We start from the raw sequence: 142,371 nt of genomic DNA, 5'->3' as shown, positions 1-142,371 counted from the left end.
GTTCGAAATTATAATAATTTAGGGAAATGGGGAATGTCGAACCTGGGACATATTGCTATAAACCAACATCATATCCACTATGATATTTGACCATTGGCAAAAGTAAGTTCTTCATGTTTAAATATTCAAATTAAAAATGTGAATAAAGATACAAAAAGTAAGAAATTTAATTAAAGTAAAAAAAAATATAGGACATTGGATTAAATCCAATAACAACTCAAATATTTAAACCGAGATCAAAATACCCTTTTTCTTTAACTCCCTAGTAATATAAAGCTGAGAAAGGTGCATGTTTTGGTGAATGAGATGGTGAATTTGTGAAAGCCCTAAAAGAAATCGACCCCAAATCCAAAAAATTGAGTCCTTAACCAAATTCAGCTCTTATTGCTTTTATAGCAATGTCCTAAAAATTTATCTAAATCTAGCATAGGAATACCGTATACTACAGGTCCGTGATATTAATTTGTTTGAACTCAACTGTGAAATAATTCAGACAAAGTACCGAAAAAACTCGATTGTGAAACAAAGAAAGAAAATATACGATGCTGAAAAGGCGAAGTCGGTGTATGAGAGCTTATTATGGTGGAAAGTCATGAAGAAGTGTTTGAAGCACTTTTCTGCTCTCAACATAATAATAAATATTGATTGAGAGATTTTAATGTCTCATTTATTTATTTAATCACATCAAAATAAAAGTGCTTATTATCACTATTAGTCTAATAAATGAACTTAGTAGCATATGATACCCTCATTATTTGTTAAGAAAATAAATCAATATAAAAAATACATTTTCAAATATTGGAGATGTATATAACCACTTATTAAGCTCATTTTAAATTAGTTTACTAGCATATGATGCTCCCATTATTTGTTTAGGAAAACAAATCAATATCAAAAACAAATTTTCAAATGTTGAAAGTATATACTACTACTAAGGGAAATATTGCATTCCTTGGAATTGGACTTGTAGTTTTCTTAAAACTCTTTGGATGATTATGGACTTGCTAAAATGTTTCAACAATGAGCCTACATTGTTGACTTTAGGTCTAGGGAGGATAGAGTCGTTTTATTACGCACTTATAGTCTAACTAAAACATTTTTCATTAAGCCATTAGAAACGAAAGACAATCATTCACTGTCAATACCATTAGAAACAAAAGACAATCATTCATTGTTAATTAAGGCTTTAAACCCAACTAATCTTACTCTCTTGAGCTCTTCTTCTCCATGCACCTTCTTTCTTGAAATTAGGTTACAAATAGTATGGCACTAGAGAGAATCAACTTATTAAAAGAGGTAGAAAAGTAATAAGAATTACAAACCGACTTGTAAGAGAGAGAGATATACATACATATATATATATATATATATATATATATATATATATATATATAGATTAACGTCTTAACTAGTTGTAAGTCCAGTTGAATTGATAACTAAAACACACTCCCAATGTTCAATCTCATTGATTAACGGTCAATTACATAGCTCAATTATAGATTAAGACCTAAGTTAATAGTCAACCATTTATTAACTATTTAATCAAATTAATTAATTAATGCAACTTAAACAATTGAACTAAGTACATATGAGTTTACTTTTAAGATGAGATTAAACTAAAAACAAAATTAATATATCAAAATATTTTTGTCGCCTAATGAGGTGAGGCTAAAATATTTTTGTCTTCCAACAACACCAATATTGTCTTCAACTTAGTAATTACCATATGCACAATCCGTCAGGTGTGGGGTTTTATCACAAAAGGTCTCGGTGCTAGTTGGAGTGAGATTAAGATATTTAAACTATTATTCTCTTTTTGTATAGACGATATGGGACTCAACATGTACAAAATTAGAAAGGACACATTAAAACATAAACCTTTGACTCTTGATATCACTTGAAAAGAAATATAGAGATTCTACATGAGATTTCTAGTAACTAGCATGCATGTACAATCAAAATAATTCGAAATAGAAAAATAAATCAAAGCTATATTCGTGCAAATCCCCTTCAAGAAGCATATAATTAGTTTATAAATAATTGTATTGTGGAACAAAGAGAACGATTTGGATCTAGACTTCAATCCAATCCAAGAGTCTCACCAACTTCTTTGCTCCTTGAACTCATTCCTCCTAACTTCCTCCACCTTGAATCTTCTTGGATCCCCTTAAGCTACCAAAGTAGATAGCCTCTAAACATCCACACCAATTAGTGTAGTGAGATATATGCTAGAAATAACAAACGAGAAAAGAAGAGATTGATATCTTCTTTGTAAGGTGGCCAACCTTGTGTGTAGAGAGGGAGGTGGATTATCTTCTTTGTTGTATGAAATGAACACAAAAAACCCTCACTCAAAAGTCCCTTTTTATAGTGAGAGAGATGTGTCAAACATTTGTGAGTTTCTCCCTCGCACTCTAGCACACTAGAATTGGCTATACACGGATCGGGCTTTGCTTTGGGCCTTTCTCACTTTAAGTCATCTTATGCCTATATTAAAAGGCCAATTGGTTTAGGCCCAATGGACCCGATAGAACCCAAACTACTTTTAAGCCCAAAAGTGAAGTTTTATCGCTTCTATGATTAATTTAGGCTTTCTTATTAGTCATATCACTTAATTTGTCTACTTAAATAATTCTACCATTCTTTAATTATCTCATTACACAAAAAGAGTATTGGTGTATGGTCGATTTAGGTTCTAATTAGCAGGGTAGTGATGTAGTTACTACTTTGTATAATCACTTAGTGAATTGAAATCTACTTTATTCTCCTTTACATTGATGATTGCGAGATTAATGATCAAGGGGCTCCCACAAGCTATGAGTGACGTTTAATCATGTGTCATGGGCTACCCATGCTAATGTAGTATTTTTTGGATAACCTAGTCAGTTGGAATTACAATGTAACTCAATCATTCTCTAAGTAAATACTTCCAATCACATTATTAGGGAATGAATACTTTATGTCACTTCGTTAATAAATACTTTATGTCACTTCGTTAATATGATCATCCTAACTTATATGATTCAATTGAGACGAGTATGAATGCCTTCCTTTATTACACTCGATACTTCAGTTGAAAATTTTCAAATCATATTTTGGAGTATTATGCCTCTCTTACTAAGGGTTAGAGATTCCATGTTGAACATTCAAATGTCTTCAAGAATAAGTTAGTGACTCCAATAATACATAGAACGTATCCAAGATGGAATGTGGTCATGTCTCTTTTTCAATTGATTAGCAATGTATACCTAAGACAACTATGATGTCTCAGGTCAAAGGGTTGCTTGCATAATTCGAATTGGTAGAGTTGCTTGCTAGACATGTATGTAGACCTTCATGCAATTACTCTCGTTTGATTGTGTTTAACGAATTCATTTTCTATAGTGAGCACCTACATACTTGCCTCAATGTCCCTACACAAATAGTTGAGACCATCCATCCTTCCTATGAAGTAGACATAGTATGTACCTATCACCGCATATTAAATTGGGACAGGGTAGGGAAGCCGTTCCCCATTGGGAGTGGGGATGGGGAATCCTCAATTTAAAATTTACGGGTATTAAGGGAAAATCATAATAAGAATGCGAACGATAATGATATACCTACCACCGCTTCGACCCATTGCTATCCTTCGCAATGGGATTTAACGTAAACATTTTTTCTTAGTCGTACAACCAATGTATAAATTAACTATTGTTTCTTCTTAAGAAAAAAGAGGGGAGATTTTCCTGTATTGTAGGAATCGTATCATGCATCAATAAAATTGTGGCAAAACCCCTCCCAACCCAAACCCTGCAAGTTCCAACCGAGAAAGAAAAACATTGGAGTATTGTCGTTGCGACTTCTCTGTATAAAACTACCGCGGGCGGGCTACAACAATATAACGGCACAAAAACGCGTTTTATCTTTCCGGACAGGGGTCCCACCCACCTCCTTCCCAACGAACCAACAAGCGTTTCAAAACGGCCAAATGTTTTGGCGTAAATTTTAAACCCTCTCTCTCTCTCTCTCTCTCCAGACTCCCCCACCAAAAACAAAAATTAAATATAAAAAAAATTCCAAATAATTTGTTTTGTCTCTGTAAATCACGAGGAGGAAGCTCTTTGTATTATAAAGAAAGAGTTTTCTCAGATCGGGGGGACACTGTTCCCACTTCCAATCCAACCCTCTGATCCCCATCCCAACCCACATTGCCCCGGATCCCATCGTGCATTTCTAATTTTCTTTAGTCGATGTGTTTTGGATGCGATTTGATTCTTTGTATTAGCATTTGTTTCGATTCGATTCGATTTGGTTAGCGGTTCGAAGCCAATTGGATTTGATTGGGAGATTTCTGAGGATCTGTGAGCTTTGTGATGATCTGAAGGATTGGATTTGATTTGATTGATTGCTTTGTGTTGGAGAGATGGATCCGTTATCTGCAATCAGCGAAGAGCTGGCGGAGATCGACGGACAAATCACCGATATCTTCCGTGCATTGTCGTAAGCATCTGTTTGGCTTTGCTTTGGATCGAATTTCTGAGTATTTTGTGGTTCCTGAATGTTACAGGCTCTAATAGTCTAGTGTTTGGATACATGGCAGAAATGGGTTTCAGAAGCTGGAGAAGATTAAGGACTCGAATAGGCAGAGTAGGCAGCTGGAAGAGCTCACTGACAAGATGCGAGACTGTAAGAGGTATTAATTTTTAATTTTTTTTTTAATTTTTTTACAGTTTTATCCTCTTTATTTATCGTCCACTTAGTGTGGGTTAATTTTCAATTCAATTTTCTTCATAAGTTGGTGAATTTCTGTGCTGACAGTTATTGAATGGTAAATTGGGTTCTTGATTGTGATTGGAGGTAATGCAATTGAATTAGCTTAAATATCAAGAAATGGGTCGTTGGCCAAGAAATAAATGAGTTTCAGTACACTACGCTCCATTAGTTCTTGATGTAGGAATTTATACTTGGTCTTTTTCACGTTTAAGGGTTTGATTTGACTTGAATTTATTGAAGTTAGAATCAATGATTTTCCTCAAATTATATTCATAAGCTAAATGATGATAAAGAAAGGAACTTTTTAGAGGATCTTTTTTATTTTATTTTTGGTTTGTGATTGAATTTATTTACTGAGAAGTTGTTTCTGAAGAATAGAAAGATGCTCAATACTCAGAGAGGTTTACCTGAGTGTTTTTTCTTGAGTTATATAGAAGTATACATGGATGGGTCCTACCCAATTAACAATTTTATTTCTTAATACCCTAAACTTCATGGCACTATTTTGCCTTAAAATAGGGGGTGGATATTGTTTGGGTCCTTTGGGAGGCTGTTTAAGCTGGGTAATTCCGGCAACTTTCATGGCACTATTTTGCGAGCACAATGCATTTGGGGGACGGAAGAAGAGTGCGTAGGCCTACGGACGTGTTGAGTGATGGATGTGTTTTGGGCGGTGTAGCCAGTAATAAATTAGACGATATGTGATAGTATTAGGGAGATGCGGAGGTTTTATGGGATAACCGTTAATTTTAATCGTTACTGTGAGCTCCAGTTCCTTCAGAATTTTGCAAAATTCCTGTTTCTTCTTTTTCAGATTGGGTGTATGCCATTATTTTGGAGGCCAGGAGGAAAGTTTTGTTTGTTCCATTTTAAATGTCTTTTTATGATTGTTTATCCATTTTTGGTAATAAAATTTGTATCGAACAAAAAATAGCATACTTGGGAGTGGAATATTTATACAATTTGTGGCTAATGCTGAAAATGTGATAAAGTGCAACTAAGCTGACATTTAGTTGCATCCTGCTCTATGTAAGGAATGGAAATATCTTGTCTAATGTCATGTTTGGGATTGGTGACCACTGACCAAGTGACCAGCAATGAACATTATTTGCTTCTTATGCCCAGATATGCATATTAATTCAGTACTCGTTCCTTTTATGTAGACCTCTGGATTTTCTTGGTTACCTTTTTACTTTTCTACCCAATAGTATCTGTTACCTAAACCCTTAAATTCCATATACTAATGTATTCTTTGTGTTGACATGTCATTTGAGAAACAAATGCTATAATCTTATGGATCTGTGCTTAGTTTATTTGTTTTGGCCAGTATATGGGGTTTCCTGCCTTCAGATTTTCTGGCCTTCATTTGTAAAAGTTACTGTTATCCAATTCAACTTCTTTCTGATGTTTGAAATCCAACATGTGACACTCATCAATTTGGGTGTCCTGTGAATAAGGTTATATGTTGTGTTGTTTTCAGGCTTATCAAAGAATTTGATAGAGAAGTCAAGAATATGGAGAGAATAAATGACCCAAATACCAGTAGAATGCTGAATGAGAAAAAGCAGTCAATGGTGTGTTTTAAATCCGTATTTAATTTCCAGACTCTGCTATGCTTACTTTTTTATTTTTTTTTCCTTTTCTAATTTCCTTTGTTTTAATTATCTTCTTGTGTATATTAATTGTTTTTAACACATTATACTTGTGTTAATAGCTTGAACTTTTGTGCAGATCAAAGAGTTGAATTCATATGTGGCTCTGAAAAAACAGTAAGTTAGCATCAGCAAGAAATTACATTCATTGATTCTTAAGCAGAAATACCCAATTCATTTGCCTTTTTGGGTATTTCTTAAGCGTACATTATATTAGTTATTTTTGTGTGGATGAACTGTATCGTATCCATCTGACTTTAACATCTATCATCCCAGGCTTACATATATGATATTTCGTTGATATATAGGTGCATTACATATCAATTTGGAGAATGAAATACCTGTGTTAGAAAACACCTTGTTTTCTGAGTCTTAATTATTATTTCACATATGATTATCCAACGTTCTCATATTTACCAAATATTTAACGTGGATGTTTTTTAGACTGATGTAGTGATGAACATGTATCCGTCATATCACCCCCACTACACTTTAACCATAGATGGACGTGTAACTTGTCATGGAAGGCAGTAGTCACACAATCTTTTCTCTAAGTTTTAATAGAACAAGAAACCTGATTTTACAATACAGGAAGATAATTTATTTTCATTATTCTTGAAAAAGGTTTTGTTGTTGTTGTTGTTATTCTTGAAATTGTCCCATTGGATGCTCAAAGTACTGGTTTATGTTTGGGTCAAAGTTGTTTTTTTTTTTTTTTTTTAAATTTTATTTAATTTTATTTAATTTTAATTTTTAAATTGACGATATATCTTTTTTCTAATAATAATTTGTAGAAACATTTGGTGTGCCTTTGGTACAGATATGCATCAAACCTTGAAAACAAGAAAATTGATCTCTTTGATGGGCCGGCAGAAGACTTTGGGGAACAAAATGTCTTGCTAGCCTCGGGTAAGCAAATATCTACGTTTTTGTTAACATGCAATCTGGCCTTGTATACTTTGCACTAATTATGGGCTTAACAATTCACTATCAACCCATCCGCTGATATTCTATGGTTTTACATATGGCGCTCACACACATGCTCGTGCACATGCACACATACCCTCACTCACTCATACTGACAGACTTACACTCGTACAAATATATAGTGGATGCCATGACATCCTGCATGGTTGATGTGGAGAGAAGAAAATAGACCCTTGAGAGGCACCAATTGAAATGCACTCTTTACTTACATAGATCCTCTCTCTCTCTCTCTCTGAAGCTCAAAGGGATACCACATACATCCTTTTACAATTTTTCCTCTATTTGTTTGGTTGCTTTATATAATTGGTTTGGTGGTCTTGATGTATGTGCTTTGTCACAAGTTGGAGGTTCATTAAATCAGTTACAGGTAAATTTGACTCTATCAAAGTACTTGTCAATCTATGTTCACTAAAAACATTAAGAAATAGTGAGAAGTGTCATCAAACGATTTCCTACCCAGTATGGAATGGGTTATATTGCAGTAATTCACGATTGAAAACAGCGACTGCATAATGGATATATGCCTATGGCTATCAGTTACAAAGGACAGAAGAATTGATATAGGGTTAGAGGTTACGCTTGATATCACAAAGAAAAAGTAATGCATATTTATGTTTAGAGAAGTTCCTATGAGAGATGCATTCAGGTAATAATTCTGACACTAGTATTTTGTTTAGATGCAATGCTGAAAATGATCGATGCATTTTCTTGAACGTTCAGAAACTCTGCTTGATGTAACAACTAACAAATCATGCCATGTTGTGTTACCTGAAAGACATTAAACATATATTCTACATGAGTTACTTGTTAAGCAGAGTCCATATGTTTGACAGCTATGACGAATCAACAACTAATGGATAATGGAAACCAAATGATGGATGAGACAGATCAAGCCATTGAGAGATCAAAAAAGGTGGGTGCATCTGGAAAATATCAATTTGATTATTGGAAGAAAAACTTTGTTACTGCTCTTACCCGTTGTTAAAAATGATTCGAGTATGACTTTTCTTTGTGTTCCTGTTTGTAATAGGTTGTTCATGAAACCATCAATGTTGGAACAGAGACAACACAAGCTCTCAAGGCTCAAGTAATTAGTATTCAATTGTATTTCCTCATATTCCTTATAAAAATTGCAGAGGCATGGTAACTAAATTTTTTTTTAATTTTTTTGTTTTCATGTTTAGACTGAACAAATGAGCAGGATTGTCAATGAGCTGGACTCTATTCATTTCTCAATCAAGAAAGCTTCTAAGCTGGTCAAGGAAATTGGTAGGCAGGTCAATTTCTGAATTATCCACTTGCTTTTTTCGTATGTTGATGATATTTGCTACTTTTATTACTTATTATGATTTTCTTTCTTTCCCATTTTATTTCCTGTTAGGTTGCAACTGATAGATGTATTATGGGATTACTTGTCTTGGTTGTCATTGGGGTCATAGCCATCATTATTGTGAAGGTACGAAACACGCTTGCTTCTAGTTTTGTTTCCAAAGTGTATTAAATTCCATCGACATAATTGAGTTCTTAATTTTGTTACACAAAGTGTAGCCTGATAGATGCTAGAGAAGTATTGTTATTTTACCCTCATCATTTTCATTTTATTGCTGCTGAAGCCACTCAGATTATTCGCTTTTTATATGCTGAAGATCTACTCCTGACCTTCAATTGCACACCACATTTTCAGCGCTTCAATGCAGTTTCATTTTCTAAATATTAAATAATATCATATGTTGCGGAAGTATAGTCATTGCTTCTGAAAGCAAGTAATGAAGCGATAAGGTGTACTTGAACGTCTCTACTTGGTTGCAAGTATTCTTCTGAAATAATTTCCAACTAATCATTATCCTAGTCAGGCAATGAACTAATTTGCCTTTGATCATGAAATATTTGTCGCTTTTGTTTCTTTGAACCTTTATAACGTGAGTTATGAGAGTCTGTCCAGTAACTTTCCCAAATTTTAGACGATTTTGGGAAACTTAGTTCCTGTTTAGGAACTAGAGTTCAGATGGTTTGATGTTGCCTGCTGGATATATGGTTAACTTGTTTTTTATTTTTAATCTTGAATTTCAGCTGGTTCATCCAAACAACAAGAACATTCCAGATATTCCTGGATTAGCCCCTCCTGCGATGACTCGAAAGTTACTGTGGAATCCTTACTGAGGAGAGATCAAAATGGACCATGTTATGAGATTACCAAGATGGTTCGTGCTCAAGTGAAAGTTAGCTTTTACCCTGTTTTATGGAACATATACGGAAGCTATATCCCGGTAAGTTTTGCTCTGAAGGCCAGCTGATTTTCGAGAAAGCCAGTCTCACTACTGTTGTTGTTCCTTCGTTGTGTTATTGGCTTCAGTTGCATGAGATATGTATTATCATTGTTTCTTCCCTCTTACCGTATACAAGGTGTATTTTAGGATGTATTGGTTCTCATACATTATCTACCCTTTGGTTGTATTTGTAGTCACTTTTTACTGAATCTTTGTTTGGTAAATTATTTCATGTACCAAATTAATTTTCAAATTTCAAAGTGAATTTCGATTTTCGTAGATTGAATGCATCTAAGTCAGAAGTTGATGTGATAGTAATACACAACGCAATAAAACGATAAATTTTGCACGATAAATTATAGGTTTTGGTGGTTAACAAATTGGGTTTAAGTTTAGGATTATTTCATACAACACAAACACGATACATTTATGGTAAATGAATATTAAAGTATGTAATGCATTATAACAGTTATTTAGTATTACAGTTTAATAGTATTCTTCTTCATTTGTAAGTGAGAGATCTTACATTCGAATTTTAAAAATAGAGTTCGCATGGATGAGTTTAGCTCCAAGCCTAGAAAGGTAATTTTATTTTTAATTTTTAAAAGGGGACTACCTTCTAGAGGTTGAGAAGACTCACAGAGGCATTTCGACCTCTCTTTGGAAAGTTAATTGACTGTGTTATTGGGTAGTTTGATCGAGCTCAATCAGTTGGGGATGATTGTCAGACAGACGAAATGGAAACACAACTTTTTCAATTTTGTTTTTTAAATTGTAGAATTAAGTCAAATCGAATTACAATTTCTCAAATTCAAAAGTTTTAAAATATTCAAATTCGGAGTAATCACGGAAATTTTGAAACATGATTTAGAAATTCATTTCTTTTGCAAGTTTTTTAATATTCTTGAATTTTTTCGTACTTACAAATTTATTATTATTTCTCAATATTTGGTATACCATATATGCTTACATATAAATCCAGTTTATTTTGTGATATATGCTTTTCATTTTTAATATATAAGTGTATGATTGGCATAAAAACAATAAACAAAGTGCATTCAAAATTAACAATAAAATACAAAACTTGATTGCAAAACATAATTTTGGTAAATAAATATAAAAAATCGGAATATTTTAGAAAGTTACATACTCTTTTTGGATAAATATTCGATTTTTTTCTTTTTGTTTGCAGCCTTCCTAAGATGTTATGTAATACATTGTTTGATCAAACAAATGCCTTTTGGTGTAAGATAAAAAGAAAAATAATTGGATTAGTGACTTAGTGGGAATTGGTGACGGTGAGATGTATTTTCTTTAGGGTTGCTGCGTGAGCCATGAGTTTGTATTGAAGTGTGACATATAATACGCTCACATGTATGATGTGTGCAATTTCTTTTTACAAAAGGAATTTCTAACTTAGAAAACAATTAATATTGACCACCCCTAATCCTAATTCTAGACGAATTTGGATCCTATCCGAATTCAAATTATGGAAATCTTAGGATCCTTATATTCTAGCCGTTTATCGTACTTCGTACGGTTAATTTTTATTTAAAATTAAACACAAATAGTACCTAATGAAAACTGACCGCACGATATACTATGAACAGCTAAAATATAATGATCATACGATTCTCACAAAGAAAATCCTCAGAAAATCCTCATCCTCTAATCTTAATGCTGATGCAAATTCAAATCTTTTACACCCAAAGCTCTTTGTGACTTTTCTGGTCTATGTCAGGGTTTGCCACTTATCAACTACTAACTCATGGGAAAATTTCTAGTTCTTCACTGTCAAGCACGGGCAGTGGTCATGTCAATAATTTCATGTTTGACATATTTCCCTACTTTTGGTTTTGAAGAAATGCATAGACCAACCAACCTACATTTTAACATCTTCCCATCATCAACCCAAAAAATAAGTAAAGAAACCCATTTCCATATTCCATAAGCGAAAAAATATTGCATTAAGGGAGTGAATCCACTCTTTTTGTGAGCATGCAGGGTCAGATAAGAATGCAAGGGCTTGTTTGGTGGGCCAGTTGGAACATATGTTGTGGCCAATTAAAATGGACTTGAGTTCACTCCGTTGTTTATTATATTAAACTGTGAGATAAACTAGACTATACATAATGAGTTATGAATCTAGAATAAAATGGACTATCTAACTTATCCTATTACACAGATTACAAGTCTTGTTCTACAAAGCCTAACCTATCCTTGATGCCTATTCCTATCTAGCCCACCAAAAGAGCCCTAAGAGGCTAAGAGTATAAAAAGAAAGTCCTTTTGTGATTCCCTAATATTAGTGGGATATATATTAATTGTATTTTTCATGTAAGTTTATGAATATATAGATAAATTTGTGAAATTTTATCATGTCGGTTGCATTGTGAGGATATGTTCATGACACTTTGTAATTGCATTCCTAATTAGCCCAATAAAAAAAGTCTTTTGCAAGGTATCATTCGAGTTGCATTGCGAGGATAAGTTCATGACAAGAAAATGGCATTGTAATTGCATGACTTTCAAGTTAAGAAGGGTCTGTTCGGTCCCAGCTCAATCTCTACCCTCCAAAACCAAATTGAATTTCATGGCTGTCTATTTATACCGATCGTTTTTCCCCTCCATTGGAGAGAGGTGACAAGCCTCTTGAGTAATAACAAAACGGTTGATTCTGAAACTCCAGAGCCATAGAAGAGTTGTCGTTGAGAATTTCCGAGATGCAGAAGCCCTCTGTGACCTTGCCTCTGGGAAGCATGGTTGGAAAGTTGAAGTTTTAATAAATGATGACAACTCTAGCAACGAGAGGAGAAGGAAGAAGCCCTAAGACAAGTACCTTAAACCCTGTCGCTAATGCTGCTTGCCTTAAGACTTGTTCCTTCTTCCTTCGTTGCCACAATCGTCATCATTTATTAAGATTTCAACTTTCCAACCATGCTTCCCAGAGGCAAGGTCGCACAGGGCTTTCGCATCTTGGAAATTCTCAACGACTACTCTCCTATGGCTCTAGAGTTTCAGAATCTAAAAATGGCACTCTTACTTGATATTAAACTCAAACACCTTAAACCCTGTCGCTAATGTTGCTTGCTTCAAACTAAAAGCTTTAACAAGTGTGGAACCATGGCAGCATGAGCTGCTTGACAATTCTAAACCAAAGAAACTAGGTATGGCACACTGCTCAGCTCCAATAAATTGAACAAACAATCTTAATTACGTATTCAGCTCCAATAAATTGAACAAACAACCAATAAATGGAACAAACAATCTTAATTATGTATTGACCTAAAGATATTTATCAACTCGGCTGAGGTGAGGGATCAAAAATGATCACACGCTCTTTTAATGTTATTTATAAATTAAATGGTTTTGTAAAACGAAACAGAAAATTACTAACTAGAAAATTACAAACAAAAAAAAAAAAGGAAAACCATTCTTCTGAACCAAACAATCATTTACTTTTTCTAAAATACAAAATTCTTATTTAGAAGGATCAATAAGGCTTTGTTGTTGTAGTTTTTGTTAAAAAGTGAAAGACGGTTGCAGTCCTAATTCTATTAAAACTGTGATTTTTATAAATCCTAATACATTATTAATCGTATTACTTGCAAAACAAGGATAAATAATCATGAGAATTATAATCCCGGACCCAATTTATATCCTCATATCTTCTTCTCCAACAAATAAAGATCCACAATTCCTACTCCAACCGCCACCCAACAGAGGGGGACATAATTTGAATTTGAGATTTAGAGATGAAGAATCTGGCCAGGGTTCTGAAATTAGCAACACCAGTCAGCATTGTTTCTTTTCCTCCACTGACAAGGGTGGTTGGTGTCGCTCCTCCTCCGCAATTCCACCTCGCAACAAGATTCATAGCGTCCAAGGTGGCCGACGCTTTGCCTCGTCTAGGGGTGACGCTATTGCGTGGTTGGTCTAATGATTTGGTCAGGTCCTTCTTGGAGAATGGTGGGAATATTGGCCTGCACCATGTCATGGAAGCAGCCTTCTCGGACGAACAGTTTCAAGCTCTTGCTGTTGTGGACTGATTTGCTCACTTGCTCATCGTGGATTCCGTTGGCAACTTGGCATTGTCATTGGGTTGATGCTCTATGCTCTATGTTCCGTTCACAAATTTTAGACGATTTTGGGAAACTTAGTTCCTGTTTAGGAAATGGTTTGATGTTGCCTGCTGGATATATGGTTAACTTGTTTTTTATTTTTAATCTTGAATTTCAGCTGGTTCATCCAAACAACAAGAACATTCCAGATATTCCTGGATTAGCCCCTCCTGTGATGACTCGAAAGTTACTGTGGAATCCTTACCGAGGAGAGATCAAAATGGACCATGTTATGAGATTACCAAGATGGTTCGTGCTCAAGTGAAAGTTAGCTTTTACCCTGTTTTACGGAACATATACAGAAGCTATATCCCGGTAAGTTTTGCTCTGAAGGCCAGCTGATTTTCGAGAAAGCCAGTCTCACTACTGTTGTTGTTCCTTCGTTGTGTTATTGGCTTCAGTTGCATGAGATATGTATTATCATTGTTTCTTCCCTCTGACCGTATACAAGGTGTATTTTAGGATGTATTGATTCTCATACATTATCTACCCTTTGGTTGTATTTGTAGTCACTTTTTACTGAATCTTTGTTTGGTAAATTATTTCATGTACCAAATTAATTTTCAAATTTCAAAGTGAATTTCGATTTTCGTAGATTGAATGCATCTAAGTCAGAAGTTGATGTGATAGTAATACACAGCGCAATAAAACGATAAATTTTGCACGATAAATTATAGGTATTGGTGGTTAACAAATTGGGTTTAAGTTTAGGATTATTGCATACGACACAAACACGATACATTTATGGTCAATGAATATTAGAGTATGTAATGCATTACAACAGTTATTTAGTATTACAATCTAATAATATTCCTCTTCATTTGTAAGTGAGAGATCTTACATTCGAATTTTAAAAATAGAGAGTTCGCATGGATGAGTTTAGCTCCAAGCCTAGAAAGGTCATTTTATTTTTTATTTTTAAAAGGGGACTAGCTGGTGGCTTTATTACAGCAGTCTACCCTTCTAGAGGTTGAGAAGACTTACAGAGGCATTTCGGCCTCTCTTTGGAAAGTTAATTGACTGTGTTATTGGGTAGTTTGATCGAGCTCAATCAGTTGGGGATGATTGTCAAACAGACGAATTGGAAACACAACTTTTTCAATTTTTTTTTTAAATTGTAGAATTAAGTCAAATCGAATCATAATTTCTCAAATTCAAAAGTTTTAGAATATTCAAATTGAAGTAATCACGGAAATTTTGAAACATGATTTAGAAATTCATTTCTTTTGCAAGTTTTTTAATATTCTTGACTTTTTTCGTACTTACAAATTTATTATTATTTCTCAATATTTGGTATACCGTATATACTTACATATAAATCCAGTTTATTTTGTGATATATGCTTTTCATTTTTAATATATAAGTGTATGATTGGCATAAAAACAATAAACAAAGTGCATTCAAAATTAACAATAAAATACAAAACTTGATTGCAAAACATAATTTTGGTAAATAAATATATAAAACCGGAATATTTTGGAAAATTACATACTCTTTTTGGATAAATATTCGATTTTTTCTTTTCGTTTGCAGCCTTCCTAAGTTGTTATGTAATACATTGTTTGGTCAAACAAATGCCTTTTGGTGTAAGATAAAAAGAAAAATGATTGGATTAGTGCCTTAGTGGGAATGGGAGACGGTGAGATGTATTTTCTTTAGGGTTGCTGCGTGAGCCATGAGTTTGTATTGAAGTGTGACATATAATACGCTCAGATGTGTGATGTGTGTAATTTCTTTTTACAAAAGGAATTTCTAACTTAGAAAACAATTAATATTGACCACCCCTAATCCTAATTCTAGAGGAATTTGGATCCTATCCGAATTCAAATTATGGAAATCTTAGGATCCTTATATTCTAACCGTTTATCTTACATCGTGCGGTTAATTTTTATTTAAAATTAAACACAAATAGTACCTAATGAAAGCTGACCGCACGATATACTATGAACAGCTAAAATATAATGATCATACGATTCTCACAAAGAAAATCCGGAGAAAATCCTCATCCTCTAATCTTAATGCTGATGCAAATTCCAATCTTTTGCACCCAAAGCTCTTTGTGACTTTTCTGGTCTATGTCAGGGTTTGCCACTTATCAACTACTAACTCTACACTTAAACGCTCTTTAACTCACTTTAAAACACACGAGGAAAAGAAAACATAAAACCAACCCATGGGAAAATTTCTAGTTCTTCACTGTCAAGCACGGGCAGTGGTCATGTCAATAATTTCATGTTTGACATATTTCCCTACTTTTGGTTTTGAAGAAATGCAGAGACCAACCAACCTTTAACATCTTCCCATCATCAACCCAAAAAATAAGTAAAGAAACCCATTTCCATATTCCATATGCAAAATAATATTGCATTAAGGGAGTGAATCCACTCTTTTTGTGAGCATGCAGGGTCAGATAAGAATGCAAGGGCTTGTTTGGTGGGCCAGTTGGAACATATGTTGTGACCAATTAAAATGGACTTAAGTTAATTCCGTTGTTTATTATATCAAACTGTGAGATAAACTAAATTATACATAATGAGATATGAATCTAGAATAAAATGGACCATTTAACTTATCCTATTACACAGATTACAAGTATTGTTTTACAAAGCCCAACCTATCCTTGATGCCTATTCCTATCTAGCCCACCAAAAGAGCCCTAAGAGGCTAAGAGTATAAAAAGAAAGTCCTTTTGTGATTCCCTAATATTAGTGGGATATATATATATATTAATTGTATTTTTCATGTAAGTTTATGAATATATAGATAAATTTGTGAAATTTTATCATGTCAGTTGCATTGTGAGGATATGTTCATGACACCTTGTAATTGCATGCCTAATTAGCCCAATAAAAAAAGTCTTTTGCAAGGTATCATTCGAGTTGCATTGCGAGGATAAGTTCATGACAAGAAATGGCATTGTAATTGCATGACTTTCAACTTCAGCTCAATCTCTACCCTCCAAAACCAAATTGAATTCCATGGCTGTCTATTTATACCGATCGTTTTTCCCCTCTTCACTGAAGGCGCTCCGAGATGTTATCAAGACAAGAAATGATTCCCTTCCATTGGAGAGAGAGGTGACAAGCCTCTTGAGTAATAACAAAATAGTTGATTCTGCCACTCTAGAGCCATAAGAAAGTTGTCGTTGAGAATTTCCGAGATGCAAGCCCTCTGCAACCTTGCCTCTGGAGAGCATGGTTGGAAAGTTAAGTTTTAATAAATGATGACAACTCTGGTAACGAGAAGAGAAGGAAGAAGTCCTAAGGCAAGCAGGAGTTTAAGGTGTTTGAGTTTAATATCAAGTAAGAGTGCTATTATATTAAACTCAAACACCTGAAACCCTGTCGCTAATGCTGCTTGCCTTAGGACTTCTTCCTTCTCCTCTCGTTGCCTTGTCATCATTTATTAAAATTTCAACTTTCCAACCATGCTCCTCAGAGGCAAGGTCACAAAGGGATTTTGCATCTTGGAAATTCTCTCTCCTATGGCTCTAGAATTTCAGAACCTAAAAATAGCACTCTTACTTGATATTAAACTCAAACACCTTAAACCCTGTCGCTAATGCTGCTTGCTTCAAACTAAAAGCTTTAACAAGCGTGGAACCAGGGCAGCATGAGCTGCTTGACAATTTTAAACCAAAGAAACTAGGTATGGCACACTGCTCAGCTCCAATAAATTGAACAAACAATCTTAATTACGTATTCAGCTCCAATAAATTGAACAAACAACCAATAAATTGAACAAACAATCTTAATTACGTATTGAGCAAAAGATATTGATCAACTCGGCTGAGGTGAGGGATCAAAAATTTTCACACGCTCTTTTAATGTTATTTATAAATTAAATGGTTTTGTAAAACGAAACAGAAAATTACTAACTAGAAAATTACAAACAAAAAAAAAAAAGGAAAACTGTGATTTAGAAGGATCAATAAGGTTTTGTTGTTGTAGTTTTTGTTAAAAAGTGAAAGACGGTTGCAGTCCTAATTCTATTAAAACTGTGATTTTTATAAATCCTAATACATTATTAATCGTATTACTTGCAAAACAAGGATAAATAATCATGAGAATTATAATCCCGGACCCAATTTATATCCTCATATCTTCTTCTCCAACAAATAAAGATCCACAATTCCTACTCCAACCGCCACCCAACAGAGGGGGACATAATTTGAATTTGAGATTTAGAGATGAAGAATCTGGCCAGGGTTCTGAAATTAGCAACACCAGTCAGCATTGTTTCTTTTCCTCCACTGACAAGGGTGGTTGGTGTCGCTCCTCCACCGCAATTCCACCTCGCAACAAGATTCATAGCGTCCAAGGTGGCCGACGCCGCCGCTAAGTCTCAGATTATGGCTTCCTCCTACTCCTCCTCCTCCTACAGTGACCCGTGCCTCGATATTTTTTTCAAGGTGCGACCACCACCACCAGAATCTGCCGCCCATACTTCCCACACTGACACTGCCCTCATCAACTCTCTCGAGCAACAGCTCCCACTCGCCTGGTCCCACAACCCCCTCACCACCCTCAAGCTTATCTCCAACCTCTCCACAAATCACTTCTATCCGGAAGCCTCGTCCGCGGCCACGTCTTGGCTCCACCGCAACCACCCCAGAACTCTGGCGCATAACCTTGACTCTTTCGGGGGATTGTACTCCATTGTCGAGATTCTCTACAGCCTTCTCCTTCCGCAGGGCCAGCAAGAGACGGAGGTGGAGGAGATGGAGGAGAAACACCGCCAGAGATACGACCGCGATCCGCATTACAAGTCCTTGCACGACCGCGCTATGGATATTTTCGTGGAGCGGCTCAAGTCCGATATTCAAAAGATGCAGCAGAACAAGCTGGAACTCAAGCCTTCTGATTATTTAACTGATGACGACGATCATGACGAGGATGATTCTCAGGAACATGATTCTGTTATACGTCCTATTGATGCTGATGCTTTTGCTGATCTCTACGTCTCCGAGGCCGCAGACTGTTTCCTCACCACATTCCCCTCCGACGCCCATGCCCTCCGCGCCATTGCGCTTTGCGAAAGCACTGCCAGGCGGCTCTTCCCTTTGGTGTCACAATCGCAACAACCAGATCAATCATCAAAGGAGGATGATCAGTGGGAGCGGCTGAGGAAGGAGTTCTTGGTGCCCTTGCAGAAGTACTACAAGCGTCAGGGCAGGTTCAACCCGAGACGGTGGGGTGTGGATATTAAATATTTGGAGCAGGTGAAAGCCTCAGCAGCAACAGCAAGCAAAGGCAATTTAAGCTGCTTCATAGAGCCCGATGCTTTGCTTCCACATTTTATCATACGATATTTGCAAGATGCGAATGTTGGGGAGGCGGCTGAGCTTCAGTGGAATGCATTGCTGCGCAAGCACAAGGAGGGTGGCAAATTCAGAAACTGCTTCGCTGTATGTAACATGGACAGAATTATGGGCGGGGCTAGGGAATTGACGGCGAGTTTGGGACTTTTTGTGAGTGAACTGAATGAAGAGCCGGCCTGGAAAGGAAAGCTGATCAGTTCCGCTCCTCTTCCGGCTGCTGCCGGGGATGACCACGCTCTGTTATTTCGTCTTCCTCATCTGTATTCAGTACCCTGCAACGATGGCCTAAGGTCTAAATTATCTTTTTTGATGGGAATGGACGGCTGCCTGGTAGTTCATTTGCCAAAGGTGTTTGATTTGATTCTCCAAGTGACTGTCAATGAGAATTTGAAGCCAGATCAGATGATCCAAAAGCTCTTTATCTTCAACGACAACATGGGCTCTGATTTTTTTGATGGCGCGGCCTGGGAGACTCAGTACGAGGCCATAAGGACCATGTTTAAGGACAAAGGGTATGGGGATGATGCGGTGCCTCACATTCTGTTTTGGGATATTTGGTGCTGGGAAATGCCTTCGATCGCTTTGCCTCGTCCAGGGGTGACGCTATTGCGTGGCTGGTCTAATGATTTGGTCAGGTCCTTCTTGGAGAATGGTGGGGATATTGGCCTGCACCATGTCATGGAAGCAGCCTTCTCGGACGAACAGTTTCAAGCTCTTGCTGTTGTGGATTGATTTGCTCACTTGCTCATCGTGGACTCTGTTGGCAACTTGGCATTGTCATTGGGTTGATGCTCTATGTTCCGTTCGCATTCATCATCTCTTACTTGACATAATTTCCTGATCTCTCCCTCTTAGTTGTTTCTTTGCTTGCTAGCTACCAGAATTTTCTGCTCTGAATTTGAAAACTATTTGATATATTATGTATTTGAGTATCCCCTAAATTATAATATATGGATGATTGAGTATTATGGATTCATTTACTTAAATTAAGCTTATTATTCAGTTTTTAATTTTACTTATAATCTTTAGTTAGGGATGTTATTCCTTTCTTTGTTACAAGTTTGGACCAAATTAATTAAGGAAGCCTTTGCCATTTGTTATTCAGTTTTTAATTAAGCTCATTCATTCAGAGGAAACGAAGCCATTGCCATTTGTTTCGTATAGCTTCCCTTCGATCTTCAAACGGAATGGGAATTAGATGTACGTACAAAAGGGTCTAAATCACTTGAGAATGTGGAAGCATCACAACTTTTCTGGTTAAATACATCACGAGATGCTTTCCCATATTTTCCGCATTCAGTTCTAGCTAGAAGTAATACAAGAGAAAGAGATAGAAATGGACTCCTGGACAGAAAAAGAATGAGATTGTTCCCTGAGAGTGCTCTTGCTACGGTTAAGCGATCTTCGGATAATTCCTTGACGCTATATATTGCTCAGCTGCAATGGGATTTAGAATACGAGTTTGTTGTGTTTGAGAACTTGTGCTCAACTCCGGGGTTGGTTCATCGTGTTTTTTCTTTCTGGTACTTACTGTCATATTAACACGATTAGCTACAAGTTAGTTAATCACCTACTTATTATTTTGTGCCATCACAAATCTGCAATTCAAGGAGACTTTTGCCAAGGAGGCTATCTGCATCTCAAATTAAACAGTTCAAACAAAATCTCAACATCAACAGGATGACGACGATGCTGTTACAATGTAAATTGCTTTTACTGGTGTGGTTTATCTCATTTAAGTTATAATGGTACCACAACTTTAATCCAATTGGAACGATGCTCCCTCAATTAAAAATCTGTTAACATTTGTCCCTTAACTCACCAAAACGTATAACTATGGTTCTTTTCGTTAACTTTGTTAGAACTTCTGTCAAAATGAGCCATGTTGGAAGAACATTACTAAAATTGGGTTAAAGTTGAAGAACTATTATTTCAATTGGGCTAAAGTTGAGGAATCATTTCTCCTATTAAGGTTAAAGTTGAGAGACCATTGTTACAATGTTCTTATCTAAGGGGGTGTAGTTAAACTAAGATTTTAAAGGATTTTAAAAATGATAGATTTTATAGGATTTAGAGGATTAAAGACTCTTATAAAATTAATATGGATTTTAAATAATTTGAATGGATTGTGGTGGAAGGATTTGAAATCGTAGGGGGTGAGATTGAATTCTTTTTAGTCTTGGTTATAGCTCTCAAATCTCACAAAATCCACAACTTATTGAAATCCTCCAAAATCTTAATTTTTTGAATACACTTAGATTTGAATGGATTTTAAAATAATTTAAAATCTTTTAATTGATTACATCTAGATTTAAATGGATTTTAAAATCCTTTAAAATCTTTTAATTGACTACACTAGGATTTTAAAGTCTTTTAAAATTCTCTCAAATCCGAGTTTGACTACACCTTTTAATTTAGCCTCAAGTGCGTGGCATCTAATGTATTTTGAGGTAATAATTCTCAACTTATGAACATTTAATCTCCAAATTTAAATTTCAATAAATAATGAAAAATAACACAACCAACCCATTCTTGTCAACGACTTTCACCACAACTCCTTTTTATCTTCATCATTGACCAATTAGGTTTTCTAATACCATCGTTTGACATCATGAAAATTTGGAAATGAAAATAAATAGTGGTAGCAGGTAGGAAGAAAAAAAATGGAAGAATTAAATGAGTAAAGTGAATTTTTGTGGATTTCAAATACATGTCATTTAGTACTACAGTCTAGTGGTATTCCTCTTTACTTGTAAGTGAGAGGTCTTAAATTCAATTCTCGTCAAAAACGAATTTGAACCACATTATTGCTAGCCTATTGTGAGGCTTAACCCACTCCCCCACCACTTAGTAGCGTAAATAATATAGTTTGTTAAAAAAACAAAAAAAAAACATACATAGGTATTGATAGGTTTTTGGGTAATTTTTAATTTAAATAATTTTTTAAATTTTTTTAGCCGTTTTAATTTTAGGATTTTTTTTATATAGATTTGGTGATATCAATCTCAACTGTTTGATTTAATGTGATTATAAAAGATTTTTTTTTTTTTTTTTTTGAATATGAACGATTGGATAAAGTCCAATTATGATAGTTGAACGATCAAGAAGTAACAGTTGGGATCTGAAAAGGTGTTCGACGAAACTATCAACAATGAGTCCCAACTGCTGTAGCTTTGTCGCGTACTGGTTAGTTGGGTGAGTTAGTGCAGTGAAAGTGGGCACAAGACATGTGTGTTTAAGCGCATTAACAGGCCACTTCTTTATTCCTGGCTCAAATTTTGGGTGGAATCTAGCTCAAAACCAATTTTTCTCCCTATCCCTTATTTTAGCCCAATTTTTAGAAAAGCTTCGAGCGTTTCAAAGCTTAAAATTTAAGATTTAATCCAATTATTGTGAATGATCTTTGTATAAATAATATCAAATATATTAGAAAAATTCCCATAACATTTTTAATCTTGAATTTCAGCTGGTTCATCCAAACAACAAGAACATTCCAGATGTTCCTGGATTAGCCCCTCCTACAATGACTCGAAAGTTACTGTGGAATCCTTACTGAGGAGAGATAAAAATGAACGTTAGCTTCTACCCTATTTTACGGAACAGATACGGAAGCTATATTATCGAGAAAGTCTCACTACTGTTGTTGTTCCTTCGTTGTGTTATTGGCTTCAGTTGCATGAGATATGTATTATCATTGTTTCTTCCCTCTGACTGTATACTAGGTGTATTTTAGGATGTATTGGCTCTCATACATTATTTACCCTTTGGTTGTATTTGTAGTCACTTTTTACTGAATCTTTGTTTGGTAAATTATTTCATGTAACAAATTAATTTTCAAATTTCAAAGTGAATTTTGATTTTCGTAGATTGAATGCATCTATGTCAGAAGTTGATGTGATACAGTGATAGTAATATACAACGCAATAAAATGATAAGATTTTGCACGATAAGTTATAGGTATTGGTGGTTAACAAATTGGGTTTAAGTTTAGGATTATTTTATACGACGCAAACACGATACATTTATGGTAAATGAATATTAGAGTATGTAATGCACTATAACAATCATTTAGTATTATAGTCTAATAATATTTCTCTTCATTTGTAAGTGAGAGATCTTACATTTGAATTTTAAAAATAGAGAGTTCGCATAGATGAGTTGAGCTCCAAGCCTAGAAAGGTAATTTTATTTTTTATTTTTAAAAGGGGACCAACTGGTGGCTTCATCACATCAGTCTACCCTTCTGGGGGTTAGGAAGACTCACAGAGGCATTTCGGCCTCTCTAGAAAGTTAATTGACTGCGTTATTTGGTAGTTTGATCGAGTTCAATCAGTTGGGGATGATTGTCAGACAGACGAATTGGAAACACAACGTTTTCAATTTGTTTTTTGTTTTTCAAATTGTAGAACTAAGTCAGATCGAATCACAATTTTCAAATTCGAAAGTTTTAGAATATTCGAATTCGGAGTAATCTAAGAAAATTTGAAACATGATCTAGAAATTCATTTCCTTTACAAGTTTTTTAATATTGTCGAACTTCTTCGTACTTACAAATTTATTGTTATTTCTCAATATTTGGTGTACCGTATATGCTTATATATAAGTTCAGTTTATTTTGCCATATATGCTTTTCATTTTTAATATATAAGTGTATGATTAACATAAAACAATGAACAAAGTGCATTCAAAATTAACAATAAAATACAAAACTTGATTGCAAAATATGATTTTTGTAAATAAATATAAAATACCGGAATATTTTGGAACGTTTCATACTCTTTTTGGATAAATATTCGATTTTTTCTTTTTGTTTGCAGCCTTCCTAAGATTTTATGTATACATGGTTTGGTCAAACAAATGCCTGTGTAAGATAAAAAGAAAAATGATTGGATTAGTGACTTAGTGGGAATGGGAGATGGTGAGATGTATTTTCTGTTTGGTTGCTGCGTGTGCCATGAGTTATGTATTGAATTGTCACATATAATACGCTCACATGTGTAATGTGTGCAATTTCTTTTTATAAAAGGAATTTCTAACTTAGAAAACAATGAATATTGACCACCCCTAATCCTAATTCTAGACGGATTAATTTGGATTCTATCCGAATTCAAATTGTGAGAATCTTAAGGATTCTTACTTCCTAACCGTTTATCGTACATCGTGAGGTTAATTTGTTATTTAAAATTAACACAAATAGTACCTAATGAAAGCTGGCCGCTTGATGTACGGTGAACGGATAAAATGTGAGGATCCCTATGATCCCCACAAAGAAAATCCGGAGAGGATCCTTATCCTCTAATCTTAATGCTAATGAGAATTCAAATCTTTTGCACTCAAAACTCTTTGTGACTTTTTTGTGGTGTGTGTCAGGGTTTGACACCTGTTAATTGCTAACTCTACACTTAAACGCTCTTAACTCACTTTTTATTTTTTTTTATTTTTTAACAAACGATATTAGTTACACTAAGGGAAAGGAGGTGTGCTTAGTTTCACAATGAGTTAGCAATAATGTGGTTCAAATTCGCCTTTGGCAGGGTTTTTTTTTAAATATAGACCCTTGCAACTCTTATTTCCTAGATAAAAACCCACATAATTCCACACATCCAAATAAAATCTAAATTTGAAAAAGCCTGCCAAATAGAAAAGTAATTGACCTATTATTACAAAATATTTACAACTTGTGCCACAATATTCAAATCAATAAATATTATTACTTCCCTTAATTATAATGAACAAATAATTACTGGACATACTATTACCCCTAACATATATAAATACACACACACACATATACATAAATACATTCAAAAGTATATCATACTACTAAAAGTTCAATATACATATAATTTACCTATATGTATATAGTATTACTATACGTTCAAATATATATATGCGCAGTACTAACATATATGTTAAAAAAATTATTATATGTAATTAATTTACCTATTTGTAAATTTATGATCAGCAAATAATAGATTTTGTAGGTAAATTAGTATTAAATAAAATAATATTGCTTTATTATGTAGGTAAATTATTTTGCATGTATTTTGTATATATTGGGTTTGTTTATTATGTAGGTAAATTATTTTAGCAATCTAACATTTAAAAATTTTAACAGTAGGTGCTCTATTTGAATCAAATAACATTTTTTTTAAGGTAAATTATTTTGCATGAAATTTTACATATATTTGTCATTTTTTTTATATATGTGTGTGAAATAATTTACTTGCATTAATATGTAAAATATAATGTTAGTGACTTAATTAAGCATGTCAATATATTAGACATGTTTTATTGTTATTATATATTAGGCAATGAATTTATAACAAATGTTTTTATAGTAAAATTATTAATTCTCTCTTATAATTCGTATAACATTAATTGTGTACATCAAACATTCAAATAGGGTATATTAGGCATCCAGAAAATTTTAAATGTGTTAAGTCAAACATAATTAATGAATTTGCTGATGTGGAATCTAATAAATAGGTTTTATTTGAGTAAAAAACTTATGTCGGGTTTTATGTGGAGAAAATTAAATTTTATGGGCTAAAGTTTTATTTTCAATAAAAGAAAACAAAATACAAATATGTAATGTGAAGAACCCAGACCATCGCCATCGTGGTGCGCTGGGTGTTGAAATTAGAGGACCATCGTTGCCTTTGTCGAGCTCGTTGGTGAAGTGTTGGGGGTTAAGGATCTGGACCTGGATATGGCGGGCCACTATAAAGTGGTTATGGTAGTATTGGGGATTTGGAAAGTGACAGCGAGATTCTTAGTGAGGAGAAGGAGAGGAAGCTTTGTGGGATGCTATGGCTGTGGTCGACACTGAGAGCACTTCCATCGGGTAACCTTTAGGCCAGCACCCAGCCAAATTATTGGCTCGGCACCCAGCCAAGCAGATAGGCTGGCACCCAACCCAAGCTGGTCTCTAGGCCGGCTCAGAATGTACTGAGCCCTTGCACGGCTTACATGACGCCAGGCAATACCGCCACGCCTCCTTGAGCTGAATTCGAAGCTCTTTGCTTTCCTTCCACCACCACCCCAACTCGAGCTTCCATATCCAAAACCCTCCCTCTCGATCTTGGGCTGCTACTCGGAGCTATGGCGGTCGAATATATCAATGACGAAGCAGCTGACATCATGGTCCGAATCAGAGGCGACGTTAGAGAACTAGTCGTAATTGGAGAAGCTCTGGGGATCGAGAGGATCGGCGGCGAAAGGGTTGCAGTTTTGGTTGGCGCACCAGCAGGTGAGGGGATCGGGGATGAGGGTTGGGTGGGATTACGGGTCTTCGGGTTCGTTTGGTGGTTGCGGCTTGCGAGGTAGGGTCGAACTTGGCTGATCTCACATAGGTTTTGGTGGTTTGAAGAGAAGAAAAGGAAGAAGGGAAGAAAAAGTGGTGAAACTGTGCTTGACCGCACAGTTGGAAAATCAGGGAAGAAAAAGAAGAAGGGAGTCCAAAGAGACCCTTTTTGAGAAAAGTGGGAAGAAGAATAAGGATCAGAAATTAAAAATCAAATTATTATTTTATAATAAAAATTAATAATATTTTAATAAAATTGACTAGGTTATTTAGTTTTAAGGATGGAGATGCATTTTATTTATTACTGTTCATTAGGGTCTATCACTGTTCGCTGAGTGAATTAAATGGGTTGGGTGTTGGCGCATTTTTTTAGGGGTGGAATTGCTTTGAGTGGGAGTGGGTGGGAACGGTTGGGCTTCTAGGTTTAACGTTTCATTTTTTAATTTTTTTTCAGCAAATTAATAGTGTTTAAAAGTAGATCTAATTGTGAACGTGCGTCAAACTTAGAGATAGGAGAAATTTTTCAAATGTGACAAGAACATGGAGTGTCACTATATAAATAGTATGATATGTGTGTTAAAAAATTAATAAACTTAAAAAATACAAATTTCCACCATTTATATAAAAACACATAATGTACTATCCGTGTTCCAGTCATAATGAAAAATTTCTCGAATTAGGTGACAAAAATGCCACATAAAATTTTGGGGGGAGAGGATTTAAACTCTCCTCTTGCATAAGTCATAATTTCATAGGTTTTGACAGGATTGAAAACAAGTTATAGCTTGTCCTCGTGTCTTGGGTGGAAAAAAAGAAAAGAAAAGAAAAGAAAAGAAAACGCAATTCTTATAATCAAACCCACTCACTCAAGAGTTTTTTTTTATTTTTTTTCTGTTGACCAAACACGCAGAACTGTTAACAATTGTGGTTCAAATACAACAACAATTTAAATAATTTCGGGTTTTTTTATTCATAAATAATGCTTTCAAGTTTATTAGTTGAGCTTTAACATGGTATCAAAACAAACAATTTATGTATTTGAGTTGAAGTGCCTAATATGCGGGTAATTGAAGGTCGAAGGTTCATATCGAGAAATCAAACCTTTTGCATAAAAACTTAAACGATGTTTAGTTTCTATACTCGCTACCAATTGGCTTTTAAATTGAATTGAAAATTTCAGTTGAATAATATCTTTCTTTTGTATGAATAGTGTGGTTTTCTAAAGTAACAAGACCCGAAACAAAGCAACCCTTTTCTCATCAAAGCTGCATTTGTTTATACAAAAGTTTTGAAAAAAAAAAAAAACAAAAGAATCTCGTAACTGAAAATGCAAGAGTTGAAGGTTCAACACAAGCGACAATGGACAGATCGTCAAGCAATACCAACTAACGCATTAGAATATTGTAGACTTTTTTGTAGGTAAGTCAAATGGCTGACAAACATAGTGATTGCTGACTTCCTTTTGAGAGGAAGGCCATCACCCACCAAACCCTTTGGGGTGATCATGCAACCTCAATTATGTTTAAGGGAACCCTTTTCTCATCAAACCTGCATTTTCTGCATATTTTAATATAAAAATTAAAAAAAAAAAAACCTGGTAATTGAAAAAGCAAGACTTGAAGCTTCAACACAAGCAACAATGGACAGAGACCAGCAGTCCTAACACATCAGAATATCGTAGACATTTTGTAGTTAGTCAAATGGCTAACAAAGTGATTGCTGACTTCCCTTTGAAAGGAAGGCCATCACCCACCAAACCCTTTGGCCTTTGGGGTGAGGGTGATCATGCAATGTAAGTCAATGGAACACCTACCTGTTTTCTATATTATATCTGATACTTTTCATTTCTTTTTTTATGAACCATACCATGCACTGATGCACATAGAATATCATCGTTCTATTTTATGTGCATTCATATTCCAAGTTTCTTGTTCAACAAATTCATCAGTTCAATTTATGTTTACCATAACTTATTGCTCATATAATCACTAGTCGTACGGTCTAATGACGTTACTTCTCTCTATTTGTGAGAGAGATTTCATATTCAACTTATACAGATAACGAATTTGTTATAAGTTCAAGTGTCCAATATATTTCGGGCAACGGGTTCTTTGAAATTATGGTAATGAGTTTATAACTGAGGTGGTTATGAAAATTTTCTTAGTAGACACTCGAATGTAGATGTTCCATTGACGTTGCATGATCACCCCAAAGGAATTGGTGGATGATGGCCTTCCTTTCAAAAGGAAGTCAGTAATCACTATGTTTGCAGCCATTTGACCAACTACAAAAGTCTACTACATTAATGTGTTTGGACTGCTCGACTCTCTCCATCATTGGCTGTGTTAAAGCTTCAAGTCTTTGCTTTTTCAATTACCAGTTTTTATCAAAACTTTTCTATAAACAAACGCAGCTTTGATGAGAAAAGGTTCCCTTTTTTCACACTGGCATGCTTTATTTCGGGTAGAGTTTCATTTTAAAAACCAATTGGTAGTGAGTATATAAACTCAACATCGTTTAAGTTTTAAATTTTCATGTAAAAGCTTTGATTTCTCGATATGGACCTTTAACGCACATTAGACACTTCAACTTAAACACGTGAAGTATCTGTTTTGATATCATGTTAAAATACAACTAATGAACTCGAAACCAATTAAAACTCTTGATTGAGTGGGTTTGAATATGAGAATTACATTTCCTTTTTCTTTTTACGTTTCCACCCAAGAGATGAGGACAAGCTAGCTATCCCATTTGACAATATAGCTTGATTTGAAATATAGTCAGAACCAGTGGTATGAAACTCTGACTTAGGGATCGTTGACAGCGGATCCGACGGTTGGGTGCGGCTAGAGAAAACAATGGACGAAGCCTTCTTTTCTGCACACATGCAACTGCGACAATTCTCATCATTGCGATATTAAAGGTACGATTTATAAGGTAGTGCACCTAGATACGAAACACTTTGATATCCAAAGGATCAGGGAGAAATGAAGAAAGGAACCACAAGTCTGAAAGGAGGAAAATGGTATGTATTTCGGCTTACTCTGAAAAATATAGTCTTTGGGTAACTATCCATCCTCAAGGGGAAAAGTTCTTTCCGATGCCTCGTTAGGGTAATTGTGGGACCATGATTTCCTAAGGCCGGAGTAAGGCTCAGAATATGCCTACCTCCAAAGTCTGGCCATGGACTCAACAACTTCCATATCATAGCTAACTAAACAGGTTAGTGATGCACCATCATCCTGTTCCGAAATCAGTCGGTGAAGTTCGTCCACTTTACTAAGATAGACCGTTCTTGTTCCGTAAGATTCGGGAACCTAATCCAGCAAGGAATCATTAGGTTTCCTATAACCTTAGAGTCCTTACAGTAGAAGGATTGGTATGTGCCGCAAACAATCATACTTCGAAGAGGATACAATATTTACTTCCTAGATATCCTCATGAATTCTCCCGGTTTAAGGCTGATTTTACTATCCTAAAAGGTCATCTCCACGACTGGTATAAAAACTTTCTTTTAGAGTTTATCTCTGGTAGCACAATCTTTGCACATTTATTCTTTTGCTTATTGCTTGAGTCTTAATATTGCTTATTAACTTGACCGTTTGAGAGCATTTGAACGGTACACCCCCATCACCACTACCACTGCCACCACTCTCTGGGTCCTAGGCTTACTCATGGTTGTGTGTTCTTTTACAGGTAAACAGATTCAAGCATCTCTACCATTCATGGTGGTGCGCAAATTTGGTTTCAACAACACACATAGTTGTGGACTTCATCTAGTTAGATATATATGGTTAAGTACGGATAACTACCCAACCTTTTAAGGTAGTTCCAAATTAGTCTCAACCTTTTTAAACATTCCAAATTGCCTAATGTTTTAAAATTAAGACATCTGTTAGGTCACCACATTCACTGATGACTTTACCAACATTAAGTGAAATGAAGTTTCTAGCATTAAAGGAGGAGGTGGAAAATACTAAATTGGTCTCTACTAATCGTCTTCTTTGGAGCTTTAATTCCCCAAATTAACTTCTTTTAGCCAAGTTAAGCCGTAAATTTGCTTAGCTAAACTGCATCTTCGAGATTCAAAACTCCATAGGTGACTTGAGAATAAAAACCCGCTTTAATAATTGTCCACATTATCACTTAACGCTAGTAAACCGAATGGATGTTTAATTTTTAAACGTTGGGTAGCTATTTGGAATGTTCTAAAAGGTTAGGACTAATTTGGAATCACTCTTAAATGTTGGGTAGTTATCCAGACTTAATTCTTAGATATATTTTGGCCATAGCTACTAAATTTGCGTATATTATGTCTATTATATAAACGTACATACATATTTTTTTAAATACTTTAATTTTTCGTGCATGTCGTAGTGATTTGTTATATGATAACTATTATTGACACTTCAAATATCTATTTCCGTATTCTTCATAACATAATTACTTTTTTTTTTCTTTCCAAATATAGAAATTTTAGAGTGCACAATTAGATTTTTAGAGTATCAATAACAATTATCTTGTTATATTTGGTGTTTTTTTAAATCCATCATATGATACGTGTATTATACATATACGTAGATACTTTTAACATTTAATAAACATTATTTACATACATTTTCAATAAAAATTAAACATCGTTAAGTTTGCTAGTGTTAAGTGATAGTGTGAACAATTATTAAAGCAGATTTGAAATTGGGTACTAGACGGAATATCTTGCAAATAAAAATTAACTTTGCACAGGAGACTAGTCAAATGAGCTAGTTACAAGTTAGTCAGTGATATAATGTGCATTTGCAAGAACAAAACCTAACTGACCAATACGTTCAACTAATCAAAGTCTGCCCAGATTAGTTTCACAACAATAATTCCTAAGCTTGAACACATTTATATATCAGTCCATTATGCAAACAACAATGATAAAGCAAATTAAAGTACAATGGATTTGACTAGTCAAGCTCATCAGTCAACTAAGTATAAATTCATTTGACATGCTCGACCCTGATATTCTCAAAACACCAGGGTAGGCAAGTGCTGGCCGACACCTAAAGGTGACGAAGACATATTAGGATGCATGAGAAATAATAAATATAAACAAAACTTATAAATTTAAATACAATGATTATGCAATTATGGAACGTGTTCAGAGCATACAACTAATCATAGACACTAAAAAGGAATAATATAAAATTGAATGAACAAAGAGATGGGTCCTACACTGAGAGGAATCGAAGATGCCGATGCGGGAGTGCCTTGATGCCGAGATTGTACGCCTTAATTCTAAGTCCTGAGGGGGGCGCAAAACAAAACATGAGTGAACCAAGTTAATATATAAGTAACACTAAAACAGTTAATCTTTAACGTACTGACCCCCAGGTTTAGTAAACTCATAGTATAATAAGTAAAAGGTTTTTCCAAAAACCCTAGCATGCCATAAAAACTTCATAAATCATATATTATATATAGTGTGCTTAGTAGTGATATCATTTCCCGCCCGAAGGCATATAGAACTCTTCCGACCGAAGCCATTTAAATATCTTTCGCCCGTAGGCACTAAAACCCCCGGTCGAAGCCAATATAAGTATCTTCTTCCTGTAGGCACTACAACCAATATAGAACTCTTCATTCGCCTGTATGCTCTTACAACACCCATCCGAAGGCATATAAGTATCAATCGCCCGTAGGCTCCTACAACACCCACTCGAAGGCATATATAAATATCAATTGCCCGTAGGCTCTTACAACACCCACCTGAAGGCATATAAGTATCAATCGCCCGTAGGCAGAACATACTACCGTAGGCAGAACAGTGACCACTAGATAAGCACAAAAACATTGAATATAATCTTTCCAACATAAGTATATATATCTCAACGAAGCTCAGTAGCTCAAACATCATATCTCAAAACATCTTTATAGTACATAGTCATCCATCATATATACTACAAAGAACATGAAATCGATAAAGCATGGTTTTCCAAAATATTCTCAGTAAAGCATGATATCTCATAAGAAGTAAAATATAATTTACTCATAAAATGTTTCATAAAACGTAACTATTAAATCATGATTTTCATGTATGCATTTCTAATAGCAAAATTATGCATTTTGGAAGGGGTCCACTCACAGATACTTCGCTGTTGAAGAGCCATGCAAACTAGTGAAACGGAAACGCCACAATAATTGCACCTTGCACGATGACCAACTCACCGTGGATTGGCCGGAAAAAGCCTTGAAAGTGGTGATGCTCGCTAGAAACTTTCTCAACGGCTAACTTGCCGTGGTTTGGTCGAAAAATGGCTTGAAAGGTCGCAGCCCGACTTGGTTTCTATCCTGACAATCCAGAAGGAAGTTCGAGGTGAGTTTGGGTGTTCTAGGCTCGTGGGGACGAGACGAAGCTCGTGGTGTTCTTGGTTTGGTGGTGGTGGGAGTGTTGTCCTTATTGTTGGTTGTAGTGCCTTCAAGGATGGCTGGTTTTTTAGAGAGAATGAGAAGGCCGAGAGTTGAGGAAGTTGTGAGAGAGAGTGTGTTACAAAATTAGAAAAAGGGGGAGGGGATCACGGGTAGGAAGGGATAAGGGGACAAAAATCCCCAAGTGGGTGCCACAAGGCACACTAAATACGACCCATAAAGCAACCATTTTAAAAATATCTTCCAACCCAGATGAAATTACCAAATTGCCCTCTGTTCCAAAATCCGTAAAATTATTTCAGGATGGGTTGTTACAATCTACCCTGTTAAGAAAATTTCGTCCCAAAATTTGAAATCACTTACCATACTGAAATACTCGAAAATAGGAAGAAGAAAATATATACAAAGAAGAAATCAAGCTAGAGTGGTTGCATCAAAGAGAATATGCCACGCCATCGCGAGCGGGTTGCAAAATCCTCCTTCATGCCACCTAGCTCCTACTTTCTTCCCCAATCAGCATAATAGTAGAAACATACTTTATAAAGATATAAGGTTGTAATATATAATAACGTATGGTCAAAACTATGCACGTATAATACGATAACGTCAAAATAGATATGTACTAACATAAAGGTCGAAAAACTCGTACTGAACTTAACAGTGAAAGTGGAAATGACTCGAGCAAACATTTGTAACGTCAAAAATACAATATGTATAATTCATGTAAGGTAAACCAAAATACTCGTACTGAAAGTCAAAATTGAAAATGGAAGTGGGTCTCACCCAAGCATTTGAAACGTCATGTACTCCGAGAACAGATGTGTGTTTTTGGGTCGAGCCCCAACAATAACTAAACAATACCAACTATCGTAGACGACTCTACCTATCCACTTACTTGACGAACCCAACGAATAAGCCATGGATATCACAATCGGTTGCTTGCGATATTGACAACACATTGTTGTCTCGATAAGCAATTAGTAATTTCTAAGGGGTGCAAACATACCAATGTCTAATCCCAAGTCAACAACAACATAAGCACATAGTTTCTCAAATCATAAAATCAAACATCCGAAAACCACAATCAAAAGAGTGCAACACATCTTTCAAGATCTGGATAGTTCATTCATACTAACAGCTATGCCGAGAAGGCTAAGTGGACACTCACGAATTTAAGGGTCAAAACAAATCCATCAAAACTAGGAAACAAGATAACTGGAGTGAATGCGCAACTTTGATGCAAGAATAATTGTAAGCACCTAACTTGATTCAGTGGTGGTAAGTCGAGATGATTGAGTGCGAACTCGACTCAGTGGTAGTCTAAAGTAGTCTGATTGAAGGGAACTCAAACTTTTTCCCCATACCAATTTTCACAACAACTTGTTACAATGATAAACTCAAGGAACAATAATCTCAGGGATATTTAATCACTGGTGGTAATGATTCGCTTGATAGAATGCTAATGGGTGATTGAATGACTGGTGGTTCAAACTTTCAAATTGAGTGGTTCTCCTGAATAGTCTCTTTGCTATAGAAAAGATATGAAGTGTTATAGGGTAAGCATGAAACCAAAGTTGCCTAAAATGCTTTCAAGTACCAAGAGGTGAAACTGAGATCACGGTTGAAGTTGATGGTAAATTGAGAAGTCGGTCTAACAAAGTCTAGAATGAAGAATTATGCTAGGTGGTCAAAAGTATAATCATCGTGGACTGGTAGATAATACAACAAGTGAGTTGATTGACAAATACCGAAACGTCATCATAGTCTCCACGTGTACAAGGTGGTTTGTACCGAAAATCTATAGTGGCATTCACCCATTTCCATTCACATCCCTAGTGGGTCCCTGACAACCCAAAAAGGACAATCATGGGAATTTCTGACTAAGATCATTAGTTACGACAATTGCCTAACCATGATGGTACTCCAAGGTGTAATCAACTCACCGATGAGTTTCATCCACCTCTTTTGTCTCTAACTCAACTATTTCTGTGTGCAGGCACACTACATCTTCTTTGGTAAAAAAAGATGTAACGTTTCTTGCTGTAGAGAGAATGTCACCAGATTTTACAGCAAGGAAGGTCGTTATCAATTCTAGGTTAAGAATAAGATGGTTCACATCATGCGGTTCCAATCATCAACAGGCACACACGTTACTCGATCCTGTTGCATTAGCGTGCAGCCAGACATTTATTAATACACCATCACATAATTCAAAAAGTGTAATAACTACGATCGGATGAGATAATACCTCATTGTCGGAAACTTCGTTCACCGTCAGCATCATAATAAAGTTGACTGGTTTCTTAGCCAAAAAGGAAATAGGGTTAAGCTCAAAGAATAGTTAAGAACTGCTGATAAGATTTGACGAGGTCAAAGGTGTTTCGTATTTCACAACACCATGTGAGGATTTTCAATTTCCAACGGTCGTAACCCTTTTTAGGAAATAAATGAGAATATCGTCTGTTACCAAAGAATTTCTCAAAAAGAATATCAAATCTAAACAAAACAACGTTCGAAGAATTTGACGTACAGTTGATCGTCAATGTTTAATGAACTTGACCTCGTGATTGAAGTAAGCAAGAAGGTTATCGATAAAACAATCACAGAGAATTGTTCTAAAGATCCACACGAATTTCCTCAGCGGGAATGAGTCCGAGAACATTGATCCGAGCCCACCAAACTACCATTTACTAAACTTTGTAACGACTAGTGTTTACTCGCTTTCTCCAACACAAATTTTGAATGTTTCGAATAATTTCCATGAAGATATGACTCTGCCCGCCATTCTTAGGGAATGCATGTCGCATAGTAACATCACAAATTCAGGGTCTCTAGTTGGTCTTAACCAACTCCTACCACATAGATTTTTCTTCTTTTCCACACTCTAATGTAGATCAGACTCTGCCCGTAATTTCTAAGGAACGCATGATGTAGAGTGGCATTGCCATCTCAGATCATCAGCTGGTCTTAACCAAGCTTCCCTTTACTGAGATTCCTAATTCATGTCACTTCAATGTAAAACCGACTCTACTTGCAATTCCTAGAGAACACATGTTGCAGAGTATCAGTCCGATGTTGAAAGTCGTCCAACCATCAATTTCGTCATCGATGAGGCACAATCCCAACACGAATTCTTGTATTTGAACCAGAAGGTGATAACTCAAACAAAGAAAGGTTTGCACAACTGCATCGAATGACACCTAATCTGAAATTCGTGACACCCAAATGATGTCATGACCTACACACAACTACAGTAACAGAAGATCCTAAGTATGCTCTGAACAAACCATTCTTGGATAACATATTGACACGCTCGAACCTGATCTTCTCCAAACACCAGGGTAGGCACGTGCTGGCCGACATCCGAAGGTGACGAAGCCATATTAGGATGCATGAGAAATAATAAATATAAACATAACTTATAAATTTAAATACAATGATTATGCAATTATGGAACGTGTTCAGAGAATACTACTAATCCTAGACATTAAAAAGGAATAATATAAAATTGAATAAACAAAGAGATGGGTTATACACCGAGAGGACTCAAAGATGCCGATGCGGGAGTGCCTTGACGCCGAGATTGTACGCCTCGATTTTAAGTCCTGAGGGGGGTGCAAAACAAAACATGAGTGGACCAAGTTGATAAATAATAATACTAAAACAATTAATCTTTAATGTACTAACCCCTAGGTTTAGTAAACTCATAGTATAATAAGTAATAGGTTTTTTCGAAAACCCTAGAATGCCATAAAAAGTTCATAAATCATATATTATATGTAGTGTGCTTAGTAATGGTATCATCTCCCGCCTGAAGGCATATAGAACTTTTCCAACCGAAGCCATATAAATATCTTTCGCCCATAGACACTACAGCCAATATAGAACTCTTCATTCGCCTGTGGGCTCCTACAGCACCCACCCGAAGGCATATAAGTATCAATCATCCATAAGCTCCTATAGCACCCACTTGAAGGAATATATAAATATCAATCACCCGTAGGCTCCTACAGCACTCACTCAAAGGCATATAAATATTAATCGCCCGTAGGCAGAACAATGACCGTTTAGATAAGCACAAAAACATTGAATATAATCTTTCCAACATAAGTACATATTGTAAACACGAATTTTCCTTGAAATAAGAACACGTGTACAAAATATATTTTTGTATTGATTTTGGGGTTACAATCTCTTCTACAAATTTAGCCTCTGATTCTATCTTCGTAAAATGTAGATATGTGGATGGGCTGTTGATCCAAAGGATCATCGGGGCTTGGACTAAGGATGAACAGTTGTGCGGATTTATTGATGTTGTTGATCTAAAGGGCCGTCGGGGCTTGATCTTAGGGTGAACAGTTGATGAATAGATCTTCAAGGGCTTTTGGGCTTGATCTTGAAGAACGGGTGTGTGGATTTGTTGATGTTTTGACAAAGAACGAAGAGGGCTTTCTTGATTCTTCGGGATTTGCTTGAGAGCTTTAGAGTTTCAAAACTTCAAGGCTTTGGTGTGATGTCAATTCCTTTCCTTAAATGAATGAAATTGGCTTCTATTTATAGACTTTTTCAAGGCCTAAATTTGAATATAATATTAAGATGAAATAAATCATTTCTGCCAAGTGTTGACACATGTCCCTATTTGATGACTTTTTTTATTTTGTTCGATTTTTGTTGAATTACATGGCACATGTAAAATTTATGTGATGCGTGAATGTTGAAATTTTAATTATTGGTCAACATTTATTTCACCAAAATTTCGATGTCTACACATATATCTCAACGAAGCTCAGTAGCTCAAACATCATATATCAAAACATCTTTGTAGTATATAGTCATCTATCATATATACTACAACGAACATGAAATCGATAAAGCATGGTATTCCAAAATATTCTCAATAAAGCATGATGTCTCATAAGAAGTAAAATCTAATTTACTCATAAAACGTTTCATAAAATGTAACCATTAAACGTTTAATAAAACGTAACCATTAAATCATGCTTTTCATGTATGCATTTCCAATAGCAAAATTATGCATTTTGGAAAAGGTCTGCTCACAGATACTTTGCCATCGAAAAGCCATGCAAACTAGTGAAGACGGAAACGCCACAATAAATGCACCTTGCACGATGGATAACTTGCCATGGATTGGCCGAAAAAAGCCTCGAAAGTGGCGGTGCTCGCTGGAAACTTTCTCGACAATTAACTCGCCATCGTTTGGTCAAAAAACGGCCTGAAAAGTCACAGCCCATCTTGGTTTTGATCCCGACAATCTGGAAGGAAGTTCGAGGTGAGTTTGGGTGTTCTAGACTCGTGAGGATAAGATGAAGTTCGTGGTGCTTTTGGCTTGGGTGGTGGTGGGAGTGTTGTCGTTGTCGTTGCTTGTAGAGCCCTTGGGGAGGGCTGGTTTTTTAGAGAGAATGAGAGGGCCGAGAGGTGTGGAAGTTGTGAGAGAAAAAGTGTTATAAAATCAGAAAAAGGGGGAGGGGATCACGGGTAGGAAGGGATAAGCGAACAAAAATCCCCCAATGGGTTCTATAAGGCACTAAGACCCATATAGCTACCATTTTAAAAATATCTTCAAACCCAGGTGAAATTACCAAACTGCCCCCGTTCAAAAATTTGTAAAATTATTTTGGGACAGGTTGTTACATCATTAGTTAATCAAACGCAAATCTGCAAATCAAATTTAGTTCACTGCAAGTTATCTTAGTTAACAACAGTTATGTTCATTGCTCATAATATGCAGTGTAAACTTAGTCTCTAACACATATCAAATAATAGATCATAGGATGGATCAAACATATGCAAGTACATAAGATATATGGACAAGCTTAAGAGACAAAGAACGCAAAAAGTTTTTGGCTGGAAAAACCCACCTCTAGGTTAAAAAACCGGGGACTCTCCACTGAGTCTAATACACTAGTGTAAACAAGATTCTTACAAAGACCACACAAGCTCAATTCATAGATCCCTATCTATGGAGCATCTTTACCTTTGTGCAACATTGCCTTACACGAGATAAACTCCTTCGGTCTTTACGAAGTAGCAGCTCCTTATGAGCTATTCACATTGTGGCACCGAAAATGTGTTGTCTCCAGTCATCACAAGATGACAGCTTATTCTGAATTCTTCACCTTGTGGCACCGAGACCAATACCAAAAAATGCACATGATATAAAATGATGATAGTGTGCAATCAGGATTCAATGACTAGTCAGTTTCTTCAGTCAAACAGTTGAAAGAGGAAATTAACCAAAATCCAAAAATGGGGTCAGTTAAAAGATTTGAAACTTAAAGAACTTGACCACCAAATTAAAACAAAATCATGAAGACAATGCTACCCTAATATGCAGTGATTGGGTGTTTGATGTATGGATATGGTTTCGTGGCTAGGGTTTCAATGAAGAATACAAGAGGTAGCTCAAAGCTAAAATTAATTCTTTTCTGAAAATGTAAAAATGCTAGCCAAAACAAATGAGCATATAAAACAAATTTAAGCAAGCAATTTCAAAGATAGGTTTAGAAATATTCAATGAAGAACATCACCCATAAAATATTCTTGATGCTCCTATGAGATCTGAGAGATGGGGATGAAAATAAAACTCTCAAAAACTTTTCCAATCTCAAACCCCAAAAACAAATAAACCCTAGATTAGCTTTTAAAGCGAGCTTGATATTCAAATAGCAATGGGACCAGAAAAGCCACGTATCAGGTGCAAAATCAATTTGGAAAGATCTAGGTTTGAAAATTCATTTTCGAGAAAAAGTGTCAGATAGCCTATATAGGCTGTCTTCATTTACGTGCACAGATAGCTGGATAATAGACGAAATTTCTGACTAGACAACTGCACTACACCAAGATTTGCCTAGAATCCTATTCGATATGAAAGTTGAGCTGCTAAAACTTGGAGGGGCGTAAAATAAGGGTGAGTGGGCTTGAAAATAAAGTTTTAATGAAACCCTTTTGAAAACGTTATAACCCCTCGCTGTAACACCTATATAGTTTCTAGAAAATCATATTACGAATAAGTACGAAATCAAATGCAAATCAACAATAATTCCAGAAATATGCCAATCATAACATCTCAACAGTAGGATGATAAAATCAGGTGATCATCAATCTATATTAGCATACGAGTCAGAGTCGCTTAATGCAACATGTACGACTGGATTGATGCTCATCAATCTCTGCTAGCACATAAGTCAGAGTTGCCTAATGCAACATGTACGACAAGATGTTGGAGTTGCCTATTGCAACTTGTACGACATGATTGAGTGTAATCATAATATACGCTCTAGTGCTACAATCACGTGAAGACTGGCGCTATTCATGGTCACATACGAGTTGGAGTTGCCTATTGCAACCTGTACGAAATGACTGGCACCTACTTGGATCCAAGGCGAGTGTGCGATGCGGATGTGAACATACACGTGAAAGACTGGCATTGGCCTTGGCAAGCACTAACACTGATGCAGCAAACGATAAGCATAAAACATAAATGTAGTCATGCCATAGTGGCTCGATAGTTCTAATCGACATAATATCATTCATAGCCGTAGGTATAATATGGCATCAATAAACATACATATACCTGTGCATCCCGTAGGATTTATGATTACTTTGTAAATTTATGTTATTTTGCTAATTCTTATAATCATTAATCTAAGCCAGGCTTATATAGTAAATTCTCTTTCAATGTATAAATGGAAACAAACAAATATGTATATACTATATAAAAGAAAAGACCCACTCACTTGAAGTCTACGCTATAACTCCCTATCACAAATATCGAAGCGTCATGAAAGATCATCACCTAAAACAAATATCAAATTATGTCTCAGAATTCTTATCGATATAACATATAACTTACATAAAACACATCCCCAAGAATGTTCTAGAATGATTTGTAACCCATTGACCAAAAGTCAATTGTCGGTTAAACGTCGATGATAGGGTCCACAACCCTACGTAACTCGATCCGGAAGATCCGCACCACGGATTTCCAATCTTTAACTTCCCAAGAGTTTTAATAATCTTCTAGAACAACATCCCAAAGTTTCAGGATGATCTAACGGTCGAATATCCACCAATCGCTAAAATTAAATGGTGGTCAACGTTAAGACTTACAAACTTAGAAAACCCATCCGAGAAGATCCATATGTCAGATTCCCAATCCGTGAGTTCCTAATATCCTTAAATATTATTTACTATTATGTATTAAAGTTTGGTGACGATCCAATGATCGAATGGTCGAATCATATAATAGCCAAGTAGCGGTCCTTAACGGAAATATAACCAAACAATATAATTTCGTCAATTGGATGTCTAATATGGAATCGGGGCACCAATTTTAGCCTAAGGAGGTCAATTGGTGTCTCTTTCCACGCGCCGCTGCACGCGGTGGCCAACCGCCTCGACTCGTCCAAAAATTCAACTATTTCCAAAAATTCTCAAATTTTATAAGAATAAAGATCTCAATGAGTAGAGAAAGTTTTATACCTGTGACCAAGTCCAATTTGGCCGGGAAATGCCCCAAATCGTGCTCGAACCATCGGAAACCCTTGAATTGGGTGTTCTTGATTTGTCGAATCCGAAGCTCCGCTACCTCCAAACTCGTTTGGGGTTTGTTACTGGGGTCAAGGGAAGGCTAATGGTGGTGGTGATTGAAGGAATCGCCTTTAGAAATGGCGGATCTCTACCGATCTCCCCCTCGACGCCACTGGTGCTATCCCACGAAACCAAGATGAAAAATCGTCGGGTTTGGGGTGGAACTTAAAGAAGGAAGGTCGTGGAGTTGGTTTTGGGTAGTGGTGACGGTCATTTCACCGAGAAAACTCCAAAATCAGAGTCAGGGTGTCCAGGAACCGTGTCGGGTCGACGGGGAGAAACTGGGTCAAGGGGATCGGTACTACCTCACTCTCTCATTTCCCCTCCTTTCGCTCCTCTCCCATTGATCATCTCCTTACCTCCATCTTCTGGTTGGTCCATCCACCCTTATTTTCTCTTCTTGATTGGGCAGCAACCCCATCTGCTTTCTCCCTTCTTTCCTCCATCCATTGCTCTCTCTTCCTTCATTTCTGACAAAATAATAATAAAATAATAATATAATAATTGTGAGAATTATATAAAATAATAAATAGTAATCTTTACAAAAGTACTTTTTGAATTTATAGTTCCGTAAAACCCTTATCGTAACTCAGGTTTCGATTCGAATTACGTTTACGTGATCGTCCCATTAAGAACTTCGAGAGTACGGTAAAATAATAACTCGTACGCGTTACGAAAGGCGGTCAACGAAAGTCAACAATCTAGCCTTTAGGGCATTTTCGTCAATTCACTCATTTTAAAATTAATAAAAACATAAAATTAAGGACGGTTTGTCACAAACCCTAGATTAGCATTGTATCCTAACTGTAAATTATAAGCATGTGTGGTAACATTTACAATTTTTGACAAGGGAAGCCAAACGTTAAACTTGGTACTTAACAAGATTTTTATTCTCAAGTGATTTATAGAGCTTTGAATCTCGAAATCAGGGCAGTTTAGCTAAGCAAATTTACGGCTCAACTTAGCTAAAAAGAGTCAATTTAAGGAATTAAAGCTTCAAAAATGACGATTGGAGAAACTAACTGTAGTATTGTTACCTCATCATTTAATACTAGAAACTTCATGACACTTAGGGCGCGTTTACTAATCTATAATCAAATTGAGAGGAATTGAATTGAGGAGGAACTGGATTGAGGAGGAAATGAAATGAGGTGGAATCAAAATCAAATTCCTGTTGAAGTTGTTTAGTAAAACTGTCTGGAATCGGAATTAAATTCCGTAAAGCTGTTTACTAATTCAGCAGAATCGAAATATAAACCAATATAATTACTAAAATGCCCTTGTCCCAAATCAAATATTTTATATAATTTTTTTAATAAAATTTGATATAATATATAATAGTAAGAAAAAATTAAACTGCTTTTTTATTTCATAGACACACTAAAATGATTTTGTTCTTTTTTTTTTAATAAATTTAAGTATTAACTTTAATATCTAAATTTTCCTGCTCAAGTTGTAGTTTCTTCTCTTTGGCATATGTATGGAGTTGTGCATAATGTGAGTCTAGGGTTAATGATAATTTTGGAAATAATGAAAGTAAGTGAGGGTATAAAGGGCAAAAACTATCATTCCGATTGCTTGGGCAATCCGGAATCCAAATACCTTCTCTATCTTGGGAATCCAAATTAGCCAAATCTTGGAATTGGATTCTATTTTTTGTGTGGGCCCCATGCACTTTTGATTCCTTCCAATTTTAGTAAACACATGTATAAGCCATAATCGGAATCGGATTTCTTATTCTCATTCCAATTACAGGTTAGTAAACATGCTATTAAAGTTGGTGAAGTCATTACTTAATGTCAGTGACGTAATAGCTTTCTAATTTTTAAAACGTTAAATATTTATTTGGAATATTTTAAAATGTTGAAACTAATTTAGAATTACCCTAATAAATTGAGTAGTTATTTGTACTTAATCTTGTACGTAATGTAATTGCTCATAAAAAGAATATGATGGTTGAATATGGTGTTTAATTATTCCTATCAAAACCTAGCTCCAATATAAATTTATTAAAAATCCAAAAGTTGTCTCAAATACATGGATTTTGACCTAGTAAACAACGTAAGAAAAACAATATAAAAAACCCATATTTTTATTAATATAAAGGGAATAGAAGGGGTTCAAAATTATTATAATAATTTAAAAAAGAAGTTTGGAACCCTTGATACATTAGTGAAAATCGAACACCTTATCCATCAAGATATTAAACGACATGTAGAAAAACCATACTTTAAGTGTACATGAAAGTTTAAATGTTTATGTTGAGAATGAGTTGAACATTGAATTCTTTTGTATAGATTTATATGTAGTTAATCTATTCTCTATATTGGTAATTAATTTTAAGGAAATTTTATTTGAACCCATATAATATCTTTCAACACTCAACTTACTCTTTACACCCATATTAGTTTTAATTAAACTATTAATATCTCTTTAAACCCAAATTTACTACCTAAACTACCCTTACAAACCCAGTTCAATATGCAAATTGTATTTGCACCCATTTGAAAATTAACAAATCAAAATCAAAGCATTCTCTCCTTGTACGTTCTCTCCTTTTCCAACAGTTGCTTTTGATTCCTTTATAGTGTTACTCTTGGTAAATTTCAGGTTGCTTTGCGCCAACTATATAGATTCAAACTATTTCCATTAAGGAACAACTACAGGCAATCAAATAATTCATTTCTGGGGAAACGTATACTTGACATTTGATGGAATGGAGTAATCTGCAATACCATGAAACAAAATAATAGGAGCTAAGAGAGAAGCATCATTTTGAACATTCTAGTCTTGAATCATAAGTTCTGGAGGAAAAAAAGTTGTAAAGATTGTTCTTCTTCCATCATACTGTGAGAGGTTCTGAAGTCATAAAAATTAATGCAATTCTGACTTTTTTTTTGAACGAAAATACAATTTTGACAAAAACTATGAAATTGTAAGATATTATGTAGGGCCAACATTTTAGGAGACCAAGAAGTTTCTACCGTAGAAAGATTTAACGATATATACCTCGGTGGTGGAATTGATCCACTAAAGTTAAGTAAATTGTATCTGTTTGAAATCAGAAAACTCAGAAGTCAACTAAATACATGAGAAGCAATTTGAAGGAAGATAGAAAATATAGTTAAGAGCAACTCTATTCGGTGAGAAAACTTCTTGTTCATTTGCATTGGATAGTCATTTTTTGTGTAAGAGAAAGAACCATGAACATAAACATAAAAACTGTAATACTGATCAATTTTTTGGTAACATGATTTGTATTGGGGTGCTGCCATTTTTGGTTAGGGTTTGATTAATAGGTGTGAGTTTATTGATAAATCTTATTTTTATTGTTAATTGTATCTTATACTTGATGATAATTATACAATAGGATAATATTGACTTTTCATATTTAAAATTGAAGTTTCGAGTAGAAAAATGTTGTATGGGTTCAAATAAAATTTCTCTTAATTTTATATTACAATTTTAACTTACTTTATAGTATCAGAATAAGTTATTCTAGATATGAAAGCCTAATAGACAAACAATCTAAACACCAAACGCCCCGTAAATAAAACATTTTTATTCACTACCGTAACTATAGTATATATTTACCATACATCTGATTATTTTGACACTATAAAATTATACGCGATAAATAATTAAATGTATAAAAAAAACAAATCATATTATATAACGGTCAACAAAAATGCTCACCCAAAAGTAAAAGTTTTGTTATTATTTGCCCTCCGTCTTGAGTCATGACGCACGTAGGCTGACTACAATTACTTGATGCATACGTAACGAGCAGCTCTGTTACGAACTGACAGCTGTCACAATAAAACCCCATCTGCAATACTGTTTCATATCCGCGCAGGACAGGAAGCAAACCACATCCACATGCGACTTCTGGACGAGATTAAACATTAATTAATTAAACCAAGACAACCTATTTCATACTTCGTAATTAAGTAACATTAATTAATTTTTTAAGGGAATTAAGAATAATTAGTGGTCAAGTTACTGTTTCTGATGTTGAAAGAAGGATTCTCTTATTCAGTAAATATTTTTCTTTTACTTTCGTTCTATTTGAACGATTACGGTTAAATTATGTTATCGTTTTATGTTAACTTTTTAATAGCAAAAGAAAAAGACAAAAATTATCTGTCAGAAGAGTGAGGGAAGAAGATGATAATAATAGAGGAGAGAATGCTTCTCCGTTCTGCCGAGCTGAGTTGAATTAAGATTAGGATGCTCTCATTTTTTTTCTTTCCATCATTTCCTCTCACATTCTCTTATATTGTATTTCTTTTATTATAAAAAATTAATATAAAATGTTGATATGATTTAACTGTAATTCTTCAAATAGAAAGGGAGGAAAAAAGAGGAGAGAGAAACCAAGAAAATTAGTTGCCAGACCAAAAGTCAAAGGGTCGTACTAGAACGCGGTATTCTTTCCGAGTGCCGCATAGTATTGACTGGCACTGCAATGGGAACGGAGGGAACGGGAAACAAACACACAAACCTTCAATCTCTTGCGTTGCGCGTTGGTACTTGGTACTTGGTACTTGGTAGTTGAAAAGTAATCTGGCCCTGTTTTAAGTCCTGTCCGGCTGTTCCCTTCATCCTTCCTTCTTCCTCCCTCGTTGGTTCAGTTTTCGTTTCAAACACGTCACTCTCTCTCTCTTCTCTCCTTTCTCTCTTCCACAATAGGTTTTAGAATTTTCCCACTTCTCTATCTTGAGGTTCATTCTCACAACTTTCTCTTTCGATTTCTATCCATCCACACCTTTCACTTCAAATTCTGATTTGAGTTTCTGTCTTTTTCCAATTTCCAACTGGGTTTTCTTTTATTTGCTTCATTTCCTTCGATTTCCCATTTGAGTCTCCACACTTCAATTCTCCCGTTTCTTTGACCTTTCTTTCTACTAGTCTCCCCTCCCGTCTTCTGCTTCAATTCTCTCTCTCTCTCTCTCTCTCTCTCTCTCTCTCTCCATATATATATATATTCCAATTGGGTGTTCTCTTTCTTCTGTCAATGAATCCAAGTTACCATTTTTACAACTCCACATATCCCATTTGATTTGAGGTCTTGAGGCTGCTGATTTTGCTTAGACCTTGCAACAGAAGGAATAAAGAAATGAAGTGTTTCTTTTCTTTCAAGGAAAAATGCAAGAGCAAAAGAGAAGGATCACAATCCGCTCCAGAATTGAGAAACAGAAGCAATCCGGTTTTGGATCGCACAACGAAATCTTCGAGTTCAGTGCCATCTCCGAAGAGCATACCAGAATTGTACAGAGAAAAGGAGCAGAATTTGAGAGTTTTCTCCTTCCAAGAGCTGCGGGAAGCGACAAATGGTTTCAACAGGTTGCTTAAGCTCGGGGAAGGAGGTTTTGGGAGTGTTTATAAAGGAACAATCAGGCCTGCCGATGGAGAAAGGGGTAGTCCGATTGTGGTCGCCATCAAGAAGTTAAACCCTCAGAGTTTACAGGTTCTAAAAATATTTTCCTTAATTAAATATAATTTTCTTCAAAATTTTCCTCTCCAATTGATTGTGATGGTTTGCATTGCATTTCATTGAATGGTTTGATATGTGATCTTTATATTGCACTTCCATCCCGTGTTCGAAACTCCCCTTCTCTTATTTTAACTCCGGCTGTACAATTTTATCTTATGCTGCCAATCCCAAGTCCGTATAAAGGATGAGGGGAAGTGAGTCAGGTAGTCGACAGCCGGCACTTTGCTTAACAAGGCTCTTTCTGTTTATCATATTTTTCACATGTTACATTTTACAGCCTTTTATATTTCTCTCACACAGTTTGTTTAACTTGTGGTTATGAACTTTTCTCAAACAGGGTCATAAAGAATGGCTTGCGGAAGTTCAATTTCTTGGCGTCGTAGATCACCCAAATCTGGTAAAACTTTTAGGTTACTGTTCTGTAGATGGAGAAAGAAGGATACAACGGTTGTTGGTGTATGAATTTGTGCCTAATAGAAGCTTAGAAGACCATCTTTTCAACAGGGCTTTGCCCACATTGCCTTGGATAACAAGATTACAGATTATGCTTGGTGCTGCTCAAGGATTGGCTTATCTGCACATGGGACTCGAAGTCCAGGTCCATATACATTCTCTTCGTTTTATCTGATTTGACTATAACTTCGACATCGTTTGGACATAGGGTTCCTCTTTGTCAACTTTTTGGTTTCGACTATGTTAATTTAACCGATCAGGGATTTGGACTGTGTTTTGATGTTGCAATTATTTGATGTTGTGCGATATTTTTTTTCTTCTTCTTTTTTACTCACAAGCTGTTGTCTCTGCTTCCGAAACTTAAAGGGTATGTGCCACTCCTGTGATTGCCACAAGTTTGGTAGAGTTACAGAAAATATGAAACTAGTCCTTGTAAATTAGAACCAATAAATATGCTGCTAGATTCAAGTTGTTTTAGAGGAAACGAAAATGACCATCGCTATAAAAATGTGTTGAAAACATGTAGTATAGACTATTGCTGTTAAATGAAAACCAAGAAAATTTACTGCTAGATTTGAGTCGTTTCAGGGAAAACAAAAAATTCTCACCACTAGAAAGTGTGCAGATGTTTTTCCATTCTTTGATGATGGTGATGTTACAGTGTTACAGAGGTAAGTTCAGCTTCACTTGTAAGCTTGAAGAAATAAAAATCCTCGTCTTTTGATTTTACTTGTGGCAATCCAAATGCTGCAGAATTTGTTTGTAGAGATGCATAGGATACACTTGCTGACCGGTCACACGGTGATTTTGTACTTTTTAGAAGATAAGTTCTTATTCATATATGTATTGAACCATGCTGTATTGCATTATATGGACAGGTAATATTTCGAGATTTCAAATCCTCAAATGTGCTGTTGGATGTAGAATTTAGGCCAAAGCTCTCAGACTTCGGGCTTGCTAGAGAAGGACCAACGGATGATCGTAGTCATGTATCAACCTCGGTAAGTAGAGTAGTCATAGACAATTTATTTGTGTGTGCTTCCCTTTTTGTGTAAAATGAGGGGCTAGAGTCCCAAAACTGACCCTCTTAATTCTGGGCCATGCTATACCAGCTACATATATAGTGGCATATTTATAGGTTGCATTAGCAGCTTATCCTGTCACTCGTATGACATATAAGGTCAAAAGCATCGCTAGTTCCACCCAAGTTCGCCGTCTCAGTACCTTTCATGGTAAAGTCCCATTTTTTTTTCAAGACATGACACAAGTTATTTGCACCTTAGTTTCATTTGAATTTTGGTCTTGAACTTACTGATGGAATTCTCTTGTGCCTCGTTTGGGACATCAGACAGGATTGGGACTGAGTCCATTCTAGTCTTATGGGGACCGACCCCTGTAGAGGGGACTTGTTGTCTATGATTATATTCGACAGGCATTCAATTTGGTAGTCTAGTCCCATTATTATTAAGTTCACACATGCGACGTGACTGTGTCCGTCCATTTTAAATGAATTCCCCCTCTACAGTCCCATTGTCCACACGCGGTCTTGGTTTCCCCTTCAAAGGTTGGCCACTATCTTCTTTGAAGTGCGCTGTGTGCTCGGAAGAAACATTGGGATTTTCTGTTGAAATTTAGTTGTCTGTATCTGTTCAAGATTGATCACTTACGCATTTGTATTTGGTATTGTATCCATCAGGTGGTGGGGACTTATGGATATGCAGCCCCAGAATATATTGAAACGGGCCATCTCTCAACTAGTAGTGACTTGTGGAGTTTTGGTGTGGTGCTGTACGAAATCCTAACAGGCAGGCGTGTCTTAGACAAGAACCGCCCTACAGCAGAACAGAAGCTTCTTTACTGGGTTAGACAGTTCCCTGCTGACAGTAAAAGGTTCAGCATGATAATAGATCCCCTACTGAGAGACCAGTACTCTCTTACTGCAGCTCGGAATGTTGCCAAGTTGGCCGATAGCTGTCTGAACAAGAACGCAAAGGAACGGCCAACAATGAGTCAGGTGGTAGAGGTGTTGGAGCAAGCTCTACAAGATTCACAAGGGAGCACCAGTTCTTCAAAGACAAGTTCTGAGGCATCTACGTCCAAATCGGCGAAGCGGAGACCCAAGTAGGATTGATACAAAGAGAGCACTATATATAAATACTAGTGGTGTGTTGTGACTAAGTTCTCTATAAATATTCTCAACAGATTCAAATGGTTGCATATTATAACATTCTTTTTCAGGGACTTCCAGGCACAAGTGTCAAATTCATCATCCTTAGGTATCGAATCCGGAAACTATGTAAATCTCTTAGGTCCTGATGCACATTATTGCTATGAGAGAACTCAAGCAAACCCTATTTTTTCCTTTTTTTTTTCTTTCCCTATTGTAATAATCTCTTAGGTCCTTTATGCGTGCACGACTCTTTGTTATTATTGGTGAGAGTAAATAACAATCAACAAACACCCTAAAATGTGTGCTTAATGATTAATCATGAACTTATAGTAACTATAAGTGTGCATGATATTTAAACAAGTCACCAAAGATAATCATAGGTCTCCCCTAATTAACCTGATGAGGCCGTACCTTCCCTTGAGTCAATATATGCAATGGTACATATTCATGATATCAACACAACACTAGCAAACATGTTTATATATGATATCCAACAACACAAAATAATGTGTATTAAAACATGTTATTTGCCTCTGGAAACATGTAAACATGGGTTGAATCATATGAGACAGAAAAACATGTATATGTATACTTAACCCAAAACTAATTCATGTCGTTACCCGAAGATGAGACAAAGGCCGATCCTGAGAATTTAGGGACCCTAGGTGAGCCTTCAAAGTAGAGCCCCAAAATTCTTTGATTCTCGATTCTTTGTGCATGTATATAAAAAAAAGAATTCTCTAAATACATAAAAAAATTTACTTCTACATCGGATATCATTAAAAATTAATATCAAAAGAAAATAGATATACAAACATTTTGCAGTCAAGAGAGTACAAAGCAATAAAACTTGATTGGCGAGTATAATAAATTCAACAATGCCAATTGTTTCTTTTGTGTTTTTTCTAAAATCAACATCACACTAATGCATTGAATATTAAAATAATCGATTGAATAATAAATTATTGAAAAGAAAATTCAAAGTTTTGATTACCTTAAAGTACAATCTTCAAGACCATGTGATAGTTGATTTAAACATTCGATAGAAATTGAGAGATTGGGAAGTTGAAAGAAAAAAAGATTGCATAGGGACTTGAGTTTTATAACTTTATATGCATTTGGACAGATAAATTGGGAGTAAATTTGAACCAAAAAAAAAAAAACTAGTGACATAACAGGCAACTCCATGTTTCGAACTCACACCCCAAAAAAAAAAATGAAAGCGGAACATTTCCATTGTCCCAACAAATAAATTATGATATTTCTTACTTTTAATGTATTTATGTGTTATTTTTGGGACTCCTACGAGGTGGGGGTTCTAAACGAACGCCTACATGAACTACCCTGAGGGGCGATCTGCAAGTGAATTATTGCATATAGTAGTGCCAAAATATTTAGTTTCAAATGGCTAAAATATGGATTAAATAGTGAGCGAACAACTGCAAGATACATGGTTGAATCTTTGCCTGATACATAAGCATACACAATTTTCAGGATCGAATAATTACAGACATGATATAACATAAACCATTTGATGCAACATTCGAAAACAGACTTGTAGCAAGCGATTGCAGATACACTATAACAAACATGATTATAATCGCAATATAACAAAAAACCTTTAACCACAACATTTATAAACGATTTGTAATAGCATCAGGGCCGTCTCTGAGATTTCGGGGACCCTGTGCGAAATTTATAAAAGAGCCCCTCCCTAAGATAGTTTTAGAAAAGTCGGACAATGTATTGATGTCAAAAAACAATCACTTAAATCAAAACAAACTTTAGTACTCACTTATTGCAAGTTTACAAATGTCATTAACTATAAGTAAAAAGAGGTACAAATATAATATTCACTAAATGATCAAAAGCATTTCAATATTCAACAACCAAACATGAAAAAAAAACTTCAAACCTCTAACTTTAAAGTTTCACCTGCATATATAACATTATAAAATAATAAAATTGAAAAATATCCCTTTTTAGGAGGTTACTATTGATACCCAAAATATCTCATTGCACTCCAAAATTTTTATATTTAGAATAGGAAAAAAAAAACTCTTTTAAGCAATGCATAATGAGATTTTAAAGTGCTAACAAAAGTAATTTTTAAATATAGAACATTATTACATAATATTAGATGGCAAAAATTTGAGACCCCTTAAAATTTGGGATCCTGTGCGACTGCACATTTCGCTCCCCCTCAACGCCCCCTCTGAATAGCATCTATATGGTTATATCAGAGCAGTCGAAAACAACAACAGCAACAAATTATAATTCCAGGATTCGATATTTAAGCTTTAGTTCTGCATGCATATTTTAAACTGGAAGAACTATTAAGATAAACATGTAGACTTTAGTAGTGTTTCTTATTCGTCTTGATAGCACAAAACTATGCTCTGATACCAATGGTAAACTTTATCAGTTCATGCTAATCAAAACACATAACCTTACTTACCTGGAGAAGACAACATGATGAATTATTGGATGATCAAACACAAGGACGGAATAGCTTGAAGCACTTCTACGCACTGCTGCTTCTTATACAAGGAACTAATGGGTAGTTCTAAGATTGTGGTGTGTTAGCAGCGTGCATAGGGATCTCAAACTTATAAAGGCCTCACGTCCCTCGAATCCTACCCACTAACGGATACTAGCAACCCTAATGAGCCTATAACTACAATACTAAAGCCCTCGGAATTGTATTCCACGCAAGAACCCAGATCTAGAGCCTCTTCTCCGACTTCAACTTTCAGCTGCCGCCCCTTGCTCTTGCTCGGGGTAGGCGGTAACCCGCTATTTCCTCCTCTTTTCAGTCTCCTTCTTCCCTCCTTCCATCCTTTGCCTTTTTCTTCTTTTTCCTCCCCTCTCACTTCCTATGCTCCATCCCCCTCCCTGCATCCATCTCTTCCTCTCCTCTTTCCAGTCTTTTTCTTTCGTTTTATTCCTGATTATCTCTGAGTTTATATGAGTTTTTCCTGAGTTGGGTCTCAACTATCCCCTGGGCTTGTCTCAAATATGGGCTTCATGCCTCTTATCCGACATCTTTTGCCTATTGTTACTGCTTTCTGTCTTTTAACTTTCTGTCATCTGTTCTCCTTAGCTATGATACTCTATCCCTATCCCACCATGTACTCGGATAGGTGGATTCCGATCAAGAATAGGATACCACATCTACTACCCTCATTCACTTGCCCTCCCCCAACCGGCATGCCAATGCCGAATCCCCATCAAGGCTAAGTGTAGGGTATTTTACATACCCCCTTAGCCTCACTCTCTACCCGTATGATATTTTGTTTGTATATATTTGCAAGGGTTAGTGAAAGGGATTTGGATCTGGTGTCTACTTTCTCGATTCAGAGTTTGGCTTCCTCCAAGGATGTGACGGCGGCAATGATGTTGTCTTTGCTGCTGGAGATTAAGGTTTTTTATTGTCTATTTTATGTTGCCTTCAAGCCTAAGCTTGTGTGGTTGTATTTTGAGTTGCTGCTCTCATTTTGCTTGGACCTTTTACTTTTCTTGTAGTTGTTTATCCCCTTTTTTTTAGACGTTGTACTAGTTTTTATCATAATAAAAATTGACTTTATGATAAATAAAATAAAATAAAATAAAATTTAGGAAAGATTTGAAAAATTCTCTCCGATCATACTCACTATCATATCACGCTGTTACTATTGCAAATTAAATTCTTTAGCGATCTCTTATATTAGGTTTCTAGTATCTTTTGCTAAAATTAAGTAAAATAGAAATAAAAAATAAGTTACTTCAATCCATTGTTCTTAATTTGAATCTTTTCATAATTAGTAAAAAATCTCCAATGTTTTAATAATCTAACGACGTAAGATGCGAGTGTGGAAGTTCAATACCTTATAAATTAGAGGATCGACGTTATGTGATATTTTTATTTTCAATATTTAAATTGAAGGTTCTAAAAAACGTTAGGATAGTCGGACGGCGAGTTAGGATCTAGCGCTTAGGTAGATTTCAGTAAATATATTATATTTCGTTTAAATAAGTATTTGCTTATACTTAAAATATTTATAATTTCATCATAAACTACAAAATAGAATGAGCTATATATTATGAAGTATTGAAACAAATGAAAACATAGGGACAAACATATAATGTGTGTTCATTTAAGTATGCAACAAGTTTCTTACAATTTATTAAAAAAATAAAATACAAAATGAAAGTTATCTATTTTCTGTCTAAGTGAGTAACGACTTAAGCGGGTCTTAGCAAGCTAGAAGAGTGCCTAGGTGATCTAGATGAGCGCCTCAACAGATTTAGGTATTATTTCTTAATTTTCAAATATCTAAATATTAATCAAAACGATAACCAGCTTAATGCTTAGACGAAACCTAAATGGTGCTAAGCGAAATTTTTTAAAATAGTATTTAATCTTCTGATTCATGATAATGAAAAGAAAAAAAATCACTTACAACAATTATGCCATTTTATCTGCGAGAATGAAATGGACAAAATTGTGTGAAAGTCACGCAGTCGTTGCAGTAGGTAGCCACTTGGACATCCTCGTGAGAGGCCCTCTCTCACCACACTCTTTCAAGTTTCAACGTCTGAATTTTATACTTTTCTATTTTCTCCGTAAATATTCTTCCCCGCACAAGATTCCTAGGAAAGTAAAACTTTTTACGAATAAAAATCAATTGTTTTCGTTAAATATTATTTATGTTTAATTTTAAATAAAAAAATTAAAAAATAATTATGTAATATATAATGAACGGATGCATTGATTATTCACACAACTAAGATCCGGCCTATCCCTCTCTCACCACTCTTTCAACATCTGGAATTTATACATTTCTGTTTTCTGGGGTACTTGTCTTCCCTGGACAGGTTCCCCGGGAATGTAAAACTTTTCCCGAGAAAATATCCATTGTTTCCATCAACGCCAAAACCAGACAACATCAAGAAAACTCCTTTTGGGTTTTGAACCTTGATCATGGGTGGTGACTCTCCATTATCAGGTAATTACTTTTCCCCTCATATATTATCTTCTAATTCTAATGTTTTGGTTATCAGCTGTGGATTTTAGTCATGGCATATGAAAGATTGATTGCACTGTGGCCTGGTTTTTCTATTTGTATGTTTTCATGGGAGTCCTCTATCAATTTGTTGAGAATTTTTCAAAAGAGTTTGTTTCATGGGAGTCCTATCAATTTGTTGAGAATTTGTCAAAAGAATTTGTAGGGTCTTTGAAGATTAGAAAAATCCTTGTGATTAGGAATGCTAATCTTAAAATTAGTAGTTATGGGTGAGGAGAAAAGAGAAGAAGGCAGTAAATTTCACAAGAAAAATCTTGGTTTGGATAATCTTAATTTACAATTAAAAGGGACATGCGTATTTGTAAAGCCAACAATATGGTTTGATGAAACATTTAATCATCTGTCAATATTAGAGCAAACTCTGAAACAGTATTTGTATCGCCGGGACCCCCGAAGGGCCGGCCGTATGTTTCTCAGAGGAAAGCGTTTTTGGTGAAATATTTTTGAAATCAATTTTTAGTAAAAATCTAAGTGGATCCTAACAAAAGCACTTAAGTGCTTTTGGAACCCAAAATTAATTTACCAAAAGCACTTTCAATTATTTAAAAGTACTTCCAAATGAGCTTTACTTAGGACCCGTCTGATAATTATTTCGTTTTAGTTTTTTTTTTTTTTTTCATTTTTTCCTTGGTAGAAATAGAGGGAATGTATATGGAGGAATGAGGAATAAAGAAGGGCGGAGGGGAGAAAGTAGAAAACAAAAACTAGAAACTTGAAAAGCTACTAAATATTGTTTCCAGTTTTTAGTTTTCACTTTGTGTACTCTTCCATCTACATTTCTTCCACATCCTTCCCGCCGTCTTTTCTCCTTTGTATTTCTCCTCTATTCATAACAAAAACGGGAAAACTAAAAACGAAATGGTTACGGATTTTGTTTATATGATGCGTGTTCCCGTATGTTGTTATCTCTCTCCAAGAAAACCTCTTGGACTTAAATTTTTGACAAACCTTTGTTTGTAGTCTTGTGTGTGCTTAGTAGGAAAATGCTCCTCAATGCTTCTTGTTTCTTGGTTGCAGAAACAAGATCAGTAGAAAATCAATTCAACCATGAAGATGTAAACGAAACGCATTCAACGGAAGCGAAGGGAAAGAGACTCTGGAAGAAAGTTAAATATCAGCTTATTGAATACCATTCATTGCCTTATTTTTTAAGGGACAATGAGTTCATTTTGGGTCATTACCGATCGGAATGGCCATTGAAGCAGGTGTTTCTAAGCATCTTCTCCATTCATAATGAGACTCTTAATGTCTGGACGTAAGTACTCTAGTGCCTAATACTTATTACCGCAATACAATCCAGTTATTTTGTTTTTTGAAGCTGTGCCTCTCAAGTAAATAACGTTGATTGCTGCTGAGAAATGCTTTTAAGACCATTGCTCTTAATAGTTATTCACATTTTTTGTAGGCATTTGATCGGGTTCTTCCTTTTCCTTTTCCTAACCATATACACCGCAACAAAAGCTCCAGACCTCATGGATCTGTCTTCCCTGCAACATTTGTCTGACATGATTAGAAGAGCCAATTTGCACAGAATTCATCCGGAACTGTTGAATTGCCTCCCTTCGCTATCTTTGCCGTCTATGAATTTTCTCTCCTCAGTTTCAAGGAATATAAGTGAACTTCTCGCCAATTGCTTGCCTGACCGGGTCTCCCATGGCAATCAAACAGAGAATTCTGTTCTGGTATTGTCCTGCTCTTTGATTAAATCCAATGCAAAGATGTCTTTGAGTGCTTTTCAAATTCTTTTCGACCTTTTTTTTATTCCCTTTACATGCATGAATTTTTTACCCAGCTACTGATGCACATAACTTTCTGATAAAGTCTCTCTATAAAATCCGTTCTATTACACCGACGGTAACATACTTTTTAATTGGAAGTCCTTTTGTTTCCCAGCCTTATGCCTTTGTTATTTGTTTAACAATTGCAGGATGGAGTAACGGATGACGTGATGAACATGGTGGCCCCCCTTATGTATCGGCCCATAACAAGGTGGCCCTTCTTTGTGTTCCTAGGTGGAGCCATGTTCTGCTTGCTAGCCAGCAGCACATGCCATCTCCTTACTTGCCATTCAGCGCGCCTTTCCTACATAGTGCACAGATGTGACTATGCAGGCATCGCTGCACTCATCGTGACCTCATTTTACCCTCCTGTCTACTACTCCTTCATGTGCAACCCCTTCCTTCGCAACCTCTACTTAGGTTTCATCACAATACTAGGTATCACCACCATGGTTTTCTCCCTCCTCCCATTTTTCCAAGGACCCAAGTTTCGAAGCCATCGTGCCTCTCTCTTCTTTGGGATGGGCGTGTCAGGTGTCGTGCCTTTAGTTCATAAGCTCATAGTGTTCAGGAATCAGCCAGAGGCCATCCAGACTACCGGCTATGAGGTGTTAATGGGGGTTCTTTATGGACTAGGGGCATTGATTTATGCTATAAGGATACCCGAGCGGTGGAGACCGGGGAAGTTTGATATTGCTGGGAACAGTCACCAGCTTTTCCATATCTTGGTTGTGGCAGCAGCTTACACACACTACCGTGCCGGTCTACTGTACCTAAGATGGAGGGACTTGAAGGGTTGTTAGCTTGTATTGAGACTACAGGAGGACCAACATTGGATAATATTATACAAAGGAGCCCTTCTGTGTTGGATTTGGATGTATAGCTAACTTTTTCCTTTGGCCATCTGAAAATTTGTACACATTCCTTTTTCTTGTTGAAAAACTTCCAGGAAATGTAATTATAAGTTTGGTAAAAAATGAAATACCTTTCGTAAACCCCACAATCATTTTCGAAGGGAAATGATTTGTGCACACAACTTTGTAAGCGTTTTTGAATGGAAATAAGTAAGGGTGTGCAAAAAGGGGAAATAGGTGTGCGGAAATGACTTCCCTTTTCGACATGTAGTCAAGTATTGTTTGGATATGTTGTTCAAGTTTAAAGGGTTCCATTGATCTCTCCTTCAAATACCTAAATTTTGATTGACCCCATTGTAATGCTGAAAACATTTTGCAATCTCAACCATGTTCTTCGAATGGATTGCCCCTGATGGTTATGGCCTTCCTCTTAAACTTAATGTGTTCCGGGTTCTTATTCTCCTCCCTCATGAATTTCATATAAATTATCCTATCGTTTGTAAATAAAAAATAAAAAATAAAAAAACAAGTTCTTCAAAATGAAAAGGTGGCATCTTCTTAAACATTATTAACTCAAATACTTCTGACAACAATAATTAAAGTAGAGATGGGCGCGATTCGGTTTGACACCAAATATATTACCAAACCAACTAGCATTTAATAGTTTAGTTTGGCTTTGTCCAACATCACAATTGAAACCAAAACAAACCAAATCATTGTTAATCAGTTTGGTTTGGTTGGTTCAAGCCTATTCTCCATACATCAATAAAAAATGTCTTAACTTTTCAACATTTTTAACTTTCTAAATATCTATACACCTCACACATTCCAATTCGATCAAAAGGTTTAATTTTTTGGAACATAAATTTTCATCAAGTGAAGTAGAACTAAGTTTCAATTAAATAAAGTCTTGTGTTAGCAAACGATTTATTAGTTACAGTCAAACATAAGCTTTAAGTACAAATAACCTATCGCCTATAAGCTTAAATTAAGCTTAAATCTCCTAATTGTTAATAGTCTCTACAGCTTTTAATATATGTACGGTTAGACATCTAAATAACCTATGATATGTGTAAAATAAGTAAAAATTATAATTAAAAGATATACGGTCGATTCGGTTTAGTTTTGATCGATTTCAAAAGTGAAACAAAACGAACCAACATAAAATCGGTTCAGTTTTTAAACTGTGTAACTTTTTCTTCGTCAGAATGAAACTAAACCGACCAAAACAGTTCGGATTGGCTGGTTTGGACAGTTTAGTTGGTTTATGCCCACCACTAAATTTAAGTGTGTGTGAGTTTCACACGATCCATGCACAATTTTTCCTATAACTCATTACTTCGTGAGAGAACAAGATATTTTGAAAATATTTTGTGGAACAATGTTACACCGTCATGTAAAGAGTCTCTTGGCCTAATATTAATCATGGTTTTAGGTAACTCTAGTCATTGACATCTTCATGATAATTATAGCAAAACGATTGGACTTTTACCATTTCTCGTTCTTGTTTTTTCCCTTCAACTTTTTTATTTTTATTTTTTATGTGTAAGTAAAAAGTTTTAGGTAAATGAGAAATTTTAAGTTTAGACATCGTGAATGATGCGTTCAATTATTCCACCTTTCAGTGAAAATATATGTTTTACAAAAACAAAAAAAAAAAAAGTTTGAACGAAAGGACATATTGGGCTGGAATGTCCTATATCATGGACTAAATATTTTATGGCCCAAAAATGAAAAGAGCCCACTTTTATTTGATTTCGATATCTCCGTCCATTTGGCTACTGCGTTCTCCAGTTAACCACCGTTCGAAACTCATCAATGGAGGTGGCAACCACGGCTTCCTGCTTCGCGCTCCACACGCGCATGTTAGCAACGCCCACCACTCTCCGAGCCCTGAACACTACCCGCCCCCATCTGACATCGTCTCATTCCCCTCCCAGAGCCTCCCTCTCCACCAGCTTCCTCTCTCCCTTCGCCGGCAACAGCCTCTCCTCCGACTTCTCCGGCCACAAGCTCCGCCCTTCATTCCTCAATCCGGCGTCGTCTCGTGGCTCCAAACCCACACGCGGCGTCGTCACCATGGTACTCCCCCAAATTACCTTCCCGCATTTTACTCTCACCTTGTGTATTCTTTTCTACTGATTTTTTCGATTTATAAGTAAAAATTCAGCTCAATTGAAATTTATCTGGATGGAATTTGAGATTATGGGTCATGTTGGTTTCAATTATTGTGTAATGAAGTTTGAATTTCGAATCGAATTGAAATTTGTGTGTTTAGGTTATTCCATTTCAAAGAGGAAGTGCATGGGAGCAGCCGCCTCCGGACCTGGCATCATATCTGTACAAAAACCGAATAGTGTACTTGGGCATGTCACTTGTTCCTTCGGTGACGGAGTTGATACTTGCCGAATTTCTCTACCTTCAGTACGAAGACGATACGAAGCCCATTTACTTGTACATTAATTCCACAGGAACAACCAAGGTCAGCACTCGAGACTCTTTCGTTTATTTTCAGCTAGCTTTAGGTCTAATGCCTACTTGTTTCACACATTGGCATCTTCGAAGAACACCCGAAGTCAATAATGAACACCCACACTTTAATTGTTAACTCTTGATACTAGGGATAGGTACAAGACGAGGGGTTCAATGTTCGTTGATAGTGAAAAGGTAGATTTGGGGAGCGTAGTGTGACAAAGTGACATCACCTCCGTTGTCACTTTTGTAGGGATGTCCATGTTTTTCTCTTATTATCGGTCAGTTCATCAGTTGGTAGTAATTGGAGAGTGTATTATAAAGACAGGAAATAACTTGTGTTGGAGTTTGGTAGTAGTACTGATAGATTTCACGTCAGCGGTTGCTTAGATGTTGGTGTTGGTGCTGGAGTTAGTTGTGGCAGGGTTAATGGGATTGTTGCAAACTTCCGATGTATTAAAATGGTAGTTCTGATATGATCATAGGTGATGCCAACTTATGGTGGTTGCAAAGGAGAAGGTTTGTGATGGGATTATGGTGGTTGTGAGATTGTATAGTAATGTCTTCATTGGTGGCAGCAGTATTATCATCCAATAATTTTTAGAAAGAACTGTAGTTAAATACTGTATAATTTGTAACTACACTTTTGTTCTTCTCTTATCCTTTATAATTTTGGGTTGCTTTTGCATGACTTCTTTCATAGTTGTAACTGTAAGTGTAATTCAAGTTCTTTTACGGTAACTATGCTGTTTAATCAATTTGGCAGTAGTTGGCTTAGGAGATAGATAATTCTTTCTTTCTTGAGCTGTAAGCCTTTTTTCTTCCGCTAGATACTTTGACCGAAACAAGGGTGCTTGCTTCTTAATTATTTAGCAATTCTCATATTACGCTTCTTGCCGCATTTACTGTGAACAATGAAGATTGTTCAAAAATGGCACCTTGTTTGTTTTTCATTTTATATGATTCTTATCTTGTATTCTTCAGGGTGGGGAGAAGTTGGGTTATGAAACAGAGGCTTTTGCAATATATGATGTCATGAGGTTATCCATCTTTATGTTCTTCTGTTATGTAATGCATTTAATTATCTTATCGTGTTGATCAGTTCTAGTTTGTATTCACTGAATTTAAGAGGTGATCTGAATTTTTGCCCTAATGGTCGAACTTAATTTCTATTCACTGCAGGTATGTCAAGCCACCTATATTTACTCTTTGTGTTGGTAATGCTTGGGGAGAAGCTGCCTTACTTTTGGCTGCTGGTGCAAAGGGAAACCGTTCTGCTTTACCCTCATCAACAATCATGATGAAGCAGGTTTGATCTTTATCAGTAATTTGTTGAGCTTCATGATGGTGTATTATCTAATGTGTTTCTTAATTTTTGTTGGAAGGCTGGGATTTGTACTTTTTTGTCTGGTTAAGTGGAACTTATACATGTATTAAGTTCTTACCTGAACTTTTCTCTTCTTTGTTTATCTATCTGTAGCCGATTGCAAGGTTTCAAGGTCAAGCAACAGATATTGAACTTGCAAGAAAGGAAGTGAGGAACGTTAAAGACGAGTTGGTAAGATTAGTAGTCACAAACATATTTGTTGCCATCCTTCACTCTGTTCACGTTGACTAGTTTGAATGCTGGTTAGATGTTTATGGTTATTCAAAAGTTTCAAAGAATGGGAGAGATTTTTCCTTTAGCTCATTTCATTTCTATTCTTCCATTTTTCTCTTTTGTGTAGCAGGTGGATATGTTTTCTATCTGGGATGTGGATTGATTTTTGGAGTATATATATTATACCAGGAATTAACTTAACTCTCTGTACAAGTTCAAAATATAGCTCAGGTGTAATAATTCATGGGAATGTAAACGAAAAGAAGAAAAAATAAAGACTCAATTAATTTCAGCATCTACTTCACAGTCCTGATCTATGTTCAACGGACATGGGTTCCCGGGATGATTTCCAAAAATGTGGACTTGGATATGGCCAAAAACACAGTAATTAAAATAATAATAATCATAAATTAACAATAATATAGCTTAAATATAATAAATGACACTAAAAAAAGACAATAGATTTAAAATTACATAGAATAGAAGGTAATCTTATCTTCTCATTCAGTTCTAGGAGCTTTCTCAGGCTTTCTCCTCTAGTTCTGCAACAAAGTAAAAAGCGCTAGGTCCCCGTATGGTTTTCAAATAGAGAGAGAGAATAGGGAGATGTTTGGGCCTTTAACTGTTTAACATATCGTTTAAATACTATAATTTGACACTATAGTTTTACACATTTCGATTTGACCTATGTAGTTTTGAAATAATTACAAGCTGTGTCCTAACCGTGTCCCAGCTGTATCCAAAAGCAAATGGTCAATAAAATCGAAGGACACAACACAATATCCAAAATATGTATTTTTCTATGTCCCACGCGAGTCGTGTCCATTCCAGTGTTAGACACTGCACACACCTGAAAGAAGAAATTGACATGGGGGGATGAAACAAAGAGCTGAAACAAATCTATCAATCAAAAGACGAAAGAACTAACACAATCTTCTACATGGAGAACCCCCTTTTTCCTTTCAAAATGAACTTTATAAAATATTATTCTTGGAGCATGATGTAGTATGTGCTGTGAGTACAGAAATGACTAATTGTGGTATGTTTGGTGAGTATAGAAGTGACTAATTGTATAGAACTTTGCATTGGAGCGTAGAAATTGACATTCATAACTTCATACCAACAAAAGAAGTGCTTTAGGTGACCTATCAACTCAGTGTTTTATTGTCTGATTTATGTTTTAGGTTAAACTCTTCGCAAAGCATGTGGGAAAGCCAACTGAGCAAATTGAAGCAGACATTAGGCGTCCGAAATATTTTAGTCCAAGTGAGGCAGTTGACTATGGCATCATTGACAAGGTATTTCAAATAGAAAGAGTTAATACATTTTTGTCTAACTCATACCAAACATATGTCACTCATTTCAAATTAATTTCCAGGTACTGTACAATGAAAGGAGTACCGAAGACAGGGGAGTTGTCTCAGACCTTAAAAAAGCACAACTTATTCCGTAGGAAGACTTGGAATTCTTATCAGAAGGAATATTCAGGTACAGGGCAATAAGAAGATACTTTCAGATTGTACGTTATGGGATGACTCATTTCTGTTGCTTATTACATGAAATTTACCATATGCTAATTTTGGAGTGAATATCAATGTTTAAGTGTGTACTGTAGTCAGCGATTGTCCTAAGCTTTCTGGACTGATTTACTCTGCTTGTGATTACTTGTGCTTCTTTTCTGTTCAATAATTTTGACATCTCCTGGACGATGATTAGTCGGGTTGTGATTGGCTCATTTGGAACAACTAGGTTTGACTTTTTACGTGTAAAGTTCTGGTTATTTAATAAAGCACTCCCCTTTCCCTCATCCACACCAACCCCTGGTGAGTTTGGAAAACTCCATGTTCTTGGGTAGTACCATGGAACATCATGCCATAACATCGACATTGTACTTCGTTTTAGCTTATTTAGTCCCCTCATATGCTATGGTATGATGGCCACAATAATCTGAAAAGCCTAGTATGGAAGAGTAACTAGGGTTTTTGGATCTTTACTTTCTGTTGACTAGGAAATTTCTCTCTGGTATCATTTATATGCCTTTTCAAAATTTCACTGCGCACAATCTCTCCCAGTTTTAATTCTCAACCATTCCATTGCTCTAGTATGAGGACAAGTTGGTTCTGGATTTGCGAAGTAATTGCTTGTTCTTTTCATGGCCATACCACCTTTACCACTATTTCTCCATAAGATTCAGTAAGTAGACACTTGGCAGAGGTGCTGTCCTTTTTTTCGTTGGTTGATTGGTAAATTTGGGAGTGAAGATGACTAATGAGGTTTTGGTGGATGGTATGTTGTATTGTTTGTAATTTTGGTTTTGTCTTCGACAAACATCACCCTTTCGCCTTTCCTTTTCAACCCAATTTACAAGTGTAAGAAAGAGGTGAGAAAGTAGAAGATTTGGTGATATTAACCGTACACATACTCAGTGGATTGTGTCTACTGATTCTCTTCCATGATTTGCTCTAAGTGGTTGCCCCATTTATGCAAGTGATGTCATTTTTTTAGCCCATTTTATGGTGAGTCACTTTCTTTGAGTTGGAACTCCCTCCTAGAACCACGGTATAATCATTAAGAACAAATTATTTAATACGTGTTTGGAAAGTTTGCATCATTGTAGTTGAAACAAGTGTGTTATTACTGGGTTCGTGAAGTCTGTCTTCTTGTCCGTAGTTATGTAATTTTTTATTATTAGTGCTGGATCAACAAGCTTAGATCAGAGAATATGCTTTGCCTATAGTGCTAATTAAAAAAGTGCTTGTGCTGAGGTCAAAACAGCAGAAGGTGTGTCTATGCTGCAAATGCTAAATACTTTAATCAAAGACTAGTTAGTATCAACGCACTATGTTGATCCAAATTAAGTAAGTTTTGTACATGTTCTAAATTGTTGTTGAAAGAATGGTAGTGGAGTTAAACTTCAAATTTGTGACGATTGTGATGCCTCATTGCGCGATGTGCATGCAAACTTTGTGATTTCAGATTGAAGTTTATGTGGTGATTGTCGTGGAGAATGCTCGGGCCAGAGTCACACCATGCACGGGAAAAACTGGGCATCCAGCTTCCAAGTGGTAACACAAATATTTTCCAGCAAAGCAATGCATAATACATAGCCTAAACTTGTATCAAGCACAAAGAACCATCTGTGTAAAACAGTTGAAAAGAAAGCAAGTGTTTTGCTTTTGACTTTTAATGTACACTTGGTGTTTGCTGATTTTTTGTTAATTTGGTAATTAATCATCTGCGTTTGGCACATGTGGTGCGTCTAGTACAATCTTGAAGAAGAGGAAACACCAGCAGGATCACATTTGAAGGTAAGAATGTTTGTGATAGTGGTTAAGATAATGAAGGAAATGATTAGTCACTAATCTCGTATTACAGAATTTAAACACACGTCCCAAGTGCTTACGAACTCAGCACAGAGAAATGGTGTGCTTGGAAGTTGGAACAAGGCAGGTGGAGGGCAAAGGATGACGATTCACCTACCCCCCCCACCCCCATTTGGGATTTGGACAGGAAGCCTACTCTAATTGGACCTCATGAGCCCTTGCTTCCCCTCACCTCAACTTTTGTTAGTACTATTACTTTTCTTTGTCAAATCAAGAGAAATCGAACTCGAAACTTATCCTAGGTTTAGTCATTACATCACTCTCCCTCTCCGATTGACGGAACGCGGAGAAGGGTAGACCTATTTTAAGAGAGACAATCCTCGCCAGATCCTCTTTGTGGGATTTCGGGGATCCTTCAATTACATCTGTTTATCGTATATCGTGCGGTCAATTTTTGTCAAGTACTGTTTATATTTAATTTTAAATAAAAAATTTATAATGATTTTTGACCGTACGATGTACAATGAATGGATGTGATTGGAGGATCTGACGAGGATCTTCCTGATTGTTTTAAAAGTTAAACATGTCGAAGTTCTCCATTCTTTAACTTTCTCAAATAAATTTCTCTTGTTTTGGTTGGTTAAAGCCAAACGTGTCAAAATCTTAAACCCAATTAGCTAGGGAAATTATAAGTGCTCATCCTTTAATCTTAAACTTTGACACGGCATTAGAGGTTAATGCCTTGGTTTTTAGTCACTCCGAGTGAGTCTGAATCTGATAGACCTACTCACTCAGTCGGCATGTCAGTGCGTTACAACCAAACCCGACGATGGCTTTGGTGGGTTTCAATTAGTCCACTTGTTTATATCCCATAGCCCTTGGTATTTGACTCAAAACACCAATTAAATTTCTCAAGGATCATCTACCAGTTTCCAATTGAAAACCATTTCCATCAAATTAACTCACGTAACAAATGACCCGTACCAAGTGACTAAACTAACAACTAAAAGACCATAACTCAAAACAACCAAAATCCTAAATTAATCCACAACCCTAATTCATAGCCATCCATACGAATTGAAGTCGCGCTACCATTGAACTCACCACATCTAGCAATGATCTGAGAACCTATAGAACAAAGGAAGGGTACGAAGAACAGTCGATCTCCAATGATCCAATTGCTCATATTAGCGGAAAAGAGTCGTGTAATAGTGACTAGGAGTCATCACCAGACAATGTTGGCAAAAAATAAACGGGCAAGTCACACTGAAGTCTTTCTAATCGGCCATAGATTAGATATAAAACTAGAGAAAACAGAAAATTTTGGAGCAAGCATTCTTGGAAGCATTGGAAGGAGGGAAGAGCAAAACATAGGTGATTTGTGTTGAAAACAAAGCAGAGCTCATACTACGTCGCCCCAAGAGACTCGTTCATTGTTACTAAAAAAACTAGAAATGGTCATCATCCCCTTTTTGGAGGCTTTGGTTTTTATCTCTAGGAAAACTTAACCGTCATCGATCGTAAATTCTCTCTCTCATAACGCGATTAATTACAACCATATAGTATGATCAATCATGCTATTAAATGTCTCATTGTTATTAGTAATAATTTGTACACAAGGTACAAAAGTATTGGTTTTCGTCCAACCTACACAACTAGGGAGGAATAGACAGAGAATGGTCCCAAATGTAATGATGGTTTAAGAACACCCTAACTTAATTAAACCTGCACATTCAAGGAACAAGCGAAAATGTTCAGCTCAGCTATTTGTGAATTATATAATATTCCCTCCACTAACACATAGTAACATGTTTTCATACATCCCATTTAAAATTGATAGTCTTTTTGATGAATTTAATAATGATAAGACAAGAGTTTTCATTTGACAACTATCCCACTATTAGAGACAGTAATTTCTTTCAAATTATTGAGACTAGGTGAGACGAGACTAGACTCAGACTTAACCTATTCAGTTCTGCCCATCAAATGGATCAACATCGGAGGTTCAACGCAAGTGGTTCTTTATCACAGTGATGGAAGGGTGTTGTGTCCTTACATGACGGTATGGGTTTGAACCCTGTCAGTGGCTAATCTAACATTTAACTTACTAACGCTATCGTTTCACTCAAAAAAAAATTAAAAAAAATCGGAGGTCCAACGTGTAAGTACACGTTATCAATCTAATCCAAAACTCCAGAGCTTTCCTTTTTCTTTTGCACCCTGTATTCCCAAAGTGGAAGAAAAGGTATGTACCACCTCAGCATGCACCCTCCCCCCTGCCTCGACTATAAATATTGGGACTAAGATACCTTTGCTCTCACAACCCTCCTAAACTCATTTGCTTAATCTATCTGATTATCGTCTTACTTTGCGATAATTAACTTCCTTGCATCGTCTAGGAAAAACTTTGTCACACAGAGACATGGAGTTTTTCCTTAAGCACATAACTTGGTTTCTTTGTATCATGGTACTGTTACCTGCACTATGTACCTCTCAAGACGCATTTGTTTCCTCTAGAGCAACCTACTATGGTAGCCCAGACTGCTACGGGACCCCAAGTATGTGTAGCTGTCTTACTAATCGATGTTTACGTTCATAATATATTTGTGCGTGTGCATGACAGTTTTGTTGCTAGACTGTTAATCAAAAGCATTGATCAAGTAGAACTATTTTTTAACATGTGATTTTGATTGATAGCGTGCGAAAATAACATGTTAGCTTATCATGCAAAAGAAAACTATTAAATGTATAGTAGGGTAACATTCTCTACCAAACTTGCATTACCAGAAACATGTTGACCACGTAAGGATATTTACATTCTAGATAACTTCAATATTATAAAAGTTTAGATTTACAGTCCGGTAACATAACCACGTTAAGTCATCAGATAGTGTGACAAAATAATATTTCCATGCACGTAAGTATATTTGATTATGGTATATGTATATTCACAGTGGTATATTACTGATGCAGCTGGAGCTTGTGGGTTTGGAGAATATGGAAGAAAGATCAACGACGGTCAAGTAACCGCAGTTTCTAGGCTGTGGAGGAACGGAACTGGCTGTGGTGCATGCTACCAGGTACATCCACTTCCTCAAAGTTTTCAATAGTTTACTATGTGACGAAAAGAACAGTAATACTCATATTGATTAGCACTAAGCAAGCATAGACAAGTAATCATGCCGGGCCGGCTTTTTTAAATTAATCGTAATGATAATTAACTTAATTAAGTATACTGTAGTTAATACTGAGTGTGGTTTCATCAGGTGAGGTGCAAGGTCCCTCAGCATTGCAGCAGTGATGGGGTAACTGCGGTGGTGACGGACTACGGCGAAGGCGACAGAACTGACTTTATCTTCAGCGCAAGAGCTTATGCAAAGTTGGCAACCAATCCAGCTTCGTCTGCGGTATTATTTGCTTCCGGTGTCGTTGAAATCGAATACAGAAGGATCCCTTGCAAGTTTTCTGGTTACAACATTGTGTTCAAAGTCCATGAACACAGTAAATATCCTCATTACCTTGCCATAGTCATTCAGAATGTTGCTGGGATAAATGACATAACAGCTGTTGAGGTTTGGCAGGTGAAAATTCAACTCCAACTCAATATTTCAAATACAACTTACCAAGTTACCATGTTATTAATATTTCGTAAATGTGATTTGTGTAACATTACTGGTCTGACTAAAAATATTTTTTTCTTTTGTTGGGGCAGGAGGATTGCCAGCAATGGAGGCCAATGAGGAGAGCATATGGAGCAGTGTGGGACCTTCCAACCCCACCAATGGGGTCCCTTAGCTTGAGGTTCCAAGTGAGTGGCAGTGCAGAGGTGAAATGGGTGCAGGCAAACAAAGTCATCCCTGCTGATTGGAAGGCTGGGGCTGCATATCAGTCGGACATTCAGCTCACTTAGGAGGACACTAATTTAATTACATGTTGATTAATATTATTGCTTGTTTATGTTTAGTTGCTTGGCATGGATTTAGTATAAAATAATTAAAAGTATCAGTTAATGTATGATGCTTGTTAGGAATCAGTGCACTTGGCTTTCGTTTGCCCAAGGATTAGTGGGGTTCTGTACCTTCAGTTGGTGAGGTTATGTAATATGAATGAATAAAGTTCCACCTTGTTGGATACTTTAAGCTTGCTTTATAAACAAAGTTTGTTATGGTATTATACCAAAAACTTTTGGAGTGCTCTCTCCGAGTATCTGGTACTCCGGGTGTTTTAACCGTTGAATTTTAAATTTTGTATTTTTAAACAAAGATCTAACGGTTAAAACACTCAGAATATAAAATACTCTGAAGTATTTTAAAAGACAACAAATAATGATCAGCTATTTATATATATATAATAAAAATAAGGCAAAACCAGAAATGCATAGAATGAAAAATAAAATAAAAAAACCAGATTCGTAAAGCAAAAAATAGACGTGGTCCTTTGAATGTGGAACTTCATTCGGATTGCTTAACCAGGCACCAGCAAGTGGCTAAACTGACTACCTTTGTTTTGACCGTCCTTAAGCCATCTCCTATGGTTGAGGGCTAAACGTGGCCCGTGTCATTTTTAGCCTTTAATGAACCATGTAGCAAAGATCTCAGATAAGATTTTGCTCTGCGCGGCACCTTGTCATGATTGAATCTTTAGCATTTCTCAAATATGTTTTTTCGAGTGACATCCGACAGTTCGTGAGCAACTTTTGAGATTTCTGAACAGATTTTTCTTGACGTGATATTTTTATTATGATTGAATCTTAATCATTTTATTAATATGATTTGCAAGTGAAACGTGTTAATTCGTAAGAAACTCTCTAAATTTTTTATTAGGTTTCTCTCGACATGACATCTCTTATCTTCAACTTCACGTGTGAATAGATAGTGTGCATTGAGTTCCATATCTCACTACTTCATATGCTTCCATTTCAATTTCTCTCATCTTCTATAATTTGTCAACCAATTCTGGCAATGTATGACAACTCTGATTTCAGTTCCAACTTGGATCATAAAAGAATACCAAGAAGACGATGCACATCCGCGCATAACGGGTGGAATGTCCAGCCAGAAGAGATGACCTTACATCCATTTTCGCAAAGATATGCCATTTCAGTCTACTCAAGTGATCAGTGACAGAGCTAGCATAGGATCGTTGGTTGTCCTGGACCCCAACAACTTCAAAAGCTCCATATATATTTGTTTTGTAAATTGTGTTTGACACCTATAAACACTTAAAGGCAAACTAAATAACAACTTCCTCCTCCTACTTCTTCTACTTTCTTCTATCATATTTGTATTCCTTTTCTCTTGTCTGAAATACTTTAGTTGAAAGCCTTGGCATCCTTCAACATCATTCTACAATATCATGTATCCACTCTCGACAAGTCTCTACAAATAATAGTAGTTGTCGACATAAATTGGCATAAACTTTCAGCATATGTTGACAGGAATTGGCAGATGCCTACTAGGTGCTCGACAAAATGGTCCAATAAAGTTTTTTTTGGGTGATATTCCCATTATTTGAAAACCCTAAATACGCAGCGATTGGGCTTATAATTAGAATTTTTAATTTATTATTAGTACAAATGATATTTTTACAATAGGGTGAGGAAATAACTGGTCTCAAATTTGTCATCTACAAAATTCGAGCTAAGACCTTTTATTCACAAAGAAAAAAAAATACTACATGATCGTAGTACTAATGACATTTAAAAATTATCATTTATGAAATTAGGGACTAAATTTTGAATCTAAATGATTAAAAACTGCAATGGAAGGTATAATTCGTAATCAAAACCTATTAATATTAGGAAGATAAATTTCCCGATACGAAAATCTAGTTCTTTATGTTAAAAGGAAAAAGGGAAAATGAAGGGAAAAAGCATTGAATTGAATATTAGTAAGAGAAATTTCATGATACACGTGATATTACTCATGGTTTTCGACAATGACACACATGCCACAGGCTCATATAATGTCCCATGTTAATAAATTGAAGAATGTGAGTTTTTGTCCATGTTTTTATTTCATTGACACAAAATCACGTGACAATAAACCCCATGTCATGTAAGTCCTCCCCTCATTTCTGACAATCAAATTGAATAAACCAAACAAAATAAGCTGACTAAATTAAACATGGACATGTGTAAGGAGAGAAAGGACAAGCGATTATCATTTCCCAAAATTAACAATACATACTGTCATCTGCAAAAGCTATAATTTTTATTTTTCCCCCATGTTAATGCCTTTGATTACCAAGTCATTGCTGCCCAACATGCAGGACAAAAATTTACTTAAGACTTACAAAATTGAAACAATCTCTAATTTTGAGTGCGTTAATTTTGTGCGTCTATATAACATTACACTGTTTTAATGACCTTTAAAATCATACAACATACAGCATGAAGAGAAAATTTCATTAAATGACCTCTAAAATCAATCTACAAGCTGAGAGAAAAATAGGCCAAACATACAGAAAAAAATAATTGCCCATCATACAAGAGTAACAATCTTGCGAAGAAATAAACAGCGTAATCATTCCAAGGACTTTAGGAGCCTAAATAGTGCCGCTGCTTCCCTAATCCGTGAGAACTCTATGCAAAAAGCTTGGACTTCGATGAAAAGATCCTTAACTGCAAAGACGGCCATCAATAAAAGTAAGCAACGTAACGTTGAGATTAAAAACTGTTACTTCAACTGTTGATACAACAAATGTAGTTAGAATCCCATTGATTGACTGTTTCTACATCAAGCATGCGAGTTCAAACAAAATCAAATGACCAATATAACATTGAATTGCAAGTAGAGAGTGACACTGACCATTGATAATTTTGCTTCGGATAAGGCTCTGAAGAAACACGCAAACAAGTCTCACAAGTCTGTTCTGCATGTATTTATCCTGAGAGTAAAATATTCAAAACTGCTTAAGGAACTTACAAAATAAGAGTTTGGTACCAACAAACAAAAACTATCATCTAATACCTTCTGACAGCGAGTGAGGGAGGAAGAAAGAATTATAATCAAAACAGACAGCTCATTTTGAGCTCGTGAAGCATGCATAATGCTACACACACAATTTGACAACTTCACAGCTTTACTTTATGGGAGGGTTTGGGAAAACCAAATAAAACCACAACGACTTTAACAAGTAATAGTTTACACTAAAGTAGAATAAAAGAGAATGCACATGTCCCTTCCCGCCTTCAACTAAGGAACCCTAACGAACCTATATTACTCAGTTCAATCAGCAAACACTAGCATGTTCTTTTACATAACTTTCCAAAAAATGCAGGGCCCTAAAAGAACCTTAAATAGATAATCCCTCATTTGAACATCATGAACGGAGAATAGGGGGAAGCAGGATTTTAAAGAAAGAGCGACAAATTTCCCATGTTCAAGCAGGCTCTTAAATTATTTTTTCAATCAAACCCTAGCCTTAAATATTTCACTACATAGCTTCTAAACCTCATCATAAAATAAACGTTATAGCTCCTAAACATATGTATTTGAAGCAATGCACAAGGTAAGAAATGTATTGCATGATCAAATAAAAAAACATAGATGCATGAACGCTTAAACAAGACAGAAAGAAAATCTTATTATCACTCAAATTTAGTCTCCTCATTCGCATCCTTCAACTTCAGAACGCCTCAACCCATCCTAAGCATCATCCTTGTGTTTATACTCTGTTCCTTCCATTGACAAACCTTTATCCAATTATATGGCAATTGCTGACATGGCATGGTTGGCATTGAAGAATGCGTCACGCACACAAATCTTCTTCCTAAACCCTAAACCCTAAGGCCACTGCACTGACTCACCAAAAGAAGCCACTGAACCAGAGTGGGAAAACCTCCTAATAACGTACCACAATGCACATCCTTAACGAATCTAGCCAGCCTATTCAAAATTTCTTCTCCTAACAAAAATCTACCACTTTTACTTATCTCCCAATTAGTATTATAGCATGGAACCATTAAAGGAAAAAACTATCTGAAACTCATTACAATTCAACTGTTTGCATCAAGACTTGAACTGTGCCTTTGAATCTTAGAATACTTATAACCACAGTCCAGAGGCAAGGTGTGAGCAAGTACCTTGATGTTCTCACAAGATGATATACAATTTGCTATGTACAAGTGTATGAACTCGGAAGGAAGTCCAACTGCTGTAGTAAGCCTGTTCACCACTTCCATTGAGTGCAGACTCATGTCCATATTGACAAGCACTGTAAAGTATCTGTGGCCACAAACAAAATTTTTACAAAGCATAAAAACCTTAAAAATGAGGAAGTTAACAGGCTTAAAAGTTTACAAAAGAAAATAGGTACAGGAATAAAAAATAATCTCGTATTCTCTGTAGAATTAGACACACAAAGTAATCAGAGAAACTGAAGACATACTCTGCAATTTCAGGGAGTTTTATGAGCTTGGCGAGGACTTCAACTGCAATAAGGGGATTATTTTCCACCAATTCCTGAAAACAATAATGCAGGAATTATACAGGTATTAGATTAAATCATACTAATGTTGTTGACTGAGATTTATGTGACAACGCTTACCGGTAGCTTTCTTGGTGTCAGCCCACAGTGATATACAAGTTTCGGGTCATTTGCCAGCTCCAACAAGACTTTCTGGACAGAGAAAGGCAAAGCATTAGGTCATTTGTTCCTTCAAGATGATTGACGTAAGGTATAAAATCAAATAACATGAATTTCTCAGTTAAAATGAAGCCATCAAGAACCCTCTATCGTTAATAATTTATTTTATCAATTATATTATTTTGGGGACGGAGAATGAGACCATAGGGCCACTTTAGCAGACATGTCCAAGTGCCACTACAAACTGGACTATAGTCTATACCCCAGCCACATAAATTTCCCCAGATAACACTAAATTTAGAAATAAGGCTAAATTCAAAGATACTTCAATGTATCATTTATAATTGACTCCAAAACTCCATAATCCTAACACTAATTCAGCTCTAGTTGATCTATACATATAAACCTTGGGGTCCAAACAGGAAGGGCCTACTTTCAAGTTCAGCGTTTTGTTCTGAGTACCCAATTCAACCTTGCCTCGATAAAAAGGTTATTTCCGTTGAAAATAAGGTACCTCAGCATTCCAAACCAACTAGAATGGGCTCGGAATGGGCAGAGATGGTTCATCGGTATTATTCCCCCCCCCCCCTCTTTCTCTCTTTGCTTTCTAGTGCAAAGTACAGCCCCATTCTCATTATATTATACTATTTGATTCATGCATGTACCAGAACCATGAAAAGACCAACCCGACAATGGTTCATACACTAAATCCTAGGACCCACATCAATCAAATGCTAGACGCATAGCATATGACTTAACTAAATGATATGAAAAGATTCATTCAATCAACATAGGACTGATACACAGAAGTATAAATACATTTTTAATATCATATTGCTTAAGATACATCAAATATATGAAGGGTATAAAGTATATACATGTCGGCACCTCTTGTTGTGCAGGCGCAAGTGGTCCCTTTAAAGCTTTTGCAATCAAGTCCCTGACAGCTGCCCCTCTACTAGTATCAATACACATTCCATCATCCCATAAAAGTTCATGATTGTCCACAGGGTTAAGCCACACTAGCTGAAACATGTTTGACAAGTGAAATCAAGTAAACAAGTAAGCCCTAAAAATAATCAATAAATATACCCTTATGTCTTACTTCATCATTCTGAACTGGGAGCCTAGGTGGAATAGGCCTGTTCCAGTGAGGACCTAACCCTTCCAGCGTTAAATTGGATAGCAAGCCAAGCACCGTCTCGTCTCTATCTCCAGATCCAATTTTAGGTTTTGCTCCAGTTTGTATATCAAACCTAGACCATGATTCTTAATGTCATATGGAGAAGGCAAAGAAGACACACAAAAAAACTATCTATTGTTCAGGGTCGTACTCTAATGAGTTAACATCACAACCACGAGGAACATCAGGGTCTGCAACCACATTTCTGATGGAAGCATCCTTGAATGGAGAAATAAATCGTTCTGGATGGACTTTATCGGCATACTGCTGCTGCAACTGTTCATGTTGCGGAAATGCCTGACAGTGAGGACAATTGAAAAATATCTATTATAGCCATAGACTAAGAATGTTTCTCAACACTGTTAAACAATATCCCTGAATGCAGTGTGGATCCTGTGTAGACTTGAAAGATTACCAACTGCGAGAGTGTTTTTAATAGTAAAATATACATAGGTCACATAACTTACATGTACTGAAGGATCAAAGCTTTTGATGTACTCTGCAGCAGACTTTTTAAGAATCTGAAACAGACAATTCTCCTTCAGATAAACATAATCTTCAAGAAAAGCATTCAAGAGAAGATGATGAGGCAGTAACTAAATAAAGTAACAAAGCCGCTGGTTACAGTTCACTTTGGTGTAGTAAAAATAGTATCTATTACTAACATTTCATTTAAATGTACCACGAATATATCAAAGCCAACAACTAATAAAACAACCAATCCCGCATATAAAAGCAACTAAGGATGACAAACTTGAGCAGATAATAAACAAGAACTCAAAGTGTCCTGATGGGGTTTTTCTTTCCTGATGGAATTATTGAGAAAATGCAAAGTTGGTATGAATGCTTAGTAGGATATAGGAAATTCAGGTTCTCTATCTAACAAAATTTGTAATTTTGAGAGAAGAATCTACGAGCGAAAATAATCTTACAACAATAACCAACATAGGAACAACACAAGATGAGTTTTTTTATCAAAACTTGATGAGCCAACAGCTGCAAGATAAAACTTCAATTTCAGACATCCAAATTTTGATTTGCTTTACAAGAGATAGCCTTATTTATAAGCTTCAAATAGAACTCAGTGACTCCAAAAAATACTAGAAAGCTTCCTTAAAATAATAAAAGACTCATTAAAATTAGGACTTAAAAAAACTTAAAAGGTTTTTCTAAGATCCAAATGCATTGACTCTTAATACATACCAATGTTTTAAAAGGCCTCAGGGCGCGCCTAGGCGCCCTCTGAGGCTGGGCTTGAGGGTTGCCGCCTCTGTTTTGAGGGAGTGGGCATAAGGCTTTGCCGGAGCCGCCTAGGCAGCAGAAGGCGCGCCTCAAGGCTTTTAGGTTTTTTTTTTTTTTTTTTATCTTTTAACTCCCAAACCCAAATTTTGGGTAGGGTTTTAACTGCCTCATACCTCTTCCTAGCACTATCGTCTCTCTTGACTTTTTTTCTGATTTTTATTTTTAATATAAGGAAAACTAATGAAAAGGGCTTGAAAACTTTGAGTTTTAATGATCAGGACAGAATAAAGGGTAAAGTGAATAGTACCAGGATTGACTTTTAAGTGTAAAAATGTGGTTTTTCGTTAAAGTGAACAGTACCATGGGCTTTTCGTTAAAACTCCCTTTAATATAATGGATGTGTGTGCTGTCAGCGTGCATTGTTATATGTGTGCTCATTGTGCTTTTCATCCTATATATATATATATATATATATATATATAATATATGTCTATATATGTGTGTACATATATTTATAATATATGTGTGTATGCTCAGGGTGATTATTGGTTAATAATCTTTTTTTTTTAATATAATATATGTGTACGCTTAATGCATATATTAAAAAATTTAGGTCCCGTGAGGTTTCGCCTCACACCTAGGACGGGCTATCCCTCGAACGCCTCGCCCACGCCTCACGCCTTTAATACACTGAAACATACACAATAGATTCACACCCTGACTTCTTTATCTTTTTTTATTGAACATTATATGCCATCTGCAATATCTTCGCACCAAAACGGCCTTATGCTTTGACCTGGGCCAACAGGCATAGTCTTAGTCGGATTCATTGTAAATTTGTAATGCTAATTTAGCAACATTCCTAGGGGAAAAGAAGAAAACTCAAAAATTCATGTTCGTTTGCAGTTCTGTGTCACAGGTACAAACAGAAAAACAAAAGTTTGTAGAACTATATCAACAACGTAATTCAGCTTAACAAATCAAAAGGGTAAAAAATAATGGAGAACCTCTTTGCTTTCACTAGAGCCAACAGAGCCAAACAGCTGTAATAGCTGCAGAACAAGTGCCCTCTCATACTTTTCGGCTTCGACATCACATGCAGCCTGCAACCCAATTATAAAAAGCTCACATTAACAAATGATGCAGTTTCTTTAATAAGAAAGCAGATTATGATGTTATTGTACTATAGTATCAAGAAAGCAACTTAAGTGCCAAATAAGCTGTTAAGCATAGATTCAACCTCCTGTCATTTCAAAGAATGGTCTGTCGCTTAACTATTGCTTCAAATTGGTAACAGAATCATAAGTAGAAGAACCATAAAGAAAAATATTGATAAATTATTTGAAACCACAAGCTCATCAAAGTTTTCATACTTCCATGCTTACATTCTCTATGTTTACTGTGATCTAGTAATTTCTTCAATAGAAATCTGAAACTGATTGTAGGCGTCATCTGCCCCAAATTGAACTAAATGGCCATGTAGGTGATCAGATCAAACCTAAAAATCTAGAAATTATGGCCTTCAAACCATTTTATTCAGTTCTTGCCAGTGTCTTAGTTGAGTTGAGTCCTTTCTTTTACATATATCATAAGAGTATTTCTTTTTTGTTGAGTGATTTAATTTATAAGAATACGATAAACCCAACAATTCAAGTGATTCAAGTATCAAAAAGGTGAAAGATCAGCATTAGATCTATTACACAGATTAAAAAACTGTTGTACACATTGGGGAAAAACAAAAGGAAACAACAATCAGCTTAGTTCCTAATTTAAAATTTGACTGAGTCTTAAATGATGAGGCAGATAGCATACATTAAGGTAAATTCTGGACATGTTTCATATCTTAGTTGTGATAAAGTTCAAGATTGCGATGAGGTTGATATTCAAAAGAGCCTTTTCGGAGAAAAAGTGCAGTTCCTTACAACTTTACGTATCTTGGTTGCAACATGTTGCAACATAAATAGCAAATAGAAACAAGAAACTGATCTCAATCAGATACCAATCATCCTTTGTGAACACCAAAGCAACCAAGACTAATGAATTACCAATTCTTGAATGAAAAAAGCGCAATGCTTACGTTTATAAGTAAATCAAGGAACGGATTTGCAGAAGGTTTCTGTGATGAGTAGGCCTGCTGAAGAATAGCGAAGGCAATCAAACGCTGAGTGGAGCTCAGCATCTTCTTGTCCTGGGAATAGCACCAAACTTGTTAGAATCCCACATCACAAAAAGTATGCCACACAAAAGCCAACATCTTTAACACATAAAACCATAAACACAAATTCAGTTGATATCCAATTGATGTCTCCACTCTTGGGTATCCATAATCATACATGCAAATTATTAAAAAAAAAAAAAAAAAAAAACAATAATTGATACCCAAGTCCAATTGCTCATAAACCCTAACACAGCCCTGACAGTAAGGGATTTAGGGTTTTTCCTCTAATTTTGTAAAGAAATGAAATTGGGCACGTCTCAATGTTTGTCCTAAAGCAGGCACCAAAGAAAGAGAGAGAGAGAGAGAGAGAGAGAGAGAGACCTGTAAAAGAATGGAGAGAGAGAAGCAGGGAGTGAATTGGCGGCCATGAGAGAAAATGGAGTTGAACTCAGAGACGATCTCTTCGATCGGGCGCTGCTCTGCTCTCAGCAGTCCAAACACCACCTTCGATTCTTCAAAGCCCAGCTTCATCTCCTAGCTTTTCACCAACACCCTCGCAGACACACTCGAAACGAAGAAGAAGAAAACTCTTTTTTCCTATTTCTTTTTTATTTAATTTTATTTTTCATGTAGAAGGAAGAAGAAAGAAAGAAAATCTTTTATTCTCAATCTGCGGACTGAATCTGTTCAATCTGGGCCTGTAAACGGGTCGAATATGGGTCCGATTGTCCTATATTCAATCTGTTAAATTATGATATGGATTGGAATCCCGATCATCCGACCCGATTTATTTTCCTTGTATGGTTATATTCTCCTCCAAAACCTTCGACTCTTATCTCGGGGTGGGCACGATGTAATTCAGCCCGTCTCCACCTCAAATCCGAATCGGAACAGAAAAACTATTAATTGTTTGATTCAGTACGATTCCATTTAAATTTATTATTAAACTCATACAATTTGGTTTACGCCGATTTCAATTCAGTTTATGCTGGTTTACGATTCCGAATACTAGATTAGAACGAAAATACTAGTTTCTTGGTTTCACAAGTTTGTGTTCCTACCTGAATTATGGGACGTAATATGGAAGCCAATCACCAGTATCCAAACATTGCATTTATGCTTCCCTGGCTACGAAACGCTTAGTACAATCATTTCCAGTACAATCGAATAATAAAGTATTTGAAGCAACGGTAAGAATAGCTCTATCCTAAATATGCTATCAGAAATCGATAATCCCACACTAGTGATAGCATCAGCAACAAAGGACATTAATTGGATTTTCGGGATACTGAGAGTACACACGTCTCCAGAAGGACTAATTCTTGGGGGTGAGGCTGCCGTATGCGGCAGCGAACTCACAAAGAGAGTCCTACCATCTAACTATTGACAGCCAACGTCAGCGTCACCAGCTTCAATCCAAAGCACAATAACCAGCTTTATTGAACTCAAGACTCAAGACCTGTACGTGTGATTACTAGGTCCATGAAGCCAACCACAAGCTATTCGAATCCGCCTCCGAATGCCCATCCTTCTCGACTTCTCTCTCGCCCTTTCGTTTTTCGGATCAAAATTGTTTGAAATGTAAATCTTGCACCATGCCATGAGCCCTTGGCCCTTGAAAAAAATACTGTTGTCAATGCAAGCTCCTCGTCCGCAGATGTTTCAATATTCACCCAGCAACTTACCAACACTTTAACCTGCAAGTTAATCATACATGCTCTGTTAGAAATTAGAGTGCACGACATTAACTAGTAAAAAATGAAACAAAAATGCACATTGAGTATTAGCAAACTCTCATATACCAGATTATAACCATCTGAAACAATAGAACAAAAGCTGCATTGTCACACAACAATTTAACAAAAATATAACTTTCCCATGCGTTTACAGAATCAATCCTTTTTTTTTCTTCGCACTTGTCAGCACCAAATGTCCTTGGTTTCGAACTACTATACTTTACTACTGATTTACGTCTTCTTCAAAGCATAACAGAAGCAGGTCACAGTGACCCCATTATTTTGAAGACGAATCCTCCATTTTGTTTTTTTTATTGTACAAGCGACAGGAATGCAACATATGCAACCTTGGACTGATGATACAACTATGTTGTTCAGTAGGAACTGAATCCTAGATTCAACCATTTGTACCGCCATGCTACAAAGACGATGGTGAAAAGTATTTGGCTTGCCACTAGATAAGGCACATATGATTGTACTATGTTCAGAGATGATGCAGAATTATTAATAAGTGCAATAATAATATATGATCACATGATACAAATGACTAGTTCTTTAGGTAAAAAAAAAGAAAGAAAAACAAACTATTAATTTAGTTGTATGTTCAGTTTGAAGGGCAAGACCCACAGGCCACACAAATGCACACACGGAACACGTACACACAGAATTACATTTAGATGCATGTGTGAGTAGCTGCATACAAAATGGAAGGCAGGAATCGACGAAGAATATAAAAATAAACATGGGATTAAGAAATCACCTCTTTTGAGTAACCATAAACACATACACATGAAATTACATTTGCATACATGTGCAAGTAGATGTATACAAAAGAGAAGGTAGGAATCTAAGAATGTAAAAACATGTGAGCAAGAAATCACCTTTTTTGAGTAACCCAAAATTCTCCTCTCAAGTCTGCCTCAGTACAGCCTGCCAGTACAGTCCGGTGAACCACAACAGCAACTCTTCTTCTTTATATTGCCATTGGAATCATAAACCGAATCTATCGTATAATTGTAATGGTAAGTCAACTCTTGCATCGGGGGAATGTCTTCAGCGGCAAAGAACATAATGTGAGGAATTCTATTTTCATTGTGATCATAGAGAACATCTTGGGCATAAAGATTAGGGGAACAACTATGGTTAATAAATCTTCCCACATTTCCATACTTTGCTGCATCAATGGTGAATCTACCATCGTACACAACTTCAAATGAACTTGACAGCGCATCGGGCATGAGGGTTGAAAGTTCATCCCAAAGATTATTGTCATTGTAGTTATTCCCAATATCAAACAGATACTCATCATAACCAATTCTTTCTTCAGCTTTCTCCTCTTCAAGAAGCTCTCCCATATACTCACATATAAAACTTCCCGAAGGAATGTAATTTAGTGATCTCAATCCCCAACCCCTTGATTCTGTTTTAAAAATTTGAAGCTGAAATTTGATACCATGCTGACTAACTCTATTATAACAAGACGGAGGGCACTTGCAAGAAGGACCACACTCATACACAAGGGGCTTTACTTCAACAATAGCACCATCAAAGTTATACGGGATCTCACCTCCGTTCTGAACTGCACAAGAACATTTCTCAGAATCTGAGCATTCAACAATACAGCTGCAACCCTTGAGAGGAATTGGACGGCACCAATCAGGATACAGCATGCTAGTTATGTATACAAATGTTGGAGGTTTCTCATCATCTATGGTATTCACAGCGGAAATAGGAATTAACTCTTTCCCTAGCGAAATATCGTCAATGCAGAGACCTTCCTGAACTTGAATTATTTTGGACTTCTTCACTTCTTTCCGAGCAAGCTCTTGGTCTCGAATTTTGTCCAGTTGAAACTTGAAAACAAGCTTACCATGAGACCCCAATTCCTGCCAACGTTTCTTTACCAAATATAGTCCATCATATACGTACGTCTTACTCTTTCCATCTGAGGATTCAGAACCACGAATCACTCTAACAGGATTCTTTTCATGCAGACTATTCTCCAAAGCAAGGTTTCCCCGTTCAAGCTTCTGATCTTCGGGTTCCTTATAAGTCTTCATCACATTTCCTCCTTGGCCTGTATAAATCAAGGAATTTGAATCATTCAAATCATCAGCATAGCCACCAGATGCAATGATACTAGTTGCAAGGATCTTGCCACAATGATTCACATAATCTATACCACCCTGAGGCAGCCGATGAAGGCCAACAATAGTAAGTTCCACTCGGTTATGAAACTCATCACCAACTTCAATTCCCGGGACAGCTCCAATGTGTTTGCCCATATTTACATATTTTCCTTTATCCTTGAGGATCTTTAAAGCTGAATAATCAATTTTTTGGCGAGAAATTCCTCCTTCCTTTGACTTACCTTCTTCCTCCCGCAAGAGCTTCCTACAAAGAGCCTGGAACAGACGCAATGTCTCCTTCACCATGTGTCGGTTGACAATTGCATTGTTCTCATGATTTTTACTAGTTGTACTACTAGGACTAAACAGATGAGGGGATACATCTGAATAACATGATCTTGGAGTCACATGAAGATCCTCAGGGTCATGCTCGAGAGAATACTCCTCATCCCAGAACAGACTTGTACCTTGATAAGCACTCTTTCGTGCTTTACGAAAAATCTTCTTTACAGACTTTCTTCCAATGTCTGAGTCAACTTTTGTCAACACAGTATTGGATCCTTCTAGTTGGCATTTCAAATCAAGTGTGTTTTGTACACTTTCACTTGTACCACCTTTTGCTTTGTGCTTGGAGACCCTTTTTCCCTTCCTCCACGGACAATTAGATGCAGCCATCAAACCCAGCACAACCACTGTATCTGAAGTAAGTTCCGAACTTTCGAAATCTTCTTTGTGCAATTGGTTATTATAATAAGATATTTCCAAACATGTTTCACCCAGGGTCTCCTTCGCTTGGTATACCACCATCTCCTTCCCCACTTTCTCCTCTGAATGTCCAACACCCCCCATGCCTTGGCATCCATTGCTTTCTTGAGAAGGTTTACTTTCACTTGCACCATCTTCTGGTTTACGCATGGAGACCTCTTTTCCCTTCCTCCATGGGCAGCTTGACGCAGCCATCAAACCCAGCACAACCACCCTATCCATAGTACGTTCTGAAATTCCAAGAACTTCTTTGTACAATTGGTTATGATAATAAGATACATCTATACATTTTTCACCTGGACTTTTCTTCACTTGGTATACCACCATCTCCTTCCCCACTTTCTCCTCTGAATGTCCAACACCCCCTGTGCCTTGGCATCCATTGCTTTCTTGAGAAGGTTTACTTTCACTTGCACCATCTTCTGGTTTACGCATGGAGACCTCTTTTCCCTTCCTCCATGGACAGTTTGACGCAGCCATCAAACCCAGCACAACCACCCTATCCATAGTACGTTCTGAAATTCCAAGAACTTCTTTGTGCAATTGGTTATGACAATAAGATACATCTATACATTCTTTACCCGGACTTTTCTTCGCTTGGTATACCACCATCTCCGTCCCCACTGTCTCCTCTGAAATTCCAATATCCCCCATGCCTTGGCATCCATTGCTTTGTTGAGAAGGTTTTCTTTCACTCATACCACCTTCTGATTTACGCTTAAAAACACCTTTTCCCTTCCTCCATGGACAATTTGACGCAGCCATCAAACCCAGCACAATCTCACTATTCGATGTAGGTTCGGAACGTACAAAATCTTCTTCGTGCAATTGGTTATTATAATAAGATACTTCCAGACATTTTTCACTCGTACTTTTCTCCTCTTGGTATACCTCCGTCTCGTCCTCCACTTTCTCCTCTGAATGCTCACCGTCCTTCGTGCGTAGACATCCGTTACTTTTTTGAGAAGGTTCAATGCATGTTTTTCTTGTACCTTCCAAAACCACGTTCATCTTCGAATTTACTTTATATTCATCTTCTCTCTCCATTTCTTGTACAACATGCCCATTGCAATTTGGTTGAACCTCGGATCCACTTATTTCTAATACATTCTCTACATATTCACTCTTGTGAAACTCTTCATCATGGATATCCTCGCATGTTTGCTTCACATTAGTCTTCACTGTGTTCAATGATGATGGTTCAACATGCATAAGCGATTTTTCTTGACCAAATTTCCTCGCTTCCAGGGAAGCATTTCTTCCACACAGAGGAGGTAAGTCACGAACAGCTGATATTTTTCTTCGAGGAGGATATTTTTTAACTGCAGTCTTCTCCAGAAGATTGCCTTTAGAAATAGAGATGGATCTGTCAGGTGGTGAACAAATATTTCTATCAGGCAGAACAGCAACTATCTCCTCCTCTGAAGCAGCAGCACCAAGCTGATGTTGGATCTTCAACGAATCATATATTTCATGCTCTAAGGCTGTTAAAGATTCAACTGTCTCCCCAGTACTAACAACGTTACCACTAATCAAAACAGTATCATCTACCTGACCAGTTGAGGGCATCAGATTTTCAGCACCACGTCCATCACCATTTTTACCCCCACTAACCAAACTTTCTGTCAGTGCAGTCAATAAAGTACCCACAGAAGCGGCCTCCTTATCAGGTCCCAAATTGCTTAACTGACCAAATCGTCCACACCCCGGGGGAAAATCACGAACAGCGGAGATTTTGCGCCTCTTTAACTTAGGTGACTGGGTACGGATAGAGCACTCCCCATTAGCCATGGGCATACCTACTAATCTTCCCTCAGAATGACTATCATTAACTGAAGCAATTCTTCTAGATGATTCCAAATATTGTAATGTCTCTACGATCCCCATTCCAACTCCGAAACCACTCTAATGAAATGCTCAAAAACCTAAACCACAGTAATCAAGAAAAACAGAATCGGTCGCAATGGTCCAATAAAGAAAGTAATTATCTACAAAATCCCAAGTACACACAATTATCACTCAAATATAACTTGCCTCGCTAGTGGAAAATATGCACTCAGTATAATGCATTACACCATGTGATGTAGATAAAGTATCCAGAATTTAGAATATGAAGTTCTAGTACACTAGAATATAATAAATTTTAGAAATAAGTAAGATTATTTGAGCATGCAACATTGCATTCAACTCAAGAAATGCATGTAGTGTGATGTATAAATGGTGTAAATTGTTTGAAACACAACACCAATGATTTTTTTTACTCCACAAATAGCTAGTTATACGTAGAGATAGTTTAGGTGGGAACCAAAATATAAAAGAGTCTCAGTACCAAAATAAAAGAGTACAACAACAACAAAGCCTTTTCCCACTAAGTGGGGTTGGCTGTATGAATCCTAGAATGCCATTGCGAACGGTTTTGTGCCACGTCTTCTGGTAGATCCAAGTACTCCAAGTCTTTTCTTAGAGTCTCTTCCAAAGTCTTCCTAGGTCTTCTTCTACCCCTTCGGCCCTGAACCTCTGTCTCGTAATCGCATCTAATGGTTTTCCTAAAAATGGCCGCCACTAGTATTACCATCTAATGGTTTTCCTCATCTCACCTTTCATGTTTTCCATCCCAATAAAACAACAATGGGGTATATACTCGAAATATTAATTCATTGGAATATTAAAATAAATACGGTGGAGTTTAAAATTCTAACTGTCGTTTGGAACTGCTTCTATATAAAACATCATTTTCATAGTACAAGCAAAATAACTACTCTAAACTGCGCTAAGGCGAGCGAAATGGTTTGAGAGGAAGACCCTATCTACCACCACATCAATCCACCATTTGCCTTCTATATAAAACATATTATATCATATCCGTCTTTGTTATAAGTGCTTTAACTAGAAACACCTTCAAGTTTTATTAAAAGTTTTTATGGCAATGATTTTATGCTCTTGCATAAAACCCAGGTCTAACCAGTTTGGACTGCTCGACCAAACATAAAAAGTAACTTATAATAATTTTTGGTTTTGTGGTTTTTAGTTTCTTTCATGTGCTTTTCCTTGTACATTTCTCCTACATCTCTCTCACCAATCACAATTCTTCCTCCACTCTTCTAAACCCTAGTACAAAAGTGAAAAACAACAACAACAACAAAGCCTTATCCCGCCACGTGAGGTTGGCTGTATGAATCTAGATGTGCTCGGTTTTGCACCAAGTCAACCATAACTACACCATATCAACTTAAGAATCCCATTTTCTTCACAAAAAACTAACCCCAGAAAACATGGACAGCAAAATAAGATACAATAGAGCCTCTCCAAACAACAAAACATTCATACATTCGATAATCTAGGTAACTTTCCAGCAGTTTTTTGGGTTCCAAAACCGAAATTCAAAGAACCGAATCTAATTTTCAGCCCAACAAACAAATGCAATTGCAGTTGAAACAACCAAGAAATGCATGTAGTTTAATATATATATATATGTATGTATGTATGTATATAAGGTGTAAATTGTTTGAAACACAACACCCATGATTTTTTTTTTACTCCAGAAATAGCTAGTTACACGTAGAGATAATTTAGGTGGGAACCCAAAATATAAAAGTCTCAGTACCAAAATAAAAGAGTACTCTGCTTAAATTCTCCCTTATAGATTTAAAAATGGAACGAATCTAATAGATTCTATCTTTATACTCAAAACAACATGGTCCCTGAAATTGTAAAAGACAGATAGATAGAATGCTATTGAACCAATCTGGCAGCAACTAAAAGTTAAAGAATCAAAATCAATGTAATTAAAGAAATGTAGTGGTTAAAGAAAAACTGACCGCAAAAGATAGTAAAGAGGTGAGAATTACCTATCAGCAAAAGTGAAGAGCCAGTTTAAGGACAAGGGAACTGTGAAACCAGACCGATAGAAACGCTATGTACAATTAACCAAATAAGCTCTTAATCAGCGGTAGATGGATTATGACCTGTGCAGATGTAATGCCCAAGATATAAAGTTTGGTCTCTGTGATGCAAACAAAGACTAAAAGAATCCACAACTATTGGAGCGGTAGATGAGTTGGACAGATTGAAGGTGCTTAGTAAGAATTCTGATTCGATGACAGATTAAAGATGTTTGGTTGGACGAAATCTGAACACTCTTGGAGTAACAAGATTAAAGATGAAAAGAATGGCAAGCAGTTTTCAGGGAAGAACAGATGATGGGTCCAATCAGTGTAGTTTTTAAACCCCCTAGCTGATCTTGTTTTTCAATAGACTCTGGTGTTATGCAAACAGTTGGGATGTTGATATGTGAATATGCTGAATAATTAACGAATGCAAAAATATTGTGAGGTTTGGCTAACTTTGCCTACGTCCTCCTGTGATCTCTTGGGAGAATCACTAGACTATGGAGAAAAAAGAATTGACTAGAAGAACTTGTTCAAATCCCTCTGCTAATCCCTGAAACTTTGCTCTAGGTCTCTCTACCACTCTTGGCTCCCTATCCTTGTGTGTCCTTGCTGTTTTATATGATGTTCTTGTTAATAAAAGGACTCCCAACAAGCCTATTTATAGTGCATAGGTCGTGGGTTATATGCCTTACCAGAATAGGATTCCAAAATCCTAATAGAATAAGAAAAGATAATTTAATTCCTAATCCTAAACTGATTTGGACTTGGATTACTGAGAAAAAAACTGATTTTCTAATTCTAATGGGAAATCCTGTGCGCACCTCTCCTTACCCAAAACCAATAATCTTTATAGGTGATTACGAGTTAACATAAACAAATAGAAAATAAAAAAACTTCAGAACCAAAATAATAAGTTACATGAGAAGAATGTGTAGACTCGGTAGAGAAATTCCTGAATAAAATTCTCAATTCTACAAATTTAAGCACGAAAAATGTATTTGCCCCGTCATAGACTTCAAAAATGAATAGGGTTTCACAGTTGTTGGTCTAGCCATGTAAACAGTTGGGGGATCTTGCAATGTAATTAGGACGAGAAGGACCTTTTCCATGAATTTTGAGTACCAATAAGATTCATCTATAAGCAAATCTTTTATTCGCAACTTGGAGTTGGTGGTGGTTCCCAATCTATTGATGAAAGCAGGTGGTGATTACATGTGATGGTTGCTTCCCATAGATTCTTTCTTATATGTCTACCTTTTAGCTTATTGTACACATTGTAAATGAAAGGCTTGGGGGTTAGGGTGTCGATATGAAACAGCTTCATCACATCCCACAAGAAAGAATTCAAGAACGAATTCCTATATAAACTACTGCTTCTCGGGTTGGCCAGTGATTTAATGCTTCTGCATAAAACAGAAAATTCTATTCTGTTTGGACTGCTTGACCATTTGATCCAAAAAATAAAAATGCAATCGGAAAAAGGTTTGTGTACAATAATCAAATACGAAACATAAAAAGTACCCCAATAGCCTGTTAATAAAAAGCTACATATCAGCATCATAGATCATATGAGATTCGTATGCTTTTTTATTCTCAGATCCCAAATAACCACTTAAAAATCCAATCTTTTTACCCGACAAAAAATAATCTTAGAAAGGACAATATAAAAAGTAGTATATAATAAGGACCCATTTGATGAGCTAGAGAAGAGTGGAGGAAGGACGGTGAGAGACAGTTTTTGGTTTCTCTAGTACAAAAATGAAAACCACAAACTAGAAACAAAATGGTCATCAAATAGGCCTTCAATTTAAGCACACAACGAATTATCAACTTCAGAATCCCATTTTCTGTCATAATAACTAACCCCAGAAATCATGGAAAACAGAATAAGATATAATGGAACCTCTCCAAACAACCTAACATTCATACATAGGATAATCTAGTAGCGGTTTCCAGTACTTTCTCTGGTATAGAAACAGAAACGGAAATTCAAAAAACCGAATCCAATTAACAGCTCAGTAAGCAAATGCAGTTGCAGTTAAAACAAGCAAATGAAAACATAATCATAAATCAGACCAAATTTACCTGAGTATCTTCAAGTATGAAAAGTTTCGAAGCGTCTGATTGAAATAGAAAATTCATATATTTATCAACGGGAATACGGGAGGACCAACAAACAAGTGATGCCTTTCTTTTTGTACTTCTAGGTGTCCACCGCTCTTAATAGTTGAAAAATGAAACCAAGATGGTATGATTTGTAAATTGATTGTGTTTCGAGGTCAAAATGGAGATTTGGAAATGTGTACACTGCAATAATGTTTGGACAACAGATTAGAGAGAGGTAATGACAAATGCAAAGCAAATGGTTTTGTACTTTGCAGTCAATCCATGAACCACGTTAAAAAGAAGGAAGGATTTTCAAGTAAAGAGGGAAGTGAACAAGGTGTCACTCACACCAGGCTTGCTCGATAGTCATGTTCTTTTTTCTTTTTCTATGGGAATTTCTTTTCTATCTATTATTATGGAGGAGTAAATCTGCTTATATAATACTTTTTTGAGGACCTACTTACATAATACAAAAAATGGCCGCCACTAGTATTACCGTCTAATGGTTTTCCTTATCTCACCTTTCATGTTTTCCATCCCAATAAAATAACTAAAAAACGATAATGGGGTATATTCGAAATATAACACATTGGAATATTTTAAAAAATACGGTGGAGTTTAAAAATCTAACTGTCATTTGGAACTGCTTCTATATAAAACATCATTTTCAAAGTACAAGCAATATAACTACTCTAAACTACACTTTGGCGAGCGAAATGGTTTGAGAGGGAGACCCTATCCACCACCACATCAATCCACCATTTGCCTTCTAAATAAAACATATTATATCATACCCGTCTTGTTATAAGTGCTTTAACTAGAAACACCTTAAAGTTTTATTAAAAGTTTAAGGTTGGCAATGATTTTATGCTCTTGCATAAAACCCAGGTCTAACCAGTTTGGACTGCTCAACGGAACATAAAAAGTAACTTATAATAAATTTTTGGTTTTGTGGTTTTTAGTTTTCATTTGTGTGCTTTTCCTTGTACATTTCTCCTACATCTCTCTCACCAATCACAATTCTTCCTCCACTCTTCGAAACCCTAGTACAAAAGTGAAAACCACCAACAACAACAAAGCCTTATCCCACCAAGTGAGATCGGCTATATGAATCCTAGATATGCTCGACTTTGCGCCAAGTCAACCATATCTACACCATATCAACTTAAAAATCCCATTTTCTTCATAAAAAATGGACCCCAGAAAACATGGAAAGTAGGATAAGATACTATACAGCCTTTCCAAACAACCTAACATTCATACATTCGATAATCTAGTAACATTTTCCAGTACATTTTCGGGATCCAATACTGAAATTCATAGAACCGAATCTAATTTACAGCCCAACAAACAAATGGAGTTACAGTTGCAGTTGCAGTTGAAACAAGCAGTGGAAAACATAATCATAATCCAGAGAAAATTACCTGAATATATTCCACCATGAACAGTTTCGGCGAGTCCCACTCGAATGGAAAACTCATATATCGACGGAAAATACGGGAGGACCAACAAGTAACCGATTCGTTTCATCTTATTCTGAGTGATCCGCCCGCTCTTAAAACTTGAACCGACGATGGCATGACTCGTAAATTGATAGCTGTTCGAGGTTGAAATCGAGATTTGAAAGCGACTATGCTTGGACTCTTCATTCACCGATGGGAGGTTTACGTAATTAAAATAAAAGGAATTTGATTAAGAAGAAATTCAGTTGAGGGGAATTGAAATAAAGATGAGTTTGAATCAGATTCATGTTGAAAATGTTTACTTAAATATTCAAGAATCGGAATAGGAATAAAATTAAGTTGTTTACTAATTCAGCTAAATCGGAATATAAATCATTATAATTACTAAATTGCCCTTATTTTTTTGTTTTTTGGTTTTTTGTTATTCTATATTTATGTCTAAAAACATTTTAATTAGACATTTTTATTTATTTAATTAAAGTAAAGTTAAAATGTCCATTATTGATTTTTTGTGTATAATTAGATTATAATCTAATTAAAAGCCAAAATCCTAGCCACATTCATCTTACTACCCTGCAGAAGAAAGAACCCAGAAACCTTCGAAGCTGTCAAGACCTTCCAATCCCGCAGAAGAAAGAACCCATAAATTCGAAGAAATTCGTTTGCTCATGCCTATTTCTTTCTCAGGGTTTGGTGTTATGGAATCAATTGGTGAGTTTTGGACGAAGTGATTCGACAGTCATATCAGGTAGTAGGGGTGAGGCGATTTGACGAATTTGAGTTGCAAAAGTTTTGTGCCCTGAGCATGGCATTGGTTTTGTAGTAGTGATGAAGAAGGGTGATGGAGAAGGGAGATGGAGAGGGAGAATGGTCGAGACTGAGATGGCTGGTGAAGGAGATGAAGGGCAATATTGGAATAATAAAAACCAAGTGAGGGCATAATTGATAAAAGAAGTCGATTCCGGATTCTCCACCAGTCCAGGAATTCAATTACCTCCCTTATCTAGGGAGTCCAATTCCTCAAAATGAGGAGTTGGATCCCTTAATGCGTGTAGACCCCACATGTATTTTGATTCCCGACGATTACGTAAACAAAAGTGTATCCCGTAATCAGAATCCAATTCTGTAAATTGATTCCGATTACGGATACATTAACGTGCCCTGAGTCACATCACGGACCACATTCAAATGGATTTTCAAGTGAAGAGGGAAGGATTTTCAAAAAGAAGAAAGGGAAAAAAGACCCAACAAACAGTAAAATTCCATATGTTTTTTTTGGATTTATCAGCACCCTAATTTTATTGGCAGTCCAAAATGTTATAGAAATTTTCCTAATACATTTGATATTATTTATACTAAGATCATTCACAATGATTGGATTAAATCTTAAATTTTAAGTAGTGAAACCCTCCAAAGCTTTTCTAAAAATTGTGCTAAAATAAGGGGTGGGAAGAAAATTTGGTTTGAGCTAGATTTTGCCCAAAATTTGAGCCAGGACTAAAGGGGTGGTCCATTCATGCACTTGAACGCTCGTGTCTTGTGCCCACCCTCAGCGCACTAACTCACAACGCACTAATCAACCCAACTAGCCAGCACACGACAAAGCTATAGCGGTTGGGACCCATTGTTGACAGCTTTGTCAAACACCTTTTCAGATCCTAATTGGTACTTCTTGATCGTTCAACTATTATGATATGGATGATCCAACGGTCCATATTCAAAAACAAAAAAAAAAAAAAATTTATAATCGCATTAAATCGAACAGTTGAGATTGATATGAGCAAATCTACTTGTAAAAAAATCCCAAAATTAAAACGGCTAAAAAAATTCTATAAATTATTTAAATTAAAATTCACCCAAAACCTTATCAATACTTATGTACATTGCTAAGGAGGTGGGGAATTGGTTAGGTCTCACAATGAACTAGCAATAATGTGGTTCAAAATTGTTTGAGACGAGAATCAAACCTAAGACCTCGAGAGTGAGTTAGGCCTCACAATGGGCTAGCAATAATATGGATCAAATTCGTCTTAGACGAGAATCGACACTTACAAATGAAAAAAAAAAATCATTAGATCGTAGTACTAAGTGACATGTATTTGTTTAAAATTCACAAAAATTAACTTTATTCATTCAATTCTCCCTTTTTTTTTTCCTCCTACCCGCTACCAAGCTATTTATTTTCATTTCCAAATTTTCATGATGTCAAAAGATCATATTAGAGAACCTAATTGGTCAAATGACAAAGATAAAAAGGAGTTGTGGTGAAAATCGTTGACAAGAATGGGTTGGTTGTGTTATTTTTCATTACTTATCGGAATTTAATTTTTAAGATTAAATGTTCATGAGTTGGGAATTATTACCTCAAAATGAGTTAGGTGCCAAGCACATGAGACTAAACCAAGGGGTAATGTGAAAAATTAAATAAGAAAATTGTAGCAATGATCTTTCAACTTTAACCCCAATTGGATGAATGTCCCTCAACTTTAACCCAATTGGAGCATTGGTTCCTCAACTTTAACCGAATTTTAGCAATGTTCTTCCAATGATACTCATTTTGAAGAAAGTTCTGCTGGAGCTGACGAAAAAAACCATAGTTGTACATTTTGGTGAGTTAAAGAACCAATGGTAACAGATTTTTAATTGGGAGAGCATTACTTCAATTAGATTAAAATTGCAGTACCATTATAACTTAAATGAGATAAACCGAACCAGTAAAAGCAATTACATTGTAACAGCAACATCGTCATCGTGTCGATGTTGAGATTTTGTTCGAACTGTTTAATTTGAGATGCAGATACCCTCCTTGGCAAGTCTCTTTGAATTGGCCGGTTTGGGATGCACAAAACAATAAGTTGGTGATGACTCAAGAGAAAAGTAAGGAAGCTTAATGCAGTTATTAGATGCACGTACAAAATAATAAGTAGGTATTTAACTAACTAACTTGTAGCTAATCGTGCTGACATGACAGTAAGTACCAGAAAGAAAAAACAAGATGAACCAGCTCCGGAGTTGAGCACAAACACAACAAAATCGTTTTCTAAATCCCATTGCAGCTGAGCAATATATAGCATCAAGGAATTATCCGAAGATCGCTTAACCGTAGCAAGAGCACTTTTGGGGAATAATATCTTTCTTTTTTATGTCCAGTAGTTCATTTTTATCCCTTTCTCTTTTATTACTTCTAGCTAGAACTGAATGCGGACAGCGTGGGAAAACATCTCGTAATGTATTTAACCAGCAAAGTTGCGGTGCTTCCAAATTCTCAAGTGATTTAGACCCTTTTGCACTTACATCTAATCATCATTCCGTTTGAAGATCAAAAGGAAGTTATACAAAACAAATGGTAATGGCTTCCTTAATTAATTTGGTTCAAACTTGTAACAAAGAAAGAAATAACATCCCTAAGTAAATATTATAAGTAAAATTAAGAACTGAATAAGCGTGATTTCAGTAAATGAATTGATAATACTTAACAAAATACACCAAATAGTTTTCAAATTCGGAGCAGAAGATGCTGGTAGCTAGCAAGCAAAGAAACAACTAAGAGAGAGATCAAGAAATTATGTCAAATAAGAGATGATGAATGCCAACGGATCATATAACATCAACCCAATGACAATGCCACGAAGTCCATGATGAGCAAGTGAGCAAATCAGTCCACAACAGCGAAAGCTTGAAACTTTTTGTCCGAGAAGGTTGCTTCCATGACATGGTGCGAGCCAATATCCCCACCATTCTCCAAGAAGGACTTCACCAAATTATTAGACCTTAGGCCATCGTCGCGGGGTACTGAATACAGATAAGGAGGACGAAGCAACAGAGCGTGGTTGTTTCCGGCAGCAACCGGAAAGAAGCGGAACTGATCAGTTTTCCTTGTTAGGCCGGCTGTTTATTTAGTTCACTCACAACACAAAAAGTCCCAAATTGGCCATCAATTCCCTTGCCCCGCCCATAATTATGTCCATATTACATAAAGCAAAGCAGTTTTTGAACTTGCCACCCTCCTTGTGCTTGTGCAGCAATGCATTCCACTGAAGCTCAGCTGCCTCCCCAACATTTGCATCGTGCAAATATCATATGATAAAGTGTGGAAGCAAAGCATCAGACTCTATGACGCAAAGCAGTTATTAATTGCTTCTCGATCGACTTTGCTTTCTGCAAGCTTGAACTTCAACGTTCCTCATTCGCTTGACGCCTCACAATTTCTGCAGTGTTTTTCTCCCTCTCTGTCATCCTCCTCCCAATTTGCTTTGGCTTAATGCCTTTTATAGGCGAACGGTGGAAACGGAAGTTGTGGTTAGTGGGTGAGTGCTACCACGTACTCTGCTCAGTGGGACATCCGTATAAAACCACCCACGTCTCCAATTGTGAAGGGATTTTACTATCCCACTTTATATATATATATATATATATAGGGATAAAAATCAACAGCCTCCATACTGTTTTCACCCCTTAAAAATAGGCACTTACAATCCCCACACATCTCCACGTCTACTCCACTTCTTTTATATTTTTATTTATTTATTTTTTCTTTGTGAAAATATAGGATTCACCAAGAGGATTTTAATAGACTTTATTAAGGGATAGATTTCAAAAGATTTTAATAGATTTTTGAATCCTATATGGATTTTGACAGATTTATATGGATTTTCATTATAGATTTCAATGGATTTGTGTAGATTTTGATTATGGATTTCATAAGATTTCTAAGCATCATCAAACCAATACAAACATGACCAAATCAACATAAATTGAATTTCTTTGAGATATTTCAGAAAGAAGTTAATTATCATCATCTCCAACATAGGCCCCTTGGTCTTTCAAGGCATTTTTCTTCTTCTTCTCATTCCCTCATCCACCACGCTGCAGCTTTTTCTGTCCTATTCTCCCACTAAAAAAAAAAAGCCCAAAAACCCTCTTGCGCTTTTTATCAAACACCTAGAGGACCCAATTCACCACAATTCACCACAACTAAACAAACCCCGCTGCTCTTTTTTCAAATACGCACCACCCACCAACCCAATTCACCTCTTCATCCAATTCCCAGAACCCAAGTCATAAAAATCAAATCTATGGATGGCAAGAGTTCCATAAGATTCTGTTACGACCCGCTATGGTTTGGGAGAATAGTGAGAGAGAAAGAAGGGAGTGATCAAACGTGAATAAGCTCCTAGGGGGTTGAGGTAAGATTCTTTTTTCTCTTGGTTATGTATATTTGTGCTCACAAATCCAACAAAATCCACAACTTAATGAAATATTGTCAAATCCTTGATTTTTTAATACACCTAGATTTATAAAAACTTAAAAATCCCTATCAAAATCTAAATTGACTATCCATATATTTGGATGTATTTTTAAAATCCTCTTAAATCTTAATTTGACTACAATATGATTTCAAAGTCCTTTACAATCCTCTTTTAAATTCTTGATTGACTACACTCTGATTTTAAAGTCTATTAAAATCTTGTGAAATCCCATCAAATCCTAATTTGACTACACCTCTTTAATCCACACCTTACCTTCGCAAGTTGAACTTGCCCTGACGCTTATAGTACTTCTGCAAGGGCGCCAAGAACTCCTTCCTCAGCTGCTCCCACTGATCATCCTCCTTTGATGATTGATTTGGTTGTTGCGATTGTGACACCAAAGGGAAAAGCCTCCTGGCACTGCTTTCGCACATCACAATGGCGAGGATGGCATGGGCGTCGGAGGGGAATGTGGTGAGGAAATAGTCTAGGGCCTCGGAAACGTAGAGATCAGCAAAAGCATCAACATCAATATGACGTATAACAAAATCATGCTCCTAAGAATCATCGTCATCATCAGTTAAATAATCAGACGGCTTGAGTTCCAGCTTGTTCTATTACATCTTTTGAATATCGGACTTGAGCTGGTCCACGAAAACATCCATAGCGCGGTCGTGCATCAACTTGTAATGCGGATCGCGATCGTATTTATGGTGGTGTTTCTCATCCATCTCCTCCCCCTCCGTCTCCTGTAATCTTACAGAAAGAGAAAGTTATAGATAATATGAACAACGGTATACAATCACCCGAAAGAGTCAAGGTCGTGCACGAGAGTTTTGGGGTGGTTGCGGTGGAGCCAAGACGTGGCCGAGGACAAGGCTTCTGGATAGAAGTTATTTGGGTTAATATTTAACATTGGGCTTTATGATAAGGAAGCCCAAAGACGCCAAAGCAAATGGAGACTTGCCCAAGCCCAATTGATAGGCCCAAAGCAAATTAGAAGTCATTTCAGCTAAGGCATAGACCATGTGTCTACGAATGAATGGATAGATGACAGAGACCAACTTACCACCAGCCAAAAAGCACTTTGCAAGGGCATGACAAGTAAATAGGTGATGACTCACTGTCCTCCAAAAGCCATCAGCCAGAAGCAAAGCCAAGACAGTCGGGCCAAATTGTCTATAAAAGGAGAAAGAGACACCAGAGACAAGCACACTCAAACAACCAATCAAAAGACATACAAACTCAGCACTTAAGCTAATTAGTACCCAGAAAGTGAATCTTATCCAGATTCAGTCATTTTTAGCTATATTTCCTTTAGGAAAAAGCCATCTTTTGTCTAGTGTAAAAACTCTGCTACCTTCCCTTAGTGTTGTAGTATTGATCCCTTGTGTAAAACCTATTTACTTTTCACCCCTCACTACATATAAACCTTTGTAAACACAAAAAAGAAGTGGCTGCAAGAAGTTCAACCTTGCCCGACAAGGTTAAATCTTGCCCGAATCTCTTTTGTTTACACTTATATGTAGTAGATCTGTCGTTTAATGTACTTTCCTGCATGTATTTAAGTCATTTTCAATTGTTTTCTACTTAAAAGTTTCATTTACATTCAAATCTGGTTAAGTTAATAAGCTTGGTTTCATTAAAGTAAATTGTGATAAAGGAAATAGTTGGAAGGGCCCTGAACCCCTTTCATTAAGAACTTAATGCAAACTTAACCCATCTGTGGGAATCCTTTGATAAACAAGAAATCTAAGTAACTTGGGGCGCAAGCAATAAACTTAAATCACGTTTATTCAACAATCTGTTATACAAAGATAGCAGTGGCACGCTCAGACCCTTGTTAGTTTTGATTGTGAGACTTAAGGCCTAAACCAAAGGCCTGACAAAGGCACATTTCAAACTAACTACAAACTTATCATGTAGGACACAAAGCAGCAAGAACTTGCCCGATAACCAACAAAGTGCCATTCTTTCGGGGAGCTGTGTGAGAGACCGGACCTAGAAATCCTGCCCAAACAGAAGTGATTTGTGGAGAGGTTTTAGATAAGCTTGAGGGTGGTGAGGGGGTTATGGGACCAGGTGACCAAGCGATCGGGCAATGTCAGTGCGGGAACTATGGGTCGCGGATGCTTGTGGTGGTGGTGGTGGTCGCACGTTGAAAAAGATATCGAGGCACGGGTCATTGTAGGAGGAGGAGGAAAAAGTCATAATCTAAGGCTCAGGGCGGCGTCGGCCGCCTTGGATGCAATTAATCTTCTTACGAGGTGGAATTGCAGAGGATGACCAACACCAACCACCCTTGTGGGTGAACAAGTTGAAGGAGAAGAAACAATGTTGGCTAATGTTGCTTTAGAACCTCCTAATTCTTCATATCTAATTCTCAAATTCAAATTATGTCTTTCTCTCTGTGGGGGTGAGAGTAGGAATTGTGGATCTTTATTTGTTGGAAAAGAAGAAGATATGAGAATATAAATTGAGTTTCGAAATTATGTGTGTCATATTCTCGTGCTTATTTATTCTTGCTCTCTAAGTAATACAATTTCAATATTTATCGAATCCTACAAATAATTTATTAGGATTTATACAACCACACTTCTAATAAAATTTGAACTGCAACAATCTTTGACTTTTTTAGATGAGAATTTTTTATTTTCCAAAGAGTGTGCGTAAGATAAGATAATGTTGGGTACATAAAGAAATAAAGAAAAGAGTGTTTGGTTAAGAAGAAAATTTTTCCTTTTTTGTTTGTTTGTAATTTTCTAGTTAGCAAGCTTATGCTGACAGCCTTTTCATTTTACAAAACCATTTAGTTCATAAATTCCGAACATTTTAAATGTCAGTTGTTCCATCAGGAGTAGCAATTTAGTGATATGATCTTTTTTTTTTTTTTTTTTTTTGAAATTCAAGGATGATGTTCATTAAATAAATGGGTATATGTACAACCAGAGGATATGGTGCTAATAATGGGCTTATCGGATATTTTATCCTGGTCGAAGAAAAGAAGAGTATCCCACACCAACAACTTAACTAATAATACTATCCTCCGATAGAAGATCGGAAATTACATTGGGAGGTTCCTCAAACAATGAAACTGGATGTTCTAAATTTAAACTTAGCCTAGCTAAACGATGAGCCACCTTATTCGCCTCTTTTTGTCTGCAAGAAGCTTTCCACTTCGTGAAGGACTGCAATATCTTGCGCGTATAATCCAAGAGATGTCCAAAGGGGTCGTTGTTAGCTGCTACATTGAGTTAGACTACAGAAATCACCACTAGAGCATCACCCTCTATTTCAACCTGTGCCGTCGACCACTACTGTGCAAACAGAGCTGCTTCACGAGCAGCAACAAGTTAGCAACCTTGGGAAGCATGGGCAAGCTGACCTTGCCTAATTTCTTCACGATGGCAGCAATGAACTCCCCTAAGGCATTCCTGACGACCACCACCCCAATGCCTCATAATGCTCCGTTCTCATCCAAAGCGCCATCAAAATTACATTTAATCCATCCTTCCTCCAGTTTCTTCCATTCATGTAACCTGTCTGTTCTGCACTTCGACTTCACATCATGCCATCTTTTGTATTCAAGCAGCCATGCTTGAGCTTGTAATTGAGTTTCCATTGCCCACTAGGGGTAAGGCCGATCCCTTCCAAAGCAATGCATGCATTTCGTTCCTCCAAATACTCTAAAGCAATACTAACACCAGATCGAAGTTCTCTTTCGATAGAGAACTAGCCATATTTGCCAACATTATTGCAACCCGTCATCTCCGTTTCACCTAGTTTGAAGTCCCAATGAGCTCGAAAACAACGTAGCAGAAGACCTAGGGCATTGTAGGAGAGCAATTCGATACCAAATTAGGTTGTCCATCGTGTAGCTTAGCCGAACTCTCATTTTATTTAGTGTAAAAATATCGATATATTAAAAAAAAAAAAAAAACACATTTTATTTTGAAGAGAGTTAATAAGATCCGAAAACGAAAAAGTGTAAAGATAAAGAGGTCCAGGCCCATAACGAAGCCTACATGGAATAACGGGCTTTATTTAGGATGTATTGTGGACTCTGAATAAAACGACGTCGTCGCACATGAAACCCTTCCGTTTTTGCGCAGTGTGGCAAAATTGGCGCAGGCCGTTTTGAACTGCCGAAGCAAGAAGTGCTTTTGCGTTTGGGTGTATTGTGGACATTCGGGACTGGCAGCTTTTACACTGAACACCTTCTACTTCTCCCTCATTTGGTTCCCTTCCTCCAAAGATCCGATCTAGGGTTTATCTAGGGTTTCTGCTCTCTCTCTGTCTGTTCGATGACCATGTCCTCTCAGACCCCCGATATCTTGGGCGACCGTCAGTACGGTCAGGACGTCCGCACCCAAAATGGTACTCTCTCTCGCCCCCTTGTGGGTTTTCCATTTTAGGTTTCTTACTGAAATGCTGCTAATTTTGTCCGACTTTATTTTGATGAACACAGTGATGGCCTGCCAAGCTGTTGCAAACATCGTCAAGTCCTCACTCGGCCCCGTTGGCCTCGACAAGGTCTCTCTCTCTCTCTCTCTCTCTCTCTCTCTCTCTCTCTCTCTCTATATATATATATATATATGTATATTTGCATGAATCTGAGATGTTATGTGCGTATGAGGTTTCAGTTGACTTATTTCTACTTTATACCACTAGTAATGTTGTTTGGTGTACTTTACTACTTAAAAGCTTCAAAATTTCAGTTAATTTTTTATGTTTGCCATTAATAGTGCTTCTATAGAAGTGCTTTTACTCGTTAGTGATTTTGGTATCTCAAAAGTTTGATTAGAAGCCCTGTAAGATTCCCTGATTCTTCAAAAAATTCACTTCCAAGGAGAAGCACCTTACTTGGGCTTCTTCATAAAATTACTTCAAGTGATTTTAATCTCATTTAAATCACTCTTCAATTTTTGCTAAGCACTCTATAAGTGATTTTGGCTCGTCCATAATCACTCAAAAAGGGGCCCCTCATGGTGGTGTGGAGTTTCATTCTTTTATTTTTGTCCTTATGGTGAATTCGTATGCTTCAAATCACTAGTGGAGTTGATGTTTTTCAAGTGGAAGACTGAATCTTATAGCCCAATTGCACAATATTATAAATTAAGTATGCAAGGGTTTCAGCTGGTTTACTATGTTTATTGGTTGGTCATTGCAGATGCTTGTCGACGATATCGGTGATGTGACTATTACTAATGATGGGGCTACTATACTCAAGATGTTAGAAGTTGAGCATCCTGCTGCCAAGGTGTGTAAAAGTTGGTTATTTCTTGCAAATATTATACTATAGATGCATTTATACATGTCTGAAAATGCATTTATACATGTGTAGGTGCTTGTGGAGTTGGCTGAGCTTCAAGATCGAGAAGTTGGAGATGGGACAACGTCAGTGGTCATTATAGCTGCAGAGTTGCTTAAGGTAATCCTGTGTGGTTTTTCTCCTCACCCCATATGCTTTTCTAGAAGCATCTTATGCTCTAAAAGATTTTAACTGGGAATCAACGGTTTGCTTCTAATTCTGCAGAGAGCAAATGATCTTGTAAGGAATAAGATTCACCCAACATCCATAATCAGTGGTTACAGAGTGAGCACCTCTTCTTGTTTCTTTTCTGTTTCGGATTCCATATTTAGCAACTGCATTTGCTTCCAAAATATTTTGTGGCTTATAACATGATGCTTTTCTATTGTATTTGAACCTCTTATGTTTGATCGTATCACCCTCTGTACAGCTTGCTATGAGGGAAGCATGCAAATATGTTGAGGAAAAGTTAGCTGTGAAGGTGAGGCCCCTTCAGAGAAATCTTCTTTTGATGTGTGTAGTAGAAGGGTCTCTTGTTGTTGGATTAAATTTCACTTTGGCCATACAGAGTATGTGGGAATTCTCTCTTAAACTTTTTTAGAGGTTTGGAAGGGTTGCATATTTTGTGAACAGAAATTAATAGTTTTGGATATTCAATTGACTCTTGCCAAGCAGGCTCACTGCTCATATGTTCATAGTCACAATTCATGATAGTCTCTAGGCCATATGCTTTGACGTATAGAAATTTTGTGGTTCATCTGTAAAATATTTTATACAAAAAGTGTTCCTGTTTGTTTAATTGATTGTGTTTTGATTTTTCCAGGTTGACAAGCTTGGAAAAGATTCTCTAGTAAATTGTGCAAAGACAAGCATGTCCTCAAAGTTGATAGGCGGTGACAGTGACTTCTTTGCAAATATGGTATGCTGTTTGGATTGAAATTTTATCTTCTTAAGGGCTAATGTTGTTGGATTTGTCACCCATATGAACTCCTTTCTCGTGTAAAGTTTATTAATTGGCAAATCTTATCTGTGGTTTCAGGAGCAAAAGTTAAACCCTTAGTTTTTTTTTTTTTTTCCTTGTGTGTTTTAACGATACTAGTATATAATTGGTTTTTCTAGGTTGTAGATGCAGTACAAGCTGTAAAGATGACCAATGCTCGGGGGGAAGTCAAGTACCCAATCAAGGTTGGTACTTAGTAGTTGTGTATAGTGTTCATGAAGTTTTTGTCATGTGCTCATATGCTTCCTTATGCTATTCTATCTTTTGTTTGTATTTACCTTTGTACTTTGTCTTAGTTGCTCTTTTGATTTTCAGGGGATTAATATTTTGAAAGCTCATGGAAAAAGTGCAAGAGATAGCTATCTCTTAACTGGTTATGCACTAAATACAGGCCGTGCTGCACAAGGAATGCCACTGAGAGTTTCCCCTGCGAAGATTGCCTGTCTTGACTTTAATCTTCAGAAGACCAAAATGCAAATGGGTGTCCAAGTTTTAGTTAGTGATCCCAGGGAGCTTGAAAAGATTCGCCAAAGGTGATAAGATGATGGACCTTATTTTTCTTTTTAAGTTGTATGTGTCATATCATTGTATATGTATATCACGCAGTGAGCGTTGCAGACCCCGTCCATAGCATTCGTTGGAGGGTATGAACACAGTTAGCAAGCTGTGGTATAGAATAGGTGATTCTGCTGATATATTATGCAATCCTTTTCTCAATACTGCTAAAAAGACTTAGCTCAATTGCCCTTTAATCACTGAAATTGATAGGCCCAAATAGAATTATGGAATTTGCTTGTGCAGATGTTAACTGCCTCAAATAGATAGGTTTGGGATTGCTTATGCTTGGGAAAGGATTTCAATCACTTTTCTTTATTGATGGATTGTTATGTCATAAAAAGACATATTTTGACGCTTAATTGTACGTTTGGCAATGTACTGATTATATTTATCTCTGCAGAGAAGCTGATATGACAAAAGAGCGTATTGAGAAACTTCTGAAAGTTGGAGCAAATGTTATTCTGACCACAAAAGGGATTGACGACATGGCACTCAAGGCAAGATTCTTTTGTGATTTGTTTCTCTAACTTTTTTATTTTGAAGTACTAGATTATTAACACTCTAATAAAATATCCTGCACTCTCTTTTATTTTGTTTTTTTTTTTCCTAAGGAGTGCATGATGATTTTTATGGATTGCAAATAGCAGCTCCCTTATTATCATTATTTTTAAGTCTTCATAAATTATGGGTTAATTTTAGCTTGGTCATATGCCCAAAAATTTGAATGGCTGAACACTCACGGTTAATGTTTTTGGCAATTGTTTTTCTTTTGTAGGTTCTCTTATTTGAAAATTGTGTATCATCTTTACGATATGTTACTCTTATCCTCTTCAATACGTGTTTATGCCTATAAGATATGCTGTTGTTTAATACAGAAATGCTGAAGTTTGAGGTCTCAACATAACCATGTTATGAGACGAACTAGTAGTTGTACTCTCTTTATTTTAACTCCTTTATTGTTATTCGGCATACAATGAGCTATGAAAATACAAAATACAAATGTACTTCTATATATTTCCGGCGTGGGTATATCAATGTTTATCACATGCACCAGGTGTATTAAGCTTGGCAACTGCATAAACTTTATATCCTTGATTGTAATTTCAGTATTTTGTGGAGGCTGGGGCTATTGCTGTCAGACGTGTTCAGAAAGAAGATATGCGCCATGTTGCTAAGGCTACAGGTGCAACAATGGTAATATTCTTCATGTGCTTCTCTAATTGTATAATTGTCTAGCAGATTAATTTTCATTTAGATTTATTTTGGAGTACAGCTATCACTCATGTTCAATGGAAATAGTTTCTTTTGCAATACTATTTTCTTTTGGAATCATCATGTGTCATGTCCTGATCATCAGCCTATAAATTGAAAACAATACATAAATATGCAAAAAAAATTTGTGAAGAAGCTAAACGTAAATTTTCGGTGGAATACTTGAAAACAATACATCAGTGAACTCTTGAAACAATACATCGGTGTAGTACTTAACAATACTTAACCGAAAGCAATCAACTTGTTCACAAATTTTGTATTTATGTTTTTTTTGTATTTTTTTATTTTTTTATTATCAGAAAGTAGATCCATATGTTGTATAATTATGTCATCTTGGTTTTGTTTTTTATCTGTAGGTTTCAACTTTCGCTGATATGGAAGGGGAGGAAACTTTTGATACGTCACTTCTTGGATCTGCAGATGAAGTTGTGGAGGAGCGCATTTCTGATGATGATGTGATTTTGATAAAAGGAACCAAAAATAACAGTGCAGTGAGTTTAATTAATTTTTAACATTTTTCCGTGCTTGACGTTGAGTTCTAATTGCTTCAAGTTATTGTGAAGTTTATACATTTATATGTAGGACATTATCTATAATCTTATGGTATGGACTGATTTTCTGAATATATTCTTTTCAGGTGTCGTTGATTCTCAGAGGTGCAAATGACTATATGCTTGATGAGATGGAAAGAGCTCTTCATGATGCTTTGTCTATTGTCAAGAGGACTCTAGAATCTAACACGGTATAATTTATTTACTACATAAGTGATAAGAAAAGGATCAGAACCATTTTAAATTTACTTTCTTCTGAACTAAATTATATTTGACGCTATTTTTTATTAATGAGTATTTTTTTCATGCGAAATGGGTTTTATGGTTATTTATTTGATTTGTCCAATGCAATTTTTTGGGGGAGGTGTGGAAGAACTTGAAATGTATTTTTCAATGGAAATATGAAGATAAAACTGTGAAGGTTTCACCACTGAGTTTGGTGTTGTCTTTTTATTGAGAGTTTCTTGTTATTTGCATATCTAATTCGTTGATGTATTTACCATACAGGTAGTACCAGGTGGAGGTGCAGTTGAGTCTGCATTGTCTCTGTATTTGGAGGGTTTTGCTACAACATTAGGATCACGTGAGCAGTTGGCAATTGCCGAGTTTGCTGAATCTTTGTTGATTATACCAAAGGTTCTAAACATCTTATTGCAAATTGTGTATTTTTGTTGTGTTCTGCTATTTTTCGTATGCTAATGGTGTTTCTATTGTGACTTTTATCTGGTTTAGGTTCTTGCTGTCAATGCTGCCAAGGATTCTACAGATTTAGTTTCAATACTACGGGCCAACCACCACAGGGCACAAACCAAGGCAACAAACAGGACTGACAAGAAGGATAAGGATTATTCCAGGTATTTTCTGAGTATTGTCGGGGCATTCTGCCCAATTTTATATTATTGGTTTCCGCAGTCGTCATTGTTTGCGGTGTCTGTATATTGAATTCTGTAGCATTATCATTATACTTGCTCATATGCAACAATAGACTTACAAAAGTAAGCCAATATGATAACAGTGCAACTAAAATTATATTCCGTCATATGATTCTTGGGTGCATAAAATCCTTGCACATTATGTGACTGCATACTTATGGTGAATGCTCTACTATTGTTGCAGCATGGGCTTAGACCTATTAAAGGGAGAAGTTCGTAACAACCTAGAAGCCGGAGTCATTGAGCCTGCAATGAGTAAAGTGAAGATCATTCAGGTACTAAATCCTACGTACAAATCAGTAATAATTTAGGATAATCTGTGAAGATAGATAACTAACAGCCTTGCAATGTTTGTAAACGTGAAACTTTTTTGGTTTGGCAGTTTGCAACTGAAGCAGCTATTACAATTCTCCGAATTGATGACATGATCAGGCTAGCCAAGGATGAAAGTCAAGAGGGTTAGGTTTGAACTTTTCCTTGTCTGTTTGTTTCCGGAGTAGAATGTCGATGTGTGGGAAGTGACTCTGTGCCCGAAGAGGACTTAACGGTTTACATTCGTTGCGTGCACTAGAAGAATCAGATGGAGGATTTTGGTCATGTAGTTTTGTGTGGGAATTACGATTACTATTAAACCCAAATATTCAGGGAACGGTTTGGTCTGGTTAGAGGAAGTCGGTTTTGGGGTGATGGAGAAATTTATTATTAACCGATGTCGGCTTTCCAATTTAACCCCCAACTTTGAAATGTTTTGTATGATTAGTGACTGGATATTTGCAGAATCTCTGGCCGTTCTCCGTTGAGAATTCATTGTGATATTCTTAAAAGCCATGGGGAATGCCTTGACATTCAAATGGTCACACCCAAAAACCTACTCGAAAAATCCCCAGGAAAATCTCTTACAGTAGCTGCTCTTAGCTTGTTGCCCTACCCTACCGGTTTCACCCTCCCCAACAAAACAAGACCGAATTCGTGACTCTTTATTTGTTCCGTGTTATTTTCCGAGTCTTGATCCGTGAGATTTTATTTTTGAATTATTAATTTTTGAACACATATATCTCATTATTTATATAATATAGTAACATGTAATGTGTATCATTCGGTGTTCTAGTTACACAGAAAAATTTCTCCTTCCCCCTGTAAATGGACTCGAATCCTCTCCAGATCCGTTCCCGGGAGATCCTCGGGTCGGGATCCTTCAAGAATAAGCGTTTGATAAAAACTAACGGTCAGGATTAGTTGGAATTATTTTTCCTCTCTGTACGAAACGAAACGCCTCCATCATTTACCATCTTCTCTTCACCATTTCTCACTCTCCAAGCAATTTATTTCAATGTTTGGGTATTTTCTGAACACGCTTATAACCCAGAAGAGTAAAATGTAGAAATGATCTTTTAACTTTAATTAAATTGGAGCAATGATTTTTCAACTAAAAATTTATTACTATTGGTCTCTCAACTTATTAAAATATGTAGCTATAGTTATTTTAATTAATTTTGTTAAAATTTTGTCAAAATAAGTTATGTTGGAATAACTATTTATATAATAAGGGTTTCCTCAACTCATCAAAGTGTAATTATGATCATTTTCGTCAACTACGTCAAAAATTTTGTCAAAACGAATTATGTTGGAATGACCATTACTACAATTGGATTAAAGTTAAAAGACTATTTCTCCAGTTGAATTGAAGTTGAGGGACAATAGATTTTTAGTTGAATGATCATAATTGCACGTTTTGATGAGTTGATGAAGTATTGCTCTAATTGAGTTAAAATTAAGAGACATAATTTACTCTAACCAAGAAATTAAAATTTCCGAACCGCCAAGCAATAGATTGCAGAGAGAAAGAAGAAATTTGTCAAATTTCGGATTTAACGTGAAACCCATTCAGGGAGAAAAAGAAAAAAGCAATAGATCACTCGAAGGCTTGAGGAGACCCCCGCTAAAAGGGACTAACGAGTGCAGAGTTGAAAGAGGAGAGAGAGCCAGATTTATTTTTTTATTTTTTTATTTTTTTGGTGAAATTGAAATGGTTTCTGGAAAATGAGAGGAGAGAGAGAAGAAAAACTGATCAAGTTTCGAACTTTTTGATGTGGAATTGAGGGAGAAGAGATAGAGGAAAGAGAGGCTTTTTGATGTGAAAACCATTAAAAAGAAAAATTAATTGACAGCCGTAGGATGTGCATCAAACGGCCCATATAAAATCGGTCCGGAGGCTAGATGACCCCCTGCAACGGATACGAGGATATAAGGAGTACAAACTTCATCCATAAGCGTTTGCTGTCAGTGGAAGAAGAGAAAGTAAGAATGGCTTGTGTAGGTGTAACCATGACCATGGCGACATCGTTTGGTCTGAGATACTACCCATCGTGCTCTTACCCAACTCAACTCAATCACGGCTCAGTTCAACTCGGTAACTTCAAGAGGCCCAAACCCTTGAGACTCAGTTCCTCGCAATCGCATAGCATTTCTGGGTTGGACTCGCTTCTTCCCCACAAGCTCTGCGCTATCAATTTCACCCCTCCTCGCCGCCTTAGCTCTCTTACCATCGTCTCCGCCAAGGGCTACAAAATGAAGACCCACAAGGTATTGTTCGTCTTTTCTGTTTGGTTACTGAGAAAATCTTTGGAAAATAAGCAATTTGGATTCTGGAGTTGATATTATGATTCTCTTCTTTATTGGTATAGTAGTGAATTCGAATTTGATAATAGTCCACCGAATAAATTCTTAGTGAAACCTTGAACTGTGAATTCCCCCAATCAAATCCAACTTGGGCTGTTGTTTCTTGTTGTTTAATTGTTAGCTTGAAAATTTTATTTGTTTTGACATCTAAGTAGTAAGTATTTGGTGAATTATTGTTGATAGGCTTCGGCGAAGCGCTTCAGGGTGACGGGTAGAGGAAAAATAGTTCGGAGGAGAGCTGGAAAGCAACATTTACTTGTAAAGAAGAATGCCAAGAGGAGAACTCGACTCTCCAAAATGGTGCGTTTTGTGTAACTTATCTCCACTTTCAATTAGTATATATTTCCCTCCACTTTCAATTGTCTAGTGTTTTGTTATAGAATGATTTTCTTTGAAACATTCAACGTTTGACTCACGAAGTTTAGGTTTGAATTTAATTTGCTATATTACCATGATTTTAAGGGCTTGTTCTGAACCCTGATTACTTTTAGAACCAGTTCAAGTGAAACTTGAGCAAGAAATGGTTTCTTCTCACGTATCAACAATTTGTTCGTGAACTTTGAAAAAAGTGGTGCATAGTTTGCAATCGCTTTATCATTCGTTCTTGTTCTAGAGAAATAATGATTGTCTTCTCATCCATTACCCATTTGAGTTTGCCATCTTGTCTATTGTATGCTTCATTTGTTCATAGCATTTATCATTATCAGTGTGATTTTTTTTATTTTTTTGAGTTGGCTTGTTTTAAAGCTCAACTTCTAAAGGCAAGGCAATACCCTCAATAGCTTGCAATTTGGAAAGAGTGAACTGTCGAAATTGGGAAAGGAGAAGCTTTGGAGTGATCTCTTCATGGGAAAAGGGAAAAAAATAATGTTTTCTTATGTTACTTGGTTCTTATAAACCCATCTAGCTCGTCCAAATGAACGCATATAGCTCATCTAAATGAACCATAGGTCCATAGCCCACCAATTACCCAGCACTCAACCCACACACCCCCACCATCTAGATGCCCACGGGTTTAGTACTGCTACTTGGTTTCTTATGTTAGTTTGGCTTTTGCTATGTGCAGCATGCAGTTAGTCGAAGTGACTATGACAACGTGATTGGAGCCTTGCCATACCTAAAAGTAAATAGGAAGGCAGAGTAAAGGTGATTTCCAAACTTGATGCAAATGGAATTTCTGACATGTACTCTTTTATTTCTCAAATCTTTGTACGAGTGTTTGATCTTTTTTTTTTTTTTTCCTTCAATGATCTTTATTTCCTTGTCTATTGAGGGTGTTGGTTACATTTTCAACGTACGGACATATATCATGGAAACACATTTTTTATGTAGTTTCCTCTTTTGCAAGATTCTAGAACTTGGGTCTGCTGGAAAATGCAGACAATATGATAACATTCTATGATGCATTTTATTCTATGTACTTCATTTTGGCCTAGTTGCACGTGGGACGGAGTGTCAGTGTTGTGCTATGAATTGCAAACTTATATTTATTATTGATAGAATGGGTCTATCTTCTTTTATTTATCATTCATCGACCATCGTACCATGGAAGGATTAGTTTTAGCATTTGTGTGCGGATTGTTTAACTGCTGTTACATCGTGCACTTAGTCTTCCCTGTGCGTTAAACTGGGGTGTGGTAATACTGTTATAGAGAAGGTGACGAGGTAATAGTATAGTTGATAGTTATGGATAATTAGATGTCTAGCGGGTTCTCATTTTTTGACTGTTGCCAAGGTACTTTGGAATCCTGTATCCCCCAGTTTCCTAAATCTTGTGGTTTACTCAGTTACTGATTGAACTGAATTGAAAATGCTAGCTAGGTATGACCTTGGCCTTGGGTTTACTCAATCAACATTATCAACTCTTCAACTAACTTTTCAAATTTTAATTTCACTTTAAGTTAATCTTATCTTGTTGGGGCCAAGTTTTACTTTCCACCTCTACTAAACAATGATTAAAATATTTCGGGCTACCCAATTTGCTAAATTGAAAAGGTCACTCAGCATTGTATTGGATGATTGTGAGCTCAAAAATATTGATCAATGAAGTGCATGGTATGGAATTGTAGGGGTCTTAGGAGACCTAATTTTAGTAGTAATTTTAGTTTTTTTTACTTGCTTGAAACTAAGATGTCCATAGAAAAGGTCCAAAGCAATTTCTACTGTAGGCACTTTGATCAGGTTTTTTAGCTGCAATCTCGCTGGCAGAGCTGGTGGGGTTTGTTCTGGAACTCATCTTCCATTAGCATTACTGTTTTAAGCTCTTCACATCGTTTTATCCACTGTGTAGTTAAAGATTTGCATAATGATAAGGTGCAATTCATTACCTTTGTTTATGCTTATCCTCATAAACATTTACAAGCTAATCTTTGGGATCAAATTTTAGCAGATAAACCGGCAAACCACCCTTGGTGTTTAATTGGAGACTTCAATAATTTTGTGGACTTCACTGAAAAGCTTGGGGGCTGTTCCAATACTACTGCCTACATTAATAACTTCATTAATTTTCTAAATAGGGGCGACTTGATTTCCCTAACTGCCTCTGGTGTTCCTAATACTTGGACCAATGGTCATAGTGACAACACTATAATTTATGAGAGACTTCATCGTGGTGTTTTTAATCCTCAATGTTTGAATGAGATGGAATACTTGAAAACAATACATCAGTGAACTCTTGAAACAATACATCGGTGTAGTACTAAACAATACTTAACCGAAAGCAATCAACTTGTTCACAAATGTTGTATTTATGTCTTTTTTATTTATTTATCAGAAAGTAGATCCATATGTTGTATAATTATGTCATCTTGGTTTTGTTTTTTACCTGTAGGTTTCAACTTTCGCTGATATGGAAGGGGAGGAAACGTTTGATACGTCACTTCTTGGATCTGCAGATGAAGTTGTGGAGGAGCGCATTTCTGATGATGATGTGATTTTGATAAAAGGAACCAAAAATAACAGTGCAGTGAGTTTAATTAATTTTTAACATTTTTCCGTGCTTGACGTTGAGTTCTAATTGCTTCAAGTTATTGTGAAGTTTATACTTTTATATGTAGGACATTATCTATAATCTTATGGTATGGACTGATTTTCTGAATATATTCTTTTCAGGTGTCGTTGATTCTCAGAGGTGCAAATGACTATATGCTTGATGAGATGGAAAGAGCTCTTCATGATGCTTTGTCTATTGTCAAGAGGACTCTAGAATCTAACACGGTATAATTTATTTACTACATAAGTGATAAGAAAAGGATCAGAACCATTTTAAATTTACTTTCTTCTGAACTAAATTATATTTGACGCTATTTTTTATTAATGAGGTTTTTTTTCATGCGAAATGGGTTTTATGGTTATTTATTTGATTTGTCCAATGCAATTTTTTGGGGGAGGTGTGGAAGAACTTGAAATGTATTTTTCAATGGAAATATGAAGATAAAACTGTGAAGGTTTCACCACTGAGTTTGGTGTTGTCTTTTTATTGGGAGTTTCTTGTTATTTGCATATCTAATTCGTTGATGTATTTACCATACAGGTAGTACCAGGTGGAGGTGCAGTTGAGTCTGCATTGTCTCTGTATTTGGAGGGTTTTGCTACAACATTAGGATCACGTGAGCAGTTGGCAATTGCCGAGTTTGCTGAATCTTTGTTGATTATACCAAAGGTTCTAAACATCTTATTGCAAATTGTGTATTTTTGTTGTGTTCTGCTATTTTTCGTATGTTAATGGTGTTTCTATTGCGACTTTTATCTGGTTTAGGTTCTTGCTGTCAATGCTGCCAAGGATTCTACAGATTTAGTTTCAATACTACGGGCCAACCACCACAGGGCACAAACCAAGGCAACAAACAGGACTGACAAGAAGGATAAGGATTATTCTAGGTATTTTCTGAGTATTGTCGGGGCATTCTGCCCAATTTTATATTATTGGTTTCCACAGTCGTCATTGTTTGCGGTGTCTGTATATTGAATTCTGTAGCATTGTCATTATACTTGCTCATATACAACAATAGACTTACAAAAGTAAGCCAATATGATAACAGTGCAACTAAAATTATATTCCGTCATATGATTCTTGGGTGCATAAAATCCTTGCACATTCTGTGACTGCATACTTAGGGTGAATGCTCTACTATTGTTGCAGCATGGGCTTAGACCTATTAAAGGGAGAAGTTCGTAACAACCTAGAAGCCGGAGTCATTGAGCCTGCAATGAGTAAAGTGAAGATCATTCAGGTACTAAATCCTACGTACAAATCAGTAATAATTTAGGATAATCTGTGAAGATAGATAACTAACAGCCTTGCAATGTTTGTAAACGTGAAACTTTTTTGGTTTGGCAGTTTGCAACTGAAGCAGCTATTACAATTCTCCGAATTGATGACATGATCAGGCTAGCCAAGGATGAAAGTCAAGAGGGTTAGGTTTGAACTTTTCCTTGTCTGTTTGTTTCCGGAGTAGAATGTCGATGTGTGGGAAGTGACTCTGTGCCCGAAGAGGACTTAACGGTTTACATTTGTTGCGTGCACTAGAAGAATCAGATGGAGGATTTTGGTCATGTAGTTTTGTGTGGGAATTATGATTACTATTAAACCCAAATATTCAGGGAAAGGTTTGGTCTGGTTAGAGGAAGTGGGTTTTGGGGGTGATGGAGAAAATTATTATTAACCGATGTCGGCTTTCCAATTTAACCCCCGACTTTGAAATGTTTTGTATGATTAATGACTGGATATTTGCAGAATCTCTGGCCGTTGTCCATTGAGAATTCATTGTGATATTCTTAAAAGCCATGGGGAATGCCTTGACATTCAAATGTTCACACCCAAAAACCTACTCGAAAAATCCCCAGGAAAATCTCTTACAGTAGCTGCTCTTAGCTTGTTGCCCTACCCTACCAGTTTCACCCTCCCCAACAAAACAAGACCGAATTCGTGACTCTTTATTTGTTCCGTGTTATTTTCCGAGTTTTGATCCGTGAGATTTTATTTTTAAATTATTAATTTTTGAACACATATATCTTATTATTTATATAGTAACACGTAGTGTATCATCCGTGTTCTAATTACACAGAAAAATCTTTCCTTCCCCTGCTTGTAAATGGACTCGAATCCTCTCCAGATCCGTTCCCGGGAGATTCTCGGGTCGGGCTCCTTCAAGAACAAGCGTTTGATAAAAACTGAACGGTCAGGATTAGTTGGAAGTATTTTTCCTCTTTGTACGAAACGAAACGCCTCTCTCATTTACCTTCTTCTCTTCACCATTTCTCACTCTCCAAGCAATTTATTTCAATGTTTGGGTATTTTCTGAACTTCCTTAAAAGTAAATTGTAAAAATGGTCTCTCAACTTTAATTAATTGGAGTAATGATTTCTTAACTAAAAATTTATTACTATTGGTTCCTCAGCTTATTAAAATGTGTAGATATAGTCATTTTTATCAATTTCGTCAAAATTTTGTCAAAATAAATTATGTTGGAATAACTATTTATATAATAAGGTTTCCTCAACTCATCAAAGTGTAATTATGATCATTTTCGTCAACTACATAAAATTTTTTGTCAAAACAAGTTATGTTGGAAGGACTATTACTACAATTGGGTTAAAGTTAAAGGACTATTTCTCTAATTGAATTAAAGTTGAGAGACAATAGATTTTTAAGTTGAATGACTATAGCTGCACGTTTTGATGAGTTGACGTAGTATTGCTCCAATTGAGATAAAATTAAGGGACACAATTTACTCTAACCCAGAAATTAAAATTTCCGAACCGCCAAGCAATAGATTGCAGAGAGAAAGAAGAGATTAGTCAAGTTTCGGATTTAACGTGAAACCCATTCAGGGAGAAAAAGAAAAAGGCAATAGATTGGGCCGTCACGTGAAGATCGGCACTCGAAGGCTTGAGGAGACCCCCGCTAAAAGGGACTAACGAGTGCAGAGTTGAAAGAGGAGAGAGAGCCAGATTTTTTTATTTATTTTTTGGTGAAATTGAAATGGTTTCTGGAAAATGAGAGGAGAGAGAGAAGAAAAACTGATCAAGTTTCGAACTTTTTGATGTGGAATTGAGGGAGAAGAGATAGAGGAAAGAGAGGCTTTTTGATGTGAAAACCAAACCGTTAAAAAGAAAAATTAATTGACAGCCGTAGGATGTACATCAAACGGCCCATCTAAAAACGGTCCGGAGGCGAGATGACCCCCTGTATATAACACAACGGATATGAGGATATGAGGAGCACAAACTTCATCCATAAGCTTGTTTGCTGTCAGCGGAAGAAGAGAAAGTAAGAATGGCTTGTGTAGGTGTAACCATGACCATGGCGACATCGTTTGGTCTGAGATACTACCCATCGTGCTCTTACCCAACTCAACTCAATCACGGCTCAGTTCAACTCGGTAACTTCAAGAGGCCCAAACCCTTGAGACTGAGTTCCTCGCAATCGCATAGCATTTCTGGGTTGGACTCGCTTCTTCCCCACAAGCTCTCCGCTATCAATTTCACCCCTCCTCGCCGCCTTAGCTCTCTTACCATCGTCTCCGCCAAAGGCTACAAAATGAAGACCCACAAGGTATTGTTCGTCTTTTTTGTTTGGTTACTCAGAAAATCTTTGGAAAATAAGCAATTTGGAATGTGGAGTTGATATTATGATTCTCTTCTTTATTGGTATAGTAGTGAATCCGAATTTGACAATAGTCCACCGAATAAATTCTTAGTGAAACCTTGAACTGTGAATTCCCCCAATCAAATCCAACTTGGGCTGTTGTTTCTTGTTGTTTAATTGTTAGCTTGAAAATTTTATTTGTTTTGACATCTAAGTAGTAAGTATTTGGTGAATTATTGTTGATAGGCTTCGGCAAAGCGCTTCAGGGTGACGGGTAGAGGAAAAATAGTTCGGAGGAGAGCTGGAAAGCAACATTTACTTGTAAAGAAGAATGCCAAGAGGAGAACTCGACTCTCCAAAATGGTGCGTTTTGTGTAACTTATCTCCACTTTCAATTAGTATATATTTCCCTCCACTTTCAATTGTCTAGTGTTTTGTTATAGAATGATTTTCTTTGAAACATTCAACGTTTGACTCAAGGAGTTTAGGTTTGAATTTAATTTGCGATATTACCATGATTTTAAGGGCTTGTTCTGAACCCTGATTACTTTTAGATCCAGTTCAAGTGAAACTTGAGCAAGAAATGGTTTCTTCTCACGTATCAACAATTTGTTCGTGAACTTTGAAAAAAGTGGTGCATAGTTTGCAATCGCTTTATCATTCGTTCTTGTTCTAGAGAAATAATGATTGTCTTCTCATCCATTACCCATTTGAGTTTGCCATCTTGTCTATTGTATGCTTCATTTATCATTATCAGTGTGATTTTTTTTATTTTTTTGAGTTGGCTTGTTTTAAAGCTCAACTTCAAAAGGCAAGGCAATACCCTCAATAGCTTGCAATTTGGAAAGAGTGAACTGTTGAAATTGGGAAAGGAGAAGCTTTGGAGTGATCTCTTCATGGGAAAAGGGAAAAAATAATGTTTTCTTATGTTACTTGGTTCTTATAAACCCATCTAGCTCGTCCAAATGAACGCATATAGCTCATCTAAATGAACCATAGGTCCATAGCCCACCAATTACCCAGCACTCAACCCACACACCCCCACCATCTAGATGCCCACGGGTTTAGTACTGCTACTTGGTTTCTTATGTTAGTTTGGCTTTTGCTATGTGCAGCATGCAGTTAGTCGAAGTGACTATGACAACGTGATTGGAGCCTTGCCATACCTAAAAGTAAATAGGAAGGCAGAGTAAAGGTGATTTCCAAACTTGATGCAAATGGAATTTCTGACATGTACTCTTTTATTTCTCAAATCTTTGTACGAGTGTTTGATCTTTTTTCTTTCTTTCTTCAATGATCTTTATTTCCTTGTCTATTGAGGGTGTTGGTTACATTTTCAACGTACGGACATATATCATGGAAACACATTTTTTATGTAGTTTCCTCTTTTGCAAGATTCAAGAACTTGGGTCTGCTGGAAAATGCAGACAATATGATAACATGCTATGATGCATTTTATTCTATGTACTTCATTTTGGCCTAGTTGCACGTGAGACGGAGTGTCAGTGTTGTGCTATGAATTGCAAACTTATATTTATTATTGATAGAATGGGTCTATCTTCTTTTATTTATCATTCATCGACCATCGTACCATGGAAGGATTAGTTTTAGCATTTGTGTGCGGATTGTTTAACTGCTGTTACATCGTGCACTTAGTCTTCCCTGTGCGTTAAACTGGGGTGTGGTAATACTGTTATAGAGAAGGTGACGAGGTAATAGTATAGTTGATAGTTATGGATAATTAGATGTCTAGCGGGTTCTCATTTTTTGACTGTTGTCAAGGTGCTTTGGAATCCTGTATCCCCCAGTTTCCTAAATCTTGTGGTTTACTCAGTTACTGATTGAACTGAATTGAAAATGCTAGCTAGGTATGACCTTGGCCTTGGGTTTACTCAATCAACATTATCAACTCTTCAACTAACTTTTCAAATTTTAATTTCACTTTAAGTTAATCTTATCTTGTTGGGGCCAAGTTTTACTTTCCACCTCTACTAAACAATGATTAAAATATTTCGGGCGACCCAATTTGCTAAATTGAAAAGGTCACTCAGCATTGTATTGGATGATTGTGAGCTCAAAAATATTGATCAATGAAGTGCATGGTATGGAATTGTAGGGGTCTTAGGAGACCTAATTTTAGTAGTAATTTTAGTTTTTTTTACTTGCTTGAAACTAAGATGTCCATAGACAAGGTCCAAAGCAATTTCTACTGTAGGCACTTTGATCAGGTGTTTTTGCTGCAATCTCGCTGGCAGAGCTGGTGGGGTTTGTTTGTTCTGGAACTCATCTTCCATTAGCATTACTGTTTTAAGCTCTTCACCTCGTTTTATCCACTGTGTAGTTAAAGATTTGCATAATGATAAGGTGCAATTCATTACCTTTGTTTATGCTTATCCTCATAAACATTTACAAGCTAATCTTTGGGATCAAATTTTAGCAGATAAACCGGCAAACCACCCTTGGTTTTTAATTGGAGACTTCAATAATTTTGTGGACTTCACTGAAAAGCTTGGGGGCTGTTCCAATACTACTACCTACATTAATAACTTCATTAATTTTCTAAATAGGGGCGACTTGATTTCCCTAACTGCCTCTGGTGTTCCTAATACTTGGACCAATGGTCATAGTGACAACACTATAATTTATGAGAGACTTGATCGTGGTGTTTTTAATCCTCAATGTTTGAGGGAGTTCCATGACTATTCCTTACATAATTTTCCTAGCTTTGGATCGGATCATAGTCCCATCTTACTAATAATGTAAACCCTGTTAGAAAAGGCTCTTGTTCCTTCAAATTTGAAGCTATGTGGTTACATCATCCTAATTTTAGGAATTTTGTCAAAAGCACTTGTACAAATACTTCAAGGCCACAAGAAAATTTTGTTGTTTGTGCAGGGACATTCAAGTATTTGGTAAGGAAGTGGAATAAGGTGACCTTTGGTAATGTCAAAGATGGTAAAGATAAGCTTTTAACCTCTCTCTATGATATTCAAAATAAGGTTATGAGGGATCAAGATACCTCTATAAGCATGGACGAAGAGGTTAAAATTAGAAGTGAGCTTAACAGAGTTTTACAATAAGAGGAAATTATGTGGGCTAAAAAAGCCAAGGTTAAGTGGCTTCAATTGGGAGATGCATTACTAAATATTTTCAAATGGTGGCTTCTATACGTAAGAAAAGAAATGAAATAAAATGTGTTAAAAATAGTAATGGTTTTTGGTGGAATTCTGGGGAAGGTTTAGAGCAAGTTTTTGTGCAGGAATTTAAACTGCGTTGTTCTTGTGATAACTCCCCTTCTCAGGAGACATTGGCTACAATGGTTGATATCATAACTCCTTGCATTGATCATACGCATAATATTCAACTACTTGAATGTATTTCAAATGAGGAAATTTGGGAAGCGGTGAATAGCACTGGTGCTTTGAAAGCACCCGAACCTGATGGTCTTTGTGTTGCTTTTTACAGGTTGTTGGGAAGAGGTTAAAGATATTATTATTCCTATGATTAAAGATATCTTTCAAAATAATTCAAGCCTAAGGTTTATTAATCATACAAATATTGCCTTAATTCCACAAGTGGATAATCTTGAAGCTGTGTCCAATTAAAGATACATTTGTCCTTGTAATGTTAGTTACAAAATTATAACGAAAATTATTATTAAAAGGCTTAAGCCTTTGCTTGACCTATGCATTTTTGCTAATCAAGGTGCCTTTACTCTGGGGCATTCCATTCACGATAATATCTTAATTGCCCATGAGTTATTTTCTAGCTTCAAGGTAAAGAAAGGCAAGACGGGAACCATGGGTATTAAACTAGACTTGGAAAAAGCCTATGACCTTATAAATTGGGATTACATAAGGCATGTTCTAATTCGCTTTGGTTTTAATGAGAAATGGATCAACTTAATAATGGAATGCATTACATCAATTTCTCCATTTTAATTAATGGCTCTCCGCATGGTTATTTCTATCCTAAACGTGGCATACGACAGGATGACCCCTTGTCACCTTACATTTTTATTTTATGTATGGAACCGCTTATTAGATATTTTAATCGTTTGGCTTCTACCCCTAAACTCCCTAGGAAAAATCCTATCGCCCCCAGGGGGATTCATATTTTTGAACCCAGTTTTTGCAAATGATTGTCTACTTTTTGCCTGAGCTACCCCTAAAAGGGCCATGAATGTCCTTCAAATCCTTGAGATGTTTGCATCAGCTACACGTCAACAAGTAAATTTTCATAAATCTTCTATTTATTTTTCAAATAATACTATCAACCAAGATAGGAACAATATTGTGAATATCTTGAGCATTCAACATAAAACCACTATTGGGAAGTACTTAGGGATTCATAATATAGTTATCTGGAATGATCCGGTTAACGAGATAGAATTAATTAAACGAGTGAAGCAAAAGTTTGCTGGTTGGAAAGGGCCGGGAGACTAACTCTTATTATTTCTAATTTCATCGAGATGCTGAATCATTTAATGTCTTGCCTTAAGGGCCCCAATAGGGTAACAACTAAAATTGATAAAGAATGCAGAGATTTCTTTTGGGGGAGAAATACTAAACTAGGACCAATGGCCTAGAAGAAGGTTCGTTCTCCAAAGAATCAGGGTGGTTTAGGAAGTCAAACGGATTGATCATTTTAACAATGCTTGTTTATCCAAATTAGGCTGGAAAGTTCTGACCAATAAAGGTAATTGGTGAGCTGAAATAGTCAAAAGTAAATACTTACATAAGTCCAATTTTTTAAATTCGAAGATTAAACAAAACTACTTGCTTGGAAAGGCATTCTTTCTAATGATAACATCATCCATGAAGGAATGAGATGGATTGTGGGTAATGATGGACATATTCTTCTGGACCCATCAATGGGTTTTTTCTTACCCCCATTTTCATCTAATTCCCGTGAATGATAGAAATAATATTGATTGGAATATTAAAGTAAGCAACTTTATAGTTCATAATAGTTAGGATAGCATTAAATGAGCTACTATAGTTGATGGTGACATCACTAGAAAAATTTGTCGTATCCCCCTCCCTTTACAAGAGTCTAAGGACAAGTTAATTTGGGGTTTAACCAATAATGGGAACTTTTCTATTAAGTCTATTACCTAGCTACAAGATCGGAACAATCACTCTAGTAATCACTTTACTTTGTTAAAGAAAATGTGGAAGCTAACTATTCCTCCTAAGGTTAAAATGTTTGATTGGCTTATGATTCAGGAAAGATTGCAAACGAGAAAATGCTTAAGTTGTTTTGTTAAAAATATTGATAAGTTATGTTCGTTATGTAATACAGCTAAAGAAGACCAATCTCTTTTGTAATTGTGATTTTGCTACTAAAGTTTGGAGCTCAACTTTTGGTATTTGTAACAATGATAACATTATTACTAATGATAACTTTTTTGATTGGCTGGAATCCTTAAGTTCTAATGAAAAAGACGACCTTTCTGATCTTAGTAAAGTGATTTTGAACTACTGATAAATCTGGACGGAAAGAAATAACTTGGTGTTCAGAAGTGTGCCACCGGTCCTGGCTCGTTGTGTTTCTATCGCCGGTAGTATTGGTTCGGCTTTTCTGAAGGCTAAGTGGAAGTGTGACCCCAAGGAGGCTTTACCTATCTCTTCCTTTATTAAATGGTATCCTCTTGACCAACACAATGTGGTTAAATTCAATTTTGATGGTTCAGTTTCGAACAACCGTGCTGATGTTGCCTTTGTGCTCCGTAACAGTAATTCACAAGTGATTGGGACGGGGGCTCTTAATCTTGATGGTGCTACTATTTCGGTAGCAGAAGTGATGGGTTTGCGAGAATGGCTCTAGTGTGCTAGGCACAAGGGTTTCAGTAAAGTGATGGTGGAGGGGGACTCTAAGTTCATCATTGAAGCTGTGCAAGGTCAATGGGGAGTTCCTTGGAGAGTCAGCTCTAACATCAATGATATTCCTGGCTTGGCTTGGTTTTTTAGTCATATTGATTGGAAGCACATTTTCAGGGAGACAAACTTTGTTGCGGATCCTTTAGCTCACCTTGGTCTCTCCCTCTCAAATCCTCATTTTTGGGATTTCTGTTTACCTGATGTTGCTCTTCCTACCTTTAACTTTGATTGTATTGGAAATGGTTGTACTAGAGGTTTTATGCTTAATCCTTGCAAACAAGAGAAAATGGTGCCATGAAACATGTGATAACCATCATTATTGATGCTTAATCCTTGTATTACCACATTATTATTGAATGGATGGTTAAGGTTTTAAAAAGAACGATAAACCAGTTGGCAACGCACTACGCAAGAACATCCTCCAAATTCAATCCAATCAAATTAATCTATTTAGTGATATGCATAAGCTTCATCGCCACCACCTGCGAGCATTACTAAATCCAGCAAATGTTTATCTCTGCTAATCACAATAATCTAATTATAAATAGCAACTTAAAATGGTAAACTAACACACCACTTTACGTCCAACTTCTTTTAACCAAATTATAAGATGGAGAACAAAAAAGATGCAGCAATGCATATCATATATCTTCATGGTTTTACTTTCTTGTTCTACTTATCACTAGCAGTTGCACAAGAGAAGCAAAATAGCCTCCAATCATACATTGTTTTTCTCGAAAAGCCTGTCTCCTCGAATTTTTTTTGTAAAATCAGATTTAGACAGTTGGTATCAGTCATTTTTGCCTGAAACTATTGCAAACTCAAACCAGCAGAGGATAATTCATGCATACCGCACTGTGGTCACTGGATTTACAACTAAATTGACACCAGAGGAAGTGAAAGCAATGGAAACCAAAGAAGGGTTTTTGTCGGCTCATCTCGAGAAAACGGTTTCTTTGCTAACTACTCATAGTCCTGACTTCTTGGGGTTACACCAAGGATACGGACTATGGAAACAAGCAAACTATGGTGAAGGTGTGATAATAGGGCTCTTGGATACAGGCATTGGACCCGATCAGCCTTCATTCAGTGACGGAGTATCCACTCCTCCAGCTAAATGGATGGGCAAGTGCGACTTAAATGGAAAGTTCGGATACTTGTCCACGATGACAACCCGCTTCATAAGTGTCTCCAGGTTATCATCGTGGACTAGCATCTCGAACTCTAACGTTCATTGTCACGGGCAAGGGAAAGTAGGTGTTTAGCATCCTGAAAGTTTCAGGGAGTTGCGTTTCGGCTTGGATAGCATCTATACGGGTGTTGAAAGCCAACCTCTTAGAACTGTAGTCGGCAAGCATTTTGTGCGCTACACCTTATGGTTGTTTTGCCAAAGAGTTTGGACTTTTTTCTCCATCGCAAAGAAAATCTCTTTTGTACCAATCACAACTCTGAGCTTAACAGGAAAACTATGTATGTAACAAATAAAAAGCCATGAAATCTGGTTTAGTTTTGTTTGATTTGTTTGCGGAAATGGGCGATTGTACGGACCATTATTGAATGGCGGTTAAGATGAAGGGCATGAGCAAAAAAAGACACAGTAGCCCCTCTGCCTTTCTAACAATCGATTTTCACCCCCCTTTGACGACGTCTCAATTGGTGTCATGGTGATTTTCACTACCCCTGTCGATGGCGTCTGAAGATGATCTCTATTAGCTTGCTAGGGGAACCACGGTTGGAAGTTCGAGATCCTGATCCATGATGACAACCTTGGATAATTCATAAACGTTGTTCATGATAAGGCCAACAAGGTCAAGCAGGAGAACGACAATGTCTTGAGTAGCATGTTCCCTTGTTTGACCTTCACGTTCACCATGTTGGTCTCATTATGAACCGAAGTTATGAAATCCCTAGGGTTGTCGTCGTGGACTAACACCTTAAACTTCCAACCGTGTTTTCCACTAGCAAGGGAATAGAGGTGTTTAACGACCTGAAAGTTTTCCATGACAACACGCCTTTCGGCCTGGAAAGCCTCCAGGTCGGTGAGGAAAGTCACATTCTCAGAGTTATAATCGGCCAGCTAGTCTAGCTGCACGGGCCGGTTACTTTCCCAGATGGTTCCACCTCTTTTTCTACGGGAAGGAAAGTCGCTTCCCTGCAGATTAGCTCAGAGCTTCTCAAGTGATCGGGAAAAATAGGTACGGAACAATTAAACGAGCATGGTTCGGTTTGGTTGGGGAGAAAAGGATGTAACTGGAAGGCTGGGGTGGTAAGCTAAAGCTAATAATAAAGCAGAAGAGCAGAAATTACAAGAGGAGTGGTGGAGAATGAGTTAGAGACCGGAGATGGCATTGTAAGCTTGAAAAATGGCTAGAAATAGAAGGCCTCTCTCTCCATGCGGTCGTCTTCAACCTCACAAGTCCGGAAATCCATAAATTCTTGTGCTAAATTTCTCTCTGTAAGGCCATATGACAGTTGCAAATATGAGTTAAGTAAGTTGGTTATATTCTCATTGCTTTGGCCATAGTATTATTCGAATCAACGTTAATTATTGTGCCAAATTTCTCTTCATAAGGTCCTGTGACAGTTGCAAATATGAATTAAGTAAGTTGGTCATGTTCTCATTGTTTTGGCAATAGTATTATATTATTCAAATCGACGTAGCTATGATAAAATAAAAAATAAAAAAAAGAGTACACGCCCACCGTGGGGCTCGAACCCACGACCACAAGGTTAAGAGCCTTGCGCTCTACCAACTGAGCTAGACGGGCTTGTTGCTTTGTACGTAGTTTTAATAATATTTAACAATCTCTTCCCAGAAGCATTAAAGCGCGCGCCACATTTAAATACCCAAAAGTGAACCCGCCTAAATCCATCTCATCAGTCATCCTCCACCGTCGATCACAAAATTGGCGGGAATCTCCCAAATCAAAACCCTTCAAATATAAAATTAAAAAAAAAAAAAAAAAAAAAAATTCCAGACCCTTTAAAAGGAGGAGAGTGAAGACGGACGAACACCCAAAAGAAAGGCGGCCTCATGTACGACAACGGCGATTCCTTCGAGTTTCTCGACGACTCGTCGCCTGACCTGAATTCCGGGGATGACGTCACCCCCACCGCAATCGTTATGGTCTCGCCTCCGGAGACATCGGACGACGAAGATCCCAACTGCAGCAGCAGCACCAACAACAGAGCCTCCCAAGACGTCTTCCAGACCCCGCCCGAAGACGCGCATCCACCGACCTCCGATGGTATTACTCCGTTTCCGGAAGTCGATCAGAGCGACGATGATGACGGTCGTCCGTTCGAGGATGCCGGAGACGGGCGCGGCGTAACCGTCCCCTCCGATGATGGTTTCACGGACGGCACTGCCGGTGGGGTTGATTTGGGGCGGGACACGGACCTAGAGTTTTCTAAGGCAGAAACGATGGGAATTGCGGGTTTTGTGACGGAATTGGCTTGGGAACGCGGTCGATTTAAGTCGCCGTTGAAGAAATTGAGGGTATCCGAGCACGAGGTGGGGAAATTGGAGTTTAAGGAAATGGTTCCGCATAGTCCCGGCTGTAACTCTGGCAAGAGTCTTGAAATTGACGGTGGCGATGAGAAGTCGAGCGAGGAAATATTGGGGGTGAGGAAGCTGGACTCTTCCGAAGACGAGCATAAGAGTTGTATGGAAGAATCTAAATCGGACAGTGAGGAAGAGGAAAGCATTCAAGGCATACTGAAGAGGACGCCTAATGTGACCATTGAGGAATTGCATCGAATAGAGAGGCTGTGGCTGCAGCGGGTGCTGCCTCGATCCATTGGTGGGCAGGCAGGATCAAGTGCAAATGGCGCCAAGGAGGGGAAGCCGGAGGAGGTTGCTATATTGGATGTGTTGAAACTTCTGAAGGACAAATATGATGGCAATGGTAATGGTAATGATGAGATTGACAAAAGCAGTTTTTTGGAGATAAGTAAGCGCCGAGGCATGACTTTCCCCCGACCGTCGTGGTGGCCGGAAGGCGGGTTCTGATGAAGGTGGCCAACCTTGAAGAACAGAAGCATGGCAATTGAGGTAGGACTTTTGAAGTTGTAAATGTAGGTTTTTTTTTAGAAATGTTTTGGGCATACGGAACCTTTTTGTGTGAACATCTTGCTTATGTATTTATGTATTATTGGGCATCTTGCTTGTGTATTGGCTTGCATCACCATGTATGTCTCACCTTCTTGGCCTTTTCTTCTATTTAAAAAGCAAAAATTGCTATCTTTTCTTCTTTTCAAATTGCACAATTTGGAAATATTTATCTTTTGGAATGAATTGACATGTCTTGGAATATGCCCTATTTCTTTAATATTGCTAGGTTTGGTCACACACCCTAATTCCTAAGTTTGAGATATGTCTTAGTTGAGTGAATAGTTGGATAAGAAAAAACCTTATCACAAACATGCAGTCAACAAGATTAGACAATTGTGGCATCCTCGAAAACGGCATAAAAGCAGGCTAGATGCCCACTCCTTTCACATGCACCACGCAAAGTTACTTGTTTTCTCCGACCCTTTTTCTTTTCTTGCTCAATCAAAGCCACCAAAATAGCATCTGACTTGTTACCAAAAACAAAAATGAAAACATAAAAACTAGAGAATTCATACAAAAACTATGGAACTTAGCAGTTGTGCAATATAAGTTATATTACAGCCTGTTTGTCAACCTATACAAAAAGCCCACCCGAATTTCATCCCTTAAAAGAGTTTCAGGTTCAAAGAGGTAAAGGGGAATAAGAGAGCAACCATTAAACCTCGTTCACATGTCTTTACCATTCAAAATACACGAACCCTGTCATTGCTTTTGGCCGAAGGGCGTAAGGTACCTACATGGTTCTATTCATCGACATAGCATATGACATTTTCAAGCTTGTCAGGGATGGAGTACATGTGGGTATATCGAGCTACTACTAGTTGCCTGTGGGGCACCAAAACTCATGGCTGGGTGAAGGAGCTCTGCTTGGGCAAAAGAACCATTGGATGGAACATCCAGGAGGAGATCCTGGTCAGAACTTTCGTCGACAAAATTCATAGAATCCATTAGGAAAGAACTCCCATCAGGAGGCAAAGCAAATAGGCTTTTTGGACTAAAGCAAGAACCTCCATCGTAGTCCATGAGATCCTTGTTTTCATAGCTACCCTTCATAATTATCCTTTTGGGGCTTTTCATCATCTTTACATCTGAAATATGCAAGATAGTTAAGAATAGTTCTAATTTTTCATTATATTGAAGAATTATTTCGTAAATGACAAAATTTACATGTACAGATAGTGGTGAAGTTGCTCTTCCAGCACAATACTCTGAGCATGAGAGGTTTGAGTACCATCTTAGTTCATTCAATGTGTATGAGTGAGCACATGTCAACTTTTGTGTGTGTGTGTGTGATATGAACATAAACGTGTTACTGAACCCTAATACACCACAATTGTTGAATTATAAAACATGCCTTGTTGGAATTAGTTCCCAGAGTTTAACAGCAGTTTATGGACCCGTGATACTTCGAGCACATGAAAAGTACAAAACCCCCGTAATGATAGTATAGGAAGTTTAATAAAAGTGAAACTCAGGATTGTGTATTCCAGCAGTCCTACCAAGAAGTGAGTGTACAGAACGAGGGGAATTCAAAAAAATGGTAGACAAGCTTTCGCAAATGTTATGTTACTCGGATGTTACACTTTTGTTTCATCTTCTGTAATGTCAATGTTTCAAGAAACATGCAAGCAAGAATTCTACCATTCAACTAATTATAAGAAAGAGAGAACTTTCAGCTAACCTGGTAAACTTTGAGTCTCATTGTCCTGCAGTCTCTTGACATGTCGAAAGTTACTAGATGCCATGTTAGGCGCAGAAACAATAGACTTTCCATAGCTAGTTTTATACTTCTGTGGAACAATAGATACCAGCTATTGTAAATTCACTTTGAAATTTCTTTGTAATGATATTCAAATTTTAGAATAGCTCAAACCTTGAGAAGATGATAGCGTTCAACCCATTTAGATTTTGAAGAATTGGACAATGCAAGCCTTTTCAAAGTCTTACAGTCTTCAGTTTTTGCCCCGGGGAAGGAGATATCAAAGACGCCTTCTGCTAGCAGTTGCTGAAAGGAAGTCAAGTTCTCTATGAATTGAGGGCTATCAAACATACTTTCGAGGCTGCGCATACAAAACAAACAAACCACCATGAATATCGTTTATTATGTCAATATGTCTAACTTCTTAAATTCTCAGATGTAAATTTCGACGTGATAGCTAGTCTGTCCCTAAAACATACCATAATGACATTCGAAAAGAAATTATATTCATTGATTTTAAGCTTGTGGTGATGATTTAATCGTGTAACAACATGGCTCCAGTTAATTATGGGCCTCTTTACAATTTCATGGTAAGATGTACAAAATGGGATCGTTCATATTTGCAGGATCTGAAAGTCCATATGAAGCTTGCAATGTCGCACACATTGATAAATTTTGCAAGTAATACAAAATGATCATGTGGCAAAATATATGGCTCACTGCTACACTTGTAAACTATTCTTGGAATTCGATCTTCAGTGGTCAACCATATAATATGCAACTAAATCATGAATGACAAGGTTTCTAACCTATAAGGAAATTTTACAGCATCAACTGGAGGTAGATGTTTCAGTAATTGCTGTTGTTCCTCATTTGTTAATTGCCTCGTAAACTCTTCAAAATTTAAAATATCCTGCACCAAACAAGGATTGAAACTATGTAAGCCCTCAAAATTGAACGAAGGACAACTATTCCAACAGATGAATTATTGTAACTATAAGAGGAACACCGGTTGCCGTTGCCAAGAGGAAAATAGTTGTAATTTTACATCCTAAACATGTTTGGTAAATCACAATATTGGTTAGAGCAAACATTTACGCATACATGGGACAAGTCACATTACTAAGCTTTCGTTAACTTGTTGAAATATGATATAGGATACATAAAGTTATCGGAGAATATTGTCATTACGCTCATTTCTCTTTAGTAACATAAAGCAAAGGAATTTGAGGGAACTGCCTTCTGTTGTAACATACAATTCAACTTACATTTAAATCTACATGACACAGTGGTGAATTATGGTTTCCCAAGATTTGCAAGTTGTCAAGTTGAGACTTTTCCCTGCAAATCCAAACATTAACAGTGTTAGGTATGGTGTGAGAAATCAATCTAACATCACCTTTCTTTCACCAATAGTATCTGCTACTTTTAACCATGCAGATACTTCATATCCAAATTTGTCAAAGAAAAGCCGTAATTCCATCCTGCTACCACTAGCTACTTAACAACGATCCATGACTTGCATGAAGGTGGGTTACTCTGCAATTCTTAGGTATGTGCTTAAAAAAAGGTCCTAAATTTATTTCTGAGCCCGATAAATACAAACACCTATCAACATGCACAAGGCATCCTAGTTGAGCAATAATACTCGTGTTTGTCCTTTTGACATCTAATTGACAAGAGTGCATATCAAAGTCTGTTAAATAGTACATTACCTTTTCATTGGCTCATGTTGCATCCCTTGTCCTGAAAGATTATTCATCCTTCCAGATACAGTACTGGCCATATTGACACCCTTGTTATTATTATGTACAAAAAGGGTTGCAGAATGGGAATAAGCCTCATTTGCATGGCACTGCTTATTATCAACCGAAATCGAGCTAGCTTCAGATTCCTCTTCTAGTGCTATTGAGTTGGGATGCCTAATGAGAACACTTCCATGGCCTATCTCAACAGAAACCATTGGTGTTTCACTCTCAAAAAGAAGATCCTCTTCAGAGGACCCGGAGAAGTAGGAAGACTGTTGTTCATGTAAAATGGTATACAGATCCTTTGTGAGCTTTTCAACAGGAGATGGCTTAGGACGGCCTACACAGGTCCTTTTCCTAGAAGGTACCATCGAATCCCATACCATTGACTGAGCAGGACCTGGAAAAGATCACTCAAAAGATTAAGAACAGTAAGAAGTATTAGGTTACGTTATGAGAAACAATTCCATGACGATGGTGAAAACCATATTCATTTGGAAGGTCTCAATCTTCAGAGCTATAAAAAGATTAGCCTGATAAATTGATCACTTCTTGATATGAATAAATTAGATGTGCACAAAGGATTGGCAGCCAACTGCCTGAATAAGAGATTCTGAAATCATTCGACCAGTGAATATTTTCTTTTCCTGGTTCAAAGGAGGCCTAATTAGAAAGGAGGATAAGGTTGATCTGTGATCGTGGGGGTGCGGAAAAAGTGCTATCACTAAAAACTACTAATTGGGCATGAATTTCATCCTTATTTCACACACAGATCTCCAAATCTCAATCAAAATAAGGAATTTCGACAGGAATTCACAGATCTCAATTTAGTTAATTTTATGAACAAAGTTGTCACCTTAAATCTAATAACATCGACGTAGACTAATTTTTCATGGATAGAAAAATCAGAGGAAAGTTAAAATATACTTAATTGAATATTCATTGTCACCAGTATCCAACCTGTCAAATCACTTGCATCTCCGCTGCCAAATTGTGCACAGCTCTCAGAGTTAGACACGGCAGACCCAGAACTGGACCTATTACTTGTATCTTCTTCAGTTAACTTTCGGAAACCATGGGAATAATCAGAATTAACTCCTCCAGCCACCACACTCTCAGGATTCTGCTTTCTTTTGACCAGTTTTATTTCTTTGTTTTTGTTTACAGATATGCTCTTCACCCTAGAAACTCTGTGATCTTCATAATCATCAGGTTCTGCTCGAGCATGTAGAGGCGTGTAATTTACTAGCGTTCCCTTAGTCCTCCATCGAGAACCACATGCATTGCAAAGTACTGGCTTGTCAGGTGGCCCATTGCGCCAAAGGGGAGTGCCTGTTTCAATGCCCAGTTGTCAGCATTCAACACGCAGAAAATTACTTAATACAGATGAAAACAGCATGTAAAGCAGCTAAATATACTTAAACAAGCCTAATTATTTCTCTTAAAATGGAAAAATCACTCGTTGCCACTTGCCACTACTCTCGCAGCATAACTACTCCAAGGCTTAACTGTCGTATCTGTGTAACGGATAATAAAAAAAAACAAGTACACAGAAAAGCTACATTAAATAATTCACAGACAACAGATAGGGACTACGGACAAATGAAGGCTATCCCGTTTTAGTTATACTGGTAGAATTTCCAAAGGCTAACCAAGGCACAACAAGTGTCTAACGTTCAACAATCAACATCATCCTTTTCCTGTATTCAGTACAAGTAGTAACCCCGAAATTCACTTCTACAGAAAATGATAAAGCTACTGCCCTTGCTCACACAACTGATTATACATGATAAGACTGAACACCAATACAAGGCACCTTACAAGTTAAACTACAGAAGACACTAAACAAGGATTTCAGTCACAGAGAAAAGATAATGCTATTTCAGAAACAAAGTGGATGAGGATTCATTTCATTAGGCGGAACAGAGTTATTGGAGTTGAAATTTTGAAGATATGAGTATCTTGGAAGTCACAACCACTAGACTTGCAACAAATGCAGTACAAACTGAGTTCAGAAATTGCAACTAAAACTTTCGGGAATGCCAAGGAATGGTATCACTTCAACTAGAAACTAGCTCTATTACAATACATATAGTTTCAAGTGCAACTTATCAGTTTCAAGGTTTAAACTTCAGAACAAATAGCATTCAACTAGATTGACTCCACACGAGAGTGCGTTGTAGAACATTTTCAAACAATTGCACAGGAAACTTGACCGAAAGCTAGAGAAATAGTCCAATTACTACATGTTCACAACGAATGCGGGAAACAACGCTGTTACTAGCTTATGGAATGGATAGACAAACTGAAACATGGGCATCACAAAACGTACATTCATTGACATCTGAATCATTTTTCAGATACAAATATTTGCTCTGAGTGGGTATTTTCGGGATCATAGGGACCTCAAGAGCAATGAGCAAGTATACAAAATCAGACATTACTCTATAGTTCCTCATTTACACAACATTATTACACAAACACATTGGCATTGCAGGACATGTCGAAATTCGAGTGAGGAGTCAAAACCCAATCAAAAGAATTAAAGGGTTGAAAATTTTCATTGAACACAATCAAACTCAACCCAGTACAGCAAATTCAAATAAACAAGGATGCTGGAAGGAGTGAATTCATAGGCAAACAGGACAGGTTTTTCACTTTTCGTCACGCTTTCGCATAGTTAATCTCTTCTGTTCTGAGATTCCAATTCATTTCTGTGCATGCACAACAAGTTACAGAATACTCTGAACAAAAATTGAAATGAAACCCAATTGTTTTTCAGTGTTCAAAATTATAAGAACAGAAAAAAAAAATGGAGATACAAGAACTCACTTGTGACTCCACAGTGATAGCAAGGTCCTTGCTTGCCCATGTCTCTCTTTTTTCCTCAACTCAAAGAAACTAAATTCAACCAAAAATTACAGAAAGAAAAAATGAGAGAACAATTTATTGGGCTAAAAAGTGGAAAAATAATCAAAATTTATGCAAAATTAAGATGATTATTCTCTCCAACTTTTTTTTTTGTTTTGTAGCATATAAATACCAGTGAGCTTTTATGCAGCAAACCCAGAGCGAGATTTTGCAGAAGAAAGCAAAAGCCAAAGGACCCAGGAGAATTTTATGTCTTTTAGTCCCAGAAATTCACAGAAAATAGCAGAATATGGAAAATTCAGGGATTTTATAGATGGATTTTTAGCTGGGCATCTGTACAAACCAATGGAAGAGAAAAGACCATTACAGGAATCTCATAAATGGGTTTGTAAAAAGAGAAGATGAAATGCTAGAGAGAGAGAGAGAGAGGAGAGAGGAGAGAGAGAGGGTTGAGTTCTGTGTCTGTGTTTTGTATTGTAAATTATGAAGTAAATGTTGAGCTTTCTCTTCTTGGCCCTTGCTTTATTTTTTATTTTTTATTTTTTGATGTCATTGAAGGATTTCTTCAAACTTTTTATAATTAATGTTAATGTTAAAAATGAAAGAACTAAATCTGTAGATTTTAAGTTTTATAACCTGTAAATTGTTATGAAATGAGGGGTAAAAACGTAAAAGTAAAGGACTATTATTATTGCATACATCCTGTTGACTATAGACTTTTCTGTTCTATGTATCATAAATTCTCAAACTCTATAAAATGAAGCCATAAAAATCTTTGCTTCCATAACGCTGAAAATTTGAGAAAAAAATTTGACTAGAAAAATAAAATTAAGATTTTCTTTAAATGTCATACGAGCTTATAGCTATATTTTAATTTATCAACTAAACTAAAATTTTAAACAATTTATCATATCAAGTTTCAAAAATCATTAATTCGACATCTCATCTAAATTCCATTACTCTCTAATCCGGATATTTCAATTCCTTACTCTCTAAACCCCTTCAAGATTATTTTGGACATTTCATGGTTATATCGGACATTTTAACTCTTTTTTTTTTATGAGCATGATCGACTACGTTTAATTATCAAAACTACTAGTTAGTTAAATTCCATGTTAGCAGGCCTAATGTACTGTTTTGAATTCACGATAAGTTTATAAAACGAACTTGAAATTTTCTTTTATACTAAAAGATAAATAGATAACTTGTAAAAAAAGTCAAAATTTGAAAATCAATTTACCTTTATATCAAAATAATAAATAAATAAACTTGCGAAATATGAGGTCAAAAGTCCAAATAACATTTTTTGGATAGAAAACTTAACGGAGTTAGAGTGATCCGACAAATTAATAATTTCATAAAATTCATATAACAAATTGCTTAAAATTTTAGTTCATATGATAAATTAAAAAAATATGTAAAAGTTAATATGACATTTTAAAAAAATTCCTAAAATTAATGAGCAAAAAAAAAAAAAAAAAAGCCATAGCCACTAAGAACAAAAGATGAAGAAAGAAAGAAATAAAGAGGGTCTATTTCGCATTTCATTTTGCTTCGGTTTTCATTTCTTTTCTTTTGGTATTTTATGTGTTCGTTGTGATGACATGATGTTGATATTTGATAATATTAGTTTCTTATTATACAAGACAGTAAATTCCAAAGTCACCTGTCACACTAGTACCTTGGTAATATCTCTCACCTTAAATTTAGGAATAAATATAAATATAAATGTTCAGTGATGGCCCCCTCAGATGTTTGCCACGTGGCTTGATTATTGTAATCCTACGGTGATCTAGAGGGCTGTCAACTATTACTGTTTATGGTGGTCACGTAATGTAATCCAAAATACAAAGCACTACTACATGAAAGGGAAATTTCCGATTTATCACAGCAAAGTCTTTTTTTTTCTTTTTCTTCTTGTTTAGCATTTTTATTCAATTAATTCCAATTTCTTTGAAAAATAAAGAGGACAAAATTATATAATGATGCATAGTGGGTATCTCATGAATTTGACTCATTTGGTGCCATGTGACCTCTTTTATTTAATTATTTTTTGCCTGTTGTGGGCCCCATTAGACCTATGAAATTTGTACCTTAATGGTCTTCATAACTTGTGATATGGTACACCACCGCATGACATCTTGTTACAAGAATGAGACGTTATTGTGGCGATGTACCTATCTATTCAAGTCTTTTTAAATAAGTAGGAGAAACTTTCCCGTCTTTCTTTTGGCTCAATAGCTAGGGGCAACTTTGGCCATCAGATTGCATGGTCCATCCTTAAAAATATTTTGACCTATAACCAACTAAGAAACGCAATTAGAGGCGGGTTTGAAAAACCGAAAAAAAATCAAACTGAACAAGGAACTGAATCGAATTGAAAAAAAACTGAATAGACGTAAACAAACTGAACTAAAATCTATTGTTTTGGTTTTAGTGGTTCAGAAACCAAACTGAATCAAACTGAACCTCTAAACCCTCAAAACAATGTCGTTTTATGTTTACACTAAACCTAACTAACACACTCTGTGTCCCATCCCTGCCTCCAGACTCCAAACTCGTTAGCACAATCAATCGTGATACCTCGACATTGACGCTCGCTCCAAACTCATAACCTCCTCCTCTCGACGTCGCACACCTCCCTCTATGTCGCGCTCTCCTATCTCGCTTGATTTGCTACGATATGCCTCCCTCCTCTCACGTGCTCAATGGCAACCTCTTTAATTGTCACCTTTCCGAGTCGTCTGGCTCTCCCTCCCAATCTGTGCCACTGTTCCAAGAGGTTCTTCTTTCGAAATCCTCAACCTCTAGTGCTTCTCCGGTCGGTCTATTGATTCTGACCCCGACACTTCTAGCTCTCAGAGTCCGCAGTTTTCCTCTTGGGGTTTGCATGTGTTGGTGTGTATAATTCAAGAAAAACACTAGCTTTTACCTGTTTAGACATGTGAAACATGAGCCATTGATCAACATTTAGTCCCAAAAGTGATAGCTAACACAACTCAATGGCTCGATATGCGTCAAGTGCTCGCAAACTAGGTTAACTAGCACAACTCATAAACTAATGGTTCGTGAACAATTATATTTACTAAAATCATCTTGAAAAAACTTATTGTTAATTTAGATATGTACTCTTTTAATTTCTACGAACAATAGTGAGAGAATAGAAATCGAAATCAGAATCTCAAGTGTAGAGCATATATATGTGTACTTTTGGTTTGGCATACAATGAACCATTTTAATCAGATTGAATCCATCCATCAAGGCCCTTCATTTTATCAATTGGACTCGATCAGAACACCTTTCCAGCCAATAATCCTCAGAAGCATAGATACCTTACCTACTCCATGTTTCCAAATATCCTTACTCAGACTCACTGCAATAAAAAATGTAGATGGATAACATATATAAATTTAAATATAAATCTAGAAAATATATTTTACGATCAACGGTGGAGATTTATCTCTTTTATGCCACACTGTCGCATGATGGTTAGCCCACCGCTGGATCGAATGTGCATATAACGCATCTAAACATTATAAAAAGAGGAGACAATTATGCTACATTGTCACTTTACGGAAAAATTCTAGCACTGAACACCCCGAAGTCGATAATGACTTATATGATATGCGTACATAATTATTGCGTTGTCCCGTGTCAATATTAAAATGTAATATGTAAGTTCTTTTCTGCATAAAATTGTATCATTGACATAAGACGCTATGGTGATAATGTATCGATACAATGTAAGTTGTTCTCCCATAGATCACGTGGCTGTGTTGTGTGGCTCTACTCACAGAAACAACAAACCCCCTTTTATTTGGTTCTTCCACCCACCCTAAGTTGGTTTTATCTGAGGAAGTGTGATGTCATATGAAAGAATTTGCACATACGAATACATTTATATTGATAAAAAATTCTCTTATGTCATTAGCTTATAACTTGTCATCGTCTATTAGATAGATAATGCACATTTTTTAACAGGTAGCACATAATTATCGAAAAATAACACCTCTGAGACCTAAAATTGATTGTATGAGAAAATTTCACGGCATTTAGAGTTAAAATATCATTGAATAAATATTGGTGATATCTACACAATTTTTTTTTACTTCTCACGCATTCTTTGTTAATTTATGTTATTTAACCATCTTCAATTAATTGATCTAATAACCGAAAATTAAAAAATGTGTGTGAAAAGTAAACATGAGAGTTGCGTGTGTATATGTGTGTGCGTGCGTGTGTATGTATATATAATATAATGTATATAAATTATAAATAAAAAAGAAAAATTGTAAAATATTGAATCTGAGTCATTGGTGGATCCCAAGTTAGAAGTCACAACTCCAAGTCCTCCATCGACCAATTCTCCCTTCTTTTCCTTTGTTTTGTAGTTTCCTTCCCTTTAAATAGGTGTCATAGGATATTAGGATGTGAGCACTCACACGGTCAGAAACTTGTCAAAATATACACATAGTGGGCCCGGAGAAGAACCCCAAGTCTACTGTGTGTAGGTCCCATTCAGGCCCACAAGTGAGACTTAGTGTACATGCCAAGTGTAAAGAGGATATCTAAGGTGCATGTTTAGACCCATGTGCCGAGTCACAGTTGAGTACTTATGTGAATAAAGAAAAACAAAAGCCGACTGTTTAATACGAGGGACGTCAAGACCTAATCTAATCTCTTCCGGTATAAACAAAGCTCAATGGCCATTAATAATATCTTTTCTGGAAATTGTTATATTATATTTAAATATTTGGGGAGAGTTTGTTTCACTAAATAAGTTGAAAGAAGAGAGTTTTAACGAAACACTCCCGGTACTGTTTATTTTTAACGAAAAATCACATTTTTACCTTTTCCTAGTACTATTCACTACACCTTTATTTGTCGTTTTTCTTTTTTACTTTTTGTTAGTTTTTCTTTAAAAGAATTTGTATGGAGGAGGCTTGGTTTAAACTCAATTAAGACTCATATTATTATTATTTTTCCGATACAAACGACATATTTACATAAAGAGGTGAAAATATAAATTAGTATCAACTCGTCATCAACGAGTTTAAACTTAAAATGTCTCATTTAAAAAACAAATATCATTAATAGTAGTTCTTAAATAACACTTAGTTTGGCTCAACTTGAATTAGAGTAAAATAAAGCAATCCCTATCGCAATCCAGTTAAAACAATCAATCCCTTGAAGTATACCAGAATCCAAATCTTCTGCTGGAATTCCCATTCCTATTTAATAAGTAAATAAAAGTTTGTGCCTTCACCAACTGGAATTCAGATTTGGTTTAAAGGTGGTGTGATTAAGGAGAGATTTAGCATTAACTTTATGCACATTTGTGCATCAATCTCCCTTTTTTACAAAGATAAGATTTATAGTGCCCAATTCCCGAATGGGTTTTCCCCACGTGGCATCAATGTAGCATGTTACTCAAAACTCAAAAGATCTCAGCCTTCTTTGATGGGACTCAATGAACGGCCAAGATTAATGAGTAGGCAAAATTTGGTTTCATTTGATCTTTGTGAGAGAGTTGACAAAACTTGGATAATAACACCTAATAAGATGCACAGAAGAGATCAGTTGGTGGGATCTCAAATATGTTGTTTAGAGCTCAATTGTATTGACAAAAGACAGTCCATATATTAGGTGGTTAGATACACCTTGTAACCTTTTTATTGGCTTTATTCTACTCATTTTTTCGTAATTAACTTACGATTAATTGGAGCATGTATATTAGTATTTAAATTTATGCCTACCCTATGTACACGGCACATAAATAATAAGGATATAAGTTGAAGACTTAAGAGAGCATTCACATGGATCGTCACATAAGATATCAATAGATGAGAAACGCCGTATATACTGTGAATTATGCAATGGGTATACAAATTCTCAAATTAGGTCGTCGTTCATTTTTTGTTTCCGTAAGTAACTAATTAATCTACCATATATATATATATATTTCTTTTGTTAAATTCAATGAAAAGTTTTTTTTGTTTGTCAAAAGGTGTTTTTTTTTTTTTTTAAAGTTTTTTTGTGTGTTTTGAAAAGATATCTTTTTTAAGTAAGAAAAGATGTCATATTTTATGGGAAGTAAGGAGTTATACCAATATTAACCATCATGTTGAACCTTTTAGGATTATATCTTTCCTAACTAAATAAATAATACCAAAACATGATTTGGAATATTGATGTATCAAATTACAATAGTGCTTAAATATAGCTCAATTTGTTAAGAACATACACTCTTTGAACCAGAAGTTTCGAGCTCTCCTTCACCCAATATTGCTTGTATAAAAAAGAGATGTTTTACGATACTCTTTAATAAAAGATAAAAAAAAATCTTATTAATACCATTTAATTTTTGAACCTTGGTAGTATAATGTAATAAAGTCATAATATCCTACTTTTATAGTTCAAAATAATTATAACTTTTATAATTAATAATATAGAATGACGTATTTATTACTATAATAACGCTAGTGGTTACATTGTGGGTACCCTATTACACTTTTAACATAGGTGCATTACACTACTAATATTGATGATTACACTATGGACGTCTTATTACAATATAGATGTAAGTTATTACTAGGGAACCTCATGAAATTACACAACATAATTCGCTTATGACTTCCCTAGCTAGATTAACATGTAACAATGTTGCAATATGATGTTAATATCAACGTGTGAATTACAAGAAATGTAAGGTTACACTATGATCAAGTCACATTCTAAGATTACATAATAATCATAATGTTATTTATACATTAGCATTAATTAATATAACAAGGTTCACATTTACTTTGTGGGTATCATATTACATTGTAAATAGAAGATATTATATTTGAACGTATTTGTATTATACTGGTAAGTGTTAAACGTTCACAGTAAATAGCACCAATGCCTTTGCAAAAGGTTTTTTATTCATGTCCTAAACTGTAATTTCGTTATATATAGAGAGTTTATAATAAAATTGTTCTTCCACCAGAGTACCACTTGAGGTGTTCTAATTGAAACCAAATTCTTGTTATTGCTCATGTTTCATGGGATCATGGCACATAAAAAGCTTTCTAAGAGAAAACTTGTATATGAAAGTTGTGTTGTCCAAGGTCCAACCTAGTCCGTCCAGATTGATGGATTTAAAAATGGAACTTAATGTTTCTCCCGATTCAATCATGGATTTATTCATGGCACATAATCTATATATAAAAGAACGGAAGAAGGAAAGCCGGACACTTATAAGAAGTTATAACCCACTTTTTGGCACAGTTACCATAAGGTTTGTTAGGCACATATTTTCTAAATCTATTAAACAGATTCTTCTCAAATGTTAGGATACCAACTTATTTGACAGAGAAAACCGTTACCATTACGTTTGGTGCCAATAATTCAAACGCTATGTGAATAAAATTTCTAAATATCTTTTTATCATTAATATGAGACGGAATGCCAAACTCATAGCGCATGCTTGTGAAATATAACTTGTTTTCCTATATATATTTTTACGTGGGTGCAAAATATAGGTAAAAGACCTGTGCGCACTGGAAGGTGACCTACTTTTTTCCCCAAATTAAGGACTGGTTTGGTATTGCTGTGCTTTGAAAAAAAGCTGTTTCTGCTGTGCTGTGAGAATAAGCAGCTGTGAAATAAAGCAGCAGAGTGTTTGGTAAATTTTTTTGTAAAAGTGCTTTTGAAAAAAAAAAGCAGTATTATAGTGTTTGATAAACTTTTATGTAAAACAGATGTGAAAAAAAACTAGTTTTTCAAAGCTGTGTTTTGCAGCTTCTTGTTTTTGGCTTTTTTTTATCCAAAACTGTGGAAAAAAACTGAAGTTGAATGTTTACTAAACACAAAAATAGCTTCCAGTTTTTTTTTATACTAACTTTTTTCAGAATCATCTCAGTACGAAATCAGGCCTAAAACCATTGATGAAGCTCCTTTTTACTTTTTCAATCAAGTGGGTTCGTGATCGTGACTCAAACTCTTGATAGCTTTTAGGGTTTCCATAGTCCACACCACATCATCTCATGCATGAGTACTTTGCCACACTCCACAAAGTTTTCCACTGCAAGCCCGGAAGGCAGTGACGCGTGGATAGAAATCATTGGTGTAAGAGGACCATCTTCTGGACATATTGAGCCCTTTGATAGCGCTTGGTTGCATCATGGTTCATGCCAGTCCACACCTACCCATGAACGAACGCACGCATGGGCAACTCCAAACTGCATTGTTTATTCAAACTAGTGTTTATTTGCTTATATATAGTAATTCAAAAAGGACAGGTAATAGTCAGGTATAGGAATATAGATATGGAGATAATCTTTGACCTACGATAAGATAATTTATGCTACGAGTATGTTTATCTACCATAAAAATAAATGAGAATATAAAGGAATTTGGATATGAGGAATTGAGTATGAGATAACAACTTTTTATGGTAATCTCATACCTTCATTTTTTAAGCATGAGGAGGTATGAGATGCAACTCTGCATTTGTTTTTATCATTCTTTGATTGTTAGTAATTATGTGAATGAGAATCGTACTCATTCCTTTCAAATCTCCTCTTTTTTCTTTTTGAAAATTAGCAGTAGAGATTTCACTAAAAGCCCAAAAATCCAGAAAGTCAGAAAGACTGGTTGTAAAATAATTCCTTAAACAAGAGATCAGTAATAACATCTGATGGTTCCTCAAACAAGTTACAGAAGTTACAAATATAAAGAGCACCTGATGTGAGAGCAGCTCGAGCAAGTTGGTGTGCGACTTCGTTTGCTCTGCGGCAGACATGGTTAGTTGTGACTCAGGTGATCTAGTATAGCATTGCTTTCGAGTCCTCAACAATGTATCCTATGGTCTAGCTTTCCTTTCAAATCCTTGATCGTTAGCTAGTAAATATGTCCTAAATACATATATGCTACTTAGTACTACGATGTAGTAGTATTCGTTTTTACTTGTAAGTGAAAGATCGTATAAATTAGGGCTGGTTTGGTATTGATGTGCTTTGAAAAAAAAGCTGATTCTGCTGTGTTGTGAGAATAAGTGGCTGTGAAATAAAGCAGCAGAGTGTTTGGTAAACTTTTTTGTAAAAGTGCTTTTGAAAAAAAAAAACAGTATTATAGTGTTTAGTAAACTTTTATGTAAAACAGATGTGAAAAAAAAGTCGATTTTTCAAAGCTGGGTTTTGCAGCTTCTTGTTTTTGGCTTTTTTTCACCCAAAACTGTGAAAAAAAGCTGAAGCTGAATGTTTACCCAACACAAAAACAACTCCTAGCTTTTTTTTATACCAGTTTTTTTCAGAATCACCTCAGTACCAAACCAGGTCTAAATCTAATATGTAGGGGATCAAAAAAATTATCATATCCACCACTTGGAGATATGGATATAATAAAGTAATAAAAAACTAATCACCAATGCTAGTAGAAAGAAATCATGGTTTTGTTTAGCTATATAGATGGGCACTATAAGTGGGAAAGGTTTAAAAGAAAAATTAAGCATATTATGGGAAAGAAAATGGCAATAGCAAGAATTAAACGTTTGATTTGCAGAAGTAATTATTTTTAGGCATATGAATCATATATCTACAACATAACAATAGAATAATGACAACACAATAATAATATAAATAAGGACGAATCATTTTTGCATAGAAATATCAAAAGATTTTTATTGTAGCTAATTGTCTAAAAGAAAAGGCAAGTGGCCCTTTACTACAGTGGTGGAAATGTGTTGAGCTCTTGCATGACGGTATGAATTCAAATCCTACCGGTAGCTAATCTAACAAAATCTATCATTTGACAAAAAAAAAAATTGTCTAAAAGAAAAAGAGTTAATTTTTGTTTAATATTGCTTATCCAATAACTGTGAAAGGTTCAAAAGGTGGGTTGGTGCCTTCTTAATCAGCAGTCGTGTAGGGAAACCTAAAGCAAATGCCTACACGCCTTTCATGACTTCATCCTCCATTATTGATATATCTATTGTTTTACATATGGAGGGTCAAGGACTCAGTTTTACGTCTTTTTCCTTTTAAATGCAAATTTTGACTAAGGTTTTATCTCAGTTTTTGAACCCACACTTTGATACCTTTCATAAAAAATCACACTTCTTGTTTCAATTTTTACACTAGGCCGTATATTTTTGTTGACCACCCACATCCCCATCGTGTTGGGCAATTAGTTACAATAAATATATTTTTTGACATTTTTGTACAAAAACAATCAGTCGTTATGTTATCGTTATGTTAACGTTTCGATCCGTTGTTGCTAAAAATAACAAAAATAATCAATCGTTATGTTATTGTTATGTTAGCGTTTCGATCCGTCGTTGCTAAAAATAATTACTTTTACAAATCAAATGCTAAAATATGTTAATTGTTGCAAGTCGCCTATAGAAATAAAATTACTTTGAGATTGATTGAATTGGCATTTTATTCTAAATAAGGCATTTTTGTAACCATATAAAAAACTTATTTATTTATTTATTTTTGGAGGCATGTAACCTAATTAAAACGTACCCTTTCGGTTGCATGTTGGACAAAGTCGAATGAGTAGACTCCATCAAATTCAATTGAAAAGACTTCTCCTGCTGCTGCAAAGCAAAACAACGCTATTATTTTAAGGAAAACTAATGAAAATAGTTTGAAAACTTTAAGTTTTAACGATAAAGACAAAATAAAGGATAAAATGAATAGTACCAGGTTTGACGTTTTAGTGTAAAAATGTGATTTTTCATTAAAATGAACAGTACCGTAAGTTTTTCGTTAAAACTTCCATTATTTTATCACACTTTGAAAGACGAATTGCACATATTAAAATAATTGTTCTGATTGGAATTGGCTTGTATGTTGAATTTGTATAATGTTCATATTATTTAGGTTTGCTAAATGAATTAACAACTCCTTCGAAAGTGTTTTCAATGGTGAATATGATTTTGAGTTTCAAAAACACTCGCATCAAATGCCGCTTTTAGTTGTTTCAAAGACACATATAAACGAACCATCAACTTCTCCAACGTGAAGCAACCACACAAATGCACAAAACCATGACGGAAAAAGATATGTGCAAAACTGTCGAAGCAACCATACAAATAGCAGCAATCACCCTACACCGGAAAGGTTACTCAGCTCCGTAAGAGGAGAAAAGTGATGGGAAGGAAGAAGATAGCGAAAAAGACAATAAGTCGAGAACCAAGAACAAATATTTAAGAACTGTCGAACTAGTCTCTAAATTATTAAAATTAGATCTTTAAATTATTATTATTTTTTCTTGAAAAAATCAGTCCTCAAACTAATAAAAATCTGTCAATTGCATCCCTAATATTGGATTCGAAGCTATTCTATTCAATTTTTTTTATCAATTTAAGTCATGCAACTTGCAAGTGATACACTTTAGAGGGTAGATTGGTAGTTTTTCATAGTTTAAGGAATTATTTTCTTCAAAAAAAAAATAGTGTATGAAGTTAACTCTGAAGGGTAAATTAGATGTTAGGTTCGCAACTTATATGCATCATTAAAGGATTGTAGGTAAGACAATGATAACAATATCCTCTAACATGTATCATGAGATTTAAGTTGACGAAAAATTAGATAAAACAGCTTTGAATAATATTCAGGATGAAATTAGCAATTTTCAATGAATTTAGAGACTTATTTTATCAAAAAAATAATTCAGGAATTTAATTTGGGATGTGCTATCCACACACCTCATTTTACTTCTCACACATCCCTTGATAATTTCTGTTCGTTAATCTTCTTCAATTCATCCGATCTAACGGCCGAAAATTAAAAAGGTGTGTGAGAAGTAAAATGGAGTGCGTAGATATCACACCTCTTTAATTTTCATTAAAGTGATAATTCAAAACTAAAATCGACGGTTTGAATAAATGTCCTTTCGAGAGGAAAGAATTGACGACAAACACGCTGTAATGCGCTTTATCCAAAACTTCGAATGAACTCACGACACCGACCAATTCAAATTGTTGGATTGGTCGGCCATACCAGTAAAAATGCTTACCCCT

At 36.2% G+C, this 142,371-nt stretch overlaps 13 protein-coding genes and 1 non-coding gene across 17 annotated transcripts; 10 read left to right on the top strand and 4 right to left on the bottom strand.

The window, feature by feature from the left end:
• Positions 1-3,962: 3,962 nt before the first annotated feature.
• LOC137722440 (putative plant SNARE 11) lies at positions 3,963-9,940 on the top strand. Its single transcript, XM_068461445.2, has 10 exons — positions 3,963-4,482; positions 4,583-4,675; positions 6,236-6,329; positions 6,487-6,524; positions 7,228-7,316; positions 8,228-8,307; positions 8,425-8,481; positions 8,579-8,671; positions 8,776-8,850; positions 9,465-9,940. Exons 1-10 carry the CDS (start codon positions 4,406-4,408, stop codon positions 9,552-9,554), a joined length of 786 nt encoding a protein of 261 aa, XP_068317546.2. The 5' UTR covers positions 3,963-4,405; the 3' UTR covers positions 9,555-9,940.
• A 7,966-nt stretch (positions 9,941-17,906) lies between these two features.
• On the top strand, positions 17,907-20,070 carry LOC137723278 (uncharacterized). The gene has a single exon (XM_068462434.2). The coding sequence runs from the start codon at positions 17,972-17,974 to the stop codon at positions 19,832-19,834; it is 1,863 nt and encodes a 620-aa protein (XP_068318535.2). The 5' UTR covers positions 17,907-17,971; the 3' UTR covers positions 19,835-20,070.
• A 25,562-nt stretch (positions 20,071-45,632) lies between these two features.
• Positions 45,633-49,847, top strand: LOC137722439 (Protein kinase superfamily protein). Its single transcript, XM_068461444.2, has 4 exons — positions 45,633-46,899; positions 47,264-47,524; positions 48,258-48,380; positions 49,076-49,847. The coding sequence occupies exons 1-4, from the start codon at positions 46,549-46,551 to the stop codon at positions 49,502-49,504; spliced, it is 1,164 nt and encodes a 387-aa protein (XP_068317545.2). The 5' UTR covers positions 45,633-46,548; the 3' UTR covers positions 49,505-49,847.
• Positions 49,848-54,310: 4,463 nt separating this feature from the next.
• On the top strand, positions 54,311-57,382 carry LOC137723069 (heptahelical transmembrane protein 4). 2 transcript variants are annotated; one of them, XM_088692375.1, is made up of 4 exons: positions 54,311-54,537; positions 55,576-55,870; positions 56,021-56,297; positions 56,543-57,382. In XM_088692375.1, the coding sequence occupies exons 1-4, from the start codon at positions 54,513-54,515 to the stop codon at positions 57,194-57,196; spliced, it is 1,251 nt and encodes a 416-aa protein (XP_088548501.1). In that variant the 5' UTR covers positions 54,311-54,512; the 3' UTR covers positions 57,197-57,382. The 2 variants fall into 2 exon arrangements, with proteins under 2 accessions (XP_088548501.1, XP_068318325.1); XM_068462224.2 differs by having other exon boundaries at positions 54,313-54,537; positions 55,633-55,870.
• Positions 57,383-59,024: 1,642 nt separating this feature from the next.
• Positions 59,025-64,566, top strand: LOC137723320 (ATP-dependent Clp protease proteolytic subunit-related protein 4, chloroplastic). Its single transcript, XM_068462483.2, has 8 exons — positions 59,025-59,329; positions 59,526-59,729; positions 60,704-60,759; positions 60,902-61,028; positions 61,200-61,277; positions 62,504-62,617; positions 62,698-62,807; positions 64,296-64,566. The coding sequence occupies exons 1-7, from the start codon at positions 59,066-59,068 to the stop codon at positions 62,770-62,772; spliced, it is 918 nt and encodes a 305-aa protein (XP_068318584.2). The 5' UTR covers positions 59,025-59,065; the 3' UTR covers positions 62,773-62,807; positions 64,296-64,566.
• Positions 64,567-66,955: 2,389 nt separating this feature from the next.
• EXLB1 (expansin-like B1) lies at positions 66,956-68,840 on the top strand. The gene is made up of 4 exons (XM_068460787.2): positions 66,956-67,200; positions 67,616-67,722; positions 67,909-68,223; positions 68,355-68,840. Exons 1-4 carry the CDS (start codon positions 67,065-67,067, stop codon positions 68,550-68,552), a joined length of 756 nt encoding a protein of 251 aa, XP_068316888.2. The 5' UTR covers positions 66,956-67,064; the 3' UTR covers positions 68,553-68,840.
• Positions 68,841-71,035: 2,195 nt separating this feature from the next.
• Positions 71,036-78,620, bottom strand: LOC137723464 (uncharacterized). Its single transcript, XM_068462660.2, has 12 exons — positions 78,196-78,620; positions 77,734-77,844; positions 76,664-76,759; positions 74,882-74,935; positions 74,566-74,711; positions 74,337-74,487; positions 74,120-74,257; positions 73,193-73,264; positions 73,034-73,107; positions 72,729-72,870; positions 71,452-71,530; positions 71,036-71,264 (listed from the first exon to the last, which is right to left on the bottom strand). The coding sequence occupies exons 1-12, from the start codon at positions 78,343-78,345 to the stop codon at positions 71,167-71,169; spliced, it is 1,311 nt and encodes a 436-aa protein (XP_068318761.1). The 5' UTR covers positions 78,346-78,620; the 3' UTR covers positions 71,036-71,166.
• A 225-nt stretch (positions 78,621-78,845) lies between these two features.
• LOC137723342 (uncharacterized) lies at positions 78,846-90,109 on the bottom strand. 2 transcript variants are annotated; one of them, XM_088692374.1, is made up of 4 exons: positions 89,865-90,005; positions 88,420-88,641; positions 80,432-84,369; positions 78,846-79,511 (listed from the first exon to the last, which is right to left on the bottom strand). In XM_088692374.1, the coding sequence occupies exon 3, from the start codon at positions 84,329-84,331 to the stop codon at positions 80,471-80,473; it is 3,861 nt and encodes a 1,286-aa protein (XP_088548500.1). In that variant the 5' UTR covers positions 84,332-84,369; positions 88,420-88,641; positions 89,865-90,005; the 3' UTR covers positions 78,846-79,511; positions 80,432-80,470. The 2 variants fall into 2 exon arrangements, with proteins under 2 accessions (XP_088548500.1, XP_068318612.2); XM_068462511.2 differs by lacking the exon at positions 88,420-88,641 and having other exon boundaries at positions 89,865-90,109.
• A 9,117-nt stretch (positions 90,110-99,226) lies between these two features.
• LOC137722567 (T-complex protein 1 subunit alpha) lies at positions 99,227-112,192 on the top strand. 2 transcript variants are annotated; one of them, XM_068461600.2, is made up of 17 exons: positions 99,227-99,529; positions 99,621-99,685; positions 100,323-100,412; positions 100,497-100,583; positions 100,689-100,748; positions 100,894-100,944; positions 101,287-101,382; positions 101,583-101,648; positions 101,779-101,996; positions 102,422-102,518; positions 103,129-103,215; positions 103,650-103,784; positions 103,931-104,035; positions 104,352-104,480; positions 104,577-104,698; positions 104,961-105,051; positions 105,159-105,555. In XM_068461600.2, exons 1-17 carry the CDS (start codon positions 99,457-99,459, stop codon positions 105,237-105,239), a joined length of 1,653 nt encoding a protein of 550 aa, XP_068317701.1. In that variant the 5' UTR covers positions 99,227-99,456; the 3' UTR covers positions 105,240-105,555. The 2 variants fall into 2 exon arrangements, with proteins under 2 accessions (XP_068317701.1, XP_088548499.1); XM_088692373.1 differs by lacking the exons at positions 103,650-103,784; positions 103,931-104,035; positions 104,352-104,480; ... (1 more) ...; positions 104,961-105,051; positions 105,159-105,555 and adding exons at positions 110,286-110,420; positions 110,567-110,671; positions 110,988-111,116; ... (1 more) ...; positions 111,597-111,687; positions 111,795-112,192 and having other exon boundaries at positions 99,259-99,529.
• LOC148697327 (large ribosomal subunit protein bL35c-like) lies at positions 107,018-108,886 on the top strand. Its single transcript, XM_088692372.1, has 3 exons — positions 107,018-107,359; positions 107,639-107,755; positions 108,522-108,886. The coding sequence occupies exons 1-3, from the start codon at positions 107,081-107,083 to the stop codon at positions 108,597-108,599; spliced, it is 474 nt and encodes a 157-aa protein (XP_088548498.1). The 5' UTR covers positions 107,018-107,080; the 3' UTR covers positions 108,600-108,886.
• A 1,446-nt stretch (positions 112,193-113,638) lies between the features above and the next one.
• Positions 113,639-115,438, top strand: LOC137722575 (large ribosomal subunit protein bL35c). The gene is made up of 3 exons (XM_068461609.2): positions 113,639-114,011; positions 114,291-114,407; positions 115,160-115,438. The coding sequence occupies exons 1-3, from the start codon at positions 113,733-113,735 to the stop codon at positions 115,235-115,237; spliced, it is 474 nt and encodes a 157-aa protein (XP_068317710.2). The 5' UTR covers positions 113,639-113,732; the 3' UTR covers positions 115,238-115,438.
• Positions 115,439-122,621: 7,183 nt separating this feature from the next.
• On the bottom strand, positions 122,622-122,694 carry TRNAK-CUU (transfer RNA lysine (anticodon CUU)). Its single transcript has one exon. It is a non-coding gene; the product is annotated as a tRNA-Lys (tRNA).
• A 228-nt stretch (positions 122,695-122,922) lies between these two features.
• On the top strand, positions 122,923-124,169 carry LOC148697326 (uncharacterized). The gene has a single exon (XM_088692371.1). It carries the CDS (start codon positions 122,961-122,963, stop codon positions 123,936-123,938), a length of 978 nt encoding a protein of 325 aa, XP_088548497.1. The 5' UTR covers positions 122,923-122,960; the 3' UTR covers positions 123,939-124,169.
• A 357-nt stretch (positions 124,170-124,526) lies between these two features.
• Positions 124,527-130,863, bottom strand: LOC137723627 (GATA transcription factor 26). Its single transcript, XM_068462824.2, has 9 exons — positions 130,531-130,863; positions 130,320-130,388; positions 128,448-128,819; positions 127,455-127,887; positions 127,008-127,080; positions 126,549-126,652; positions 125,914-126,100; positions 125,722-125,830; positions 124,527-125,128 (listed from the first exon to the last, which is right to left on the bottom strand). The coding sequence occupies exons 2-9, from the start codon at positions 130,357-130,359 to the stop codon at positions 124,821-124,823; spliced, it is 1,626 nt and encodes a 541-aa protein (XP_068318925.2). The 5' UTR covers positions 130,360-130,388; positions 130,531-130,863; the 3' UTR covers positions 124,527-124,820.
• Positions 130,864-142,371: the final 11,508 nt, after the last annotated feature.

Source organism: Pyrus communis, chromosome 4 (genome assembly GCF_041283825.1).
Source record: "Pyrus communis isolate YQ-2024b chromosome 4, ASM4128382v1, whole genome shotgun sequence".
Lineage (NCBI taxonomy): Eukaryota > Viridiplantae > Streptophyta > Magnoliopsida > Rosales > Rosaceae > Pyrus > Pyrus communis.
The sequence above is the reverse complement of the archived record's forward strand: the minus strand, read 5'-3'. Positions and strand labels throughout refer to the sequence as shown.

What these genes read in the sequence shown, in the direction of transcription:
- LOC148697327 (XM_088692372.1), top strand. Translation starts at nt 107,081, where the DNA reads ATGGCTTGTGTAGGTGTAACCATGACCATGGCGACATCGTTTGGTCTG. An exon ending in ACAAAATGAAGACCCACAAG is followed by an intron (nt 107,360 to 107,638) that starts GTATTGTTCGTC and finishes TATTGTTGATAG; the next exon opens with GCTTCGGCGAAGCGCTTCAG. An exon ending in GAACTCGACTCTCCAAAATG is followed by an intron (nt 107,756 to 108,521) that starts GTGCGTTTTGTG and finishes TGCTATGTGCAG; the next exon opens with CATGCAGTTAGTCGAAGTGA.
- LOC137723320 (XM_068462483.2), top strand. Translation starts at nt 59,066, where the DNA reads ATGGAGGTGGCAACCACGGCTTCCTGCTTCGCGCTCCACACGCGCATG. An exon ending in GCAATATATGATGTCATGAG is followed by an intron (nt 60,760 to 60,901) that starts GTTATCCATCTT and finishes TATTCACTGCAG; the next exon opens with GTATGTCAAGCCACCTATAT. An exon ending in CAACAATCATGATGAAGCAG is followed by an intron (nt 61,029 to 61,199) that starts GTTTGATCTTTA and finishes ATCTATCTGTAG; the next exon opens with CCGATTGCAAGGTTTCAAGG.
- LOC137723278 (XM_068462434.2), top strand. Translation starts at nt 17,972, where the DNA reads ATGAAGAATCTGGCCAGGGTTCTGAAATTAGCAACACCAGTCAGCATT.
- EXLB1 (XM_068460787.2), top strand. Translation starts at nt 67,065, where the DNA reads ATGGAGTTTTTCCTTAAGCACATAACTTGGTTTCTTTGTATCATGGTA. An exon ending in GCTGTGGTGCATGCTACCAG is followed by an intron (nt 67,723 to 67,908) that starts GTACATCCACTT and finishes TGGTTTCATCAG; the next exon opens with GTGAGGTGCAAGGTCCCTCA. An exon ending in CAGCTGTTGAGGTTTGGCAG is followed by an intron (nt 68,224 to 68,354) that starts GTGAAAATTCAA and finishes TTGTTGGGGCAG; the next exon opens with GAGGATTGCCAGCAATGGAG.
- LOC137722440 (XM_068461445.2), top strand. Translation starts at nt 4,406, where the DNA reads ATGGATCCGTTATCTGCAATCAGCGAAGAGCTGGCGGAGATCGACGGA. An exon ending in ATGAGAAAAAGCAGTCAATG is followed by an intron (nt 6,330 to 6,486) that starts GTGTGTTTTAAA and finishes ACTTTTGTGCAG; the next exon opens with ATCAAAGAGTTGAATTCATA. An exon ending in TATGTGGCTCTGAAAAAACA is followed by an intron (nt 6,525 to 7,227) that starts GTAAGTTAGCAT and finishes CCTTTGGTACAG; the next exon opens with ATATGCATCAAACCTTGAAA.
- LOC137723464 (XM_068462660.2), bottom strand. Translation starts at nt 78,345, where the DNA reads ATGAAGCTGGGCTTTGAAGAATCGAAGGTGGTGTTTGGACTGCTGAGA. An exon ending in CTCTCTCCATTCTTTTACAG is followed by an intron (nt 77,845 to 78,195) that starts GTCTCTCTCTCT and finishes TGCTATTCCCAG; the next exon opens with GACAAGAAGATGCTGAGCTC. An exon ending in TTGCGCCTGCACAACAAGAG is followed by an intron (nt 73,265 to 74,119) that starts GTGCCGACATGT and finishes TTCTCTGTCCAG; the next exon opens with AAAGTCTTGTTGGAGCTGGC.
- LOC148697326 (XM_088692371.1), top strand. Translation starts at nt 122,961, where the DNA reads ATGTACGACAACGGCGATTCCTTCGAGTTTCTCGACGACTCGTCGCCT.
- LOC137723342 (XM_068462511.2), bottom strand. Translation starts at nt 84,331, where the DNA reads ATGGGGATCGTAGAGACATTACAATATTTGGAATCATCTAGAAGAATT.
- LOC137722439 (XM_068461444.2), top strand. Translation starts at nt 46,549, where the DNA reads ATGAAGTGTTTCTTTTCTTTCAAGGAAAAATGCAAGAGCAAAAGAGAA. An exon ending in ACATGGGACTCGAAGTCCAG is followed by an intron (nt 47,525 to 48,257) that starts GTCCATATACAT and finishes TTATATGGACAG; the next exon opens with GTAATATTTCGAGATTTCAA. An exon ending in GTAGTCATGTATCAACCTCG is followed by an intron (nt 48,381 to 49,075) that starts GTAAGTAGAGTA and finishes TGTATCCATCAG; the next exon opens with GTGGTGGGGACTTATGGATA.
- LOC137723069 (XM_088692375.1), top strand. Translation starts at nt 54,513, where the DNA reads ATGGGTGGTGACTCTCCATTATCAG. An exon ending in TGGTGACTCTCCATTATCAG is followed by an intron (nt 54,538 to 55,575) that starts GTAATTACTTTT and finishes CTTTGTTTGTAG; the next exon opens with TCTTGTGTGTGCTTAGTAGG. An exon ending in AAACAGAGAATTCTGTTCTG is followed by an intron (nt 56,298 to 56,542) that starts GTATTGTCCTGC and finishes TAACAATTGCAG; the next exon opens with GATGGAGTAACGGATGACGT.
- LOC137722575 (XM_068461609.2), top strand. Translation starts at nt 113,733, where the DNA reads ATGGCTTGTGTAGGTGTAACCATGACCATGGCGACATCGTTTGGTCTG. An exon ending in ACAAAATGAAGACCCACAAG is followed by an intron (nt 114,012 to 114,290) that starts GTATTGTTCGTC and finishes TATTGTTGATAG; the next exon opens with GCTTCGGCAAAGCGCTTCAG. An exon ending in GAACTCGACTCTCCAAAATG is followed by an intron (nt 114,408 to 115,159) that starts GTGCGTTTTGTG and finishes TGCTATGTGCAG; the next exon opens with CATGCAGTTAGTCGAAGTGA.
- LOC137723627 (XM_068462824.2), bottom strand. Translation starts at nt 130,359, where the DNA reads ATGGGCAAGCAAGGACCTTGCTATCACTGTGGAGTCACAA. An exon ending in TGTGTCATGTAGATTTAAAT is followed by an intron (nt 126,653 to 127,007) that starts GTAAGTTGAATT and finishes TGTTTGGTGCAG; the next exon opens with GATATTTTAAATTTTGAAGA. An exon ending in AACGCTATCATCTTCTCAAG is followed by an intron (nt 125,831 to 125,913) that starts GTTTGAGCTATT and finishes ATTGTTCCACAG; the next exon opens with AAGTATAAAACTAGCTATGG.
- LOC137722567 (XM_088692373.1), top strand. Translation starts at nt 99,457, where the DNA reads ATGACCATGTCCTCTCAGACCCCCGATATCTTGGGCGACCGTCAGTAC. An exon ending in AAGTCAAGTACCCAATCAAG is followed by an intron (nt 101,649 to 101,778) that starts GTTGGTACTTAG and finishes TTTGATTTTCAG; the next exon opens with GGGATTAATATTTTGAAAGC. An exon ending in GGACTCTAGAATCTAACACG is followed by an intron (nt 110,672 to 110,987) that starts GTATAATTTATT and finishes TTTACCATACAG; the next exon opens with GTAGTACCAGGTGGAGGTGC.